Source organism: Alnus glutinosa, chromosome 13, assembly GCF_958979055.1.
Source record: "Alnus glutinosa chromosome 13, dhAlnGlut1.1, whole genome shotgun sequence".
NCBI lineage: Eukaryota > Viridiplantae > Streptophyta > Magnoliopsida > Fagales > Betulaceae > Alnus > Alnus glutinosa.
The window spans coordinates 20,188,856-20,298,042 of record NC_084898.1 but is presented as its reverse complement, the minus strand read 5'-3'; the positions used below and the strand labels follow the sequence as shown (position 1 = coordinate 20,298,042).

The following is a 109,187-nucleotide window of genomic DNA, read 5'->3' as shown; positions in this document are numbered from 1 at the left end:
TACGGAAAAGATATTAAATTGTTGGCAATTCTTGAATAATCCAAGCGCAGAAGCGCTCATTTTCTGGAGGAGAGCAGTAGTGTGTATTGGAAATAGCTTGGAAATTACAAACATGTATCAACTACTTTTGGTTTCCTTTTCTTTTTCTTCCTTTTTAGAAATTATGACCCAAGACCCCCAAACCAAGAAACACGGAAAAACTTTACCCAAAAGTACTGGTTCATATATATATATATATATATATATAATTAATATTGCAGGAATCAAAATCGTTACTTTCGGGTATTTAAAAAATTCCCAAAACTTTAAATTCTTTGATTTTTAAGATGTGTTTATGCCGTGAATTCGGGAGAAGTATTGATGTGTGACGAAGGAAATGGAGGAGACCCACAGATTAAGATCCTCTCAAATTTTATTTGTGCAACGACTCACTCCAACAAGACTTTTTAGGAGTTCACCAATCTTGATACTATTCTCACAAAAGCACGCTTAACTACGGAGTTCTGATGTGTTTATGGCTATCACGACTTTAAAACGCGTTGTGTCAAAAGGAATGAGAATATATATATATATATAAACATGAAATTATGCCTCAAGACCCAATTTGACAAATGGCAATTAAGTCTCCGTTTTGTCCAAACTGAAAAGCACGTAAAGCATTATTCAAAAGTAGTTCATATTTATATATATAGTTAAAGCATTATTCAAAAGTAGTTCATATACATATATATTAAGTCTCTGTTTTCTCCAAACCAAGAAGCACGTAAAGCATTATTCAAAAGTAATTTGAAAATAATATAGACTCCTAAAATTAACGGCAACCAAGCATGCAACCAAATATGTAAAGCAATAAAGAGATATATATTCTTTATTTTATGTTATTTTATTGTGTTGCATTTCATAAATAAATCAGCATTCATTATATTATTGGAAATAACAGACTTACTTATGTATTTTTGTATTATTGTTTCCTTCTGTATTATTTATTAATACAGGATTTGAGGATGAAGAGTATCAGGACTATCCAGATGCTTAGATGGATCCTAGTGGCAGTCTTTTGAGGCTAGGCTGCCTCCATTTTGTGAAGTACTATGTTGTAGTTCCTTAGGTTATTATCCAAAGAACAATATTTATATTTCAATTGGTTTGTAATAATCACATTATGATATTTTGGGTTGTAAATTATCTGTGCCAAATATGTGGCACCAGTACTATCTTTGTCTAATTGTTTCATTACGCACTTTTTAATCTATTTTGAAGTATTTTATTTAGAAGTTCTGACGTGTCATTGTTAAATAAAAATACATTCTGCTGCCAATTTATAACTCTGATGAAATCGTAATGTCACATAAAAATCAAAATTTTCACTTACGTACTCATTTCATTTTTGTAAAAGACGGGGCGTTACACAAAAGCATGAGATAGTCGTATGCCAGTGACCGAGCTGATGAGCTCAGGGTTAATCCTGATGTGTGTCCCGCGAACCTTGGTCTCTAAAACCAGAGACTACTACAGAATGTGAACTTATCTTCAGATTTTTGTAAAACTCACGTACGAGTCGAGGATAAATGTTGCTGGAACTGAACGGACTCAGCCACCCGTTCTCATGAAAAGTCATGTAGATGAAGTCGAATGGGGCCACCATGACCAAAAATATATATATATATATATATATATATCCCAAAAAGCACCGATTATCCAAAACACAAGTTAGATTCCAAAAAAAAAAAATGCTAGACCAAAAAATATAGATGCACTTTAATAGTTACGTGACATGTATGCCCAAAATTTATAAAAAAATAAAAAAATAACACATGCAAAAACTAATATGGGCCAAAAAGTAAAATCACATGCACAACTTAAATGCCAACACTAATTAACAATGCCACGAGCTTAAACATATTCCAACCCCAGCATAATGAATCATCAAGCATATATTCTCAAAATAACACATTATCCATAATCCCTACATTTTCAAAAACATAATCTAAAACAAACCACATAATGAAAGGGAGAAGAATGACATACCTGGATAAATTGTGAGATGAGATAATACAAGAGAACCAAAAAATAAAAACACCAGCGTCTCCAGAAGAAAAACAAGAGAAAACGGGAGGGAGAAGGAAAAACTCAAGGCAAAGAAATAGATGGTGGCGGTGAGTAAGAAGAAACTAGAGTTTTAAGCACCCTGGGTTGTGCGTCCAAACGCCATACTTGCACGTCTAGATGTGCTTCGCTAAAAAAAAATACACTGATTAGCGTGTCCGAATGAAAGCTACAGCCGTCCGAATGCTTCACACAAAAACTTAAAAAATTGGAGAAAATAGCAGGTTTTTTTTTTTTTTTTTTTTTTTTCCTAATGGTAACTCCAAATCATGCATATATTTAAAATTAATAAAACAATCAAATAACAAATAAAAAATATTCAAAAAATATAATTGAGAGTTTAGTAATTTATGAGCAAAAATTTCTCTGCAGAATAAGAATTTAGAAAATTTGCTCAACTCATGATATGCATGTCGTGTGTGAAAGCTTGCCCAATTAAGGCAACAAGTTCACTGATAAGGTTTAAAACAACTGAATTTTCTAATAAAAGAAAAATTATTGTTTGATGAGTCAAAAGTCAAACCTTATCTTATTAGGGCCTAGCCACCATCATCTGATACACTCCATCTGAGAAACAACACATTTGATTCTTTAACTTAATCTGTTAGTAACCGTGAATTTCCGCAATGATTTGGTTACAGACTCTTTCTATAGAGACAAGTGCAATAACTTTTTAATAGCACATTCAACAGTGGACTTTTTATCCATATTTTATGAGAATTTATTGTTATTTATTCTTGGTGCTGTAACCTATAAAGAATGCTAGAATTTATAGGTTTTAGGTTCAACTAGCGAGTTGGTCAATTTGACTATCTTTGTGAAAAAAAAAAAAAAAAAACTTGAGTGAGCTTTTGATAGTGTACAAAGAGTAATTTGCATGAGATGAATAAATTATTAAGCTTCAGATGTGTAACAGTCTGCCAACTGGAGCTCGTTACTGTTGACACGTGGAAGGGCTTAAGGGACGTGAGGAAGTGACTTGGCAGCTACACAAGGCCATACGTCATGCAGCATGTGCGCTTATAGTTGGCCATCCATTTCAGTAATTCTAGTATTACCGTTAAGACTCCTATTGATTCTGATAGTTCATTTCCGTTAACTCTGTTTGGATAGTGTTAGCTTCGGTTAGGGGGTATTGGGTTAGACTATAAAAGGGAAGCTAAGATGAGAAGGGAGGCATCGAAATTGATTGTAATCCTTTGGATCGTTTGGATGTTCCTTGGCCCCTCGAAGTGCCAAGATCTCCTATTCTGCTATTTCAATACAAATTTACATTTCCTTTGATCTCTCATTCATCTCTCTTTCTATTTTCTTCTTTAATTCTCATTAAACACCTAAATAGTCAATTTGACTGTTACAAGATGTAGCGGAAAAATTTAGATATCTTATCAATGCACAAAGACTGAGATACCAATTATAAAGACATGAGATATTTGAAAAACTAACAATATATATATATATATATATATATATATATATATATATATATATATATATATATATATATATATATATATATATATCTTCATCTCCCCCTTTTTTTATATTAAAAAAAATACACATTCAATTAAAAACATACAAAATAAAAGAAAAGAACAAGCCATCAGTTACGGCCATCACAGTGAACAGAATGAAAAAGAAAGAAAGGAGAACAAGACATCATGCTACGTCTAATCCAAGAAAAGAGTTAAAAAAAAAAAAAAACACAAAGAGATGTCCCTGAATGGTAGCTGTCTACCGTGGGAAGTAAAGGTGCACAAGCGGATAGTTATTAACAATAAAATAACCGATAACTGTTAATAACTGTTAATAATTATTAATCGAAAAAATCGAGAATAAATAACTGCAACATGATAATCGGATAACCAAGTATCCGGTTGCAGTTACCGGTTATTACATTTTAAAAAATCGGTTAATAACCGGGTAAGCGCAACCAATTTTTATTGTTATATAAAATTATAATTTTAGTGACGTGTCTAACGTCACAATTTGACACGTCACTACATTTAGTGGTGTGCCAAATGTAACGCGTCACTAATTAGTGACGCGTCAAATTAGACACGTTACTAAATGTTGTGACACGTTTTCAACTTCTCGAAATTGTAAGTCGCCAACGGAATTTTAGCTACGTGCTAATTTTGGTATGTCACTAAATTTAGCGAGCCACTAAATTCCCGTTTAAAAAAATTATTATTGTTTTAGTTACGTGTCAAATGTTTGGGACATCATTAATTGTTAAATTTCTCCTAAAAAAAAAAAAAAAGAAGAAGAAAGAACATAAACTATTTTCGCTTCTGCTCTTTTTTTTTTTTTTTTTTTTTTTTTTTTTAAGATCTTTTCCAGTTCAAATAAAAAATCTTGTCTTCATTGTCTGCAATCAAAAATCTCACTACAACAGGATGCTCTGATCTTGCATCTCCTCCGATCATGTGAGCAGCACCTAACCACATACACAAAAATCCAGAATTTGATTTCTATTTCCTAACCACAGCAACATGTGAGCAGACACTACATTCCAATGACTCCCATTCCTCAAACCCTCCGATGAACCACATTCTTGCTCAGCCTTACTCTGCACTGACAACAAATTGCAAACAATTCAAACTAAAATTCTATGTTTCACACACCCATTCATTTCTTCCACATAAAACTAATCGAAACGCAACCCCAAATCACTTCCAAACAAACAGTCAATCCAATTAACTAAAACAAAATGAACAAAAATCAGAAATACCCATTAAGAAAAGAAAAAAATTGAATTGAAAGCTGAATCAGAAATACCTCGGTTTCACTCTCCATTCTCTGCAAGTTTCCAAACTTTTTTCATCTCTCTGAACGACTGAACCCACAACATTCAGAATAACAGCAACGAAGCAGATCTACACCGGCACATGCAATAAACAAAGACTACAGAGAACAAAGGCAAACAGAGCAGATCTACAACAATATACACCAAAACCAAATATTATACAACCAAAACAAAATCTCTCAGAAAAGGGGAGCCAAAATAACCCAAGAATAAGCGGAATCAAAAACAATGGAATTTTTAAACTATATTACCTGTTATCCTATCTCATATAACAAATCCCATAAAAATGTACAGATGGAGAGAGAGAGAGAGAGAGAGAGAGAGAGAGAGAGAGAGAGAGAGAGAGAGAGAGAGAGAGAGAGAGAATACGAACAGAGAACGCCGGGTAGAGAGAAACTGCAGGAGAGAGAACGTGCCGGAAGAAGGACGGCCGACGACACTGTGTGTGAGAGAGAGAGAGGCGTTGGGGACGGGAATACAGAAGAAAGAAAAAGCAGGGGAGAAGATAAAGAAAAAGGAAATTTTATATATATATAAAAAGAGAAAACGAAAATTAGTGACGTGCAAAATTGACACGTCGCTAATTAGTGACGTGTTAAATTTTGCATTCGTGGTGACCTGTTTGCTGCAAAAGTTTTAGGTTGTATGGATATTGTGAATACTTGACTCTTTCGTGCTAGACAGTTTTCCAAGCTTATGTTGTTAATCGTGAATACTTGATGATTAATTCATCCAAAATAAAATAAAATTGATAAGTACAGCAATTTTATAAAAAAGCATTGGCGGATGCAGCAGCCCAACTACAAAAAATATACAAGAGTAATTCAAATTAGGGTTGATCCAATGATGAATTTAAAAATCATGTCACATTTGGAAGGATAAGAGGGAAATATGAGCCTTGCATATAGCATTATTTATATGTGTGTGTGTTTGAGTTTATCTAGGTTTGCATATAGCCATCTAGGTTATTTTGGATGGCTGAGATTTTTTATTATTTTCAAGGATTAGGATGTAGTTTTTATTAGATTTTCGAGGCTAGAAGAGTGTGCTTTAATTGTTGTGGCTAATTATTACTCGGCTTTGATAATTTTCAGTAGAGAAACTTATTTTCTTTCTTTTCCCATTGCTGTATAGCCTAGAAGACCAGCCTCTTGGCAGTGATTTTGATCTTGAAATATCTGTAGCACAAACAGATCTATTTCACGGGTTTCTCCTACATCACATCCACACACACTCCTTTTGAGTCTAGAACCCATAACCTCAGCGTTCAACTTATTCTTACATGAAAAAGAGATGTTGTTTGGGTTAAAGCTCATTGACACTAGAAAATATGCATGTTATTTGAAGTTGTACATCTACATGTCATTAGTATCTCATTGCGTTTGAAAAATATATGGCTGTTTTTCTATGTATGTATACTGCCCCCTGTTCTCTGTGTTGAAACATAAGTTGGCAGTTGGCCAAACCATAGTAATTTACTGATGGAGGCATTGAGCTGTTTGATTAGTAAGTCATTGGATACAGGGCTTCAAGAGGTTTTTGAGATTGGGATAACCATAATGGTGACATTGTTCCCTTATGGAAACTTTATGAAACAGTTGTTCTTGTTATTATGAGTTTTGAGCTGTGTCCAGCATGATGCAAATAATTAGGTTTTTAATTTTAATTTTTAATTTATTTATTTATTTATTTATTTTTCTGGCTAGCAGAACTCAGGTGTTTGTTGCTTCCTAGTTTACTGGTTTATGAATCTCTGTTACAAGAAGTTGTACTGGTTTGTGTCATTGACATACCATTCGGAACCCATGAATTGGACAAAATGTATTAAAATGGAATTTGTTTAGCCCAATTCATGTGCTTGGAGCAAGAAAAAAAAGGGTGAATTCAAATTCAATTCAAACCCATGAATTGAATAGAATTAGAATTTTTGTGAACCGGTCAACCAAAGATCATATCAAATCTAATTTGAGAAGAAGAATCAAACACTACTGCTTTCATATTGAGGATAGCAATTAGTCTTTAATGATATTTTTAACTTCATTATTTTTTCATGTGAGTGTAACCGGTAACGTCATCTTCTGTAATTTATATAGCATAGAACTTAGTTGTGTCAATTTTGTGCTTAACCTACAAAGTTTTTGTTGTTTCAAAAGTAATTTTTCACTGTAACTATTTAGGTAGCACCCAGAAGTACATTGTTGCTAACTACATTACTATCCTTTTTGTCATATTTCATCTTCTTTGCAGGTAAATTGCTTTGTAAGAGGAGTAGATAGCTTTTTTGTTTAAGGGGATGAAAGAGGAGGCATCTGAATGCCCCTTTTGATGTAAAGGACATTCAGAGATGTCCATTTTTGAGGAACATCAACAAACCCACTTGCTTTTCCTTCTCTTCAGCTAATTTCCTCATTCCTGTAAGTTCTATTTCTTTTCTCCTTTATTTCGCTTTACCATTTGTTTAGTTTCTTCTTAATCTTTATTAATAAATGATGATTTATCAATATGCTTTGATATTGGGATTGACTGTGTTTTATTTTCTTCAGGCCCAATTTTGACATGGCGTTTAGCCTCTTTCATGGGAAGGATGGAGTTGTTCCACTCTCAGGGAGATCTAATGTTCATAGTGACATTCCAGAACCCGAGCCTTCACCTTGTTAGAAATAAAGAGAAGGAGATGGATATCTGTAATGGAAGAGGGAGAGAACACGAAGGTAAACAAAGGACTACATCTTTACTGATTTCCTTACATGCTTGATTACAAAGTAGTCTAATATATAGACTTAATTAAAAGGTAAAGACCAGAGTACAAAGAGATAAATTAAAGGTTAATAACATGGTGGTATGGGTTGAGGAATGGCTTGACCAGAGGGATGGCTTGCTGCTGCAATGGTGACTTGTGATTGTGGAAGACTTGTTGATGCAGAGATGGTGAGGTTGCTGCAGACTTGTTGATGCTGATGAGTGGTTAACTTGTTGCTGAGGTTTATCCTCTAATAAAATCTGTTCTGGGATTTCGAATATCCAGTTTAGGAAATTAATTCATAATTTCATCTTATACAGATAATTGTTTGAGATATTGCATTAGTGTCATTCTATAAACCTCACTTGAAAATTGTGACGAGCATCAATGTAGAGGAAATAATTTGACAGGCAACGGTCCAATCCGGCAACTCACAGAAAAATATGTAAAAATGCTTGTTGAATCATGCCCTATGCTCTCAATTTCAAATAAATAATTAATCATGCCCTATGCAGGAAGGAAATGTATCAAAACACGGGCCGCTGGGAAATGCTTGGTTAAAAACAAGAAACTGCCCAATTCGCAAGACCTACAGAGCAGTGAGCCGTGTCCTCCCTCTTGTGGCAAGCTCTTCAGCCGCCACCTGGTATGAAGTTTAGATACCCTCCAGCAATAGTTGCTACCAGCAAGGCTATTAATTTTTGACATGACTTGTAAACTCTACACAAAAATTAAAAGATTAGAGTTAAGCTTAAAATGGTTCGGGTCATAAAATGGTTAGCCCGTTTAATAAAATTGTCATTATCAAGTCAACTCGTTTGACCCATGGGTCAACCTGTTTGACCCGTATATTTAAAAATTCTTTTTCTACATTAAAAATTAAATCTAAATAATCATGTTACCTCTCTTTTCTCTCACTATCTAAATAGTAAAGACTAAACTAAACAAACTCACAAAAGACAAAACAAGTCTATTTCTTTTATTAAATTAGAACTTGAACAAAAAAGACAAAGACTAAAAAATTCTTTTATTGAGTTAGAACTTCAACAAAAAAGGCAAAGACTAAAAAAAAATAACGGATTTTTTTTTTTTTTTTCAAACTTGAAGTTGAACCAAAACAAGTAAACAATAAAACAACTCAATGCTTCATATTTCAATTGTGAAATAATATGATTATTCAAACAATATGATTTTTTTTTTCCTTTTTTGTTTAAATTTGTGTTTTTATTTTTATAGACTTTATTATATAATAGGTTAAACGGGTCATGTTGTGTCAACTTGTTATTTAAGTAGGTTGTGTTAGGGTTGAAGTGTTTGACCCTTTTAGCTAAACGGGTCATGTCAAGGTTGACCCTTAACGGTTCACGGGTCAAACAGGATGACCAGAACCCGACACGCAAACCTGTCTTGACTGCCCTGGCTACAAGGGCTGCCTTGCCCAAGACTGTCCTTGTTAAAAACTTGCGCCATCAGCCTCTACCTGCTAAAACTCATCAATCTTGTGAATAATCTTTCAAAATGGACTCAGTTACTTGAATGATTTTACAAATATGTAATGAGATGATTTGTTAGGTTTTGAGGAAACCTAAACTCTTTAAATTTGTTAAAGAGAACCTAAACCTTTTCAAATACAAAGTTTGAAATTAATTGTTTGCATACCTTATCATTATTTCATCGTGCTTAAATAGAAAATATTACAACTGTAAAGGTGGAAAAAAAAAATGGTAATCAAATTATTTGAATTGATTACCGTCAATTACAATCAATCCTCTAAAAAATAATTATTCTGTAAGGTAAGTATCAAATCATAACATGTATTCTAACATAAAGAAAATATCCTACCATATTATATATTCTCATATTAATATCTGCTCCACGTAAAATTTCATATTCATAACAATATTTTTGTTATCAATATTTATTTATTTACTTTTTCCTTCTTGTGTGGGTAGCATATAATGCAGGATCATTTCCCTTCTATGATTAACTTGGGGCCCTAGCTATTCCTTAGAAAACTACTTTTGTTTTTATAATGTGACCTATAAGAATAATTATTTTTTCTCTTAACTATTAAGAATATAATAATTGTTTGGGGAGTTGTGAAAATTAGAACCACTGCCGGAAGAAAGGAAGAGCAAATGGCAAAGAGAAATGGACTGGTTACTCTCCCCGACCAACTATATGGTTGAGTTAGTTCTTACTAAGCAAAATGGTGCAAATGGCTAGTGTCACGCCCCCGTTTTGGGATATAAGGGGAAACGCGAACTTGAGCCTAAAAAAAATATATTTACATAAAGCACGCCTCTAATAGATATAGATCTTAACCATCTATTTTATTTATATGTACATAAGAGTTGCTCTTTACAGAGCTATAAATTCTAAAAGGGAAACATACTATACAATATAAAGATTACATCAGTCTCCCAACGTTCTATTACCCTTAGCGAGGTCTATGCCATTACCAAAAAGTGAATCCGGCTTATTGTATCCTGAAAAGGTTGTAGGGGTAAGGGGTGAGTTTGAAAACTCAGTAAATAACACAACAGAACATCTGGGTGTATAAAAATCACAGTTTGGTATTTTAGAATTTTCAAGAGTCCACATATAGAAATATCAGCATCAATAATAAATGTGCATATGTAATCATCATTCATAATGTGTAAGTTTTGTCTACCACATTAGGTGCATACTGGTAATGTAGTAGTCATCCGGGCATGTAACCATTTTTGGCACAAAGAAGCAAGCTAATGATATTAAAAATGGGTTCAGCCCAATGATGTTCATTTAATAGCATAGGGAGATAAATTCTACATCTACGTCTAATAATTCTCAAATTTTCTATTTGTATTTGAGATTCCTGCTCAATGATCTTTAGTTTATTAGACTAGAATAACTACACGGCTTTAGTGACAAATTTCCAATGGGGGTTAAAATCTGTACATCTTTTTGTCATCATTAAGAGGCTCAATTAACATACTCTGTAGAAGATTAAATTAACACCTCAAGGTACAAATTTTGAAGTAGGCACAATAAATTAGTAGGGACCAAGAAATGCAGCATATATTGGCTAATTAAAAGCAAATCAGTAGCTATACATATCAACCTTGACATGGCCCATAATCTCTTTTTTTTAATAAGGTCTGGAACTTATTGACAACCAGAATAAAATACCCCCTCATACTAAGTCATGTTTTAGTTTTTGCTTTTTCTTAAATTTGTCTATACATTCCGTTATTACAAAAAAAAAATATAAAACACCATTCATTTTGTCATCAAAACAACCCATAAATTTCCTCGTGAGATCAACCAACATAGAATCCACAGAAATCAATACCCACACAGTGTCAATTTGGAAAAACCACAGAAATCAACCCAAAAGAGATTCTACCAATCTTAGATACCTATGACAGATTTAAAATGGAGCTTTAATATTTCAACAAAATCCAGGACAAACCATATATCAATTTTCATCACTAAAACATAGAATAGTTGACATAATTCTCCCACACATCATCCAAAAATATCCAATGGGTTTACCTATAGAAACACTCCAGAATAATTTTCACAACCTAGATTCAAGACCAAAAAACCCACTTTTCTCACCATTAGTACATATCTATTTCTCCAAAACCATTAAACTATCAAAGATAAACAAACCCAGAAATTAAATTCTCAAGAAGGTTCATACCCGGAAGCCTACCCATAGATTTTCTTCAAAACAATTCCAAAAATTATAAACCTCTGATTGTCTTCCTTTTTTTCTACCAAAAATTCTTCATAAAGCAAAAAGTTTTCTCAATTAATCAACAACACCCAACCGATTTCATCTCCAAACCAACCCAGATTTTTGTTTCCCATTACCCGAAACCCATTCTGCCTCTAAGGAAAAAAAAATTCTCCATAAACAATACCCAAAACTAAAAATTTACAAAAAAAAAAAAAAATCCAACAAAACCCATCTGAAAACCTGCAGAAAAATCAAAACCAATCAATTTAAAATCAATGTTTGAGAATTCGACTAACCTAAAACGGTTTCCTCTTGGTTTGGGTACTGAGAAAGTACCAAAAATCAGACTCCCCGTGGCCTTGCCGAAGCCAAGCCGTGGCCTACCGGCCCAACATTCCCGTCCGCCCCAACAGGTGGCTCACCCACCGGCTCTCTCTTTCTTCTCCCTCTTTCGGTCTCTCCCACATCTCTTCCTCTCGGTTGTGTTCTAAAAGAAAGGAAAAGAAGGAACTAGAAAGGAGAAGCCGAGGCAGGGGAAGAAAAAGAAAATAAGAAATAGAAGTGGTCGTGCGTTGGCAAATTTCTGCAAAAACTTGTGCATGTCCGAAACGTGTGGGAAGGAGATTGAAAAGTGGCAGATAGAAGATGAGCTGCTGCTACGTGTATAATGAGGTATTAAAATTTGGCTTATGTTTGAAGGCAAGGTCGGGAAAAAAAATATAATTGTTTTCTAGAGTTTTCTTTTATTTTCCATGAGGATGGAAATAAAATGATGTTTTAAATCATGGGCTTTATATGTGGCTGTCCATGGCCTTAACATAAATGGGTCAGCAGAATAATTAAAGGCCAAGAAACTAGTCTGAATGAAAGGGCCTTTACAACCCATGGGCTATACTATATCTTACAAAACAATTTTAATCTCATTTATTTATTTATTTTGGGTTCTATTTAAAAAGCTAAATTTTTCTGGGGTGTTATAGCCATACCCTGTTTTGCTAAATCAATCCAGAAAGAAATTGTTTCACCAAGGAAGAGTGGTACATCAAGTGTTCAAGGCTGCCAAATCAATCAATGAAAATGTTTTGCTTGAAATGCTTGTGCTGGCCATTATCCAAGATACTCATCCCAAGGTAATTACACTCTCCCATTTAAAAGATTCTTAATTAATCTGCCTTTCTCAATTCTTATAGGATGTTGGGCATTAAATTCTAGAAGCATATTCTCGTGTTCTTGGAAACTTGGCCTATAACATTCTGTCTAGGATAAGAGATAATTTGGAAGAAGATGGTTTGAGCACTCCAAATTCACCGGTGGCAATGCCTTCTTTGGAATAAATCATTATGAAACTTCAGCAGTTGGTATAAATGTAAGGCACTGTTGATTGATCAGAAGAACAAGGTGCATGGGCATTATTGTGACTCTAATTCAAGTAGTACTTGTGATTTGGGATCTTCATACAGTGAGGCCAAAGCAAGTTCTGTGGCTGCAATACCAAGTCAAAATAGACTTTGTGCATTGATAGAGAGGCCTGTGTAGTGTCTCATAAAAATTCTCCTTGATAAACAAAAACAAAAAATGTGTGGTCTTCAATAGCTTTTTTTTTTTGTAAAGATAATTTTGGTTTGCCTATTAAAAAATGTGTAGTTGAGGTCATGGCGAACTTTGGATGTATTGCTTGGAAATATGTAGCAAAGCATTAACCATAATTCTTCAATCGACAACAATTCCTACCAAAATCAAAACTAAGCTAAATTGATTTCAAATTCTTTAAGGTGCAACAATTCCCATGAAAATGAAATTTCAGGCTAGAATGAAATTCTAGAACCCTTGCAACTTGTACACAACTATTTGCAAGTGTAAGCTAGAAGCACTTTGCAATACAACATCTTTATTAAAGATAAGCATTACTTTGAAGTACATATATGGATGTGAATCACTGATACTTGGAGAGCATTTCAAAACATGACTCAATAATTCTGTCCACAGCTCTAAAATAGATATACCTCCAACTCTTGTTAATGATTAGGATCCCAAAGAAAACCCAAAATCCGAATGCATAAGAGACAGCAACAAATGCATAGAAGAATAAAGGGCTATCAATTATTCTACTCTCTTCCTTTTCTTCCTCATGTCCAGGTTCAAGTTGGTTTGTAGTTGAGCAGTTTCTCGGCAGAGGGTCTCCACATAGATCTGGATTTCCATCATAGAATTGCGACTCGAAAGTTGAGAATTGCCGCTCAAATGGGACTCTTCCAGAAAGATTGTTATAGGCAACACTAAATGCTGATAGAGAAGTCATTTCAACCAATTCAAAAGGGATTCTCCCACTCAACTTGTTGTGGGAAAGATCCAAGCTCTCCACGTTTTTCAAATTTTGAAAAGAATTTGGAATGGGGCCCATTAGAAAATTATTCGACAAGTTCAAGGACCGAAGCTGCGACAATTCTCCCATTTGAAAAGGAATGTTACCTGTCAATTGGTTAGATGACATGTCAATTGTAGTCATCAATGAGAGTGGGATACCTTTGTAAGCATATACCTCATGTTTTATTCGCAAGGCCATTTTAATTTCGAATAGAGGATGTTGTCTCATTGATCGCATCGCGAAAAACAATTGACCATTTTCTATGTAATAGCTTCGGCAATTAGACCTTGGAGAACTCTTCTTCCAAGATGTAATGTTATCAAGGCAGGAGGGAATACCTCCCGAAATATGATTATCAGAGATATCGAAAACTTGCAAAAATTCCATTTGACACATTCTTCGAAGTAGGTGACCTTCAAAGCGATTTCCACTTAAAAGAACTTCCACCAAGTGAGGATGATCATACAACCACTTTGGAATATTACCAGACAAGTTATTGTTTCGAATATCTAGGATTAGTAGATAGGGGCTGTTTGATATTGCGGGTGAGATCATTCCTTGAAATTGATTGCTGCCGAGTTGCAAGCACTCCAAGCTTGTCATGTTGGTGTCCCTTGGGAGCATTTCTCCTTCCAATCTATTGTTTGATAGATTTAGATATACCAGTAGAGTGCCATTTCTAGTCAAACTTTGCGGTATAGTCCCTGAGAGCTTGTTATTAGAAAGGTCTAATGCTTCTAGATTACCAAAAGACCAAGGAATGATGCCCTCTAATGCATTGAAGGACATGTCAACATGGGATAAGTTTGGAAGAAGATGTCCAATATTTTCGGGAAGAGAACCTTTGACATTATTATCTGACATGTCAAATAATTGAAGTGATGAAGTTCGATTAGCAAAGCAACCAAGAAAAAGTGAACCATCAATTTTGTTACTTCTCAAGGATAAACCTGTGATACTCGTGTTGAATAGCAACTGACAAGGTATGCTTCCCTCTATTAAGTTGTGAGACAAGTCTAGCGATTCCAAGGCAACTTGGGCGGTGATAAAGCTTGGGAAAACGTGACCATTCTTCTTGTTGAGGCTGCAATTCGCCAAGTTCAGATAATTTAGCTGAAAGGTTGGAACCCATGAGGGAGATTCTGTTTCAATTTCCAAATTGCAGTTGCTTGAAAGATCAAGGTATTGGAGACTTGAAGCATTGGCAAAAGTAGAAAATGATAAAACCTCATCTAATTGATTGTTCGAAGCTAGAAAATACACAATCTTGCTTTGGTTGGAGAATATTGATGGAGGTAGATTACCATAAAGACGATTATTTGATAGAAAAAGATATTGAAGGTTTCCAATCATCCCAAGACAAGAGGGAATAACGCCTTCCAGTATATTATCCATAAGATTCAAATACTCCAGATATTGTAATCCCTTCAGTTCGCAAAAAGCTGCATCAAAGTGATCGAGTGTGAAAAATGAGTTCCAATGTAGGATATTATGCATGTATATGCTTAGAAGGCATCAAAATAATGAACAACCTAATTAATATTGAGGTTAGAAAATATTATGACTGATTATGAATTATGTGAAACTCTATGAAGGTAGGATTCTCTAAAAGATCTCAAGGTATGAATTGAGAGTCATTTAGAATTTCAGGAATTAGCCAAAATGAATTGAGCAAATAAAATTAAATGAAGCTGAACAAATTATTATGGGATTAGAAAAGAAAAAAGAGGAAAGGAAGAGTTCTCACGTACCTTCAAGGCTTCCTCCAATTTGCATGTTAGGCAGTACTAGTATTTCGAGTTCATCAAATAAGGTGAACAAGGTTACATTTGGATACCATGTACTTCTTGATGAAGCGTCGTTGTACTCCCCTTCCCAATATATTGCCCCAACTCCTCCAGCAATACCATCACAATAGATTCCGTTCGCTTCACAACAATTCCTTCCGTCCCAGCCCGCAAGGGAAGAAGCATTTGTGGCGTTGTTGATCTCCAAGAGAGCTCTCGTCTGTTCTTTGGTGCATCCAGCTGCTTTAACACAAGCCAAAGGGGATGAAGCGATGAAAGCCAAAGCCCAAACAAAAATGACATTTTTAGCAAAACAAGAAGTCTCCATTTCTAAAGTGATTCTATTCTGATCGATGCAACTATGGAAACTGCCTTTATATATATATATATATATAAAATGCAATATTGTTGGCAAGTCTTGAAAATATTAGTCCACGCGCGCATTTTCTGCCTTTATATACATTTATGAACAACGCAGTACTTTTGGTTTCCTTTTATTTTTCTTAGTTTTTCGAAATTGCAGCTGCTTCGTTTCTAAACTTGAAATTATGACGTACCGATCGAATACTCCAAACCAAGAAGCACGTAAAAGCTTTAAATGTCGATGCAGGTGGGGGAACTGAGATAGTTAGATAGACCTATTCCGTCTTCATGTTGCATTGAATTTGAGCGTGGAAAATTCAAATAAACACGTTACTAGTAATAATTAGAGTCTCTTTGGGTTTGTAATTTTAAAAAGTGTAATTTAAAATAATAATTTTTAAATGTGTGATTTAAAAATATAATTTTTAAAAACGCAGTTAAACGTTTGGCAAAATCACAGTTTAGCCTTTAAAATTTCGCGTTTTTAAAAAAGCATCATCTTACCTGTGATTTGAAAAAGCAGATTTTTTTGTATTTTCAAATCGCAATTTTTTAAATCGTAGTTCCCAAACGCATCCTTAGTATTGCAGCAATCCAAATTGTTACTTTCGGCTATTTAAAAAAGGGAAAAATTATATCTAGTCCCTAGGTTTTCATTTGATTTGGATTTAGTCATTGAGTTTTTAATTTCAAGAATAAAGTCCTTAAGTTTTGCCAAAGCTTAAAATAGGTCATTCTGTCATTTTATCGTCAAAGTTAACGTGTCACACATATCTTATTTAACACGCTAGCATCCATGTTAATCCTCGAATGCAATGCCATGTTAGCAAGTGGCAAGTGCCAAATCATTCATGAAAAAAAAAAAAAAAAATGTTATTGAGGGGCTGCTCTTTAGATTATCAAATTTATTTTATATGAATGACGACTTGGTAAAAGTTAGATGCATTTTTTATCAATAAAATATTCAAATTTTGCGTTTAAAAAAGATGCATCTACTGAGGTGTTATAATATAGAGCATTTAATTACAATAAATAGTTATTTAAAATACATATGATTAAGATTAAAAAAAAAAAAAAAAAAAAAAAAAAATTCAAAACTAGTGAGTGGCCGCACCCACTCCCAGAGTGGTCTTCAGGGGTGGCCGCGAGCTAACCACTATAAGATGGGTTGCGGTTTTGGTGTTTACTTATCAAATATTAGTTGATCATACGGAAGAATATTTGATTGGTTAATGGCTCCTTTAATTGAGTGTATGATTTTCTTTATGGAAAAGATATTGTTGGCAAGTCTTGAATAATCCAAGCGCAGAAGCGCTCATTTTCTGTGGAGCAGTAGTTTGTATTGGAAATGGCTTCAAAATTACAACTACTTTTGGTTTCCTTTTCTTTTTCTTTCTTTTTAAACTTCAAATTATGACCCCAAACCAAGAAGCACGTAAAAGTTTTAGCCAAAACTAATATATTTAAATGTTTAGGTGGGGGAAGCACTATTGTACTAGTAATAATTATGGTCTGTTTGGATTTACGATTTTAAAAAGTGCGATTTAAAATAACGATTTTAAAATATACAATTTTAAAAAATGATATTTAAAAACGCAGCGTTTGGCAAAATCGCAATTTAGCCTTTAAAATCGCAAATTAACCTTTAAAATTTTACGTTTTTAAAAAAGCATCATCTTACTTGCGATTTGAAAAGGTAAATTTTTTGCGTTTTAAAATCTCAATTTTTAAAAACTTAGTTACCAACCGATTTAGTTTTGCGATTTAGTTTAAAATCGCACTTATTGTCTCCGAAATCGCAATCCTAAACGCACCCTTAGTATTGCAGTAATCCAAATTGTTACTTTTGGCTATTTAAAAAAGGGAAAAATTATATCTAGTCCCTAGGTTTTCACCTGATTTGGATTTAGTCATTGTGTTTTTAATTTCAATAATACAATCCTTAAGTTTTGTCAAAGTTTAAAATAGGTCATTCTGTCACTTTATTGTCAAAGTTAACGTGTCACATATATCTCATTTAACAAGCTAACATCCATGTTAACCCTCGAATGCAATGTCATATTAGCAAGTAGCAAGTGTCACATTCATGAAAAAAAAAAATGTTATTGAGGGGTTGCTCTTTAGGTTATTAGATTTTGTGTTTTTTTTTATATGAATGACGACTTGGTACTTTTTTTTTTTTGACATGTCCACACAAGAGGGAGGAGGAGGAATTCGAACTAGTGACTTCCGTTTCATGAGGCATGGTCTCCAGCCGATTAAGCTACCCCTTGGAGATGACGACTTGGTATTTGCTGATGTGGCATTGCATTGGGGGTGTTGATGTGCGGACAAACTATTAACTTTGAAACTAAAGTAATAGAGTGACCTATTTTAAACTTGGACAAAACCTAAGGATCATATTCTTAAAATTGAAAACTCAATGACTAAATCCAAATCAACTGAAAACTTAAGAACTAAATATGATTTTTCTCTTTAAAAAACTCCTAAAACTTTAAGGGATAATTGTACCGCTGATCCATGAGATATGCCATAATTACGAATCACTCCCTATGGTTTAAAAAGTTGATGGAAAGTCATTGTGGTAAACTATAATTACAAATCGATCCATGAAGTCAAATTCTGTTAAAAAGTTTGACAGATTCTGTTAAATACCACGTCAACGCCACATCAAACCAATAAGATGGCGACACAAGTCCATTTGAATAAAAAAAATATAAATTTATTATGAAAAAAAAAAAACAGAAAAGGGAAGGGGTGGCTGGTGGCTGGGCCACCCCTTCCTTTTTTTTTTCTTTTTTTTTTTTTTTAAATAAGTTTATTCATTTATTTATTTTTTAATAAATTTATTTATTTATTATTAAAATAGACACGTGTCGCCATCTTATTGGTTTGATGTGGTGCTGACTTGACATTTAACAGAATCTGTCAAAATTTTTAACGCAATTTGATTCCAGTGATCGATTTGTAATTATAGTTTAACATAAGGACCTCCCATGAACTTCTTAAACCATAGGGAGTGATTGGTAATTATGGCATACATCAGGGACCAGTAGTGCAATTATCTCAAACTTTAAATTCTTTGATTTTCAAGATGTGTTTAAATTTTAAAATTAAATTATAATGAAGAATCTTGCTCATAATTCGGGTTATGAGCTAGTATATATAAATATGAACTACTTTTGGGTAAATTAATTAAGCTTAGGCGTGCTTCATGGTTTGAAAAAAAAAAAAAAACAAAGAAAAAAAAGAAAAAAAAAAAAGAAAGAAAGAAGGGGGACTTACTTAATTGCAAGTATTCAAAAGAAAAAGGTGATACCATCAGCTTTCATTGGGTTTTACTGTCTATATTAACTTTAGTCAGCTACACATAATTTGAGCATTTTTCTTCTTTTCTTTTTCTCTCTTTCTTGAAAATTGTAACTACATTTTAAACTTGAAATTATGCCTCAAGAACCAATTTCACAATTGGCAATTAAGCCTTTTTTTTTTTTCTTTTTTTCTTTTTTTTTAACATGTCCACACCAGAGGGGAAAAAGAATTCGAACTAGTGACCTTCGCCACATAAGGCGTGGTCCCTAGCCGATTGATTTACTCATTGGGGACAAAAGTCTCCATTTTGTGCAAATCAAGAAGCATGTAAAACATTATTCAAAAGTAGTTTATATATATATGTCTAGGTTGGGGAAGCACTAACACTCACCAAAAATTCAATTAAAAAATTTGTCCAAACGTAGTTCATATCTAAATTGCATAGTCGTCTAATCCCTTTTCATGACCCCTGTGATTTATGCCATGAATCCGGGAGAAGTACTGATGTTGATGCGTGACGAAAGAAATGGAGGAGGCCCACGGATTAAGATCCTCTCAAATCTTATTTGTGTAACGACTCACCCCAACAACACAATATTATTCGTTTTTTATTTTTCTGGACCAGACTTTTTAGGAGGTCACCCGTCTTGATATATATCTTGCAAAAGCACGCTTAACTGCAGAGTTTTGATGAATTCATGGCTATCATGACTTTAAAATGTGTTGTGTCAAAAATGGTGCGAATATAAATATAAACTTAAAATTATTCCTCAAGACCCAATTTGATAACTGGCAATTAAGTCTCCGTTTTGTCCAAACCAATAACCTAGTAAAGCATTATTCAAAAGTAGTTTTATATATATATTAAGTCTCCGTTTTGTCCAAACCAAGAAGCACGTAAAGTAGACCAAAAGTATGAGTTATAATGCCTTCACAAATTCTTTTAAATAGGCTTTTGTACGGTAGTAGAAACAATTAATATTAGATTTTCTTTTCAAAGTACCTAGGGATGTAAATAAACCAGTCCGTTCGACAACCCGCCCTATACCTGCTCGGTTTAGTCCAATTCGAACTCGAGCTCAATACTGTAGAAACTCGCTCGTTACTGTAGAAGCCCGCTCGATTAGTAAGTGATACATATCCGACTCGCTCGACAAAACTCAATAAGGGCTCACGAGCTCAGCTCGTTTAAAGCTCAATTAGATCGCTCGCCTGACTCGTTAGCTCGTTCATATCTCTTATATATTACTAAAAATGAGTTATATAAATTTAAGTATGTATATTAGTAATTAAATAATATATGTTATATATGTTACTTAATATATATATATATATATATATATATATATATATATATATATATATATATATATATATATATATATATATATATATATATATGTTTGTGTATATTAGTTAACATACTAAGTAATTAGTTCATAAACTAACATATTATCTAATTTATTAACATATACTAAGTAAATGTAATTAACTATATGTTACCCGATATATATATATATACACACACACACACATACTAAATAAGCATATAGTACACTATCTAAGTAAATATTGTATTAAATATTAAATATAATATTTTGATAATAGTATTTACTATGTTAAACTAACATATTAAGTTATTAATAGTTATTTGGAGGTTGTTCACAAACTCGGGCTTGAACTCCGCTTTGATCATACATTGAAAAATTTAATAGCCTACCTTGAGTTCTAGTTGAGCTGAGCTTGTCGAGTAACTCGGCTCGGCTCAGCTCGAATATCATTCTCAACGAGCTCGAGCTCGCCTGAGTTTTAAACGAGCCGAGCTTGAATACACATTTTATAGCTCGGCTCGAATTCGACCTCGACTATTTAAGCTCGACTCATAAACGAGTCAGTCTTGAAATCTTCAAACTCGACTCGGCTCAACTCGATTACATCCTTAAAAGCACGCACACCATGCGTTCTCGATTTCAAAGGAAGTTGGGTACAGTTCACTTTTATATTTTGTAATGGTTATATTTTTTGGAAACTTCTCTCCTCCTTCTCTCTAAACCTTCACTTTATCTGGAAAAAACCTACCATCCATACACCCACTAAAAATAAAAAATAAAAAATTTTAAAAAATAAAACAAAATTAGTGACAGAGTTTTAGTGACTTGTTTGGTGGTCTGACACGTCACTAAATTTTTAGTGACTTGTTACTAATCACCTCATCACCAATGGGGATTTAGTGACATGCCATTTTTGACTCATCAAAAACTTAATATTTTATATTTTGTTTTATTTTATTTTTTTAAAAAAGACTTACAAATTTAGCCAAAAAGAACTTAAAACCTGAAAATTGCACGAGATTAAGCATTTTAAATCCCCAATATCGCGAATTAGCACGTCACTAAAATAGTGATGTGCCATTCAAGAATTAGTGACATTCCAATTTGGCATGGCACTAACTCTTGACATGCCACTTTGACAATTAGTGACGTGTTATTTTGACACGTCAATAATTAGTAGCATGTCAAATGACACGTCACTAATTAGTGACGTATTAAATTTTGTTACATCACTAAAAATTTAAATTTAAATTTAACTATATATATATATATATATATACACACACACACACACACACACACTTAAAATTTCGCAACGTGTCAATCTTTGACACGTCACTATTTAGTAATAGGGCAAAAATTTAGGTTACTGTAGACACGTTACTAAATGCTTTTTTTTTTTTTTGGGGGGGGGGAGGAAGGGGTAGTGCACATCATTAATTAGTGACGTGTCAAAAAGTTGATTATTGTAGACACATCACTAAATGCAAATTTTTTTGTAGTGACCATGGGAGGGAGAAGCTCTATGCTTCTCTCCCCATCCTCTCCCTTTTCTCCTTCTCTCCTCCCCTTGCTTCCTTCTGTTAACGCCTCGGCTGAGACCTTTATCTTTTTGGAGTTTGCTCTAGCCCTATCCACCTCCTTCGAGGTATTTAATATTCTTTCCTTCCCATCAACACAGCTATCACCGAACATGCCCTTCCTCCACTGTGTCTAGTACGATTTTTGGCTCGATTCTTGGATTGAAATTTTTGGATTTAGATTTATGTTCCTCTGTCAATTTTTGCACGACACGTGCCTCTCGACTGGGTTTGCCGGTGTCTTCCGCTTCCACTGACATTCGCCGCATTTTCTCCCGACTTCCACTTATTACAACATGACATGCACGCGCTAGGAAGTTTGTCTCCCTTTCCGGGGCATGGTGGTCACGCTTCTCCCTCCAACTTTCCCTCGGCCCTGTAGTTGGCGGTTCACGGTAGCCCCTTGCGATCACAGCTGGAGAGAGGTCTTCCAGTGATAGCGTGTGGTCTTCACACGCTGCCACTGGCGACCCCAGCCCCTCCCTTCAACTGGATTTGTGTTGTTGTTTTGGCTCTTTTTTGTTTTTTTTTTTTTTGTTACTTGGGTTATTGCTTTCCTTTAGGGGAAACTACTGTATTTGAAATTGTGTTAGTATCTCTCTTTCCTGCCATCTTATTTTAAAATTCTAACAGCATTTTTACTGTTCCAGCCATCTTTTGGTGGTTGTTGTAGGTCTCAAGTGGGGATACAGATAAGCTTGTCCTAATCTGTTTTATTTTCACTTTTAAAACCACCTTGTGCGGCCCTCTGAAAGGACCGGATCATTTGTTTGACCAATTTCCTACCATTTTTAAATATTTTAGCGATGTTTTAGTTTGGTTTGAGTCTACTGTTGGGAACTCACTCCTGTTTCATTAATAGGATCGCCCACTTCTTCTTCCTTTGGGATCAAATGTGGAAATGATCCACCATTATAATCCTTTCCTCATTCAATTAGAAAAAATAAAAAAATGCAATGGTTATAAGTAGATGATCGGATTATGATGACATATGTGGTTAGATTATTATTTTTTTTTCAAAAAAAAATAAAAATACATAACCCAAATTTTTGCTCCTTAAACTCGTGTTTAAGATATATATAGTAGTAACATTCATCTCAAAAAAATAAAAATTGGCAGTAACACTTTAAATTAATTGTTAATTAATTAACTTTAGGCATTAGGTCAGTCCTCTCAACTCATCCGTGGCAGCATTACCTTGTAGCCTTTGATTCTTCATAAAAAAAAAAAAAAAAAAAAAAAAAAAAAAAAAAAAAAAAGTCGATAATATTTCAGCCGTGGTTAGAGATCATAATGGGAAAGTGGTGCCTAGCAAAGCTTGAAAATCATGCTAATTAACTTGGTCTAAGGGGCAGAAGCATTAACGATTTGTTTTCTACTAAACTCTTTGCGGTGCTAGTCAAGCAATCCTTAAAGAAGGCCATGAAACTAAATGCATTTAAAGCTTCCATTTGTTTCAGCATAAAAAATATGTTATCGGTTGGCTTGTACGAAAATTTAGTGACTGCAAAAAGTGGTTGGCAATTTTTAGCAAACACCATGCGAATTTCAGCAATCTCCAGTGGTGGCGATTGGCAACCGACGATGGATTCCGGTGGATGTCGGTCGCAAATTATGGCAAAATCCGGTGGTTGTAGAGAATGAACTGCAAAATATAGTACATGCAAGAATGAAAATTTCAAGAGAAAAGTACACATAACTCCCTCAAACTACCACATTATTGTAAATGTACCCCCCAAACTACCAATTGTGTCAATCTCCCCTCTTAAACTATCAGAAAATGTCAATGTCCCCCTAATGACAAAAATGCCCTTCATAAAATTATTAAAATAAAATAAAAACTAAAAAAAATTATTAAAAAATTATAAAATAACAAAAAATTATTCCAAAAAAAATTAAAAATTAAACTGCTTTTTATTATTATTTTTAAATAATAATTTTCAGTTTTTTTTTTTTAAAAAAAAAATTGTTCTTTTTCGTTTTTTTAATTAAATAAAAACTAGTTTTTTTTTCATTTGTTTTTTTTTTTAAATAAATAAATAAATTTCAGTTATTTTTGTTTTTTCGTTTTTTTTTTCTTTTAAAAAAATGTTCTTTTTCGTTTTTTAATTTAATAAAAACTGGTTTTTTTTTCATTTGTTTTATTTTTTAAAAAAATAAATAAATTTCAGTTATCTTTTGTTTTTTCGTTTTTTTTCTTTAAAAAAATTTGTTATTTTTCGTTTTTTAATTTAATAAAAACTGGTTTTTCTTTTTTCTTTTTTTCATTTATTTTTTTCAAAAAAAAAATTTTGTTTACTTTTTTTAAAAAAAAAAATTAAAAAATTAGTTCTTTTTTTAAAATATTTTTTTTTTCGTTTTTTATTTAATTTAATTTAATTTTTTATTTTTTATTTTTTTAAGTTTTTTAGTTTTAGTTTTAATTTTTTTGAATTTATGAGGACATTTTTGCCTTATTCAAAAAAAATTAGGGTCATTTTTGTCTTTTTGTTGGTCTTAGGGGGGATATTGACATTTTCTAGTAGTTTAAGGGGGGAGATTAACACAATTGATAGTTTATGGGGTACATTGACAATTGAATGATAGTTTGAGGGGTTTATGTTTACTTTTTCCAAATTTCAAATTCGAGAAATTGTTTACTATCTTAAAGAAGAAAAACTATTTTAAGAAAAAAAAAAAATCCTATTCAACCAAAGAGGCGAAAATTAATCCATATCTTAAATTAAAGAAATGAGTATAGAAATAAAAAATAAAAATAAAAAATAAAAAAAAAAACCAAAAATCATTTAAATTCATCATATCTTAGATCAACTTCTTAAAAATGAAGGAGGCGAATACTAATTGGGTGGCATTTCAATACGAAAAATTGCCCAAGTTTTGTTTCCTTCGGCAGAATCTGGAAGTCATGCATTTATATATCCCGAAACACTCGGCGGTTGGGGGTAAGGCTGTTTCCTCAAAGAGTGGAGGAGCTAATGTATCTGATATATTCAAATGAAGTCCTTTCGGGGCTTGGTTTCTCAAAAGGCCCGGGGACAATGGGCCGGGTTTCAGCTGAGCCCATTATGCGGGACAGCCCAATTGGTGAAATCAAAGTGGTGCAGGTTAGCCCAGTGGCATAAGTCTAGCTCGGAGGGCCTGGTTGACATTTCGATCATGCAGGATGTCAAATGCGCACGCGTCTGTGGCCTCCACACGACTTTCCAGAATCTACCTTTCTCGTTGGGATTCTCTTTGGTCGACTTTCAGGTAATTTTCTTTCGCACCAAACACCCCCAGTCTTCGTTTTCTATTCATTTTTCTCCCTTAAATTCCCTCATTTCCATCTTTAATTCCCTTTTCAAGAAATGGGTTTTCGAGTTTGCTGTCGATTTGATTCTTTACACTCCCAAAATTGCTGACTTTTGGGAACTGTTTCATAGTTTTTTTCTTTTTGTCGTGGCATTATGTTGACGATGATTTTTTCATGTGAATTCTCCAAGATGCTTGATTTTTGCTTGAATTTGTATGAATTGGTTTATTATGTATCTGCATGAGCTTTTGATTTCCAATTTTGTCGTTCATTTTCTTTAGTTTTTTATCCTATTGATATTCGGTATCTCACAGTCACAGTCTAAATTGGTGTTGAGTTAATAATTCTTTCGATTTTTTTTTACATAATTCAGATTATTATATGCATGAAAATTTTCTCTTGGTCCTGAAAATCGCTTATTTCAAGCTTGTAATGATCGAGTTCTTACTATTGGTACTTCAGGGCCTTTCTGTTTCAGTCAATACTAGAGGATTTTGCATTCGTGGTGGTCTGTTTGCTGCAAAAGTTTTCTTGTGTGACTTATTTTCTGTTATTTGTATGTATTTTTGTACTATTTTAATTTGTTTTGGGTACGTTGTTAGTCAGTCCACCTCTTTTTAAGTTTTAGGATCCTTTACCCTCTTCCTTCTGAATCAATGAGTGGGAATGATCATTTCTTATAATTATTTTCACGTATTCAGCTAGAAAAAAAAAAAAAAAAAAAAAAAAACACACTAATATGCTTCATAATTAAATCTGGACATATCAATTAATTAAGGTTTCGTCTGGCGTTAAATGACTTTTAAAAAAATGTATTTTTCATTTTTTTTAGTGTTTGGTTCGACTGAGAGTAATAGTCAAACTAAAAATATTTTTAATTTGACCATAAAAACTTTTTTAATGTTCGTAAAATAGTTTATCCATTTTTAAAGCTGTAAATTATTTTTTTGAGTTTAACCATTCCCTTGTCAAATTATTTTTTAAAACTGATCGCCTTTCGTTTTTTCTGGCTTGATTTTATTCGAAGTATAACTGTCATAATTTTAAGTATAACTATTCATATATTCATCAAGATGACTTCGTTTTGAGTTTAATATTAAAATAACATCGTTTTGAGTTATGTTTATATTATTATTATTATTATTTTTTTATGTTGCTTTTTTGTGTAACACTTGGTAAATATGCAAAAGTAATTAATGTGAAATCAATATATATTAATCAAAAGATTAGGGCTTAAAAGAAAATAAAACAAACCCAAAACATTAAAAATAGACTTAAATTATTTTCAAAATCGTTTAAAATAGGCTTTAATAAATACTTAAAAGAATGCCAAAAAAGCTAAAACAGGTCCAAAATGCGTATTATGTAATATGTGGATAGCAAATAATAACCGCATTTAATTAATAAATTCAATAAGCCAATAACTTTGCGCGGATACAGTTAATAAAAATATGATGTGGATATTTAAAATTTGATGTCTGTACTTTTTAAATACAACTAAAAATATTATAAATAATAACATCTACTTGTACACCCTAATTAAAGCGTCCCTTTGGGCATCATAGTACATTGTTTGACTGTATGACACACTAAACTAAACAGACATTTTTAATCAAACCATGGCTTCTCTCTTACCCACTTCACCATGGGTCCAACCATGTTTTCCAATATTCTTTCTTATACACGTGTCTTTCCTTCTTTCAAAGATCGAATACTATATAGTACATAATGCATAAAATAATATTTTGTCTCTTTTAAAATGAAAATAAAAATCATGAAAAGCACAAAAATGTGGTATCAGAATTTCTGTAAGTGAAATTATCAAAATCCTTTGGTTATTAATATCCAATTTTAAAGACACGGGACGTAAATGAAAAATCTATATATATATAATTTTTTTTTCTTTTTTTAATAAGTACATCATTCATTCAATAACATGAGAGGGTTACAAGAATAATAGATTAAGATATTATGTTTTCCAACAACAGACTTAAACCGAAAAAACAACGCTAAATTTAAAAACAACAAACAGGAGATGGGTGCGTTAACGACCCTAAATTAGTCAAAAATGTTTCGATCCCTTAAACTTTGAACAAAAATCAAAGAATAGGCTGCATAAGACGGTATATATACATGGGTGGAACCAGCCCAAGAATTGGGGGCCGGGTTCCAACCCCTCCAAATTTTCAAAAAAATCATCAGATTTTTGGTATTTTTATAAAATGAACCCCTCAAAAATTTAATTATTTTAGCTTTAGAACCCCTAAAATTATTTTTCTAGTTCTGCCGTGGCGGCAATAAAGGTAAAAAAAACAAAAAGTCTATAAGCATAGGAGAGTTAGAAGGTGAGAGCGATGGTGAACATGTTTGGAAACCTTTTCAAATTCCAATTGCTTATTAATTTCTCACACAATTCACATGCATGGAGCCCCACTGCATCGACGTATGTTCGATAGATGTGGTTGCTAACAAACTGGCTTGCTTGCGTTGAATTTTACATATAAGATGACATTCTTTGAATGCCGCCTCTTTAAATTATGTCTATCAATTTTTGACACAAATTTAACATTAGATCAGTTAGTTAAGATTTAGAGATTTGACCCTTTTAATTAAATTGGTAGATTGGGTTAGAGTTGATCTATATACAGGGACGGAGCTATAAGCTCTTTTTGGCTAGGGCTAGTGGCTAAAAAATAAGCGGAACAATAGGAATACGAAGATGTACAACCTAATATTTTCCATAAAAAATAACATGATACGAACTACAATGTACCCCTAATTCTGTCATACAAAAAGACAGAAATATTAAAAAAAAAAAAAAAAAAAAAAAAAAAAAAACTTTCAAAAAGATAAATATCCTTATAAATTCGGAAAAAAAAAATGGTGAATGCGGGTCTTACGAAGACCCGTGGTGGCCGTGGGTGGGTCACCAGTTTTCTTAAAAAAAAATTAAGTTTTTGTGATTTTTTTTTTTTTTATGTATTTTTTCTAAATTTTTTGTAAGGGTATTTATTTTTTTTTCATTTTTAATACAAATGGGTTATATTGCAACTTTATGTTAATTTAAGAACATTACCCCAATTAAAAGTTTAAAAAAATATTATAAATTGCCTGACTATTGAAAGGCAGGTGTACTTTTTTTCCAAAATTATAATTATGTGTGCAACTTATTTTTGCTTTGTTTATTCAGCACACCCAGTAGCATTATCCACGATTTTGGTATATGAAATTATCAAATCTACTGATAGGTCGTGGGTGAGACTCTTATCTGAAAGTTGTATTTATGAGTTCCACGTCTTTTCTTTTAATATTTAATTATCTGAAAGTTGTAGTTTTGTGAATTTCTTTTATATATTAATTCTAGTTTCTCATGGAAACAACCAAAGTTAACTGGGATGTGACGATTGACAAGCAAAAAAGTTGTATCGGATGGATATTGGAAGCAAGATGTTCATCCAAACCGGATATGTGTTGAGCCAGTAATGGCCGAATCTTGGATAGGTCTTCATGTTGTCCTGTTTTGTAAGGAAATTCGTTTGTTTGGCATAGTCCTAGAACGAGATGCCCTTCAAGTCGTAAAAGAAATCAATTTGGTATATCTATCTTTGAGCAGATATGGTCACTTCATCGACGGCATTAATGCTCCATTTGTTTCGACGTAAACTGTTTTCCGTCGTAAAATATTTTCAACGAAATTATTTTTTAGAAAAATGATTTTCTTGAAAATATTATTCGGTGGCTCGTACGAGAAAATCACCAACAATGAAAATCACCGGTGACGAGATTCCGTCACTGACTGGCAGGTAGGGATGTAAACGAAGCAAAGCTACCTGTGAACTCGTTCAAACTCGGCTCTATAAGGCTCGACTCGTGCGTGACTCGGTTATTAAATGAGTAACATGAAACTATACTCAATTATTAAACGATACATACTCGCAAACATATTCGTAAAAAGGCTCAACTCGCTCATTAGCGCGTCTCGTGTGTGTCTGTGTATATATATATATATTATAGTCATATAATGTCACATAATTCATAAATTTAACTCATAAGCATACAATTCATAGTAATATAAACTATAAAGATTAGGAACTAGTGGTAACTGGATCACTTCACCACAAAATATCGGTATTTCTTTTTTCGAGCCGAGTTGAGCTTAATTTTTAAAACTCATCATGTGCTTGAGCTTTTGATAAAACAGCTCGAGCGTGATAAAAAAGTTCAACTTGAGCTCGAACTCATGATAAATTTAAATGAACTAAGCTTAAACATAGACCTCTCCGAGCTCGACTCGTTTACATCTCTGCTGGTATGATTCTCGCCACTTTCACCATATTCCAGCTATATATTGTTGTTGAATTCTAGCGATGAAGGCCGAAATCCGGTGACAATGGCCAAATTCACTGAAATATAATTTGGTCGAATTCTGACGAAGGTGAAAATCTAGCAAACTGGCTGGATTGTATGAATACTAGCCAAGTTATAGATTCAATATGATCAGAAGAAATCTCACATCTTATTTATAACTTTGTTTATAGTGAACTAGTTGTCCTTTCTTGATTCTTTTCATAGGATATTATTAATAAGATGAGTATTTTTGTTAAAAAAAATTAATAAAAAATTGTAGTTTCTCATCTTTATTACTCGTAGTTCTTTACTTTTACTGTTGAATATATTTTTTATTTCTACCTTTTTTTTTTGTTTCCATTAGTTGATAGCGAAGAGACGGTAAAGAATAACTTTTTATTTTTGGGGGGCCGGAATAATTTGTTAAATATAAGAATCTCCTTAGCCTATATATATATATGTCTGTTTTTGACTTTATCCTTTGCTTTGTGTTGTCATGCACTACATATATGCTTTGCCTATCCTTCTCCGGCAAGAATTATATATATAAAAGTGAATGTTAGATTCTGTTCCTAAGGATATGGATTCTGAGTTGTTTTTTCTAAATTAAAAACCACTAATATAGGTTTCAGATATGTTCGTTTTAATCTGTGTATCTTTTATTTTTTTAACTATTTTGTGCTGTCATTTGAGAGAACTGAGTCATTTATTTAACCCATTTTTTTTGTTATTTATATGTATTTTTACACTATTTTGTTTTGTTTTGGGTACGTTGTTACTGAGTCCATATCTTTTTAAGAGTAAGAATAAACATTTTATGTAACTATTTTCATGTATCATATGGAAATTAAGGGTGCCGCGGGTTACTCATCTTTTTCTTTGGAGAGCTTGCAACAACATTCTCCCTACGAAAGAAAATCTACATAGAAGGAAAATTGTTACTGACCCGCTCTGCCCTATTTGTGGCCGAGAAGTGGAATCTGCTGCACACTCTTTGTGGAATTGCGATGCGGCTCGGGCGGTATGGTCCGAAGCCTCCCGAGCTATCCAAAAGTGTGCCATCAATGATTCTGATTTTCTCCGTATTTTTTGCGAACTGTATGAGAGGCTGGAGATTGAGGATCTTGAGCTAGCAGCCATGATTGCCCAGAGATTATGGCACCGAAGGAATCAATGGGTCTTTGAGAATAAATTTATGCCCCCCAAATGTTTGCTGGATGGAGCAGAGGACTCGATGAAGAACTTTAAAGAGATCCAGGCTTTCCCTTCTATCTCCGGGAGCCGAGCTCCTGCTCCCAGTGTCTCCTGGAACCCTCCCAATGTGGATACAATCAAGATCAACTGGGATGCGGCCATCGACAAACGGAAGAACTTGATGGGGGTGGGGATCATTGTCCGCAACAACTTTGGGGCTGTTTTAGCGACTCAATGTGCGGTTCAGAAATTCATCTTGGATCCGTCGGTTGCTGAGGCGATTGGAGCTAAATTGGGTGCGGATCTTGGCCGCTTTCTGGGTCTCGACTCCATCGTCTTGGAGGGTGACGCGAGTGAGGTGGTTTCAGCTCTCAATCGGGAGGAGGAAGGGTGTAGTAGAATGGGCAGTATCATTGCAGAGGCCAGGAAGGTCCTTAGGGAGTTTTCTGTGTGGAAAGTGGCGTCGGTAAGGAGAGATTGCAATAATGCTGCCCACCAACTTGCTAAGTTAGCTGTCAGACAGAATTTAAGTCAAATTTGGATGTATTCGTATCCTTCATGTATTTCTGAGATTGTGTTGAAGGAGAGACTTTTGTCTCCTGATTAATGAGAATACAAGCACCTTTCAAAAAAAAAAAAAAAAAACTAGAAAACAAAAAAAAACACTAATATGCTTCATAATTAAACCTTGACATATCTATTAATTAAGGCTCCGTCTGTTTCGACGTTAAATGATTTTAAAAAAAATATTTTTCTTATTTTTTGGTGCAACCGAAAGTAATAATCAAACTAAAAACATTTTTCGGTTTGGTTATAAAAACTTTTTTAATGTCCGTAAAATAGTTTACCCATTTATAAAACCGTAAATTATTTTTTGAATTTGACTATCTCATTCTCAAATTGTTGGAGTTCGTTAAAAGTTGTCAACTATTTTTTGTCGTTGCTATTTTTTGTACGAGGCCAAGGGTCGAAACACATTTTCAAATAAATCATTTTTTTAAAATTAATAAATAAATAAACTGATCGCCTTTCGTTTTTTCTGGCTTGACTTTGTTCGAAGTATATCTGTCATAATTTTAAGTATACAATGATATGCCTCCACATGGAGCTCGCTCATACGTTGACCGTTGTACCCAACCGCACTTTCGCCCAATGGAGAATAACTCACCACTCCATTGTACTATGGCCTTCTCTAGTATTTGTCTACACATGTTTCTTTTTCTTCTTTTTTTTTAGAAAAATAAAAATAAAAATTAAATAAAATCAGGATTTTTCCAATTTTAAGAAATTTGGACAGAAGATGGTTTTTGAACTTTTCTTAGTTTTTTGAAATCAGGACGGTGATATGATATTCCTTCCTTTTTTCAAAAATTTCTTGTTAAATATTCTAGCCTTTTTGCATTAGCCTAAAGATGATGCCGTTTTGAAGTTTAATATTTAAAATGACATCGTTTTGAGTTAGATATAAGTTATTTTTACATTATATTTTTTTACCGTATTATTTTTTCGTGTAACACTTGACAAATATGCAAAAGTAATTAATGTGAAATCAATATATATTAATCAAAATATTAAGGCTTAAAAAAATTAAAACAAATCCAAAACACTAAAAATGGACTTAAATTATTTTCAAAATCGTTTAAAATAGGTCTTAATAAATACTTAAAGAATGCCAAAAAAGCTAAAATAGGTTCAAAATGCGCATTATGTAATATGCGGATAACAGATAATAACTGCATTTAATTAATAAATTCAATAAGTCAATTACTGCGCGGATGCAGTTAGTTAAAACATGATACGGATATCTAAAATTTGATATCTGCATTTTTCAGATGCAACTAAAAATATTATAAATAACCACACCCACATGTATACCCTTAATTAAAGCGTTCCGTTAGGCATCATAGTACTTTCTATGACTGTGTGACACACTAAACTAAACTGAAGAGACCAGGGGCGGAGCCAGGTTTTAAACTTTGGGGGGCCAAATTGATAAAAAAAAAATTTGAAGGAGCCAAAACTAAGAAAATAAAAAAAAACTTATGAGTAAAATTTTAATTTTTTTTTTCTTTTTAATTTTTTTGTTTTGAAAAACCTTTGGCTTGAGGGCTTGCCAAAGATTAGCCCCTCGCCTGGAAGAGACACATTTTTAATCAAACCATTAACCATGGCTTCTCTCTTGCCCACTTCACCAAGGGTCCAACCATGCCTTTCCAATGTTCTTTCTTATACACGTGCCTTTCCTTCTTTCAAAGAATACTATATAGTACATAATTCATAAAATAATATTTTATCTCTTTTAAAATGAAAATAAAAATCGTGAAAAGCACAAAAATGTGGTATCAGAATTTCTGTAAGTGAAATTATCAAAATCGTTTGGTTATTAATATCCAATTTTAAAGACATGGGACGTAAATGAAAAAAGAAAAAAGAAAAAAGAAAATAAAAGAAAAAATTGACCCAAATTTGTCGAAAATGTCTCGATCCTTTAAACTTTGAACAAAAATCAAAGGAATAGGCCACATAAGGCTGTATATTATATATGCATGGCAGAACCACCCCAAGGCTTGTGGGGTTTCGGCCCTCCAAATTTTCAAAAAAGTAAAAAAAAGTTTGATTTTTATTTTATTTTTTTTCTAAATTTTTGATATTTTTATAAAATAAACCCCTCAAAATTGTTATAGTTTAGTTTTGAACCACCAAAATTATTTTTCAGCTCTACCCCCGGCGGTAAAGGTGAAAAAAACAAAAAGTCTTTAAGCATAGGAGAGAGTTGGAAGGTGACCGAAGACGTTTGGAAACCTTTTCAAATTCCAATTGCTTATTAATTTCTCAATAATAGCACACAATTCACATGCATGGAGCCCCACTGCATCGACTTATGCTCGATAGAGATAGAGATCGATGAGGCTGCTAACAAACTGGCTTGCTTGCGTTGAATTTTACACATAATAAGACAACATTCTTTGAATGCCGCCTTTTTAAATTAAGTCGAGCAATTTTTGACACGGATTCAACACTAGATCAGTTAGTTAAGATTTAGAGATTTGATCCGTTTAATTAAATTGGTTGGTCGAGTTAAAATTGACCTATATATATGGACAGAGCCAAAAGTTATTTTGGACAGGGGCTAGTGGTCAATTTTTTTTATTTTTTATTTTTTATTTTTTTGTAGGAGCCGGTAGACTAAATTTTTTTTTTTTTTTTTTTACCTAATACTTATTTTTTTTATTTTTTAAAATTTTTATTTTCCAACCTTATATATATATTTTTTTTTTGAAGAAATTGTGGGGAGGGAGGGGGGGCCATGGCCCTTACCAGCTCCCCCTCCCTCCGTCCCTGCCTATATAGTCTTACATACATGCATTGACAAGACTCGAACTCGACGTGCGACATTTAAGGTTGACAAGTTTTTATACGACCTATAAATCCAATACGAAATTAACTGGTTAGAGTTGAGGGGTTTAATGAGTTTTTAACCTTATAATCTTATATTCATGCTTCGATACGACCTGAACCAGACACATAAACATGAATCATCACCCATACTTTAGAACAAACAAATTAATTAACTTTATCATGTTATTTTAGTAACTAACTAATGTAATAATTTTTATTTTTATTTTTAAAAAAATTGATATATTGATAATCAGCTCGTTAATTTTCATCCTCATTTGTAACATTTTTCTTAATTTATTTCTTCTGCTAATTTCTTACCTCTGGTAATTAAATAGCTTAAATATTTTTATGCGCATCTATCGAAAGCGGAATCATGGTTAGTTGATTCCCGAAACAGTAATTAATCCAATTTTGTCTTTTGTTTTTAAAAAAAATGCTATGTATTACATTTTTATTTCATAATTATTTTATAATGCTAAAAGTGACAATTTCAATAAACTCTTAAATAAAAATAAAGTGTTTAGTACGACCGAAAATCGAAAATCATGATTAAACTAAAAACATTTTCAGTTAACTAGAAAAACCTTATTTAATTTTCATAAAATAGTTTTATTTTTTTAAAAACCGTAAACAATTTTTTGAGTTTGAGCTTCTTCTTCTCAAATCATTGATGTTCGTCAGACCACAGTCGAAAGTTACTGGATCACCACCAAAAGTTGTCATACCTCTGTTGGACCATAGCTGGAAGTTGTCAGACCTCTACTAGACCACCGCCGGAGGATGTCAGAAGTCGCTAGTCGTTTTCTACCGTCTCTTATTTTCCGTACGAGCCAAATAACGAAAAATATTTTTACAAAAATTATTTTTTTTTTAACGAATATTTTTTACGTCGAAACAAACTGAGCCTTAGTCCTAAAAAATTCAAGAAATAAGAAATAAGGAAAAAAAAAATGAAAAGAATTAGAATTTAATAATATATTCGACCCACATTAAAAAAAAAAAAAAAAATCCCACGAAATTGGAAATTAATATCAAAGTTGCGAACTTGCGATTGAGATGGAGAGAGAGAGAATAGGAATTGAATGATTTCACATGGGCTTGGAGTGGTGGGGCTGATTGCTGAGATCAACGCGCAATGAGAAATAACCGTCAGATGGGATCTGTTATTGAGAGAGAGAGAGAGTAGGTGGATAGCACTTCGGCAGCAACATGATGCCACGTGTCAATCAATTATAACACTCCACATGGCAATTGACATGCATGCCCCCCCCATGTGATATATAATATAATAATATTGGGCAGGCCTCCAACTCCGTGTTGACTGGAGCCTTTTTTTGTTTTGTTGTCTACTTGTCGTGCAACCCATGCACTAATTAAGTTACGTACAAAAGGAATGTGATGGGATTCTTGCCTAACATTAAACATACTACCATAAACCATTGGCCTCCTTCCATATATATATATATATATATATATATATATATATATGAAAATATATATAACTTTTTAGTTGTGACATTATATAAATATGAAAATAGTTGCGAGTCTTGTTTGGGTGCAACGGTATTGCTCTATTCACGTGAATGGCTTTTATAACATGCTTTATGGGCAATGACGGATTTAAGGGGTCTGGTATAGTTGTATAGGCCCCGCCCCCTCTCTCCTCAATTTCCAAAAAAAAAAAATAAAATTTAGGTAAAAAATTAAAATTTAGTCTACTGGCCCTTACTAACATTTTTTTTTTTTTGGTCCCTGCCCATAGGAGTTTTTGGCTCCATCCCTGTTTATGGGTGCTGTTTTAAATGTCATAAAATGCTTTGACTTTTCTCGCTTGACACCAAATATTGCTTTTCAGATTAGATGGTCAAAGGTCCGATTCAATAAGTGTCTTATAAGTATTTGGAGGAACTTCACTTAACCATTTTGAATTGTCGTCGCTTTTGTCATTACTCTCCTAAACTTAAAAAACTCTAAATTTAGTGTATCTGTCTTTCAATTCTACCCATTCGTTATGATTTTCCATTAAATCTTATCAAAATTTTAAAAATACCCATTTATTTTTTTCAAATATTCAGACATTTGTATTTTTGCAAATTCTTTTAAATCATGACCAACACCTAAATCTTTGCAATTTTTTTTTCTCTAAAAATAAGGAAGGGTAGTTTGTGAATTTTGACATCCATCTGTTAAGATTTGACTGAAAATCGTAACGGATTGGTGAAATCGAAAAAAAAAATTAAAAAAAAAATTCATTAAATTGAGAGTTTTTAAAATTTAGAAAGATAATTACAAATGTAATGAAAGTTCAAATAGGTTAAGTGAAGTTTCTCTGTGTATTTTGTGTGCCAAATTATTTGTTAGTAAGTTTATTTTTTTATTCAGCCAAAAAGTTTAAAAAATCATAAAAAAAATATAAACAAACAAGGCCTCATATATCTTAATGCTGGTTTGTCGGTTGGAGAAAAAAAATCAATATGCAAAGAGACATGGTTTTAATTATTTATTATTACAAATCTAGAGATTGTTTGAGGGGCATGACTCTGAAGTTGACAAATAAAAAAGTTGATTGTAAAGTTGGATCAAGAGCCGGCCAACTTTATTCATCCTACAAAAGAATGCTTATATATATATAGAGAGAGAGAGATAAGAATGCTTATGTAAGAAATAAATATCAGTTTCTTATTTAGGAGTAGTGTTTCGATCGGAATAGGATCCTCTCAATTTAAAATGAAATGGATGATATCTATTTTTTGATCATGATTAAAGTTAATACATCTAATGGTGTACATAATTTTACATTATTTAAAATTTTAAAAAATATGTTAATATTAATTTCATATATACCGTTAGATGTACTAACTTTAAATCTTAATTTTTTATTTAAAATTGATAGTATTTATTTCATTTAACGAAATGAAAAGAATCCTATTCTGTTTAGATCTGCATATATAATTATATAATTATTCGAATATATGCATAATGAGAGAATGGTAAATATGGACCTAAAAAACTGCATCAAACCCAAAACACATAACTGAGCCCAATTATTGGGTCTTCATCAATAAGAAGGCCCAAATACATGAGTTTTATAAAATATAAAATAAAATAAACAGCTGAAATGATGGCAATTTGTTTATCAAACTAAGATGACACCTGCTTGCTTTAATTTTACAATTTCCAGCTGCCCTCCATTTCCCAAGACAGCTCGACCAATCATTTCCTTTCCAGGAACGGAATCTATTTAATGAATTGAAGTCAATTATAAAGGATATAAAATGTTGGGAATAATGATTATGAGCATCTGAATTTACATTTACTCACTAGCGATTGTGGGCCGTAATCCATTAGGTACAAGTTTGTTAGTATGAATTTGGATGCTCTGGAGTCATGAGAAAGCACAGTCTCCAGTAGTGACGGAGTCAGGATTTTGATTTAAGAAAGTCAAGATTAAAAATTAAATTAAAAAAAAATTAAAAATATAAGTAATAAAATAAATAATAATTCAACAAAATTTAATTATTGTTAAAGTATATATATGGAACTTACAATTTATTTTGTCACACATAACATTAATATATTCATTTGTCCTTGACGAGTCTTCATATTTTAAAATCGCTGTATACCTGCTTGATTTTATCATATTTTGAAATGATGTTTTTCCAAATTATCCTTTTGGAAAATTACGCTGTTGACATATTCTTTTTTATAGACATGTTTTTAGGATTTAGTCTTTATCATTAGGATTGTAAGGTAATCAGACACTTTTGTTTTTAAACAAGGATCTACTCATAAATTTGTTAAATCTATCTCGATACGACATTGTTTAGAATTTAACTAGAACTGAATGAATTCATTATTGTTCTCCGTAATCTGAACTAACTACAATTATGTATTTTATACAATTAAAATATGTAATAAAAATTATATATATTTATAAACAATTAATTTAATTGAGCAATCTAAATATAAGAGATTATAAACATTTTTGATATTTAAAAATAAATCAGTGTAAAATTTAATTACATACTTGAAATTTTTCGAAAATCTAGAATTTATCTTTCTTTTTTTAAAGTTATAAAAAATATTATTTATGTCTAAATGATTAATAATTTTCATGTTTTTTTTTCTAATAATTCTCACAGTAATAATTTTTTTTTTTTTCTTATTAGATAATGTCTCGAAAGCAGCAAGCAAAGTACTTTTCCTGTTTCCCCCAACGTTTATAACCATTAAAGGCAGCGTTTGTTTTGTTTTTATTTTATATATATATATATATATTTTGTCTCTTATTGAACCATGTTTTAAAAGTTGAAACGCAACGTTCTACTTAAGTTAGAAACCTAGACGCACCGTTTTGGTAGGAGACTTGGGTTGTCTTCTTCGTTCGTCCTCTAGCCCTAAACCGAAACCTTTGAAAATCTGAAACACAAACAATTAAACAAATAATGATAAAACAAGAAAATACAGAACAGAGACATCACGTATTGAATCCTAGTGCTGTGAAAGATTTTTGCCCCCCTAAATAGTGATTGAGGGTGAGCAACAAGGGGTGGAGGGTTAACTTCTACTAGGGAAAAAAAATTTGGGGGCTGAGGACGGGGGGGGGGGGGGAGCATATGACCCCCCTACTTCCGCCCCTGGTCTCCAGAATCGACATAGCTAACTAGGGTGACAATATACGATCCTAAAAAATTCGGAATCGCACTTGGTTCCTGGAAATTTGGGACTCAAATTAATCTCAAATTTGCCGCCTAGAATTTTGCTTTGAGAGAAGTTAGAGAGTCATCTTTATATCCTCGAAAATGTCACGTGGCTTTTAAATTACCATCCGATTACAATTTAACAATGATAATCTCAAATTCAATGATGATTTTAAAATTCACATGATATTTGAAAATGACACAAATTTTTTTATATTATTTTTATATCATTATTTGCAGAAGAGTGAACTCTGAACAATATCTTGTGAGTCAAGTAATGCAAATCCACCGCCTCTAATATTGAGGGCAAAGATCTTCTCTAGTTCATACGAATTGGAGATGAGCTGATTAGTATAAAAATAAGGATAAAATTGTTCTTTTTCTTATTTTTTGGGCAATTTTGTATTTCCATTTAAACTAATCGGCTCCTGTCCAATTCATCTGAACTAGAGATGATCTAAATGCTAATCTTGATTGAGAAGCTCCAAACAAATTGCAATGTACGGTACAAAATCTAACGGCTATTGTTCGTTTGCCAAACATTATGAAACAAACAAATAATTACATACTTGCAAGAAAAATTAAAAAAAAAAAAAGTTAATAATAATAATAAGGGTAAATGTCTAATAAATTCATAAGTTAATGTGTGATTTGAAATCAATTTCTCATTATTTAAAAATCAAATTTTGCTACTTAAGTTCGTCGTGGATTTGAAATTAACCATTCCATGATTTTTCCATCCATTTTTCAAACGTCCGTTAGGGTGAGTCATTGTTTATCTACGTAGGCATTGACACATCAGGTAAAACAACGTTGTTTTAAATATTTCAAAATTTTCATTTTTTTTTTTTAAAAAAAAAATTTGAAAAATAAAGGGTTGCTGTCGATGACAACCACTCCCCTTGAGGAGAGGGTGGCCTGTGAGCCACCCTAAGAGGTGGCTAGCGCCACCTTTAGAGTGGCTCACTGCCTCCCCATGTTCCAGGGGTGGCCCGCTTGCCAACCCAAAGGTTAAGGATGGTGTGATATCCCAAATATTATTTGTTGTTTTAGGAATAAAGTTTAATGAAATAAATAACTAAAATTAATTAGACGACTGGAAAATACAATGGGACACGCAAATAATATTTTTTGGGCCAAAGAAATAAGTTGTGTAAAAGGAAATAAGAGAAAATGCATTGGACATCCAATAAATGAGAAAATGAAGAATTAAATTCGGCGTGTCCGAACGTGAATTGGTGCGCCCGGACGGCCTTTGATGGTCGCGTGTCCGGACGCCTGCTTTAAAGCGTCCGGACGGTTTGCATCAAGTGGCGCACGTCTACTTAAACGACGCTTGTCCAGACGGTAGTCGATGTCTGTCTGGACGGCCTGCTATGTGGCGCATGCCTTTTTAAACGGCGCGCGTCCGGACGGTGGTTAGTGCCTGTTCGGACGGTTAGCCTAAATGGCGCGCGTCCGGACGGTTTGTGATGTCTGTCCGGACGGGGTCAGAATTAAAAAGGGCAAAACACGTTATGTCAGTTCGCCTGTATCAGTATATCAGTATCAGCTAGGGATGTAAACGAAGCAAAGCTACCCGTGAGCTCGCTCGGGCTCGGCTCGTGCGCGACTCGGTTATTAAATGAGCTACTCGTGGACAATAAACTATACTTGATTATTAAACGATACATACCCGTATAAAACCCGGCTCGCTCGTTTAAAGTTCGCGAACATACTCATAAAAAGGCTCGGCTCGCTTATTAACTCGACTTGTATATATATATATATATATATATATATATATATATATATATATATATATAAAACTTATTTAGTATATCACTTATTAATTAACAATAATTAATTATTGTTATATAATATATAATTACTAGTTATATCTATAAGTATCTATATAATATATAATTTAATTATAAAAGATAATTAATATGATTATATCTTATATGATCTAAGAGATTAAGACTCTAAGCTTAATAATTAAATATCTAATGATTGTTGAATTAACAATAAATTGTTAATCATATGATTTAATGAAAATCTTGATACTTAATCGTATTATTCAAATAATCATATTATATACAATGACAATGCAATTGGTATAATCCCAAATCAATTGATTAGCATTAAAATTAACAATGTGTTTCTTATAATCACAAATTATGTATAATTATTAGAATTCATATCATTATATATATATATATATATATATATATTTTTTTTTTTTGAGAAGTCATAGATATTTTATAAAATCATCCTGAAAAGGTTTGCTCCGCAAGTATATATGATCGTATATATTATCACTAGAATTTATATGAAATGCTTATGATCTAACAATTATATGATATTAAACATTATGTGATATATTACATAATATCTTCATAATATAATGTAATAATGATATCAACAATACTTATTTTGTATCATTGTATAATTAAGTGTGATCAAAGTTCTAACAATGTACTATGATCTAACAACAAAAGCTAGGTGATATAATCTAACAAATCACTTGATTAAATTTAAGTATAATCTAACAATTTATATGATATTAAATCTCATATCATATAGCATAACTGCACAATGTATAATGTAATAATGATATCAACAATACTTATTTTGTATCGGGGAGTGATCCTTGCACTCTTTGTGCACAACAATGGTACAACATCAAGGCACATTGAGGTGAAACCTAATGTGTGGGTCACACCTTAATGTGCCTTGGTGTTGTGTCATTGTGAGTGTTTTGATCATTTCCCTTTTGTATCATTGTATAATTAAGTGTGATCCAAGTTCTAACAATGTACTATGATCTAACAACAATAGCTTGGTGATATGATCTAACAATTCATTTTTATTAAATTTAAGTATGATATAACAATTTATATGATATTAAATCTCATGTCATATGACACAATGTATAATGTAATAATCATATGATCACGACATTCTTACAAATATTATTTCATATTTAACACATGAATCACAAAGTCAAAATTATTTACTATATAACAACACTACCAATAATAAAAATATCAAATTAAGAACACTTTCTTTTCAAGCATTCAAAACTTTAATTATTATTTATGCACCTTCTTTTATCATTTTTTTAATATATTCCACGATATTGATAGTATATTAGTTAGCATTATATTCTGTTTGAGAGATCCATTAGAAAGATGTTTCAGAAATTAGGAATTTTAATTATAGGTGTATGGAACTAATTTGAGTACCAATTAATTATATATAAAAGAAATGATGATGTGCATAGATGATAAATGTTAGATTTAAATCCGAATTTTTAAATCTGTGATTATGCGAATTATTCGAATTATATATATATATATAGAAGATATCAACATTTCAGAAAATATGTGTCTGGAACCATTTCAGTATTCGATTGGTTTTACTTTTAAATAACTTGTACTGTGTTGTGCATTTCTTTAGGGTTTGTTTGTGTGTTCGATTTTTTTGTATTATATTCTACTATATTCTATTATGTGAATATCGAGAAAAAACTAATTTGTAAAAAGATGTTTGAAATATATATTTGAAATATGTGTTTGTGAGTTAATTCTTTTTAAAATATATATTTGAAATATATGTTTGTGAGTTAGTTCTTTTTAAATTATGTTTGAAATATATAGATCTTTTTAAAAATTAGTTATTTTTTCGTTTTTTAAATTTTCATTTTTATTTTTTATTTTTAGTTTTTTATTTATTTCTTCTTTAAATTTTTTAGTTTTTTTAATTTTTTTTTAGTTTTTATTTTTAATCTTTGAGTTTTAGTTTTAGTTTGGTTTTTGCCACTTCTCACACATGGCAGATAACTAGATGAGTGCAATTACCTTTTATTTTTAATCTTTGAATTAATTAACTTTATCATGTTATTTTAGTAACTAACTAATGTAATAATTTTTATTTTTAAAAAATGTTGATATCTTGATAATCGTCTCGTTAATTTTCATATTCATTTGTAGCATTTTTCTTAATTTATTTCTTCTGCTAATTTCTTACCTCTGGTAATTAAATAGCTTACATATTTTTATGCACATCTATTGAAAGCTGAATCATGGTTAGTTTGATTCCCGAAATTAGGGGTGTACAAACGGAATGATTATAACCGCTTTATAACTACTAACCGATTATAATGGCATAACCGTATAACCGCGTTTATAAGCGGTTATAAATAACCGCTAATTGCCTATGTGGAGGCGGTTAGCAGTTATAGGGTTTGGGAAAAGCGGTTAATAATCGTTAACCGCTTTTAGTTTATATATATATATATATATTAAAATATAATCTTGGATTTGTACTGTTTTGGATTTATGTTTGAGTTTTAGATTTGTTTGTATTTGGTTATTTGGATTTGGATTTGTTATTATTTAGGATTTAAAACCTGCACTAAAACCGGCCCAAAAGTGGCAAAAACTTGTCCAAAATCGGCCCAAAACCCAAATTAAAAAGCGGTTATACAACCGCCGGTTATCTACTCAATAACCGCTAACCGGCGGTTATAAAAATAATCGCCTCCGTCTATGCGGTTAATGGTTGCGATTGGTAAAATACAATAACTGCCTAGGCGGTTAGCGGTTTTAGCCAATAACTACCGGTTATAACCGTTTGTACACCCCTACCTGAAATAGTAATTAATCCAATATATATATTTTTTAAACCATAAACAATTTTCTGAGTTTGAGCTTCTCATTTTCAAATCATTGGATCGGAGTTTGTCAGACCACACTCGAAAGCTACTGGATCATCGCCAAAAGTTGTCGTACCTTTGCTGGACCATAATTGGAATCTATCGAACCTCCATTAGACCATCGTCGGAGGATGTCGGAAGTCGCTGGCCGTTTTCTATCATCTCTTATTTTCTGTACAAGCCAAACAACAATAAAAAAATTTAAGAAAATCATTTTTTTCTTGCCGAAATTTTTTTTACGTCGAAACAAACTAAGCCTTAGTCCTAAAAAAATTCAAGAAATAAGAAATAAGGAAAAAAAAAATTAAAAGAATTAGTTAGAAACTAGAATTTAATAATATATTCCACCCACGTTAAAAAAAAAAAAAAATTAATGTCAAAGTTGCGATTGAGATGGAGAGAGAGAGAGAGAGATTAGGAATTGAATTATTTCACATGGGTTTAGGGGCCCTCCTAATGTATTGTGCGATTATAAACGATCGACAAGGGTTTGGAGTGGTGGGGCTGACTGCTGAGATCAACGCGCAATGAGAGATAACCGTCAGATGGGATCTGTTATTGAGAGAGAGAGAGAGAGCAGGTGGATAGCACTTTAGCAGGAACATGATGCCACGTGTCAATCAATTATAACACTTCACATGGCAATTGACATGCATGCCCCCCCTTGTGATATAATATAATATAATAATATTGGGCAGGCCTCCAACACCATGTTGACTGAGCCTCCTTTGTTTTGTTGTCGACTTGTCGTGCAACCCATGCACTAATTAAGTTACGTACAAAGGGAATGTGATGGGATTCTTGCCTAACATTAAACATACTACCATAGACCATTGGACTCCTTCGATATATATATATATATATATATGAAAAAATATATATAACTTTTTAGTTGCGACATTCTATAAAAATGAAAATAGTTGCGAGTATTGTTCGGGTACAACGGTATTGCTCTGTTCACGTGAATGACTTTTATAACATACTTTATGGGCAAGGACGGATTTAAGGGGTTGATATAGCTGTATAGGCCCTGCCTCCTCCCCCTTTAATTTTAAAATAGAACAAAAAAAAAAAAAAAAAATTAGGTAAAAAATTAAAATTTAGTTTACTGGCCTTACAAACAATTTTTTTTTGACCTACCCATAAGAGTTTTTGGCTTCGTCTCTATTTATGGGTGCTGTTTTAAATGTCATAAAATGTTTTGACTTTTATCGCTTGACACCAAATATTGTTTTTCAGATTAGATGGTCAAATGCTTAATTCAATAAGTGTTTTATAAGTATTTTGAGAAATTTCACTTAACCATTTTGAATTGCCGTCGCTTTTGTCATTACTCCACTAAACTTCAAAAACTCTAAATTTAGTGTCTCTGTCTTTCTATTTTTTTTTTATTTTTTTTTTTCAATTTTACCCATCCGTTAAGATTTTCCATTAAATCCTATCAAAATTTCAAAAATTCCCATTTTTTTTTTCAAATATTCAGACATTGGTATTTTTGAAAATTCTTTTAAATTCTGATCAACGCCTAAATCTTTGTATTTTTTTTTCTTTTTTTCTTTTTCCCTAAAAATAAGGAATTGTAGTTTGAGAATTTTGATATCCCTCCATTAAGATTTTAACTGAAAATCGTAATGGATGGGTGAAATTGAAAAAGAAGAAGAAGAAGAAGATAAATACACTAAATTGAGAGTTTTTAAAGTTTAGAAGGATAATTGTAAATGCAATGGAAGTTTAGATGGGTTAAGTAAAGTTTCTTTATGTATTTTGTGTGTGGAATTATTTGTTAGTAAGTTTTTTTTTTCAGCGAAAAAGTTAAAAACAATCATAAAAAAATATAAACAAACAAGCCCTCATATATCTTAATGCTAGTTTGCCCGGTTGGAGAAAAAAAAAATTAATATGCAAAGAGATGAACAGTTTTTTTTTCTTAATCTTCGGTCGTGGACATGGTTTTATTTATTTATTATTGCAAATCTAGAGATTGCTTGAAGGGCATGACTCTGAAGTTGACAAATAAAAAAGTTGATTGTAAAGTTGGATGAAGAGCCAACTTTATTCATCCTACAAAAGAAATAAATATCAGTTTCTTATTTGGGAGCGGTGTTTAGATCGAAATAGGATCTCTCCATTTCAAATGAAATGGATGTTATCAATTTTATGATTATGATTAAAGTTAATACATCTAATGGTGTAAATAATTTTATATTATTTAAAATTTTTAAAAATATGTCAATATTAATTTTATATATACCGTTAGATGTACTAACTTTAAATCTTAATTTTTTATTTAAAATTAATAGTATTCATTTTATTTAACGAAATGAAAAGAATCTTATTCCGTTTAGATCAGCATATATAATTATATAACTATTCGAATATATGCATAATGAGAGAATGGTAAATATGGGCCTAAAAAACTACATCAAACCCAAAACACATAACTGAGCCCAATTATTCGGTCTTCATCAATAAGTTTTACAATTTCCAGCTGCCCTCCATTTCCCAAGACAGCTCGACCAATCATTTCCTTTCCAGGAACGGAATATATTTAATGAATTGAAGTCAATTATAAAGGATATAAAATGTTGGCAATAATGATTATGAGCATCTGAATTTACATTTACTCACTAGCGATTGTGGGCCGTAATCCATTAGGTACAAGTTTGTTAGTATGAATTTGGATGCTCTGGAGTCACGCGAAAGTATTGTCTCCAGAACCGACATAGCTAACTAGGGGCAACGATATACGATCCTGAAAAATTTGGAATCGCACCTGGTTCTTGAAAATTTGGGACTAAAATTAATTCCAAATTTGCTACCTAAAATTTTGCTTTGAGACAAGTAAGAGAGTCATCCTTATATCTTCGAAAATGTCACGTGACTTTTAAATTATCATCCGATTACAATTCAATAATGATAATCTCAAATTCAATGATGATTTTAAAAGTCACATGATATTTGGAACGATACAAAGAAAACTTTAATCCTATTTAAGCAGCAAAATTTGTTTTCTAAATAGTAAAAAATTGATTTCAAATCGCGCGTTGACTTAAAAATTTATTAGACATTTAGCATAGTAATAATTACAAGCCTCCAACCCCGTAAAATGTGCATGTGTCTGTGGCCTCCACACGACTTTCCAAAATCCACCTTTCTGGTTATGATTCTCTCTGGTCGACTTTCGTCTAATTTTCTCTCGCGCCAAACACCCCAAGTCTTCCTTTTCTATTCAATTTTCTCCATTAAATTTCCTTATTTCCATCTTTAATTCCCTTTTCAAGAAATGGGTTTTCGAGTTTGCTGTTGATTTGATTCTTTACACCCCAAAATTGCCAACTTTGGGGAATTGTTTCATAGTCTTTTTTTTTTTTATTTTTATTTTTTCGTCGTGCCATTATATTGACGATGATTTTTTCATGTGAATTCTCTAAGATGCTTGATTTTTGCTTGAATTTGTATGAATTGGTTTATTATGTACCTGCATGAGCTTTTGATTTCCAACTTGGTCGTTCATTTTCTTTAGTTTTTTATCCTATTGACATTCTGTATCTCACAGTCTAAATTGGTGTTGAGTTAATAATTCTTTCGATGTTTTTTCTACATAATTCAGATTATTGTATGCATGAAAATTTTCTCTTGGTCCTGAAAATCGCTTATTTCAAGCTTGTAATGATCGGGTTCTTAGTATCATTACTTCAGAGCCTTTCTGTTTCAGTCAATACTTGAGGATTTTGCATTCGTGGGGTCTGTTTGCTGCAAAAGTTTTAGGTTGTATGGATATTGTGAATACTTAAGTGATTGGCACTCTTTCATGCTAGACAGTTTTGCAAGCTTATGTTGTTTAACGTGAATACTTGATGACTAATTCATCCAAAATAAAATAAAATTGAAAGGACAGTAATTTTATAAAAAAGCGCTGACGGATGCAGCCCAACTATAAAAAGTATACAAGAGCAATTCAAATTAGGATTGGTCCAATAGTGACTTTAAAAGTCATGTCACATGTGTGTTTGAGTTTATCTAGGTTATTTTAGCTAGCTTAGACTTTTTATTATTTTCAAGGATTAGGATGTAGTTTTATTAGATTTTCAAGGCTAGAAGAGTGTGCTTTTTATTATTACTCAGCTTTGATAATTTTCAAGAAACTTATTTTCTTTCTTTTTCCCATGCTTTATAGCCTAGAAGACCAGCCTCTTGGCAGTGATTTTGATCTGTATTACTCCCTCTTTGATCTTGAAATATCTGTAGCACAAATAGATCTATTTTCATGGGTTTCTCCTATCAGAGGTGATATGCAGGGGACGAAACCGTACCCTTGCAGACCCTTTTTTATAAAAAAAAAAAAAAGCAAATATAATCAAAAGTGCCATTTGATATCACATCAAATATCAATGGACAATTTTTAATTATATTTGCTTTTTTTTATTAAAAAGAGCCCGTTGGGGGACGGTTTTTCGTCCCCCAAAAATCATTTCCCTTCTCCTACATCACATCCACACACGCCCCTATTGAGTCTAGAATCCATGACCTCAGCGTTCACCTTATTCTTACATGAAAAAGAGACGTTATTGGGTTAAAGCTCATTGACACCAGAAAATATGTATGTTATTTTAAGTTGTACATCTACATGTCATTAGTATCTCATTGTGTTTGACAAATATATGGCTGTTTTTCTATATATGTATAGTGTATCCTGTTCTCTGTGTTGAAACATAAGTTGGCAGTTGGCCAAATCATAGTAATTTATTGATGGAGGAATTGAGCTGTTTGATTAGTAAGTCATTGGATACAGAGCTTCAAGAATTTTCTGAGATTGTGATAACCATAATGGTGATATTGTTCCCTTTTGGAAACTTTATGAAACAGTTATTCTTATTATTATGAGTTTTGAGCTGTGTCCAGCATGAAGGTAGACTGGGAAAAATAATCAGGTTATTATGTGAGCTGTGTCCAGCATGATGCAAATAATCAGGTTTTTAAATAACTCTCTCTTTTTTTCTTTTTCTTCTTCTTCTTCTTCTTCTTCTTCTTATTTATTTATTTTTTTTTATCTGGCTAGCAGAACTCAGGTGTTTGTTGCTTCCTAGTTTGCTGGTTTATGAATCTCTGTTACAAGAAGTTGTACTGGTTTGTGTCATTGACATACCATTCCGAAACCTATGAATTGGACAAAATGTATTAAAATGGATGTTTAGCCAAATTCATGTGCTTGGAGCAAGAAAAAAAAGGGTGAATTCAAATTCAATTCAAACCCATGAATTGAATTGAATAGAATTAGAATTTTTGTGAACTGGTCAAATTCAATTCAAATCTAATTTGAGAAGAAGAATCAAACATTCCTGCTTTCATATTGAGGATAGCAATTAGTCTTTAATGATATTTTTAACTACATCATTTGTTCATGTTAGTGTAACCGGTAACGTCTTCTTCTGTAATTTATATAGCATTGAACTTAGTTGTGTCAATTTTGTGCTTGACCTGCAAAGTTTTTGTTGTTTCGAAAGTAATTTTTCACTGTAACTTTTTAGGTAGCACCCAGAAGTCCATTTTTGCTAACTACATTGCTATCCTTTTTGTCATATTTCATCTTCTTTGCAGGTAAATTGCTTCGTAAGAGGAGTAGATGGCTTTTTTGTTTAAGGGGATGAAAGAGGAGGCATCTGAATGCCCCTTTGATGCGAAGGACATTCAGAGATGTCCATTTTTGAGGAACATCAACAAACCCACTTGCTTTTCCTTCTCTTCAGCGAATTTCCTCATTCCCGTAAGTTCTATTTCTTTTCTCCTTTATTTCGCTTTACCATTTGTTTAGTTTCTTCTTAATCTTTATTAATAGATGATGATTTATCAATATGCTTTGATATTGAGATTGACTGTGTTTTATTTTCTTCAGGCCCAATTTTGACATGGCGTTTAGCCTCTTTCATGGGAAGGATGGAGATCTAATGTTCATAGTGACATTCCAGAACCTGAGCCTTCACCTCGTTAGAAATAAAGAGACGGAGACGGATATCTGTAATGGAAGAGGGAGAGAACATGAAGGTAAACAAAGGACTTACATCTTTACTGATTTCCTTACATGCTTGATTACAAAGTAGTCTAATATATAGACTTAATAAAAAGGTAAAGACCAGAGTACAAAGAGATAAATTAAAGGTTAATAACATGGTGGTATGGGTTGAGGAATGGCTTGACCAGAGGGATGGCTTGCTGCTGCAATGGTGACTTGTGATTGTGGAAGACTTGTTGATGCAGAGATGGTGAGGTTGCTGCAGACTTGTTGATGCTGATGAGTGGTTAACTTGTTGCTGAGGTTTATCCTCTAATACACCTCAGTTCAACCCTTTAGCAGCAAAAGCAGCCACCATAAGTTTGTCCGCATTTGGACTGGGTGGGCCATTTGGCTTTGTCAACTTCTCTGAGAAGTGGAAGAAGCAGAAGAAGTCTGAGCCGTCCAGCAAGAGGGAACCCTCTTCTGAGGTTGATTTACATCCTTTTGCCTAGGCCAACATTTTATTCTGAAAAAGGAAGTGATTTTGGGAAAAATTGCACAAGGGTTTGTTAACCAATGCATTGGTGTTGTGGGATAATAAAATCTGTTATGGGATTTCGAATATCCAGTTTAGGAAATTAATTCATAATTTCATCTTATACAGATAATTGTTTGAGATGTTGCATTAGTGTCATTCTATAAACCTCACTTGAAAATTGTGACGAGCATCAATGTAGAGGAAATAATTTGACAGGCAACGGTCCAATCCGGCAACTCACAGAAGAATATGTAAAAATGCTTAATGAATCATGCCCTATGCTCTCAATTTCAAATAAATAATTAATTACTTGTTGCAAACCTGACTGAGACTTCTTTTTGTTTCTGATCAACTATGCAGAAAGGAAATGTATCAAAACACGAGGCACTGGGAAATGCTTGGTTAAAAACAGGAAACGGCCTAATTCGCAAGACCTACAGAGCAGTCAGCCGTGTCCTCCCTCTTGTGGCAACAGCTCTTCAGCCACCACCTGGTATGAAGTTTAGATGCCCTCCAGCAGTAGTTGCTGCAAGTAGGGCCATAAATTTTTGACATGACCCGCAAACTTGACACAAAATTAAAATATTATAGTTAAACTTAAAAGGTTTCGGGTCATAAAAGGGTTTACCCATTAGACCTGTTTAATAAAATGGTCATTATCAGGTCAACTCGTTTGACCTGTATATTTAAACATTCTTTTTCAACATTAAAAATTAAATTTAAATAATCATGTTACCTCTCTCTTTCTCTCACTATCTAAATAGTAAAGACTAAACTAAAAAAACTCACAAAAGACAAAATAAGTCTATTTCTTTTATTGAGTTAGAACTTGAAATAATATGATCATTCAAACAATATGATTTTTTTTTTTAGTTTAAATTTGTGTTTTTATTTTTATTTTTATCGACTTTATTATATAATGGGTCAAACGGGTCGTGTCCTGTCAACTTGTTATTTAAGTAGGTCGTGTTAGGGTTAAAGAGTCTGACCTTTTTAGTTAAACGGATCGTGTCAGGGTTGACCCTTAACAGGTTCACGGGTCAAAGGGGTTGACCCGAACCCGACACGCGAACCCGTTTTGACAGCCCTGGCTGCAAGGGCTGCCCTGCCCAAGATTGCCCTTGTTAAAAACTTATGCCCTCAGCCTCTACTTGGTAAAACTCATCAATCTTGTGAATAATCTTCGAGTGGGAGTTTGTTATGTGAATGATTTTACAAATACGTAATGAGATAATTTGTTTGGTTTTGAGGAAACCTATACTCTTTAGATTTGTTAAAGGGAACCTAAACCTTTTCAAACACAAAGTTTGAGATTAATTTTTTGCATACCTTCTCATTATTTCATCATGCTTAAATAGAAAATATTACAACTGTAAAGGTGGAAATAAAAATAAGTATGGTAATCAAATTATTTGATTTGATTTGATTACCGTCAATTATAATCAATCCTCTAAAAAATAATTATTCTATAAGGTAAGTATCAAATCATAACATATATTCTAACATAAAGAAAATATTCTAGCATATTATATATTCTAATATTAATATTTGCTCCGCGTAGAATTCCATTTTCATAACAATATTTATGTTATCAATCTTTATTTATTTACTTTTTCCTTCTTGTGGGTAGCATATAATGCAGGATCAATTCCCTTCTATGATTAACTTGGGCCTTAGCTATTCCTTAGAAAACCACTTTTGTTTTTATAATGTGACCTATGAGAATAATTACTTTTTCTCTTAACTATTTAGAATATAATAATTGTTTGGGGAGTTGTGAAAATTAGAACCACTGCCTGAAGAAAGGAAGAGCAAATGGTAAGAAGAAATGGACTGGTTACTCTCCCTGACCAACTATAAGGTTGAGTTAGTCCCTGCTAAGCAAAATGGTGCAAAAGGCTAGACCTTGTTTTGCTAAATCAATCTAGAAAGAAATTGTTACACCAAGGAAGAGTGGTACATCAAGTGTTCAAGGCTGCCAAATCAATCAATGAAAATGTTTTGCTTGAAATGGCCGTGCTGGCCATTATCCAAGATGCTCATCCCAAGGTAATTAAATTCTCCCATTTAAAAGATTCTTAATTAATTTGCCTTTCTCAATTCTTGTAGGATGTTGGGCATTCAATTCTGGAAGCATATTCCCGTGTTCTTGAAAACTTGGCCTATAGCATTCTTCTAGGATAAGAGATAATTTGGAAGAAGATGGTTTGAGCACTCCAAATTCACCAGTGGTAATGCCTTACTTCTTTGGTATAAATTATTGCGAAACTTCTGCAGTTGGTATAGATTTAAGGCACTCGTTGATTGATTAGATGAACAAGGTGCATGGGAATTATTGTGACTCTAATTCGAGAGTACTTGTGATTTAGGATCTTCATACAGTGAGGCCAAAGCAAGTTCTGTGGCTGCAATACCAGGTAATAATAGACTTTGTGCATCGACAGAGAGGCCTATGTAAGTGTGTTTCGTAAAAATTCACCTTGATAAACAAAAACAAAAAATGTGTGGTCTTCAATAGCTTTTTTTTGTAAAGATAATTTTGGTTTACCTCTTAAAAAAGGTGTAGTTGAGGTCATGGTGAACTTTGGATGTATTGCTTGGAAATATGTAGCAAAAGCATTAACCATAATTCTTCCATCGATAACAATTCCTACCAAAATCAAAACTAAGCTAAATTGATTTTAAATTCTTTAAGGTGCAACAATTCTCATGAAAATGAAATTTAAGGCTAGAATGAAATTTTAGAACCCTTGCAACTTGTACACAACTACTTCCAAGGGTAAGCTAGAAGCACTTCGCAATACAACATCTGTAATGAAGATAATCATTAATTTGAAGTATATATAAATATATATATGGTTGTGAATCACCGATAGAGCATTTCAAAACATGACTCAATAATTCTGTCAACAGCTCTAAAATAGATACGTCTCCAATTCTTGTTAATGATTAGGATCCCAAAGAAAACCCAAAATCCGAATGCATAAGAGACAGCAACAAATGCATAGAAGAATAAAGGGCTATCGATTATTCTTGTCTCTTCCTTTTCATCTTCATGTCCAGGTTTAAGCTGGTTTGCAGTTGAGCAGTTTCTCTTCAGAGGGTTTCCACATAGATCCGGATTTCCATCATAGCATTGCGTCTCGAAAGTTGAGAACTGTCGCTCAAATGGGACTCTTCCAGAAAGATTGTTATAGGCAACACTAAATACTGATAGAGAAGTCATTTCAACAAATTCAAAAGGGATTCCCCCACTCAACTTGTTGTGGGAAAGATCCAAGCTCTCCACATCTTTCAAATTTTGAAAAGAATTTGGAATGGGGCCTGTTAGAAAATTATTCGACAAGTTCAAGGACCGAAGCTGCGACAATTCTCCCATTTGAAAAGGAATGCTACCTGTCAATTGGTTAGATGACATGTCAATTACAGTCATCAATGAGAGTGGGATACCTTTGTAAGCATATACCTCATCTTTTACTCGCAAAGCCATTTTAATTTCGAATTTAGGCTCTTGTTCCCATTGATTTAAGTGGGAAAACACTCGACCAATTTCTATGAAATAGTTTGAGCCATTAGAGCTTGGAGAACTCTTCTTCCAGAATGTAATGTTATCAAGGCAAGAGGGAATACTTCCTGAAATATGATTATCAGAGATATCGAAAACTTTCAAACGTTTCATTTGACACATTCTTCGTAGTAGGTGACCTTCAAAGTGATTTCCACTTAAAAGAACTGCCGCCAAGGAAGGATGATCATACAACCACTTTGGAATATTACCAAACAAGTTATTGTTTTGAATATCTAGGATTACCAGAGAGTGGCTGTTTGATATTGCTGGTGAGATCATTCCTTGAAATTGATTGCCGTTGAGTTGTAAACACTTCAAACTTGTCATGTTGGAGTCCCTTGGGAGCATTTCTCCTTCCAATGTATTGTTTGATAGATTTAGATATACAAGTGGGGTGTCATTTCTAGTCAAACTTAGCGGTATTGTCCCTGAGAACATGTTATTAGAAAGGTCTAATGCTTCAAAAGACAGATTACCAAAAGACCAAGGAATGATGCCCTCTAATGCATTTGAGGACATGTCAAGTTGGTATAAGAGTGGAAGAAGATGTCCGATATTTTCAGGAAGAGAACCTTTGACATTATTATTTGACATGTCGAAGATTTGAAGTGATGAAGTTCGATTAGCAAAGCAACCAAGAAAAAGAGAACCATCAATTTTGTTACTTCCCAAGGATAAACCTCCGATACTCGAGTTGAATAGCAACTCACAAGGTATGCTTCCCTCTATTAAGTTGTGAGACAAGTCTAGCCGTTCCAAGAAAACTTGGGTGGTGATGAAGCTTGGGAGAACGTGACCATTCTTCTTGTTGAGGCTGCAATTCGCCAAGTTCAGATAAATTAGCTGAAAGGTTGGAACCCATGAGGGAGATTCAGTTTCAATTTCCAAATTGCAGTTGCTTGAAAGATCAAGGTTTTGGAGACTTGAAGCATTGGCAAAAGTAGAAAATGATAAAACCCCATCTAATTGATTGGCCGAAACATCGAAATACCCAATCTTGCTTTGGTTGGAGAATATTGATGGAGGTAGATTACCATAAAGACGATTATTTGATAGAAGAAGTACGTCAAGGTTTCCAATCATCCCAAGACAAGAGGGAATAACGCCTTCCAGTCTATTATCCGTAAGATCCAAAGAGTTTAGATATTTTAATTGCTTCAGTTCGCAAAAAGCTGCATCAAAGTGATCGGGTGTGAAGAATGACTTCCAATGTAGGATAATATGTATATGCTTAGAAGGCATCAAAATAATGAACAACCTAATATTGAGGTTAGAAAAAATTACGACTAATTATGAATTATGTGAAACTCTGAAGGTAGGATTCTCTACAAGATCTCAAGGTATGAATTGAGAGTCATTTAGAATTTCAGGAATTATCCAAAATGAATTGAGCAAATAAAATTAAATGAAGCTGAACATATTATTATGGGATTAGAAAAGAAAAGAGGAGAGTAAGAGTTCTCACGTACGTTCAAGCCCTCCTCCACTTTGCATGTCATACAGTGCTAATTCTTTGAGTTCATCAAATAAGGTGAACATGGTTACATTTGGATACCATGTACTTCTTGATGAAGCATAGTAGTCCCCTGCCAAAAATATTGAGAGAACTTGTCCAGTAATATCATCACAAATGATTGCGCTCGCTTCACAACAATCCCTTCCGTCCCAGTCCACAAGGGAAGAAGCATTTGTGGCGTTTTTGATCTCCAAGAGAGCTCTCGTCTGTTCTTTGGTGCATCCAGCTGCTTTAACACAAGCCAAAGGGGATGAAGCGATGAAAGCCAAAGCCCAAACAAAAATGACATTTTTAGCAAAACAAGAAGTCTCCATTTCTCAAGAGATTCTGATTGATGCAACTACGGAAACTGCCTTTATATATATATATATATAATGCAATATTGTTGACAAGTCTTAAAATATTAATCCCGAGCGCATTATCTGGAGAGCAGTAATGTGTATTGGAAGTTGCTTGGAAATTACTACATGTATGACCGAAATTGCAGCTGCTTTTTGAACTTGAAATTATGATCGGACCCAAGACTCCAAACCAAGAAGCACGTATGTACGTGTCTATGAAATTTATATATCTATCACATCCAATTGATCAAAGGTACAGAGGTATGTGTGTATGAACGTAAATTTCTTCTCAATTCCCATTATCCATCTTCCTCTACGTTGACGTAAAAGCTCACATCATTTCAAGACCCCAAACCAAGAAGCACGTAAAAGCTTTAGCCAAAACTAGTATATTTAAATGTATTGGTGGGGAAAGCATTATTGTACTAGTAATAATTAAGGTTCGTTTAAGTTTGCGATTTCAAAAAATGTGATTTAAAATAACGATTTTAAAATGTGCAATTTGAAAAAACGCAGTTAAGCGTTTGACAAAATTGCAGTTTAGCCTTTAAAATTCTGCGTTTTTAAAAAAGCATCATCTTACCTGCGATTTGGAAATACAGATTTTCTGCGTTTTGGGTAAATTAATTAAGCTTGGGCATGCTTCATGGTTTGAAAAAAAATAAAAAAACGGAGACTTACTTAATTGTGAGTGCTCAAATGAAAAAGGTGATACCATCAGCTTCCATTGGATTCTACTATCTGCATTAACTTTAGTCAGCGCTACACATAATTTGAGCATTTTTCTTCCTTTTCTTTTGCTTTCTTTTTCGGAAATTGTAATTGCTTTTTAAACTTGAAATTATGCCTCAAGACCCAATTTCACAACTGGCAATTAAGTATTTTTTATTTTTTATTTTTTTTTAAACATGTTCACATAAGAGGGGGAAGAGAAATTCGAACTAGTAACTTACACTACATGAGGCGTAGTTCTTAGTCAATTGACCTACTCCTTGGGGACAAAAGTCTCTGTTTTGTGCAAATCAAGAAGCACGTAAAGCATCATTCAAAATTAGTTCATATATATATATATATGTCTAGGTGGGGGAAGCACTAACACTCACCAAAAATTCAATTAGAAAATTTGTCCAAAAGTAGTTCATATTGAAATTGCATAGTCGTCTAATCCCTTTTCATGACTCCCGTGATTTATCCCGTGAATCCGGGAGAAGTACTGAAGTTGATGTGTGACGAAGGAAATGGAGGAGATCCACGGATTAAGATCCTCTCAAATTTTATTGGTGTAACGACTCACCCTAACAACACAATATTGTCCGTTTTTTACTCTTCTGAACTAGACTTTTTAGGAGGTCACCCATCTTGATACAAGTCTCGCAAAAACACGCTTAATTGCGGAGTTCGGATGAGTTTATGGCCATCATAACTGTTGGTACAGTTTCCGGTATGGTGACGTGTTGCTTGGTGGTTTGCTAAGTCAGGAAATTGATCTTATTCTCTGAGATCCGTTAGGAGTAGAAAAATTGAGAAGATAAGGTAGAAGATGACACAAAGATTTAAGTGGTTCCCTCAAACCGAGGTACGTCCACTGTAGGTGACTCAGAGAAAATTCACTATTAAAAATAGTTACAAGGAGGAAATCACTCTAAGCCCGAAGCCCCGATACACCCTGATTTCCTTCACTCGTTTTCTTATCTATCTCACTTGTCTGCTCGTATATCTTCCCTTCTCTTCTTTTGTATTTCTTTCTTCTCTTTTCTTTTGCCTATTTTCTGCCCACTTTTGCATATATTGTGTCCGGTGCCATGATCTCTATTTATAGGCCTGTAGTCTTCCTTCTTTCAATTCTTCATGTCCTGTTTTTCCGGGAGTCTGATTCCTCGCCCATCCTCTCATGTCTGTTACTTTCCAGCACTTTAATACCTATTTTTGTAGTGTCATCGAGTGGAGAGAGTGCTTGGAGATTACTTTATGCTGAGTGGAGATGATAATGAGTGGAAAGAGGTTGGTAGAAAGGTGCATGATCTTGGGAGGAGTGAGTGGACGGTTACTATATAGCTGAGTGGGATTATTTTATTGAGTGCATGTGCTGTCCAAGAGGCTTGGGGAAAGTGCCGCCTGGAATGGAGAAAGGTGTCGTCCATGCTGTCTTGATGTCGCTTTTCAGCAGAGTTTCGTCCTTTTGCAGGTGCTGGCAGCTACTTTGGAGGAGTGCAGTATATAGGCGGAGAAGCTCAAGCCTACATGTCTTTGGAACTGATTATTTCTTCAACACTTTATCCTTATCGTACTCTGATACATCCGCTGTAAACTTTCAACCAAATGCCGAGACGATGATGTCCGAGACATGTCTGTTCTGGGTTGAAGACCTCGGGATATCGCCGCACCATAAAGGAGTTAAAAAAGGCCGAGACGTTACTGTACCGAATTGATATTACCTCCGAGATGATGTTACTCCGAGATATAAATACCCGAGATGCACTCGCTGGTTAGAAGATCTCGGGCCGTACCGCATTCCGTGACTTGGAGTGTCAAGACCGAGACGTTGTTATGCCTCCGAGATGTATCTGTACTTGGGCAGTCTTTTCTTTGCTGGTTGGAATAAATGTCCGAGTCACAGCCCCGAGACGTTTCTGAAGCCACGTGTCTCTAGGGTTAATTTTATCCCCAACAATAACTTTAAAACGTGTTGTGTTAAAAATGGTGCGAATCTAAATATAAACTTAAATTATGCCTCAAGACCCAATTTGACAACCGGTAATTAAGTCTCCGTTTTGTCCTAACCAAGAAGCACGTAAATCATTATTCAAAAGTAGTTTATATATATATATCAGTTGATCGAACGGAACATTTGATTGGTTAATGGCTCCTTTGAGTGTATGATTTTCTTTAGGGAAAAGATATTGGCAAGTCTAGAATAATCCAAGCGCAGAAGCGCTCATTTTCTGGAGGAGAGCAGTGTGTATTGGAAATAGCTTCAAAATTACAACTACTTTCGGTTTCCTTTTCTTTTTCTTTCTTTTTAAACTTCAAATTATGACCCAAGACCCCAAAACAAGAAGCACGTAAAAGCTTTAGCCAAAACTAGTATATTTAAATGTCTAGTAATAATTAGGGTTTGTTAGGATTTGTGATTTTAAAAAAGTGTAATTTAAAATGTGCAATTTGAAAAAGTGATTTTTAAAAAGTCAGTTAAGCGTTTGATAAAATCGCAATTTAACCTTTAAAATCGCAAATTAACTTTTAAAATTTCGCATTTTTAAAAAAGTATCATCTTAATTGTGAATGCTCAAATGAAAAAGGTGATACCATCCACTTCCGTTGGATTCTACCATCTGCATTAACTTTAGTCTAACTACACATAATTTGAGCATTTTTCTTCCTTTTCTTTTTCTTTCTTTTTTGGAAATTGTAACTGTTTTAGCAAGAAGCACGGAAAAACTTTACCCAAAATATATATATATAAATAAAATTAGTAATAATTAATATTGCAGGAATCAAAATTGTTACTTTCGGGTATTTAAAAAATTCCCAAAACTTTAAATTCTTTGATTTTTAAGATGTGTTTAAATTTTGAAATTAAATTATAATGAAGAATTTTGCTCCTAATGCGGGTTATGAGCTAGTATATATAAATATGAACTACTTTTGAGTAAATTAATTAAGCTTGGGCGTGCTTCATGGTTTGAAAAAAAAAAAAAAAAAAAAAAAAAACCAGAGACTTACTTAACTGTGAATGCTCAAATGAAAAAGGTGTATACCATCAGCTTCCATTGGATTCTACTTTGCATTAACTTTCGTCAGCTACACATAATTTCAGCATTTTTCTTCCTTTTCTTTTTCTTTCTTTTTCAAAAATTGTAACTGTTTTTTTTTTTAAACTTGAAATTATGCCTCAAGACCCAATTCCACAACCGGCAGTTAAGTCTCCATTTTGTCCAAACCAAGAAGCACATAAAACATTATTCAAAAGTACTTCATATATATATATGTCCAAGTTGGGGATGCACTAACACTCACCAAAAATTCAATTAGAAAATTTGTTCAAAAGTACTTCATATATATATATATATAAATGTCTAGGTGGGGGAAGCACTAACACTCACCAAAAATTCAATTAGAAAATTTGTCCAAAAGTACTTCATATTATATATATATATATATATATATATATATATATAAATGTCTAGGTGGGGGAAGCACTAACACTCACCAAAAATTCAATTAGAAAATTTGTCCAAAAGTAGTTCATAATGCAATTGCATAGTTGTTTAATCCCTTTTCATGACTTCCGTGATTTATGCCGTGAATTCGGGAGAAGTATTGATGTGTGACGAAGGAAATGGAGGAGACCCACAGATTACGATCCTCTCAAATTTTATTTATGTAATGACTTACTCTAACAAGACTTTTCAGAAGGTCACCCATCTTGATACTATTCTTACAAAAGTACGCTTAACTACGGAGTTTTGATGGGTTCATGACTATCACGACTTTAAAACGCGTTGTGTCAAAATGAATGCGAATATATATATAAACATGAAATTATGCTTCAAGACCCAATTTGACAAATGGCAATTAAGTCTCTGTTTTGTCCAAACCGAAAAGCACGTAAAGCATTATTCAAAAGTAGTTCATAAACATATATATTAAGTCTCTGTTTTCTCTAAACCAAGAAGCACGTAAAGCATTATTCAAAAGTACTTCATATATATATATATATATATATATATATATATATATATATATATATATATATATATATAAATGTCTAGGTGGGGGAAGCACTAACACTCACCAAAAATTCAATTAGAAAATTTGTCCAAAAGTAGTTCATAATGCAATTGCATAGTCGTTTAATCCCTTTTCATGTCTTCCGTGATTTTTGCCGTGAATTCGGGAGAGGTATTGATGTGTGACGAAGGAAATGGAGGAGACCCACAAATTAAGATCCTCTCAAATTTTATTTGTGTAACGACTCACTCCAACAAGACTTTTCAGGAAGTCACCCATCTTGATACTATTATCACAAAAGCACATTTAACTACGGAGTTTTGATGGGTTCATGGCTATCACGACTTTAAAACGCGTGGTGTCAAAAGGAATGCGAATATATATATATATATATAAAACATGAAATTATGCCTCAAGACCCAATTTGACAAATGGCAATTAAGTCTCCGTTTTGTCCAAACCGAAAAGCACGTAAAACATTATTCAAAAGTAGTTCATATTTATATATATAGTTAAAGCATTATTCAAAAGTAGTTCATATACATATATATTAAGTCTCTGTTTTCTCCAAACCAAGAAGCACGTAAAACATTATTCAAAAGTAATTTGAAAATAATATAGACTCCTAAAATTAACGGCAACTAAGCATGCAACCAAATATGTAAAGCAATAAAGAGATATATATTCTTTATTTTATGTTATTTTATTGTGTTGCATTTCATAAATAAATCAGCATTCATTATATTATTGGAAACAGCAGACTTACTTAGGTATTTTTGTATTATTGTTTCCCTCTATATTATTTATTAATACAAGATTTGAGGATGAAGAGTATCAGGACTATCCAGATGCTTAGATGGATCCTAGTGGCAGTCTTTTGAGGCTAGGCTGCCTCCATTTTGTGAACTACTATGTTGTAGTTCCTTAGGTTATTATCCAAAGAACAATATTTATATTTCAGTTAATTGGTTTGTAATAATCACATTATGATATTTTGGGTTGTAAATTATCTGTGCCAAATATGTGGCACCAATACTATCTTTGTCTAATTGTTTAATTATGCACTTTTTAATCTATTTTGAAGTATTTTATTTAGAAGTTCTGACGTGTCATTGTTAAATAAAAATACATTCTGCTGCCAATTTATAACTCTGATGAAATCGTAATGTCACATAAATATCAAAATTTTCACTTACGTACTCATTTTTGTAAAAGACGGGACGTTACACAAAAGCATGAGATAGTGGTATGCCAGTGACCGAGCTGATGAGCTCAGGGTCAATCCGGATGTGTGTCCCGCGAACCTTGGTCTCTAAAACCGGAGACTGCTGCTGAATGTGAGCTATCTTCAGATTTTTGTAAAAATCATGCACGAGTCGAGGATAAATGTTGTTGGAACTGAACAGACTCAGCCACCCGTTCTCTTGAAAAGTCCTGTAGATGAAGTCGAATGGGGCCACCATGACAATATATATATATATATATATATATATATATATATATATATATATATATATATATATATATCCCAAAAAGCACCGATTATCCAAAACACAAGTTTTAGATTCCGAAAAAAATGCCAGACCAAAAAATATAGATGCACTTTAATAGTTACGTGACATGTATGCCCAAAAATTTATAAAAAAAAAAAATAAATAACACATGCAAAAACTAATATGGGCCAAAAAGTAAGATCACATGCACAACTTAAATGCCAAGACTAACAATGCCACGAGCTTAAACATATTCCAACCCCAGCATAATGAATCATCAAGCATATATTCTCAAAATAACACATTATCCATAATCCCTACATTTTCAAAAACATAATCTAAAACAAATTAAACCACATAATGAAAGGGAGAAGAATGACATACCTGGATAAATTGTGAGATGAGATAATACAAGAGAACCAAAAAATAAAAACACCAGTGTCCCAAGAGGGAAAACAAGAGAAAATGAGAGGGAGAAGAAAAAACTCAAGGCAAAGAAATAGGTGACGGCGGTGGGGAAGAAGAAACTAGCGTTTTAAGCACCCTGGGTAGTGCGTCCGAACGCCATACTTGCACGTCTAGACGTGCTTCGCTAAAAAAAAAATACACTGATTAACGTGTCCGAATGAAAGCTATAGCCGTCCGAATGCTTCACACAAAAACTTGAAAAATTGGAGAAAATAGTAGGTTTTTTTTTTTTTTTTTTTTTTTTCCTAATGGTAACTCCAAATCATGCATATATTTAAAATTAATAAAACAGTCAAATAACAAATAAAAAATATTCAAAAAATATAATTGAGAGTTTAGTAATTTATGAGCAAAAATTTCTCTGCAGAATAAGAATTTTAGAAAATTTGCTCAACTCATGATATGCATGTCGTGTGTGAAAGCTTGCCCAATTAAGGCAACAAGTTCACTGATAAGGTTTAAAACAACTGAATTTTCTAATAAGAGAAAAATTATTGTTTGGTGAGTCAAAAGTCAAACCTTATCTTATTAGGGCCTAGCCACCATCATCTGATACACTCCCTCTGAGAAACATCACATTTGATTCTTTAACTTAATCTGTTAGTAACCGTCAATTTCCGCAATGATTTGGTTACAGACTCTTTCTATAGAGACAAGTGCAATAACTTTTTAATAGCACATTCAACAGTGGACTTTTTATCTATATTTTATGAGAATTTATTGTTATTTATTCTTGGTGCTGTAACCTATAAAGAATGCTAGAATTTATAGATTTTAGGTTCAACTAGCGAGTTGGTCAATTTGACTATCTTTGTGAAAAAAAACTTGAGGGAGCTTTTGATAGTGTACAAAGAGTAATTTGCATGAGATGAATAAATTATCAAGCTTCAGATGTGTAACAGTCTGCCAACTGGAGCTCGTTACTGTTGACATGTGGAAGGGTAAGGGACGTGAGGAAGTGACTTGGCAGCTACACAAGGCCATACGGCATGCAGCATGTGCGCTTATAGTTGGTCATCCATTTCAGTAATTCTAGTATTACCGTTAAGACTCCTATTGATTCTGATAGTTCATTTCCGTTAACTCTGTTTGGATAGTGTTAGCTTCGGTTAGGGGGTATTGGGTTAGACTATAAAAGGGAAGTTAAGATGAGAAGGGAGGCATCGAAATTGATTGTAATCCTTTGAATTGTTTGGATGTTCCTTGGCCCCTCGAAGTGCCAAGATCTCCCATTCTGCTATTTCAATACAAATTTACATTTCCTTTGATCTCTCATTCATCTCTCTTTCTATTTTCTTCTTTAATTCTCATTAAACACCTAAATAGTCAATTTGACTGTTACAAGATGCAGCGAAAAAATTAAGATATCTTATCAATGTACAAAGACTGAGATACCAATTATAAAGACATGAGATATTTGAAAAACTAACAATTTATATTAAAAAAAATACACATTCAATTAAAAACATACAAAATAAAAGAAAAGAACAAGCCATCAGTTACGGCCATCACAGTGAACTAGGCATGTATACGAGCCGAGCTCAAGCGAGTAGTGGTTGCTCAAGCTCGGTTCGTTGAGAATTTTCATGAGCTCGAACTCGACTCGAGCTTGTGACGGGTATTGAATATTGAGCTTGACTCGGCTCGCCAAGAGTAAATTCTTGTCCGAGCTCGAGCTCGGTTTTTTGACGAGCCGAGTGCGTTATCGGGCACTCGGCTCGCCCAGCTCGTGAGAAAACATTTCAGTTTAAAACCTAAACCAAGCTAAGCCAACACCCGCAAGAACAAAAGCCTCAAAATCTCAACATAAATCAAGCCTGAGAAAATCCTACGGAATTAACATTCTTGAGAAATGGGTTTGTTTATTTTCCCAAATGAAAATTTACAGAACCAAAACAAAAAAATAAAAAAATAAAAAAATAAAAATAAAAATCCAAAACCAGCAACGTCTTGGCCATCATAAATGCCACGGTGAACGGTACAGAAAGAGCCACGAGATATGACGCCCTTGATGATGTGCTTGGAGGGGTCAATCTCCCACTCGTGTATGGTGACAGTGGGCGTTGCTTCTTCTTCTTGTTATCTGTTCTTGTTCTTCTCCATAATCCATGCCCTGCTCAGATGCCTCTGAAGCTGCTCATCCAAGCTCTTCAGATCTATCTGATCCGGGTAGCGGGCGCAAGAGGAATGAAAATGAGAAAGAAGAAAAGAAATGGGAGAGAAGAGAGAGTGATTGAAATAAGAGCACAAGATTTCAATAACAAAAAAAAAAAAAAGAGTAAAGGAAAGAAAGAAATAAGAGCAAAGGGACGTTGAAGTTTCAACTTTGAAAAAAAGCAAAAAGTGAAAGGTTGAAAACTGAAAGGCCATGATGCTGCCGTGCTGCGACTCTGCCAGAGTGCCAGTGATGCACGTCACGCACGCAATTCCCCAAACAGGAAATAATCTAGTACACGCAACTTCTGTTTGATCAATTACAGCAGTGCAAATCAGACAAATTTTGGGCGTTTATATAAAATAGCTATTGGATGATTGAATAACAGTCGTTGAATCTAATTAATAGCGTGCGTGTGAAACACTGAATAATTTTATTATCAATTGTGCTCTACAGCTGGAATGCACATCAGCTTGAGTAACAAATAAATCTAACAGTAATTTTTAATTAGTTGATATATACTGATTCAAAGTTTCAAAAAACAATTAAAAGAATATTCTACACTTCTACTGACTCCCTCACGCACGTTTTCTCATTTATGCAATAATGCAATAACTTATAACTTTATAAATTATAAGCCTATATTTATAAGCTAATTAAAAAATTAAAAAATTATTATTTAGATTGTAAATAATTAATTCTAACTCATAAGTTATATATTAATATAATTATACATTTATACTTAATTAGTAAATCTCTTAAATGTTAATCATAAATACATAATTAGTAATTACACATTTATACAAATTACACTTAATCATAATTCATTAAATCATATGGTTCGTTTGGGTTTACGATTTCAAAAAGTACGATTTTAAAATAGCGATTTTAAAATATGCGATTTAAAAAAATGATTTTTAAAAACGCAATTAAGCGTTTAGCAAAATCGCAGCTTGACCTTTAAAATCGCAGGTTAGCCTTTTAAAATACTGCGTTTTCAAAAAAGTACCACATTGCCTGCGATTTGAATAAGCACTTTTCTGCGTTTTTAAATCGCAATTTTTTAAAAACGCAGTTTTCAAACTATTCATTTTCTGCGATTTGGTTTAAAATCGCACTTTTTCGCTACGATATTGCAACCTCAAACGCACCATTAAGAGTAAAAGTCTATAAATTATTAATTATATTTAAACTAGTACATTAATAATAATAATACTTAATTATTATTTTATACTTAAGCTAAAAGTATGAAGTATGTATAAAAATTATCTAAGTAATTACCTAAATAACTAAATACTTAATCAGTTAATCATTAATCAATAAGAAGGCCCAAATACATGAGTTTTATAAAATATAAAATAAAATAAACAACTGAAATGATGGCAATTTGTTTATCAAACTAAGATGACACCTGCTTGCTTTAATTTACAATTTCCAGCTGCCCTCCATTTCCCAAGACAGCTCGACCAATCATTTCCTTTCCAGGAACGGAATATATTTAATGAATTGAAGTCAATTATAAAGGAAATAAAATGCTGGCAATAATGATTATGAGTATCTGAATTTAGATTTACTCACTAGCGATTGTGGCCCGTAATCCATCAGGTACAAGTTTGTTAGTATGAATTTGGATGCTCTGGAGTCAAGCAAAAGTATTGTCTCGAGAATCGACATAGCTAACTAGGAGTGACGATATACGATCTTGAAAAATTCGGAATCGCACCTGGTTCTTGAAAATTTGGGACTAAAATTAATTTTAAATTTGCCGTCTAGAATTTTACTTTGAGACAGGCAAGAGAGTCATCCTTATATCCTCGAAAATGTCACATGACTTTTAAATTATCATCCGATTACAATTTAATAATGATAATCTCAAATTCAATGATGATTTTAAAAGTCACATGATATTTGGAACAATACAAAGAAAACTTTAATCCTATTTAAGCAGCAAAATTTGTTTTTTAAACAGTAAAAAATTGATTTCAAATCGCGCGTTGACTCAAAAATTTATTAGACATTTAGCCTAGTAATAATTACAAGCCTCCAACCCCGTAAAATGTGCATGTGTCTGTGGCCTCCACACGACTTTCCAAAATCCACCTTTCTGGTTATGATTCTCTCTGGTCGACTTTCGTCTAATTTTCTCTCGCGCCAAACACCCCAAGTCTTCGTTTTCTATTCAATTTTCTCCATTAAATTTCCTTATTTCCATCTTTAATTCCCTTTTCAAGAAATGGGTTTTCGAGTTTGCTGTTGATTTGATTCTTTACACCCCAAAATTGCCAACTTTGGGGAATTGTTTCATAGTCTTTTTTTATTTATTTTTATTTTTTCGTCATGCCATTATATTGACGATGATTTTTTCATGTGAATTCTCTAAGATGCTTGTTTTTTGCTTGAATTTGTATGAATTGGTTTATTATGTACCTGCATGAGCTTTTGATTTCCAACTTGGTCGTTCATTTTCTTTAGTTTTTTATCCTATTGACATTCTGTATATCACAGTCTAAATTGGTGTTGAGTTAATAATCCTTTCGATGTTTTTTCTACATAATTCAGATTATTATATGCATGAAAATTTTCTCTTGGTCCTGAAAATCGCTTATTTCAAGCTTGTAATGATCGGGTTCTTAGTATCATTACTTCAGAGCCTTTCTGTTTCAGTCAATACTTGAGGATTTTGCATTCGTGGGGGTCTGTTTGCTGCAAAAGTTTTAGGTTGTATGGATATTGTGAATACTTAAGTGATTGGCACTCTTTCGTGCTAGACAGTTTTGCAAGCTTATGTTGTTTAACGTGAATACTTGATGACTAATTCATCCAAAATAAAATAAAATTGAAAGGACAGTAATTTTATAAAAAAGCGGTGACGGATGCAGCCCAACTATAAAAAGTATACAAGAGCAATTCAAATTAGGATTGGTCCAATAGTGACTTTAAAAGTCATGTCACATGTGTGTTTGAGTTTATCTAGGTTATTTTAGCTAGCTTAGACTTTTTATTATTTTCAAGGATTAGGATGTAGTTTTATTAGATTTTCAAGGCTAGAAGAGTGTGCTTTTTATTATTACTCAGCTTTGATAATTTTCAAGAAACTTATTTTCTTTCTTTTCCCCATGCTTTATAGCCTAGAAGACCAGCCTCTTAGCAGTGATTTTGATCTGTATTACTCCCTCTTTGATCTTGAAATATCTGTAGCACAAACAGATCTAGTTTCATGGGTTTCTCCAATCAGAGGTGATATGCAGGGGACGGAAACCGTACCCTTGCAGACCCTTTTTTATAAAAAAAAAAAAAGCAAATATAATAAAAAAGTGTCCTTTGATATCACATCAAATATCAATGGACAATTTTTAATTATATTTGCTTTTTTTATTAAAAAGAGCCAAAACCGTCCCCCAAAAATCATTTCCCTTCTCCTACATCACATCCACACACACCCCTATTGAGTCTAAAATCCATGACCTCAGCGTTCACCTTATTCTTACATGAAAAAGAGACGTTATTGGGTTAAAGCTCATTGACACCAGAAAATATGTATGTTATTTTAAGTTGTACATCTACATGTCATTAGTATCTCATTGTGTTTGACAAATATATGACTGTTTTTCTATATATGTATAGTGTACTGATAAGAGTCTTTCTCCAATCCTAATACTTAGATTAATTCAAGCTGGTCTCTATCTCATTAGTGATGAGATATTATCTTTATCTTTATATTATCTTTATCTTTCAATTAGGTTAGCTTATTATCTTTATCTTTCTAGGCTATGTTATATTTCAATAATGAATATAGGGGTTGAGAGACCTGTTAGGAGTAGTAGACGTAGTTAGTTTAGAGGTGGAGTTGGAATGGAATTCCAACTCATTAGGATTAGAGTTTATTTGAATTTGAATATTATAATTTAGGTATTATCACTTTCGGCTTTATCTTATTGTATTTCTATTTAAAGACCATTGGGTCATTAATGAAGGGGGAAGAAAAGAATTGATATAGACTTTTGTCTTGTGGTTTGATTCCAGCCTTAATTGGATTCACTTGGGGTATGTCTCCAGCCATTAATTGGAGTTCACTATCATCTTTCCATTCCATTTCTACATTCATCCCTATTTTTCATACATCCAATCAGAAATCTCGCATCAATTGGTATCAGAGCATGTCGACCAACAAGGACCGAATTGGTAAGCTTGAACTTGCATTTCAAAAGCTTGCTGAGGAGACTAAAAAAGGGTTTGATAATCTGAAAAAGTCTTTGGAGAATATTGCAAGTTCTCTCAAGGAGGGTTTTTCCAACACTGGAGAATCTTTACTGCAAAACACGGTGCATATTTCATCGCCTAAGTCAACCCCGCTCATCCAACCCGTGACCCAGTGCACCGATAACCCACAACCAGTCCAACCGCTGAAAACCCACAACCAGTCCGCAGTCAACACAACTATTCATCCCCGCAACAACGACACAGAACCCAACTCCCAAAACCCACACAAAATCGTCCTCCCGCAAACTACACAGATTCCTATCAGAGTTTTTCTTTTCAAGAAGCTAGAGATGGACGGGAAACCACCATGTGAAAGACCACCGAGGAAGCGGATGAGGAGTTTACAGATCCAGCTGCACAACCACTGAACAGCCAAACACCGCTCATGAAGAAATCCATAAGAGAAAAGCAAAGCTGCAAAATTATTTCGACCTTGAGGACAAGTGTCGTGTCAAGGGGACGGAATTGATAAGAGTCTTTCTCCAATCCTAATACTTAGATTAATTCAAGCTGGTCTCTATCTCATTAGTGATGAGATATTATCTTTATCTTTATATTATCTTTATCTTTCAATTAGGTTAGCTTATTATCTTTATCTTTCTAGGCTATGTTATATTTCAATAATGAATATAGGGGTTGAGAGACCTGTTAGGAGTAGTAGACGTAGTTAGTTTAGAGGTGGAGTTGGAATGGAATTCCAACTCATTAGGATTAGAGTTTATTTGAATTTGAATATTATAATTTAGGTATTATCACTTTCGGCTTTATCTTATTGTATTTCTATTTAAAGACCATTGGGTCATTAATGAAGGGGGAAGAAAAGAATTGATATAGACTTTTGTCTTGTGGTTTGATTCCAGCCTTAATTGGATTCACTTGGGGTCTGTCTCCAGCCATTAATTGGAGTTCACTATCATCTTTCCATTCCATTTCTACATTCATCCCTATTTTTCATACATCCAATCAGAAATCTCGCATCAATTGGTATCAGAGCATGTCGACCAACAAGGACCGAATTGGTAAGCTTGAACTTGCATTTCAAAAGCTTGCTGAGGAGACTAAAAAAGGGTTTGATAATCTGAAAAAGTCTTTGGAGAATATTGCAAGTTCTCTCAAGGAGGGTTTTTCCAACACTGGAGAATCTTTACTGCAAAACACGGTGCATATTTCATCGCCTAAGTCAACCCCGCTCATCCAACCCGTGACCCAGTGCACCGATAACCCACAACCAGTCCAACCGCTGAAAACCCACAACCAGTCCGCAGTCAACACAACTATTCATCCCCGCAACAACGACACAGAACCCAACTCCCAAAACCCACACAAAATCGTCCTCCCGCAAACTACACAGATTCCTATCAGAGTTTTTCTTTTCAAGAAGCTAGAGATGGACGGGAAACCACCATGTGAAAGACCACCGAGGAAGCGGATGAGGAGTTTACAGATCCAGCTGCACAACCACTGAACAGCCAAACACCGCTCATGAAGAAATCCATAAGAGAAAAGCAAAGCTGCAAAATTATTTCGACCTTGAGGACAAGTGTCGTGTCAAGGGGACGGAATTGATAAGAGTCTTTCTCCAATCCTAATACTTAGATTAATTCAAGCTGGTCTCTATCTCATTAGTGATGAGATATTATCTTTATCTTTATATTATCTTTATCTTTCAATTAGGTTAGCTTATTATCTTTATCTTTCTAGGCTATGTTATATTTCAATAATGAATATAGGGGTTGAGAGACCTGTTAGGAGTAGTAGACGTAGTTAGTTTAGAGGTGGAGTTGGAATGGAATTCCAACTCATTAGGATTAGAGTTTATTTGAATTTGAATATTATAATTTAGGTATTATCACTTTCGGCTTTATCTTATTGTATTTCTATTTAAAGACCATTGGGTCATTAATGAAGGGGGAAGAAAAGAATTGATATAGACTTTTGTCTTGTGGTTTGATTCCAGCCTTAATTGGATTCACTTGGGGTCTGTCTCCAGCCATTAATTGGAGTTCACTATCATCTTTCCATTCCATTTCTACATTCATCCCTATTTTTCATACATCCAATCAGAAATCTCGCATCATGTACCCTGTTCTCTGTGTTGAAACATAAGTTGGCAGTTGGCCAAATCATAGTAATTTATTGATGGAGGAATTGAGCTGTTTGATTAGTAAGTCATTGGATACAGAGCTTCAAGAATTTTCTGAGATTGTGATAACCATAATGGTGATATTGTTCCCTTTTGGAAACTTTATGAAACAGTTATTCTTATTATTATGAGTTTTGAGCTGTGTCCAGCATGAAGGTAGACTGGGAAAAATAATCAGGTTATTATGTGAGCTGTGTCCAGCATGATGCAAATAATCAGGTTTTTAAATAACTCTCTCTTTTTTTCTTTTTCTTCTTCTCCTTCTTCTTATTTATTTATTTTTTTTATCTGGCTAGCAGAACTCAGGTGTTTGTTGCTTCCTAGTTTGCTGGTTTATGAATCTCTGTTACAAGAAGTTGTACTGGTTGGTGTCATTGACATACCATTCCGAAACCTATGAATTGGACAAAATGTATTAAAATGGAATTTGTTTAGCCCAATTCATGTGCTTGGAGCAAGAAAAAAAAAGGTGAATTCAAATTCAATTCAAACCCATGAATTGAATTGAATAGAATTAGAATTTTTGTGAACTGGTCAAATTCAATTCAAATCTAATTTGAGAAGAAGAATCAAACATCACTGCTTTCATATTGAGGATAGCAATTAGTCTTTAATGATATTTTTAACTTCATTATTTTTTCATGTTAGTGTAACCGGTAACGTCTTCTTCTGTAATTTATATAGCATAGATCTTAGTTGTGTCAATTTTGTGCTTGACCTGCAAAGTTTTTGTTGTTTCAAAAGTAATTTTTCACTGTAACTAATTAGGTAGCACCCAGAAGTCCATTTTTGCTAACTACATTACCATCCTTTTTGTCATATTTCATCTTCTTTGCAGGTAAATTGCTTCGTAAGAGGAGTAGATGGCTTTTTTGTTTAAGGGGATGAAAGAGGAGGCATCTGAATGCCCCTTTGATGCGAAGGACATTCAGAGATGTCCATTTTTGAGGAACATCAACAAACCCACTTGCTTTTCCTTCAATTCAGCGAATTTCCTCATTCCTGTAAGTTCTATTTCTTTTCTCCTTTATTTCGCTTTACCATTTGTTTAGTTTCTTCTTAATCTTTATTAATAGATGATGATTTATCAATATGCTTTGATATTGAGATTGACTGTGTTTTATTTTCTTCAGGCCCAATTTTGACATGGCGTTTAGTGTGACGTCCCACATCGCCTGGGAATGGAGATGTGTTTATATGTATAAATGCACCCTTTATGACACAACGCGTTTTAAAACCGTGATGGTCATGAACCTATCAGAACTCTGCAGTTAAGCGTGCTTCTACAAGAGTAATCCCAGGATGGGTGACCTCCTGGGAAGTCTGGTTTAGGGGAGCCAAAAAGTGGACAATATTGTGTCATTGGAGGTGGGTCGTTACAAATGGTATCAAAGCCATTGCCCAGCCTGAGATGGTGGGAGCGTGCACAAGCCCATGAGAGTCGCCAGCGGGGACGCTGGGTCCCAAGAAGGGGTGATTGTGACGTCCCACATCGCCTGGGAATGAAGATGTGTTTATATGTATAAATGCACCCTTTATGACACAACGCGTTTTAAAACCGTGATGGTTATGAACCTATCAGAATTCTGCAGTTAAGCGTGCTTCTACAAGAGTAATCCCAGGATGGGTGACCTCCTGGGAAGTCTGGTTTAGGGGAGCCAAAAAGCGGACAATATTGTGTCATTGGGGGTGGGTAGTTACATTTAGCCTCTTTCATGGGAAGGATGGGGTTGTTCCACTCTCAGGGAGATCTAATGTTCATAGTGACATTCCAGAACCCAAGCCTTCACCTTGTTAGAAATAAAGAGAAGGAGACGGATATCTGTAATGGAAGAGGGAGAGAACACGAAGGTAAACAAAGGACTACATCTTTACTGATTTCCTTACATGCTTGATTACAAAGTAGTCTAATATATAGACTTAATAAGAAGGTAAAGACCAGAGTACAAAGAGATAAATTAAAGGTTAATAACATGGTGGTATGGGTTGAGGAATGGCTTGACCAGAGGGATGGCTTGCTGCTGCAATGGTGACTTGTGATTGTGGAAGACTTGTTGATGCAGAGATGGTGAGGTTGCTGCAGACTTGTTGATGCCGATGAGTGGTTAACTTGTTGCTGAGGTTTATCCTCTAATACGCCTCAGTTCAACCCTTTAGCAGCAAAAGCAGCCACCATAAGTTTGTCAGCATTTGGACTGGGAGGGCCATTTGGCTTTGGTAACTTCTCTAAGAAGTGAAAGAAGCAGAAGAAGTCTGAGCCGTCCAGCAAGAGGGAACCCTCTTCTGAGGTTGATTTACATCCTTTTGCCTAGGTAACATTTTATTCTGAAAAAGGAAGTGATTTTGGGAAAAATTGCACAAGGGTTTGTTAACCAATGCATTGGTGCTGTGGGATAATAAAATCTGTTATGGGATTTCGAATATCCAGTTTAGGAAATTAATTCATAATTTCATCTTATACAGATAATTGTTTGAGATATTGCATTAGTGTCATTCTATAAACCTCACTTGAAAATTGTGACGAGCATCAATGTAGAGGAAATAATTTGATAGGCAACGGTCCAATCCGGCAACTCACAGAAGAATATGTAAAAATGCTTAATGAATCATGCCCTATGCTCTCAATTTCAAATAAATAATTAATTACTTGTTGTAAACCTGACTGAGACTTCTTTTTGTTTCTGATCAACCATGCAGAAAGGAAATGTATCAAAACACGAGGCACTGGGAAATTCTGGGTTAGAAACAAGAAACTGCCCAATTGGCAAGACCTACATAGCAGTGAGCCGTGTCCTCCCTCTTGTGGCAACAGCTCTTCAGCCACCACCTGGTATGAAGCTTAGATGCCCTCCAGCAGTAGTTGTGCAAGTAGGCTATAAATTTTTGACACAACCCGCAAACTCGATACAAAATTAAAAGATTATGGTTAAGCTTAAAAAGGTTCGGGCCATAAAAGGGTTGACCCGTTAGACCTGTTTAATAAAATGGTCATTATCAGGTCAACTCGTTTGACCCGTATATTTAAACATTCTTTTTCAATATTAAAAATTAAATCTAAATAATCATGTTACATCTCTCTTTCTCTCACTATTTAAATAGTAAAGATTAAACTAAAAAAACTCACAAAATACAAAATAAGTCTATTTCTTTTATTGAGTTAGAACTTGAAATAATATGATTATTCAAACAATACGATTTTTTTTTAGTTTAAATTTGTGTTTTTATTTTTATTTTTATAGACTTTATTATATAATGGGTCAAACGGGTCGTGTCGTGTCAACTTGTTATTTAAGTGGGTTGTGTTAGGGTTGAAGAGCATGACCTTTTTTGTAACGTCCCAACCCCAATGACATAATATTGTCCGCTTTTGGCTCCCCCGAACTAGACTTCCCAGCCATCACGGCTTTAAAACGCGTTGTGTCATAAATGTTGCATTTATACATAAAAGCACATCCTCATTCCCAGGCGATGTGTGACGTTACAATCACCCCATCTTGGGACCCAGCGTCCCCGCTGGCGACCCTCTTAGGCTTGTGCACGCTCCCACCTTCTCAGGCTGGGCAATGACTCTGATACCATTTGTAACGACCCACCCCCAATGACACAATATTGTCCGCTTTTTGCTCCCCCGAACCAGACTTCTCAGGAGGTCACACATTCTGGTACTGCTCTCGCAGAAGCACGCTTAATTGTGGAGTTCTGATAGGTTCATTGCCATCACGGCTTTAAAATGCGTTGTGTCATAAATGGTGCATTTATATATATAAGCACATCCTCATTCCCAGACGATGTGGGACGTCACATTTTTAGTTAAAAGGATCTTGTTAGGGTTGACCCTTAACTGGTTCACGGGTCAAACGAGTTGACTCGAACCCGACACGCGAACCCGTTTTGACAGCCCTGGCTGTAAGGGCTGCCCTGCCCAGGATTGCCCTTGTTAAAAACTTATGCCCTCAGCCTCTACCTACTAAAACTCATCAATCTTGTGAATAATCTTTCCAGTGGGAGTCTGTTACGTGAATGATTTTACAAATACTTAATAAGATAATTTGTTAGGTTTTGAGGAAACCTATACTCTTTAGATTTGTTAAAGGGAACCTAAACCTTTTCAAACACAAAGTTTGAGATTAATTTTTTGCATACATTCTCATTATTTCATCATGCTTAAATAGAAAATATTACAACCGTAAAGGTGAAAATAAAAATAAATATGGTAATCAAATTATTTGATTTGATTACTGTCAATTACAATCAATCCTCTAAAAAATAATTATTCTATAAGGTAAGTTTCAAATCATAACATATATTCTAACATAAAGAAAATATTCTACCATATTATATATTCTAATATTAATATTTGCTCCACGTAGAATTCTATTTTCATAACAATATTTATGTTATCAATATTTATTTATTTACTTTTTCCTTCTTGTGGGTAAGCATGTAATGTAGGATCATTTCTCTTCTATGATTAACTTGGGGCCCTAGCCAGGGACGGAGCCAGAAGTTCTTATAGGCAGGGGCCAATGGCCGGATTTTTTTTTTTATATTTTTTGTAGGGGTCAAGTAAACTAAATTTTTATTTTTACCTTATATTTTTTTATTTTTTAAATTTTTTTTCCCACCTTTAATATTTTTTTTTTTAGAAAATTGGGGGGGGGGGGCATGGCCCCTGCCAGTCCCCCCTTCCCTCCGTCCCTGGCCCTAGCTATTCCTTAGAAAACTACTTTTGTTTTTATATTGTGACCTATGAGAATAATTACTTTCTCTTAACTATTTAGAATATAATAATTGTTTGGGGAGTTGTGAAAATTAGAACCACTGCCTGAAGAAAGGAAGAGCAAATGGCAAAGAGAAATGGACTGGTTACTCTCCCCGACCAACTATATGGTTGAGTTAGTTCCTGCTAAGCAAAATGGTGCAAATGGCTCGACCTTGTTTTGCTAAATCAATCTAGAAAGAAATTGCTTCACCAAGGAAGAGTGGCACATCAAGTGTTCAAGGTTGCCAAATCAATTAATGAAAATGTCTTGCTTGAAATGCCTGTGCTGGCCATTATCCAAGATGCTCATCCTAAGGTAATTAAACTCTCCCATTTAAAAGATTCTTAATTAATCTGCCTTTCTCAATTCTTGTAGGATGTTGGGCATTCAATTCTGGAAGCATATTTTCGTGTTCTTGGAAACTTGGCCTATAGCATTTTGTCTAGGATAAGAGATAATTTGGAAGAAGATGGTTTGAGCACTTCAAATTCACCGGTGGTAATGCCTTACTTCTTTGGTATAAATCATTGCAAAACTTCAGCAGTTAGTATAGATTTAAGGCACTCGTTGATTAATCAGATGAACAAGGTGCATGGGCATTATTGTGACTCTAATTCAAGTAGTACTTTTGATTTGGGATCTTCATACAGTGAGGCCAAAGCAACTTTTGTGGCTGCAATACCAAGTCATAATAAACTTTGTGCATCGACAGAGAGGCCTGTGTTTGCATGTCTCCTAAAAATTCACCTTGATAAACAAAAACAAAAAATGTGTGGTCTTCAATAGCTTTTTTTTGTAAAGATAATTTTGGTTTGCCTCTTAAAAAATGTGTAGTTGCGGTCATGGCGAACTTTGGATGTCATGCTTGGAAATATGTAGCAAAGCATTTACCATAATTCTTCCATCGACAACAATTCCTACCAAAATCAAAACTAAGCTAAATTGATTTCAAATTCTTTAAGGTGCAACAATTCCCATGAAAATGAAATTTCAGTCTATAATGAAATTCTAGAACCCTTGCAACTTGTACACAACTACTTCCAAGTGTAAGTTAGAAGCACTTCGCAATACAACATCTTTATTGAAGATAAGCATTAATTTGAAGTATATATATATGGTTGTGAATCACCGATTGAGCATTTCAAAACATGACTCAATAATTCTGTCAATAGCTCTAAAATAGATATGCCTCCAATTCTTTTTAATGATTAGGATCCCAAAGAAAACCCAAAATCCAAATGCATAAGAGACAACAACAAATGCATAGAAGAATAAAGGGCTATCGATTATTCTACTCTCTTCCTTTTCTTCCTCATGTCCAGGTTCAATTTGGTTTGGAGTTGAGCAGTTTCTCGGCAGAGGGTCTCCACATAGATCTGGATTTCCATCATAGCATTGCGACTTGAAAGTTGAGAACTGCCGCTCAAATGGGACTCTTCCAGAAAGATTGTTATAGGCAACACTAAATACTGATAGAAAAGTCATTTCAACAAATTCAAAAGGGATTCCCCCACTCAACTTGTTGTGGGAAAGATCCAAGCTCTCCATGTTTTTCAAGTTTTGAAAAGAATTTGGAATAGGGCCTGTTAGAAAATTATTCGACAAGTTCAAGGACCGAAGCTGCGACAATTCTCCCATTTCAAAAGGAATGTTACCTGTCAATTGGTTTGATGACATGTCAATTATAGTCATCATTGAGAGTGGGATACCTTTGTAAGTTTGTACCTCATGTTTTACTCGCAAGTCCGTTTTAATTTCGAATGTAGGCCCTATTCTGGCTTGATGTGTCAGGGTAAACAGTGGAACCTTTTTCATGAAAGAGTTTGAGTCATCAAAACTTGGAGAACTCTTCTTCCATAATGTAATGTTATCAAGGCAGGAGGGAATACCTCCCGAAATATGATTATCAGAGATATCGAAAACTTGCAAACTTTCCATTTGACACATTCTTCGGAGTAGGTGAGCTTCAAAGCGATTTCCACTTAAAAGAACTTGCACCAAGCGAGGATGATCATACAACCACTTTGGAATATTACCAGACAAGTTATTGTTTCGAATATCTAGGATTAGTAGAGAGGGGCTGTTTGATATTGCGGGTGAGATCATTCCTTGAAATTGATTGCCGCCGAGTTGCAAGCACTCCAAGCTTTTCATGTTGGCGTCCCTTGGGAGCATTTCTCCTTCCAATGTATTGTTTGATTGATTTAGATATACCAGTAGGTTGCCATTTCTAGTCAAACTTTGCGGTATTGTCCCTGAGAGCTTGTTATTAGAAAGGTCTAATGCTTCAAAATGTAGATTACCAAAAGACCAAGGAATGATGCCCTGTAATGCATTTGAGGACATGTCAACACTGTATAAGAGTGGAAGAAGATGTCCAATATTTTCGGGAAGAGAACCTTTGACATTATTATTTGACATATCGAAGAGTACAAGTGATGAAGTTCGATTAACATGGCAACCAAGAAAAAGAGAACCATCAATTTTGTTACTTCTCAAGGATAAAGCTCTGATACTCGTGTTGAATAGCAACTGACAAGGTATGCTTCCCTTTATTAAGTTGTGAGACAAGTCTAGCGAGTCCAAGGCAACTTGGGTGGTGATAAAGCTTGGGAGAACGTGACCATTCTTCTTGTTGAGGCTGCAATTCGCCAAGTTCAGATAATTTAGCGGAAAGGTTGGAACCCATGAGGGAGATTCGGTTTCAATTTCCAAATTGCAGTTGCTTGAAAGATCAAGGAACATGAGACTTGAAGCATTGGCAAAAGTAGAAAATGATAAAACCCCATCTAATTGATTGGCCGAAACATCAAACATCACAATCTTGCTTTGATTGGAGAAAATTGATGGAGGTAGATTACCATGAAAGCGATTACTAGAAAGATCAAGGTATCGGAGACATGAAGTATTGGCAAAAGTAGAAAATGATAAAACCCCATCTAATTGATTGGCCGAAACATCGAAATACTCAATCTTGCTTTGGTTGGAGAATATTGACGGAAGTGGATTACCATAAAGACGATTATTTGATAGACGAAGTACTTCAAGGTTTCCAATCATCCCAAGACAAGAGGGAATAACGCCTTCCAATCTATTATTCTGAAGATCCAAATAATCTAGATATTTTAATCGCTTCAGTTCGCAAAAGGCTGCATCAAAGTGATTGAGTGTGAAAAATGAGTTCCAATAATGTAGGATATTATGTATATGCTTAGAAGGCATCAAAATAATGAACAACCTAATATTGAGGTTAGAAAATATTATGACTGATATATTATGAATTATGTGAAACTCTTTGAAGGTAGGATTCTCTGCAAGATCTCAAGGTATGAATTAAGAGTCATTTAGAATTTCAGGAATTAGCCAAAATGAATTGAGCAAATAAAATTAAATGAAGCTGAACAAATTATTATGGGATTAGAAAAGAAAAAAGAGGAAAGTAAGAGTTCTCACGTACCTTCAAGCCTTCCTCCAATTTGCATGTTATACAGTAATAGTTCTTCGAGTTCATCAAATAAGGTGAACAAGGTTACATTTGGATACCATGTACTTATTGATGAAGTGTCGTTGTACTCCCCTGCCCAAGATATTCTGCTAACTCCTCCAGCAATACCGTCACATTCAATTCCGGACACTTCACAACAATTCCTTCCGTCCCAACCCTCAAAGGCTGCACCATTTGTGGAGTTGTTGATCTCCAAGAGAGCTCTCGTCTGTTCTTTGGTGCATCCAGCTGCTTTAACACAAGCCAAAGGGGATGAAGCGATGAAAGCCAAAGCCCAAACAAAAATGACATTTTTAGCAAAACAAGAAGTCTCCATTTCTAAAGTGATTCTCATCGATGCAGCTATGGAAACTGCCTTTATATATATATATAAAATGCAATATTGTTGGCAAGTCTTGAAAATATTAGTCCACGCGCGCATTTTGTGGGGAGCAGTAATGTGTATTGAAAATTGCTTGGAAATTAATTACAACATTTATGAACAACGTACGTAGTACTTTTGGTTTCCTTTTATTTTTCTTTGTTTTTCGAAATTGCAGCTGCTTCCTTTCTAAACTTGAAATTATGACGTACCGAATGCTCCTTTAATTGAGTGTATGATTTTCTTTACGGAAAAGATATTAAATTGTTGGCAATTCTTGAATAATTACAACTACTTTTGGTTTCCTTTTTTCTTTTCTTTTTTTTACTTTTTTTTCTTTCTTTTTAAACTTCAAATTATGACCGAAGACCCCAAACCAAGAAGCACTTAAAAGCTTTAGCCAAAACTAGTATTTTTAAATGTCTAGGTGGGGAAGCACTATTGTACTAGTAATAATTAGGGTTTGTTTGGATTTGTGGTTTTAAAAAGTGTAATTTAAAATGTGCGATTTGAAAAAATGATTTTTAAAAAGGCAGTTAAGCGTTTGACAAAATCGCAGTTTAGCCTTTAAAATCTTAAATTAGCTTTTAAAATTTCGCATTTTCAAAAAAGTATCATCTTAATTGTGAGTGCTCAAATGAAAAAGGTGATGCCATCAGCTTCCGTTGGATTCTACCATCTGCATTAACTTTAGTCAACTACATATAATTTGAGCATTTTTCTTCCTTTTCTTTTTTGAAAATTGTAACTGTTTTAGCAAAACAAGAATAACAAAAATAACAGTTTTAGCAAAGCACGTAAAGCATTATTCAAAAGTAGTTCATAAACATATATATTAAGTCTCTGTTTTCTCCAAACCAAGAAGCACGTAAAGCGTTATTCAAAAGTACTTCATATATATATATATATATATATAAATGTCTAGGTGGGGGAAGCACTAACACTCACCAAAAATTCAATTAGAAAATTTGTCCAAAAGTAGTTCATAATGCAATTGCATAGTCGTTTAATCCCTTTTCATGACTTCCGTGATTTATGCCGTGAATTCGGGAGAGGTATTGATGTGTGACGAAGGAAATGGAGGAGACCCACAGATTAAGATCCTCTCAAATTTTATTTGTGCAACGACTCACTCCAACAAGACTTTTTAGGAGGTCACCAATCTTGATACTATTCTCACAAAAGCACGTTTAACTACGGAGTTTTGATGTGTTTATGGCTATCACGACTTTAAAACGCGTTGTGTCAAAATGAATGGGAATATATATATATAAACATGAAATTATGCCTCAAGACCCAATTTGACAAATGGCAATTAAGTCTCCGTTTTGTCCAAACCGAAAAGCACGTAAAGCATTATTCAAAAGTAGTTCATATTTATATATATAGTTAAAGCATTATTCAAAAGTAGTTCATATACATATATATTAAGTCTCTGTTTTCTCCAAACCAAGAAGCACGTAAAGCATTATTCAAAAGTAATTTGAAAATAATATAGACTCCTAAAATTAACGGCAACCAAGCATGCAACCAAATATGTAAAGCAATAAAGAGATATATATTCTTTATTTTATGTTATTTTATTGTGTTGCATTTCATAAATAAATCAGCATTCATTATATTATTGGAAACAACAGACTTACTTAGGTATTTTTGTATTATTGTTTCCTTCTGTATTATTTATTAATACAAGATTTGAGGATGAAGAGTATCAGGACTATCCAGATGCTTAGATGGATCCTAGTGGCAGTCTTTTGAGGCTAGGCTGCCTCCATTTTGTGAAGTACTATGTTGTAGTTCCTTAGGTTATTATCCAAAGAACAATATTTATATTTCAATTGGTTTGTAATAATCACATTATGATATTTTGGGTTGTAAATTATCTGTGCCAAATATGTGGCACCGGTACTATCTTTGTCTAATTGTTTAATTACGCACTTTTTAATCTATTTTGAAGTATTTTATTTAGAAGTTCTGACGTGTCATTGTTAAATAAAAATACATTCTGCTGCCAATTTATAACTCTGATGAAATCGTAATGTCACATAAAAATCAAAATTTTCACTTACGTACTCATTTCATTTTTGTAAAAGACGGGGCGTTACACAAAAGCATGAGATAGTCGTATGCCAGTGACCGAGCTGATGAGCTCAGGGTTAATCCTGATGTGTGTCCCGCGAACCTTGGTCTCCAAAACCAGAGACTGCTACAGAATGTGAACTTATCTTCAGATTTTTGTAAAACTCACGCACGAGTCGAGGATAAACGTTGCTGGAACTGAACGGACTCAGCCACCCGTTCTCATGAAAAGTCATGTAGATGAAGTCGAATGGGGCCACCATGACCAAATATATATATATATCCCAAAAAGCACCGATTATCCAAAACACAAGTTAGATTCTAAAAAAAAAATGCTAGACCAAAAAATATAGATGCACTTTAATAGTTACGTGACATGTATGCCCAAAATTTATAAAAAAAATAAAAAAATAACACATGCAAAAACTAATATGGGCCAAAAAGTAAAATCACATGCACAACTTAAATGCCAACACTAATTAACAATGCCACGAGCTTAAACATATTCCAACCCCAGCATAATGAATCATCAAGCATATATTCTCAAAATAACACATTATCCATAATCCCTACATTTTCAAAAACATAATCTAAAACAAACCACATAATGAAAGGGAGAAGAATGACATACCTGGATAAATTGTGAGATGAGATAATACAAGAGAACCAAAAAATAAAAACACCAGCGTCTCAAGAGGAAAAACAAGAGAAAACGGGAGGGAGAAGGAAAAACTCAAGGCAAAGAAATAGATGATGGCGGTGAGTAAGAAGAAACTAGAGTTTTAAGCACCCTGGGTTGTGCGTCCGAACGCCATACTTGCACATCTAGATGTGCTTCGCTAAAAAAAAAATACACTGATTAGCGTGTCCGAATGAAAGCTATAGCCGTCCGAATGCTTCACACAAAAACTTAAAAAATTGGAGAAAATAGCAGGTTTTTTTTTTTTTTTTTTTTCCTAATGGTAACTCCAAATCATGCATATATTTAAAATTAATAAAACAATCAAATAACAAATAAAAAATATTCAAAAAATATAATTGAGAGTTTAGTAATTTATGAGCAAAAATTTCTCTGCAGAATAAGAATTTTAGAAAATTTGCTCAACTCATGATATGCATGTCGTGTGTGAAATCTTGCCCAATTAAGGCAACAAGTTCACTGATAAGGTTTAAAACAACTGGATTTTCTAATAAAAGAAAAATTATTGTTTGATGAGTCAAAAGTCAAACCTTATCTTATTAGGGCCTAGCCACCATCATCTGATACACTCCTTCTGAGAAACAACACATTTGATTCTTTAACTTAATCTGTTAGTAACCGTCAATTTCCGCAATGATTTGGTTACAGACTCTTTCTATAGAGACAAGTGCAATAACTTTTTAATAGCACATTCAATAGTGGACTTTTTATCCATATTTTATGAGAATTTATTGTTATTTATTCTTGGTGCTGTAACCTATAAAGAATGCTAGAATTTATAGGTTTTAGGTTCAACTAGCGAGTTGGTCAATTTGACTATCTTTGTGAAAAAAAAAAAAAAAAAACTTGAGGGAGCTTTTGATAGTGTACAAAGAGTAATTTGCATGAGATGAATAAATTATTAAGCTTCAGATGTGTAACAGTCTGCCAACTGGAGCTCGTTACTGTTGACACGTGGAAGGGCAAGGGACGTGAGGAAGTGACTTGGCAGCTACACAAGGCCATACGTCATGCAGCATGTGCGCTTATAGTTGGCCATCCATTTCAGTAATTCTAGTATTACCGTTAAGACTCCTATTGATTCTGATAGTTCATTTCCGTTAACTCTGTTTGGATAGTGTTAGCTTCGGTTAGGGGGTATTGGGTTAGACCATAAAAGGGAAGCTAAGATGAGAAGGGAGGCATCGAAATTGATTGTAATCCTTTGGATCGTTTGGATGTTCCTTGGCCCCTCGAAGTGCCAAGATCTCCCATTCTGCTATTTCAATACAAATTTACATTTCCTTTGATCTCTCATTCATCTCTCTTTCTATTTTCTTCTTTAATTCTCATTAAACATCTAAATAGTCAATTTGACTGTTACAAGATGCAGCGGAAAAATTAAGATATCTTATCAATGCACAAAGACTGAGATACCAATTATAAAGACATGAGATATTTGAAAAACTAACAATATATAAATATATATATATATATATATATATATATATCTTCATCTCCCCCTTTTTTTATATTAAAAAAAATACACATTCAATTAAAAACATACAAAATAAAAGAAAAGAACAAGCCATCAGTTACGGCCATCAGAGTGAACAGAATGAAAAAGAAAGAAAGGATAACAAGACATCATGCTACGTCTAATCCAAGAAAAGAGTAAAAAAAAAAAAAAAACACAAAGAGTTGTCCCTGAATGGTAGCTGTCTACCGTGGGAAGTAAAGGTGCATAAGCGGATGGTTATTAACAAAAAATAACCGATAACTGTTAATAACTGCTAATAACTATTAATAATTACTAATCGAAAAAATCGAGAAACAAAAAATAACTGCAACATGATAACCGGATAACCAAGTATCCGGTTGCAGTTACCAGTTATTACATTTTAAAAAACCGGTTAATAACCGAGTAAGTGTAACCAGTTTTTATTATTATATGAAATTATAATTTTAATGACGTGCCTAACGTCACAAATTGACACGTCACTACATTTAGTGGTGTGCCAAATGTGACGCGTTACTAATTAGTGACGCATCAAATTAAATACGTTACTAAATGTTGTGACGCGTTTTCAACGTCTTGAAATTGTAAGTCGCCAACGGAATTTTAGCTACGTGCTAATTTTGGTATGTCACAAAATTTAGCGAGCCACTAAATTCCCGTTTAGAAAAATTATTATTGTTTTAGTTACGTGTCAAATGTTTGGGACATCACTAATTGTTAAATTTCTCCTAAAAAAAAAAAAAGAAAGAAGAAAGAACATAAACTATTTTCGCTTCTGTTCTTTTTTTTGGTTTTTTTTAAGATCTTTCCCAGTTCAAATAAAAAATCTTGTCTTCATTGTCTGCAATCAAAAATCTCACTACAACAGGATGCTCTGATCTTGCATCTCCTCCGATCATGTGAGCAGCACCTAACCACATACACAAAAATCCAGAATTTGATTTCTATTTCCTAACCACAGCAACATGTGAGCAGACACTACATTCCAATGACTCCCATTCCTCAAACCCTCTGATGAACCACATTCTTGCTCAGCCTTACTCTGCACTGACAACAAATTGCAAACAATTCAAACTAAAATTCTATGTTTCACACACCCATTCATTTCTTCCACATAAAACTAATCGAAACGCAACCCCAAATCACTTCCAAACAAACAGTCAATCCAATTAACTAAAACAAAATGAACAAAAATCAGAAATACCCATTAAGAAAAGAAAAAAATTGAATTGAAAGCTGAATCAGAAATACCTTGGTTTCACTCTCCATTCTCTGCAAGTTTCCAAACTTTTTTCATCTCTCTGAACGACTGAACCCACAACATTCAGAATAACAGCAACGAAGCAGATCTACACCGGCACATGCAATAAACAAAGACTACTGAGAACAACGGCAAACAGAGCAGATCTGCAACAATATACACCAAAACCAAATATTATACAACCAAAACAAAATCTCTCAGAAAGGGGGAGCCAAAATAACCCAAGAACAAGCGGAATCAAAAACAATGGAACTTTTAAACTATATTACCTCTTATCCTATCTCATATAACAAATCCCATAAAAATGTACAGATGGAGAGAGAGAGAGAGAGAGAGAGAGAGAGAGAGAGAGAGAGAGAGAGAGAGAGAGAGAGAGAGAGAGAGAGAGAGAGAGAGAGAATACGAACAGAGAACGCCGAAGAGAGAGAAACTGCAGGAGAGAGAACGTGCCCGAAGAAGGACGGCCGACGACACTGTGTGAGAGAGAGAGAGAGGCGTTGGGGACGGGAATACAGAAGAAAGAAAAAGCAGGGGAGAAGATAAAGAAGAGGAAATTTTATATATATATAAAAAGGGAAAACGAAAATTAGTGACGTGCAAAATTGACAGGTCGCTAATTAGTGATGTGTTAAATTTCGCATTCGTGGTGGCCTGTTTGCTAGACAGTTTTAGGTTGTATGGATCTTTCGTGCTAGACAGTTTTCCAAGCTTATGTTGTTAATCGTGAATACTTGATGATTAATTCATCCAAAATAAAATAAAATTGATAAGTACAGCAATTTTATAAAAAAGCACTGGCGGATGCAGCCCAACTACAAAAAATATACAAGAGTAATTCAAATTAGGGTTGATCCAATAATGACTTTAAAAGTCATGTTACATTTGGGAGGATAAGAGAGAAATAAGAGTATTGCATATAGCATTATTCATATGTGTGTGTTTGAGTTTATCTAGGTTTGCATTTAACCATCTAGGTTATTTTGGATGGCTGAGACTTTTTATTATTTTCAAGGATTAGGATGTAGTCTTTATTAGATTTTCGAGGCTAGAAGAGTTTGCTTTAATTGTTGTAGCTAATTATTACTCAGCTTTGATAATTTTCAGTAGAGAAACTTATTTTCTTTCTTTTCCCATTGCTGTATAGCCTAGAAGACCAGCCTCTTGGCAGTGATTTTGATCTGAATTACTCTCTTTGATCTTGAAATATCTCTAGCACAAACAGATCTATTTTCATGGGTATCTCCTACATCACATCCACACACACCCCCTATTGAGTCTAGAACCCATGACCTCAACGTTCACCTTATTTTTACATGAAAAAGAGATGTTATTTGGGTTAAAGCTCATTGACACCAGAAAATATGTATGTTATTTGAAGTTGTACATCTACATGTCATTAGTATCTCATTGCGTTTGACAAATATATGGCTGTTTTTCTATGTATGTATACTGCACCCTGTTCACTGTGTTGAAACATAAGTTGGCAGTTGGCCAAATCATAGTAATTTATTGATGGAGGCATTGAGCTATTTGATTAGTAAGTCATTGGATGCAGGGCTTCAAGAAGTTTCTGAGATTGTGATAACCATAATGGTGACATTGTTCCCTTTTGGAAACTTTATGAAACAATCATTCTTGTTATTATGAGTTTTGAGCTGTGTCCAGCTTGAAGGTAGACTGGGAAAAATAATCAGGTTATTATGAGTTTTGAGCTGTATACAGCGTGATGCAAATAATCAGGTTTTTAATTTTAATTTTGTATTTTTCTGGCTAGCAGAACTCAGGTGTTTGTTGCTTCATAGTTTGCTGGTTTATGAATCTCTGTTACAAGAAGTTGTACTGGTTTGTGTCATTGACATACCATTCCGAAACCTATGAATTGGACAAAATGTATTAAAATGGAATTTGTTTAGCCCAAGTCATGTGCTTGGAGCAAGAAAAAAAGGGTGAATTCAAATTCAATTCAAACCCATGAATTGAATAGAATTAGAATTTTTGTGAACCGGTCAACCAAAGATCATACCAAATCTAATTTGAGAAGAAGAATAAAACACTACTGCTTTCATATTGAGGATAGCAATTAGTCTTTAATGATATTTTTAACTTCATTATTTTTTCATGTGAGTGTAACCGGTAACGTCTTCTTCTGTAATTTATATAGCATAGAACTTAGTTGTCAATTTTGTGCTTGACCTGCAAAGTTTTTGTTGTTTCAAAAGTAATTTTTCACTGTAACTATTTAGGTAGCACCCAGAAGTACATTGTTGCTAACTACATTACTATCCTTTTTGTCATATTTCGTCTTCTTTGCAGGTAAATTGCTTTGTAAGAGGAGTAGATGGCTTTTTTGTTTAAGGGGATGAAAGAGGAGGCATCTGAATGCCCCTTTGATGCAAAGAACATTCAGAGATGTCCATTTTTGAGGAACATCAACAAACCCACTTGCTTTTCCTTCTCTTCAGCGAATTTCCTCATTCCTGTAAGTTCTATTTCTTTTCTCCTTTATTTCGCTTTACCATTTGTTTAGTTTCTTCTTAATCTTTATTAATAGATGATGATTTATCAATATGCTTTGATATTGAGATTGACTGTGTTTTATTTTCTTCAGGCCCAATTTTGACATGGCGTTTAGCCTCTTTCATGGGAAGGATGGGGTTGTTCCACTCTCAGGGAGATCTAATGTTCATAGTGACATTCCAGAACCTGAGCCTTCACCTTGTTAGAAATAAGGAGAAGGAGATGGATGTCTGTAATGGAAGAGGGAGAGAACACAAAGGTAAACAAAGGACTACATCTTTACTGATTTCCTTACATGCTTGATTACAAACTAGTCTAATATATTGACTTAACAAAAAGGTAAAGACTAGAGTACAAAGAGATAAATTAAAGGTTAATAACATGGTGGTATGGGTTGAGGAATGGCTTGACCAGAGGGATGGCTTGCTGCTGCAATGGTGACTTGTGTTTGTGGAAGACTTGTTGATGCAGAGATGGTGAGGTTGCTGCAGACTTGTTGATGCTGATGAGTGGTTAACTTGGTCCTGAGGTTTATCCTCTAATACACCTTAGTTCAACCCTTTAGCAGCAAAAGCAGCCACCATAAGTTTGTCAGCATTTGGTTTGGGAGGGCCATTTGGCTTTGTTAACTTCTCTGAGAAGTACTGGAAGAAGCAGAAGAAGTCTGAGCCGTCCAGCAAGAGGGAACCCTCTTCTGATGTAGATTTACATCCTTTTGCCTAGGCTAACATTTTATTCTGAAAAAGGAAGTGATTTTGGGAAAAATTGCACTAGGGTTTGTTAACCAATGCATGGGTGCTGTGGGATAATAAAATCTGTTATGGGATTCGAATATCCAGTTTAGGAAATTAATTCATAATTTCATCAGTGTTTGAGATGTTGCATCAGTGTCATTCGATAAACCTCACTAGAAAGTTGTGACGAGCATCAATGTAGAGGAAATAATTTGACAGGCAACGGTCCAATCCGGCAACTCACAGAAGAATATGTAAAAATGCTTGTTGAATCATGCCCTATGCTCTCAATTTCAAATAAATAATTAATTTCTTGTTGCAAACCTGACTGAGACTGCTTTTTGTTTCTGATCAACCATGCAGAAAGGAAATGTATCAAAACACGGGGCACTGGGAAATGCTTGGTTAAAAACAGGAAACTGCCCAATTGGCAAGACCTACAGAGCAGTCAGCCGTGTCCTCCCTCTTGTGGCAACAGCTCTTGAAACATGATTCATCAACTCTTGTGGCCACCACATGGTATGAAGTTTAGATGCCCTCCAGCAGTTGCTACAAGTAAGACTATCAATTTTTGACACGACCTGCAAACTTGACACGAAATTAAAAAATTAAGGTTAAGCTTAAAAGTGTTTGGGTCATAAAAGGGTTGACCTGTTAAACCCGTTTAATAAAATGGTCATTATCAGGTCAACTTGTTTGACCCGTATATTTAAAAATTATTTTTCTACATTAAAAATTAAATCTACCCGGCCACTCGGGGTGGCTGCGCGCCACCCCAGAGTTGTCTAGGGGTGGCGCGCGGCCACCCCCAGTGGCCTGGGGTGGCCATCGGGCCACCCCTGGATCTTCCACGGGTGGCCCGAAGGCCACCCCCAAAGGGGTGGCCGGCCCCTTCAGTTTTTTTTTTTTTTTTAAAAAAAAAAAAAATAAATAAGTATTTTTATTTTTTAAAAAAAAATTATATTTTTTTATTACGGTGGACACATGTCGCCATCTTATTGGCGACACGTGTCGCTGACGTGGCATTTGACGGAATCTGTTAAAAAATTTAACATAATTTGACGCCAGGGATCGATTTGTAATTATTGCATATCACGAGGACCTCCCATGAACTTTTTAAACCATAGGGAGTGAAAAATAATTATGGTATACCACAGGGACCAACGGTGCAATTATCCCTTTAAATAAAGACTAAAATGCCCTTATCTATTTTTTTTTTATATATACAGCTTAGAAAAAAAAAAAAAAAACTTGTAGTGTATTTTTTGTAAAGTTTTTTTTATTATATATGGACCATTCTATTCAATTTTTAGTAAAGATTCAATTTTTACATATAAATTATTTGGTTGTTGAACAATTAATTTTAAATGATCATTTGTTAAACAAAATCAAAGGGTCTTGTCATTTCTCCCCTATCCGTGGAAGATTATTCTCATTTTTTCTCACAAAGTCTAGGTACAGCCACTACAAGAATCTGCTTCATTAGCGTCCAACTTTTAGCGGCAACACCAAAATAACCGCTAATAATAAGTCATTAGCGGCGACTTTTAAAAGTCGCCGCTAATAATTGACTATTAGCAGCGACATTTGTGTCGCCACTAATAGTGGATGCTAATACAAAAAATCATTGATATTAGCATCGACCTAAAAGTCGACGCTAATATGTTGCCACTAATAACAGAATCTGTCAAAAAATTTAACTGAATTTGACACTAGGGATCGATTTGTAATTATTGCTTACCACAAGGACCTCCCATGAACTTTTTGAACCATAGGGAGTGAAAAATAATTATGGCATATCACAGGGACCAATGGTGCAATTATCCCAAAAATTAATAATAAAAGTATTCTTAGCTTTTGTTGGAAGATATTAGCGGCAACATTTAAATGTTGCCGTTGATAATAGATCAGTAACGGCGACAATATAGGTCGCCGCTATTGACCCTACATAATTAAAAAAAAAAATCATAAAAATGAGAAATATTAAAAATACTAAAAAAAAAAACAAACACGAATGTGAGTTAAGAATCTTGAATGTACAATATTCGGCGCTTATCAGATTCGATTGATCCTAATGCATTAGTCTGATCAATCATGATAGAGTTCGATCGATCAAACTTGACATAGTTAAGGTTCGATTGAATGTCCAATCGATCATAATGTGCTAGTCCGATCGATCATGATAGGATAATAGAATCGATAGAAGATCGAATCAATCCTAGTGCAATACTTCGATTGATCGAACATCAAATCGATCCCAGTGCATTAGTCTGATTAATCATGATAGGGTTTGATCGATCAAACTTGACACAGTAAAGGTTCGATTGATCATAATGTTCTAATCTGATCGATCATGATAGGATTGATAGAAGATCTAATCAATCTTAGTGCAATACTTCGATCGATCGAACATCAAATCGATCCTAGTGTATTAGTCTGATCGATCGTGACTCTATGGATTTTGTATTATTAGTGTGCATTAGTCCGATAAATCGTGATAAGAACATCCGATTAATCATTGCAGATTAGTCCAATGGATCATTACTCTATGGATTTTGTATTATCCTAGTTTATTAGTCCGATCAATCATGATAGGAATTTAGGATCGATCGGACTAATGCACAATGATCAATCGAATGTTCAGAGACCTTAACATGTCATATGGATCAAGACATCCGATGGACCCTAGTGCATTTGTAAAGACCAAGAAAATAAATAAAGAATTTAGTAATTAGTAAATTACGTTTATTAAATAGATGGGACAAATAATTATATTATAAGTAATAATATTTATGTTATTGAAAATAAAATAAGTCTTAGATAAAATAGTAGAATTAGAATAATAATAATAATAATATGTCCTAGTAGAATAAATAATTAATTGTATAGGTAAATTGTAGTTAAAATAAATGTGGGGTTATAAATTAATTGTTAAAAGATAGAGTTTTAATATGGTGGGGTCCTAAAGTAATTTATGGAAGTCTAGGCATTTAAATAAAATGTAATCTCCCCTGCCACGTGTCAACACCTGCTTGGCTAGGAGAAAATAACCTTATCTTCTCCCAACCCCTCACAATGGGACAAGTGTCCCACTCCTTCTCTTTCTTCCCTTTCTCTTTCCTTTTGTCTTTCTTTCTTTTTCTCTTTTCTTCTCTCCCTCACCCGGACAGCCCACTCCCTCTTATGAGTGGGCGTCGGTTCGGTAGGCGGTTAATTCGGTCGGTTAACCAACTTTTGTCGGAATGTAGTCGGTAAATTTATTTCGGTTAAGTCGGTTAAGCGGTTAATAGGCGGTCGGTTAAGTCGGTTAAGCGGTTAATAGGTGGTCGGTTTAGTCGGTAGAGCGGTTAATAGGTGGTCGGTTAAGTCGGTAAGGCGGTTAATAGGCGGTTGGTTAAATCGGTTAACATTCGGTTAAAATGGGTAATGAAACGACGTCGTTTTGATTTTTTTAAAGGAAAAAAAATGATCATACGTTTCGTTCTTACTAAAACGACGTCGTTTTGTTTTATGTTGGTTCGGTTAATCGGTCGAAATAGAATTCGGTTCGGTTACCGCTTAAAAGGCGGTTCGGTTCGGTTCGGCTGCCGATCTGGCTTTCGGAATAAAACTTTATACCGACTACCGAACCGAAGTTAGTCGGTTAAAGTCGGTAGACGGTCGATGGCGGTTTGGTTTGGTTCGGTAAGCGGTCGGTAGGCGGTAGGCGGATAATTTGCCCGCCCCTACTCCCTCTTTTCTTTTCCTCTTCCTTTCTTTTCTCTCCCCCTCTTCTCTATAGCAGCACGATCTCCTTCTCCCCTCTCTTCCATTTTCTTCCTCCTTTCTCTTCGTATCACACACACGCACTCCCGAATGAAGAGACACAAGGAGACCGTGTGGAGAGCAGTTTGTGAGAGTGAGATTTTGAGATGGAGGGTGTGATGGGTTTCGGCCATGGGAATTTTTGTAAGGTAAAATTTTCTAGCTTCTTGTATTTCCATTTTACCCATTGAATATATGTTTTGAAATCTGGTTTCTTGGGGTTTTTGTTGCGTTTTCCGTACGGGTCTTCTCTTTGGGTTGTTTGTAGCTACCAGTATGTGTTGCTAATTGTGTGGATTTGTCGTATTTGGGTTGAAGGAACCGATTATGGAAGTTGATTTTAGGTTTTCATTTAAGTGGTGATTTTTGGTAAGCTTCTAGAATGGTTGAATCGAATGGTGTGGTTTCAGCGGTGGTAGATGCTTGTGGTTAGGTGTTGGCCGAGTGGTGTTTGCTCTTGGGGGTTTCGGTTTTTTATGGGTTTTGGCCGAATCAGTGGGTTGTTGAAGCTTGAATTTATTTTCATGTTTTGGTTGCTAATTTCCATAATTGGATTCAGTTGTGGGAATAAAATTTGGTGGGTGATTTTTGGATAAAATTCTGGATTTTTGTTGGTGGCCAATTTGATGAGGTTTTCTTGAGTCTTGTAAGTGGAATTTGGTTGTGAATGGGGGCTGATTTGGAGTGATTATGATGGTGTTGAAGTGTTGAATGTTGTTTATGTGTTGGTTGGTTGGTTAGAGTAGGGTTTGAAGTTGATGTATTTAGACCCTTTTTGTATAAATGACAAATACGGTTAGAAGTTAAAGTTGGACCTTTATTATGCTTATTTGAACCGAATGAGATCAAATGACTTTAGTTTTGGTACTAAATGAGGAAGTGAAACAAACAATGAAGAAAAAAAATGAATAATTAAATGAGTAAAGTGTAATAAACGAATATATGTATTACAATATATGATTGTAAGTTAGTTTAATAAGAGTTATTAAATTATAATGTTAAATAAAATTAAAAGTCCTAAATCTAAACTACTTACATTGTTAGTAATTAATAAGGATAAAGCATTAATTATATTAGTAACTGTATTTAAGGATAAGAAAAGAAATAGGCTACAAACCTAAAGTCTAATATTTATATCATAGGGGACAATGATTAAGATAAGAATGCCAAAGAGTTGTAAATGGTCCAAATAACCCTAAGCCGATAAATATAAATTAGTAAGGTTATAGAGATACCTAAATAGGCTCCAGGTCCATTTGGTAATGTAACTAAGTAATTAATGCACCTACCTAAGTATTACAAATACCTTAGAACGTTATGAGGTTATGCTTAGCTTAGTAAGCTTTCTATACATATATGTGTATATATATATATATATATGGACTAAATATTCTTAGTTAGCCTAAGCGGATAAACAAATTGTAAGACTTAATAGTTAATAATGATAATATGGTAATTAGGTATCTAATTCACTTATTGGGTACACAAAGTGTTTTAGTGTATCATCGGTTAGATTTAAGAGTTGTATATGTATATGTATATATATACATACGCATATACGCATGTATCTGCGTTAAAAATATATTGTTAACTTAGTAAATAAGCAATACACTATAAAAAGGGTTAACATAAATGATGAGGTGCAACGATAATAAATAAGCTAGTAAAAAAAAGAGTAAATACATTTTATGTTAATAAACAAGATACAATGGGAACCAAGAACCAACGGTAAACCTAATGATAGCTAATGATACGTAGCTAGTTTTAGAAGCGAGTAATGCGACGTGTGAGCACGCGGGTAGTTTATGTGTCATAGAGTATAGGTTCAATAGCATAGTCTAATGCCATAAATGTTTGCAGGCACGTGTCGTGATTGGAAACTTCAACGTATTTTCCAATCTAGAGTTCAAGTAACTAGAACACGGAAGAATGTTGGAGTCATGAGTCCAATGCAGCCAAAGTGAGTATTCTACTCACTGAGAAGTATTATTTTCATATATGATGAATTGCAAAATATATATATTGTTTTACAAACTTGAACCAACAGTATGTTGATTATGATCTGTTTTGGATGATTTGAGTACTTTAGAGTATATTGAAATTATGATATGATGTTTTGAAGTATGAATATGATATGTGATTTTAGAGTGAGTATAAGTTGGAGATTTAAGTTATGTAAATTGTTTAAGAAATGACATGTAGAATTGTTTATGTTTTATAAAGAAAATATGTGTTAAAGGCATGATTCATGAAATGAAATGTATATTGTTTTAAGGCATGAGACATACGCATATGAACGCTAAACGTGCATCGAAGTGAGGTTTATAGCCCACGAGAAACTATGCTTGGGGTAACACCCATGATGCTTGGGGTAACTCCCATGATGCTTTGATTAATTTCTATGATGCTTGGATTAATTACCATGATGTTCTTGGGGTAATTCCCATGATGTGCATTGCATGATCATTTATAGCATGGTTTTGATGAGTTATGTTTTTATACTATGGGTAGTTTTGCTAGACGTATTAGTATGCATAAGAGTCTTATATGGGGAAGAACTTACGTATATTTCTATTGGATGATTGCATGATTTAAATGCCATTGTTTTCTATAATGAATCTTCTACGTATAATCTTAGATGTCTAGTATGTTTAAATGTTTTCTAATAGTCAGTGTTTACTATATCAGCTATAGGAGTTTTCAAACAAAAGTTTATAAAAATTGGTAGCTGTTATAGTGTATGCATGACTAAAAATGAAAAGTTAGTTCTTTGCGAAAACTCAGTGAATAGTATACCTCTAAGGTCTTAGTGTAATTATTTATACTAAGACGGTGGGCTCGTAATTTCACTTATACGGATGTGGCAAACCCCCACAACCGTATAGATGCTATTTCTTTGGCTGCAGGTACTCCGGTCGTAGTTGATGACATAGTAGAAGTGTACTTGAGATATTATGACCAAAGCTCGCCGCGACAATCATAATTGCGGGACCATAGGCGTCCTCTGTTTTATGGGTTTTTTATAGCTCATGACGCCCGTGTCACTTGTTATTGTATAAAGTCATTTATGTTATGTATTTAATTTGAAGAAAGACTTAAATAGATAGATGTAATGTTGGCTCTTGTTTATGTTTAATTTATGATAGATATTTAAGTTGTGATTTCCGCCATTAGGTTTATGTTTTTCGCTGCATAGTTAATAGATGTTATACTCTGATTTACCAGGTACATATTATGGGGTATATACCATATGTTGACTTTGCGACATATCGTCGTGCCACTGTGAAGATCCGTTTTATTTTAAGAGATTAATGTATATGAAAATATTTTGTATAAAAAAAGAAAAGAAAATAAAGGGGTCGTCACATCATTAGTTCGATCGACCGTTATACGATCAAATAATCGATCAAACTTGCCATAGTGAAGGAGGTATTATTTTTTTCAAAAAAAAATTAACTATTTTTTTTAAAAAAAAAAATTGTTGGACTAATTTTTTTTCTATTAGTTTTAATTTTTTTTTAAAAAAATTTTACTGGACGAATTTAATATTTATTTTTTTACGACCAATCGTGATACAATTAGATTTTTTTTTTTTTTTTTTTTATTTATTCATGATCTATTGCGGCGACATATAAAAGTCGCCACCATTCGCTGATAAAAACTTGTTTTTTGTAAAAGAAAAGAAAAGAAAAGAAAAAAGCGGCAAGCTGAAATTAAAGCGGGAGACTCAAATTTCTCTGAAAAATGAAAATTTCGCACCGTTTTGATTGAAAATTTTGCCTTGAAGCCCCTCTCTCTCGTCCTCTCGTCTCTCTCTCTCTCTCTCTCTCTCTCTCTCTCTCTCTCTCTTGTGTTTTGTATTTCTCTGCACCCTACTCCCCACGATTCACACTCCCTTAGGCTCACACGAACCCTCTCTTCAGTCTGGACTGGTACGTGCTGGAGGGGCAGATCGTCAAGCACACCATGCGGGATCTGATCCGGTCGGTCCGGGTCGTCGGGCACAAGGTTTGGGGGTTTAGTCAATGTTTTTGCTAATTGTGTATTTGTTTTGGTTTCAATATATGGAATTGGAAGCTGATTATTGGGGGATTGGATAATTTTGAGTGGAAGGAAACATGGAATCTGTTTAGTTTCTTCTGTTGATGGATTAAAGTCGATAGCTTGAGGACGGTTGATTAAGTTAATTGGGATTTGTAGTACTACAATTTGAATGCTAACTGTTGGGGAATCTGGGGTGTTTCGATGTGCAATACATTTGAAAGCTTTGTGCAACACTTTTTTGGGAGTTTTTCTTTAAACTAAAGATGGCATCTAAAGAAGCTTTTAGAATATTGCATCTGATAGTAGTCTGAATCTCATTACATATTTTTTGAAATTCTTTCTTGAACTCTATCTTATAAAAAAGAATTTTTTTTTTGTTCAAACTCTTCATGCCCAAGCATTCGCATCTGTAAGAATTCAGTTTTTTCGGTTTTTTTTTTTCCTGGGTGTATAGGTGTTGATTGTGAAAATTTGATGGTGGGTGAAGTTTTTCTTTTGTTTGCTGGCTTTTGGAATTTGAGTTTCTATTCGTGGATTAAAGTTGATTAGCGAGGGCTTTTGATTTCAGTTTTGGATTTGGTCGCTAATTTGGGAATTAATCATTGGCTGGGTGGGTTTGGGGATAAAGTTTCCATCTTTGAGTGTTGGTGCTGGTTTGGTTAGTTTTGATTTGTTAGTTTTTTTTTTGGGTATATGGAAGCTGTGTGACTATCATGATAATGTACGTTTATAGGGAAGGTCTGTAGTGATTGAATCTTCAAGCATATTTTCTATATTCACGCAGGAATTATATGTAGGAATAAAAATATCAGAATGGGAAAAGATATTCAGGTCTTCTGATTGAATATTTGCTAATTAGTTATTGTCGCTTGGGAATCTTGTCTTGGTTCCTTGAAATACTTGTATATTTCCTAGGTGTTCGTTAATTAGTTGTGATGAATTATCCTTTATCCCTATTGTGATTCAAATGAAGGTTTTCTCAATGAATTTATTTATTAAATAATTGGAGTTGCTCTATGCAGGATTTAATGTGGAGACGGTGGAATATAAAAACATCAGCTTCACTGTTTGGGATGTTAGGGGTCAGGACAAGGTACATGTCTTTGTTTGTGTCTGTAAAAAGGTTGTTTACAGTTATCTGTGGAAAATTTGGAAATATATCTGTCTGTATGCTGCATGGAGTCAAAATTCCTAGAAATGATGTCCCAAATATATTGAAAATGCTTGAAACAGCAAGGTGAACTTATCCATGACTAGAGTGAACTTATGTGTTCAAATTTCAGTTTCTTGTATTTTTATCCTTCTTTGGTTGTGTGAATTTATGTCTTCTAAAGTTTGGCAAGGAGGTACTCGGTCATGCTTCTAAGGTGGTGCTTACCAAGGATACTACTATGAGTGTTGGTGGTGGAAGTACACAGGAAGCAGTAAACAATAGAGTTGCACAGATTAATTAGAAATCTAATTGAGGTATACATCTCTCATCCTCTCTTTGACCCACTCGTGCATACACTAGTGAGTACTTGGTTCATTTTGATCATTTTTAGGCTAATGAAAGTGGTATGCTCATGCAGGCTGCAGAGCAAGACTATGAGAAGGAAAAATTAAATGAAAGGATTGCGATATTGTCAGGTGGTGTTACTGTGATACACGTAAATTACCAATTGCTGGTTGTAAAAGTGATTTGTATTTGTAAATAATAATCTTGTGCTGAAGAAATGTATCATATTGTATATTCTAGTCCATACTCAAGGAAATATATATTCTAGTCCATATGGTTATTTCATAACATATGTGTTTTGATCTTGTAATTTTAGTTGATGATTGTTTAGATTTTGGGGTTGCTAGGTGGTCTTGTGATGTTTTGAAATTTAATAGTTAGCTTTTACCGTGTTTGGTGTTGGTTATATTTCTTTCCATAGGGTTTATCGTTGGGATTGTTGTGCAAATTTTCCATAAGTAGCTATCTGTCCAATGATTTTTAAACTTTAGGAAGAATGCATGCAAATCACTTGGGAGAGTTTCAGGGATTTGAGTATTGGAAGAGTAAGGGGTGAGTCCAAGGATAATGATTGTCAAGCATTATTGCAGAATCATATTGTATTGACAAAGTTTTAATGTATTGTTAATAGCTTTTTATTGTATTGTTGGTAGATTTTTTGGATATGTTGGTTGATCTTATATAATCTCTATCTGTGGATCTTTTTTCTTGACCGGCTACTTCTATTGCATTTGCATTTTTCAAGTGTCGTCTTGCTGGTAATAAGTATAGTTGTTCATAGTATAACATCAATTATCTTAATATCATACCCTTATTGCCATTATTGTGATTTAATGTGGGAGGATTTGGTTATTACTACACATATTATAAATGGTGGTTTTGCTAGGCAAAAATCACAGCACTCTCCTTCAAAAGTTTAGCCCCTTTAAACTACTGCCATGTTGATGATGGGCTGGAGGGTGGGACATTTCCTTCTAAGCCCTAATATTTGGGCTAGATTGAAGAACATGGATTTTATTTTATTTTTTTTCTTTTCTTGTGTTTTTCTTTATTACTTTTATTCTTTTCTTTTACAATTTACTTAATCAATGATTTTATTGCTGGAATGCCTGATAGGTTTTTTGTTAGTGTTCAAGAATCTGATTCAGATGATGACTTTAGTAGTGATTTGAAGAATTTAATCTTGCTTTGTGCCCATTTATTCCGGATCCAGTTTATTTAAACCTACAAATGTTTTGTCTTTGGTGCGTTTTTTAGCATAATAATTTTGTGAAGAGTGATGGAAGAAGCCCCACTCTTCTTTTTTGGGTTTCGAAATGAAAAAAAGAAGAGCTGAGATTTTTTTAGATTTTTTCTTAATTTTCCTTTTTCCTTTTTGTTCTGGCTTTTATTTTTCTTTCTTTTTTGTACTATACTATTATGATCTTAAAGCTTATCAAATTCATGTACAGGCCAACATGAAGTTCTTGTTTCAGGCCCTATTGAGGACTTGATAGCTCACCGTGAGCACAGGTAATTTAGCATCCCACATCCAGAGTTTTGTAGAATTAAATTTGTGTTTTAATAATATGCATTATTTGTCAAGAAATTAAATGTTAATGTTTTTCTTTAGTCTTCTTTGTAAGGATTTTGTTTTTTTGGAGAATTTCTAACTTATTGAAATTTACAAATGCAGAATCAATTGAAGCACCGACAAATCTAGATTTAAGACTTGGAGCCTATACAAATCATGGTTGGTTAAATTTTTGCATGTAGAGATTTAATTAATGCAGTGAGGTGGGTGGATTTAAATTTATTAATTTTTTCTTTTTTCATTTTTTAATACTATTAGCGGCCACACATATGTGGCCTCTAATACTAGACTATTATAACTATTAGCGGCCACATTTGTGGCCACTAATAGTAGTTAAAATTACTAGATTATTTTAACTATTAGCGGCCACATGTAGTCTTGTATTAGCGGCCACCAAGTTTGCTGCTATAAAACAATTATTAGTGGCGAGTCAAAAGTGTGGCTGCTAATAGTCTTTAGCATCAGACTATTAGCGGCCAAAATAATATTATTAGGGGCCAAATTTGCTGGCCGCTAATAAGCAAATTTTTTGAAGTGAAGTCTAGTTCTTTTTTTTTTTTTTTTTTTTTTTTTTTTTTTTTTTTCCAGTTTTCGAACTTGAAGTTGAACCAAAACAAGTAAACAATAAAATAACTCAATGCTTCATATTTCAACTGTGAAATAATATGATTATTCAAACAATATGATTTTTCTTTTTTTTTTTTGTTTAAATTTGTGTTTTTATTTTTATTTTTATAGACTTTATTATATAATTAGGTCAAACGGGTCATGTCGTGTCAACTTGTTATTTACGTGGGTTGTGTTGGAGTTAAAGAGTCTGACCCTTTTAGCTAAACGGATCGTGTCAGGATTGACCATTAACGAGTTCACGGGTCAAACAGGATGACCAGAACCCGACACGCGAACTTGTTTTGACAGCCCTAGCTACAAAGGCTGCCCGGCCCAAGACTGTCCTTGTTAAAAACTTATGCCTTTAGCCTCTACCTGCTAAAACTCATCAATCTTGTGAATAATCTTTCAAGATGGAGTCAGTTACTTGAATGATTTCACAAATACGTAATGAGATGATTTGTTAGGTTTTGAGGAAACCTAAACTCTTTAGATTTGTTAAAGAGAACCTAAACATTTTCAAATACAAAGTTTGAAATTAATTTTTTGCATATCTTATCAGTTATCATTATTTCATCATGCTTAAATAGAAAATATTATAACTGTAAATGTGGAAATAAAAATAAGTATGGATTACCGTCAATTACAATCAATCCTTTAAAAAATAATTATTCTGTAACGTAAGTATAATATCATAACATGTATTCTAAAATAAAGAAAATATCCTACCATATTATATATTCTAATATTAATATCTGCTCCGCGTAAAATTTAATTTTCATAAAAATATTTTTGTTTATCAATATTTATTTATTTACTTTTTCCTTCTTGTGGGTAGCATATAATGCAGGATCATTTCCCTTCTATTATTAACTTGGGGCCCTAGCTATTCCTTAGAAAACTACTTTTGCTTTTATAATGTGACCTATGAGAATAATTACTTTTTCTCTTAACTATTAAGAATATAATAATTGGTTGGGGAGTTGTGAAAATTAGAACCACTGCCTGAAGAAAGGAAGTGCAAATGGCAAAGAGAAATGGACTGGTTACTCTCCCCGACCAACTATATGGTTGAGTTAGTTTCTGCTAAGCAAAATGGTGCAAATGGCCAGACCCTGTTTTGCTAAATCAATCCAGAAAGAAATTGCTTCACCAAGGAAGAGTGGTACATCAAGTGTTCAAGGCTGCCAAATCAATCAATGAAAATGTTTTGCTTGAAATGCTTGTGCTGGCCATTATCCAAGATGCTCATCCCATTGTAATTAAACTCTCCCATTTAAAAGATTCTTAATTAATCTTCCTTTCTCAATTCTTATAGGATGTTGGGCATTAAATTCTGAAAGCATATTCCCGTGTTCTTGGAAACTTGGCCTATAGCATTCTGTCTAGGATAAGTGATAATTTGGAAGAAGATGGTTTGAGCACTCCAAATTCACCGGTGGCAATGCCTTCTTTGGTATAAATCATTGTGAAACTTTAGCAGTTGGTATAGATGTAAGGCACTGTTGATTGATCAGATGAACAAGGTGCTTGTGATTTGGGACTCTAATTCAAGTAGTACTTGTGATTTGAGATTTATTTAGTTTTAAGGGAACTAGATTTAGTAATAGCATGATTTTTAACATGATACAGTAGTGAAACATATACTGGTCAAGCACAGAGCATGTAGTATAGAGCATACATCAACAGCAGTAAAGCAGCAGTATACACAGTTAAACAGCAGTTATCAGCATCATGGGGGACCGAAGCCCCAGTAGACCCAGTCATGCATATCATGTATAGCATTGTTTTATGAGTGATGTTTTTATGTTATGAGTAGCTTTTACTAGACGTGTTGGTATGCATAAGTGTCTTAAATGAAACATCATGGGGGACCGAAGCCCCAGTAGACCCAGTCATGCATATCATGTATAGGATTGTTTTATAAGTGATGTTTTTATGTTATGAGTAGCTTTTACTAGACGTGTTGGTATGCATAAGTGTTTTAAATGAAAAGCGCTTATGTATATTTCTATCAGATAGTCATGTGTTAAGATGTTATACATTGAACTTGAAAGTACATGGATACATGACTACCCAGGTGCGAGTAATGGCACGTCTATAAGTAGGAAGGTTGACTGTTCTTGTTCTTCAGGAAAGACGTGTTAGCATGATTGAGTTTAACTCTAGTGCTCTCATGATCTACTGACGTTCAAGGCACGAAGCTGGAATACGATTAGAGATGGTGTTGCAAGTGTTTTGTTGAAGGATGTTATCCTAGTATGGAAGAGTAAGATGACATGTTCCTTGCTTAAGACCTATGTGTATACGTGATATCTGTGATGGAGTGATCGTGTGCACATCTGTCTGAGCGACCGATGAAAAGTATTATTATAGAGAAGTCTATATGTAGAAACTTCCAAATGGGAGATTGGAACTTCTACATATGTTCACAGCTATATAGTATATTTTAAGTGTTTTCTAAATAGTCGGTGTTTTCTGCATTAGCTATTGGTAAATTGTGGCTTATATAATACTCGCACGACCAAAAATAAAATAAAGGTTGGTTCTTTGTGAAAACTCAGTTAGTCTTATACCACTGAGGTCTTAGTATGTTTTATACTAAGGCGGTGAACTTATTCTTTCACCTATGTGGATATGGATACCACCACAACCGTGTAGATGATGTTTCTTTGGCTGTAGGTACTTTGATATAGTACATGGGTTGGTAACAATGTACTTGGGATATTATGACTAAAGCTCGCCGCAACAGTTGTAATTGTCGGACCACGAGTTGTTCACTATTTTATAGGTTTGGTATGGCTTGTGACGTTTGTCACTTATTCTTTGTAAAACCATTATTGTTATGTAAATATTGTGTTAATAAGACTCAAACAGATAGAAGTTAAATGGTTCTTTGTTGTAAACAATTTGTGATAGATGCATAAGTTGTAATTTTCGCTATTCAAATTTATGTTTTCCGCTGCATAGATAGATATATGTTATACTCTGATTATCAGGTACATGTTATGGGACATGTGCCATATGTTGGCTTTGCGACATATCGCCGGGTCACTATTAGGACACGTTTTACATTTAGTATTAAAAAAAAAAAAAAAAAAAAAAAACCGGGATTGTCACAGCAAGGGTTGCCCTGCCCAGGATTGCCCTTGTTAAAAACTTATGCCCTCAGCCTCTACCTACTAAAACTCATCAATCTTGTGAATAATCTTTTTAGTGAGAGTCTGTTACGTGAATGATTTTACAAATACTTAATGAGATAATTTGTTAGGTTTTGAGGAAACCTATACTCTTTAGCTTCGTTAAAGGGAACCTAAACCTTTTCAAACACAAAGTTTGAGATTAATTTTTTGCATACCTTCTCATTATTTCATCATGCTTAAATAGAAAATATTACAACCGTAAAGGTGGAAATAAAAATAAATATGGTATTCAAATTATTTGATTTGATTACCGTCAATTACAATCAATCCTGTAAAAAATAATTATTCTATAAGGTAAGTATCAAATCATAACATATATTTTAACATAAAGAAAATATTCTACCATATTATATATTCTAATATTAATATTTGCTCCACGTAGAATTCCATTTTCATAACAATATTTATGTTATCAATATTTATTTATTTACTTTTTCCTTCTTGTGGGTAGCATATAATGCATGATCATTTCTCTTCTATGATTAACTTGGGGCCCTAGCTATTCCTTAGAAAACTACTTTTGTTTTTATAATGTGACCTATGAGAATATTACTTTTTCTCTTAACTATTTAGAATATAATAATTGTTTGGGGAGTTGTGAAAATTAGAACCATTGCCTAAAGAAAGGAAGAGTTAATGGCAAAGAGAAATGGACTGGTTACTCTCCCCGACCAACTATATGGTTGAGTTAGTTCCTGCTAAACAAAAGGGTGCAAATGGCTCGACCCTGTTTTGCTAAATCAATCTAGAAAGAAATTGCTTCACAAAGGAAGAGTGGTACATCAAGTGTTCAAGGCTGCCAAATCAATCAATGAAAATGTCTTGCTTGAAATGCCCGTGTTGGCCATTATCCAAGATAGTCATCCCAAGGTAATTAAACTCTCCCATTTAAAAGATTCTTAATTAATCTGCCTTTCTCAATTCTTGTAGGATGTTGAGCATTCAATTCTGGAAGCATATTCCCATGTTCTTGGAAACTTGGCCTATAGCATTTTGTCTAGAATAAGAGATAATTTGGAAGAAGATGGTTTGAGCACTCCAAATTCACCGGTGGTAATGCCTTACTTCTTTGGTATAAATCATTGCAAAACTTCAGCAGTTGGTATAGATTTAAGGCACTCGTTGATTGATCAGATGAACAAGGTGCATGGGCATTATTGTGACTCTAATTCAAGTAGTACTTGTGATTTGGGATCTTCATACAGTGAGGTCAAAGCAAGTTCTGTGGCTGCAATACCAAGTCATAATAGACTTTGTGCATCGACAGAGAGGCCTGTGTTAGCGTGTTTCCTAAAATTTCACCTTGTAAACAAAAACAAAAAATGGGTGGTCTTCAATAGCTTTTTTTTGTAAAGATAATTTTGGTTTGCCTCTTAAAAAAGGTGTAGTTGAGGTCATGGCGAACTTTGGATGTCATGCTTGGAAATATGTAGGAAAGCATTTACCATAATTCTTCCATTGACAATAATTCCTACCAAAATCAAAACTAAGCTAAATTGATTTCAAATTCTTTAAGGTGCAACAATTCCCATGAAAATGAAATTTCAGGCTAGAATAAAATTCTAGAACCCTTGAAACTTGTACACAACTACTTCCAAGTGTATGCTAGAAGCACTTTGCAATACAACATCGTTATTGAAGATAAGTATTAATTTGAAGTATATATTTATATATGGTTGTGAATCATCAATAGAGCATTTCAAAACATGACTCAATAATTCTGTCAACAGCTCTAAAATAGATATGCCTCCAATTCTTTTTAACGATTAGGATCCCAAAGAAAACCCAAAATCCGAATGCATAAGAGACAGCAACAAATGCATAGAAGAATAAAGGGCTATCGATTATTCTACTCTCTTCCTTTTCTTCCTCATGTCCAGGTTCAAGTTGGTTTGTAGTTGAGCAGTTTCTCGGCAGAGGGTCTCCACATAGATCTGGATTTCCATCATAGCATTGCGACTCGAAAGTTAAGAACTGCCACTCAAATGGGACTCTTCCAGAAAGATTGTTATAGGCAACACTAAATATTGATAGAGAAGTCATTTTAACAAATTCAAAAGGGATTCTCCCACTCAATTTGTTGTGGGAGAGATCCAAGCTCTCCATGTTTTTCAAGTTTTGAAAAGAATTTGGAATGGGGCCTGTTAGAAAATTATTCGACAAGTTCAAGGACCGAAGCTGCGATAATTCTCCCATTTCAAAAGGAATGTTACCTGTCAATTGGTTTGATGACATGTCAATTATAGTCATCATTGAGAGTGGGATACCTTTGTAAGCAAGTACCTCATGTTTGACTCGCAAATCCGTTTTAATTTCGAATTGAGGCTCTACATTCGCTTGAGGTGGCAGGGAAAACAGTGGACCCTTTTCCATGAAAGAGTTTGAGTCATTAGAGCTTGGAGAACTCTTCTTCCATAATATAATGTTATCAAGGCAGGAGGGAATACCTCCCGAAATATGATTATCAGAGATATCGAAAACTTGCAAACTTTCCATTTGACACATTCTCCGGAGTAGGTGACCTTCAAAGCGATTTCCACTTAAAAGAACTTGCACCAAGCGAGGATGATCATACAACCACTTTGGAATATTACCAGACAAGTTATTGTTTCGAATATCTAGGATTACCAGAGAGGGGCTGTTTGATATTGCGGGTGAGATCATTCCTTCAAATTGATTGCTGCTGAGTTGCAAGCACTCCAAGACCATCATGTTGGCGTCCCTTGGGAGCATTTCTCCTTCCAATGTATTGTTTGATAGATTTAGATATACTAGTAGGGTGCCATCTCTAGTCAAACTTTGCGGTATAGTCCCTGAGAGCTTGTTATTAGAAAGGTCTAATGCTTCAAAAGATAGATTACCAAAAGACCAAGGAATGATGCCCTCTAATGCATTTAAGGACATGTCAACATGGGATAAGTCTGGAAGAAGATGTCCAATATTTTCGGGAAGAGAACCTTTGACATTATTATCTGACATGTCGAAGAATTGAAGTGATGAAGTTCGATTAGCAAAGCAACCAAGAAAAAGTGAACCATCAATTTTGTTACTTCTCAAGGATAAACCTATGATACTCGTGTTGAATAGCAACTGACAAGGCATGCTTCCCTCTATTAAGTTGTGAGACAAGTCTAGAGAATCCAAGGCAACTTGGGTGGTGATAAAGCTTGGGAGAACGTGACCATTCTTTTTGTTGAGGCTGCAATTCGCCAAGTTTAGATAATTTAGCTGAAAGGTTGGAACCCATGAGGGAGATTCAGTTTCAATTTCCAAATTGCAGTTGCTTGAAAGATCAAGGTATTGGAGACTTGAAGCATTGGCAAAAGTAGAAAATGATAAAACCCCATCTAATTGATTGGCTGAAACGAAAAACGACCGAATCTTGCTTTGTTTGGAGAATAGTGATGGAGGTAGATTACCATGAAAGCGATTACCCGAAAGATCAAGGTCTTGGAGACTTGAAGCATTGGAAAAAGTAGAAAATGATAAAACCCCATCTAATTGATTGGCCGAAACATAAAACGACTGAATCTTGCTTTGATTGGAGAATAGTGATGGAGGTAGATTACCACGAAAGCGATTACCCGAAAGATCAAGGTATTGGAGACTTGAAACATTGGCAAAAGTAGAAAATGATAAAACCCCATCTAATTGATTGGCCGAAACATCGAAATGCTTAATCTTGCTCTGATTGGAGAATATTGATGGAGGTAGATTACCATAAAGACGATTATTTGATAGAGTAAGATGTTGAAGGTTTCCAATCATCCCAAGACAAGAGGGAATAACGCCGTCCAGTCCATTATGCATAAGATCCAAAGTGGATAGATATTTTAATCGCTTCAGTTCGCAAAAAGCTGTATCAAAGTGATCGAGTGTGAAAAATGAGTTCCAATGTAGGATATTATGTATATGATTAGAAGGCATGAACAACCTAATATTGAGGTTAGAAAATATTATGACTGATATATTATGAATTATGTGAAACTCTATGAAGTTAGGATTCTCTGCAAGATCTCAAGGTATGAATTGAGAGTCATTAAGAATTTCAGGAATTAGCCAAAATTTATTGAGCAAATAAAATTAAATGAAGCTGAACAAATTATTATGGGATTAGAAAATAAAAAAGAGTTGTTACGTACCTTGGAGCCCTCCTTCAATTTGCATGTCTTCCAGCACTAGTTCTTCGAGTTCATCAAATAAGGTGAACAAGGTTACATTTGGATACCATGTACTTCTTGATGAAGCGTAGTTGATCCCTACCAAATATATTGCGACAACTGGTCCAGGAATACCGTCAGGTCCGTCACAAATGATTCCGCTCGTTTCACAACAATCCCTTCCGTCCCAGCCCACAAGGTAAGAAGCATTTGTGGTGTTTTTGATCTCCAAGAGAGCTCTCGTCTGTTCTTTGGTGCATCCAGCTTTAACACAAGCCAAAGGGGATAAAGCGATGATAGCCAAAACCCAAATAAAAATGACATTTTTAGCAAAACAACAAGTCTCCATTTCTCAAGAGATTCTGATCGATGCAACTATACGGAAACTGCCTTTATATATATATATATATATATATATAATGCAATACTGTTGGCAAGTCTCGAATTATTAACCCACGCGCGCATTATCTGGGGAGCAGTAATGTGTATTGGAAAATGCTTGGAAATTACAACATGTATGACCGAAATTGCAGCTGCCTGTTGAACTTTGAAATTATGACCCAAGACTCCAAATTTCTATGAAGGCAAATTTCTTCTCAATTCCCATTATCCATCGTCGTCGGGACTCGGGAGTGGGGACACTCCTTTCATGACTCCCGTGATTTATGCCGTGAATCCAGTAGAAATAATTATGGCCCATCACACTTGGCATGAAATAGGATTAGTATGGCCAAAGCTTTTTGATTTGGCTTTGAGCCGGTTTTAATTTCGGGAGTGGGCCAATTCCGGTCTTTAATTGAGTGTATGATTTTCTTTAGGGAAAAGATATTGTTGGCAAAGTCTTGAATAATCCAAGCGCAGAAGCGCTCATTTTCTGGAGATCGAGCAGTGTGTATTGGAAATAGCTTCAAAATTACAACTACTTTTGGTTTCCTTTTCTTTTTCTTTCTTTTTAAACTTCAAAGTTTCAAATTATCACCCAAGACCTCAAACCAAGAAGCACGTAAAAGCTTTAGCAAAAACTTGTATATTTAAATGCCTAGGTGGGGGAAGCACTACTGTACTAGTAATAATTATAGTCTGTATGGGTTTGCGATTTTAAAAAGTACAATTTAAAATAATAATTTTTAAATGTGCGATTTGAAAAAATGATTTTTAAAAATGCAATTAAGCGTTTAGCAAAATCACAGTTTAGCTTTTAAAATTTCGCGTTTTCAAAAAAGCATCATCTTACCTGTGATTTGAAAAAGCAGATTTTCTGTATTTTCAAATCGCAATTTTTAAAAACGTAGTTCCCAAACGATTCAATTTTGCGATTTGGTTTAAAATCGCACTTATTGTCTACAAATCGCAATCTCAAACGCACCCTTAGTATTGCATCAATCCAAATTGTTACTTTCGGCTATTTAAAAAAGGAAAAAATTATATCTAGTCTTTAGGTTTTCATCTGATTTGGATTTAGTCATTGAATTTTTAATTTCAATAATAAAGTCCTTAAGTTTTGCCAAAGTTTAAAATATGTCATTCTATCACTTTGTCATCAAAGTTAACATGTCACACATATCTCATTTAACACACTAGCATCCATGTTAACCATCGAATGCAATGCCATGTTAGCAAGTGGCAAGTGCCAAATCATTCATGAAATATAAAAAATGTTATTCAGGGATTGCTATTTAGGTTATTAGATTTTGTGCTGTTTTAAATTTCATGGTTAGATTGATTAGTTTTTGTGGGGTTTTTTATTATTATTATTATTATTATTATTATATGAATGACGACTTGGTACTTGCTGATATGGCATTGCATTGGGGTATTGACGTGTGGACAAACTATTAACTTTAACACAAAAGTGATAGAGGGACCTATTTTAAACTTGGCCAAAACCTAAGGATTATATTCTTGAAATTGAAAACTCAATA

The 109,187-nt window shown here is 33.9% G+C and overlaps 4 protein-coding genes and 4 long non-coding RNA genes across 9 annotated transcripts; 2 read left to right on the top strand and 6 right to left on the bottom strand.

Annotated features, from left to right (window-relative positions):
* Positions 1-4,449: 4,449 nt before the first annotated feature.
* On the bottom strand, positions 4,450-85,721 carry LOC133854800 (uncharacterized). Of its 2 annotated transcripts, XR_009896860.1 has the most exons (4): positions 85,531-85,721; positions 85,114-85,269; positions 4,888-4,985; positions 4,450-4,678 (listed from the first exon to the last, which is right to left on the bottom strand). It is a non-coding gene; the product is annotated as an uncharacterized LOC133854800 (long non-coding RNA). The 2 variants fall into 2 exon arrangements; XR_009896859.1 differs by lacking the exons at positions 4,450-4,678; positions 4,888-4,985 and adding an exon at positions 84,676-84,904.
* LOC133854823 (uncharacterized) lies at positions 9,966-12,094 on the bottom strand. The gene is made up of 2 exons (XR_009896866.1): positions 11,679-12,094; positions 9,966-10,144 (listed from the first exon to the last, which is right to left on the bottom strand). It is a non-coding gene; the product is annotated as an uncharacterized LOC133854823 (long non-coding RNA).
* On the bottom strand, positions 13,316-15,863 carry LOC133854049 (receptor-like protein 56). The gene is made up of 2 exons (XM_062290078.1): positions 15,499-15,863; positions 13,316-15,189 (listed from the first exon to the last, which is right to left on the bottom strand). The coding sequence occupies exons 1-2, from the start codon at positions 15,860-15,862 to the stop codon at positions 13,316-13,318; spliced, it is 2,238 nt and encodes a 745-aa protein (XP_062146062.1). The 5' UTR covers position 15,863.
* LOC133854048 (receptor-like protein 56) lies at positions 53,097-55,683 on the bottom strand. The gene is made up of 2 exons (XM_062290077.1): positions 55,319-55,683; positions 53,097-55,021 (listed from the first exon to the last, which is right to left on the bottom strand). The coding sequence occupies exons 1-2, from the start codon at positions 55,677-55,679 to the stop codon at positions 53,148-53,150; spliced, it is 2,235 nt and encodes a 744-aa protein (XP_062146061.1). The 5' UTR covers positions 55,680-55,683; the 3' UTR covers positions 53,097-53,147.
* LOC133854491 (receptor-like protein 56) lies at positions 76,771-79,540 on the bottom strand. Its single transcript, XM_062290722.1, has 2 exons — positions 79,177-79,540; positions 76,771-78,868 (listed from the first exon to the last, which is right to left on the bottom strand). Exons 1-2 carry the CDS (start codon positions 79,538-79,540, stop codon positions 76,845-76,847), a joined length of 2,388 nt encoding a protein of 795 aa, XP_062146706.1. The 3' UTR covers positions 76,771-76,844.
* A 6,386-nt stretch (positions 85,722-92,107) lies between the features above and the next one.
* Positions 92,108-95,341, top strand: LOC133853795 (uncharacterized). The gene is made up of 3 exons (XR_009896743.1): positions 92,108-92,327; positions 94,039-94,138; positions 95,064-95,341. It is a non-coding gene; the product is annotated as an uncharacterized LOC133853795 (long non-coding RNA).
* Positions 95,342-95,930: 589 nt separating this feature from the next.
* On the top strand, positions 95,931-98,072 carry LOC133853670 (uncharacterized). The gene is made up of 4 exons (XR_009896699.1): positions 95,931-96,186; positions 97,245-97,315; positions 97,557-97,689; positions 97,794-98,072. It is a non-coding gene; the product is annotated as an uncharacterized LOC133853670 (long non-coding RNA).
* A 6,520-nt stretch (positions 98,073-104,592) lies between these two features.
* Positions 104,593-107,685, bottom strand: LOC133854935 (receptor-like protein 14). Its single transcript, XM_062291217.1, has 3 exons — positions 107,248-107,685; positions 106,834-106,962; positions 104,593-106,554 (listed from the first exon to the last, which is right to left on the bottom strand). Exons 1-3 carry the CDS (start codon positions 107,612-107,614, stop codon positions 104,792-104,794), a joined length of 2,259 nt encoding a protein of 752 aa, XP_062147201.1. The 5' UTR covers positions 107,615-107,685; the 3' UTR covers positions 104,593-104,791.
* Between the last annotated feature and the right edge of the window lie 1,502 nt (positions 107,686-109,187).

Coding starts and splice junctions, on each gene's coding strand:
- LOC133854049 (XM_062290078.1), bottom strand. CDS start 15,862: ATGGAGACTTCTTGTTTTGCTAAAAATGTCATTTTTGTTTGGGCTTTG. Junction 15,190..15,498: donor AATTGGAGGAAGCCTTGAAG/GTACGTGAGAAC, acceptor ACTTTGATGCAG/CTTTTTGCGAACTGAAGGGA.
- LOC133854048 (XM_062290077.1), bottom strand. CDS start 55,679: ATGGAGACTTCTTGTTTTGCTAAAAATGTCATTTTTGTTTGGGCTTTG. Junction 55,022..55,318: donor AAGTGGAGGAGGGCTTGAAC/GTACGTGAGAAC, acceptor ACTTTGATGCAG/CTTTTTGCGAACTGAAGCAA.
- LOC133854491 (XM_062290722.1), bottom strand. CDS start 79,540: ATGGAGACTTCTTGTTTTGCTAAAAATGTCATTTTTGTTTGGGCTTTG. Junction 78,869..79,176: donor AATTGGAGGAAGGCTTGAAG/GTACGTGAGAAC, acceptor ACTTTGATGCAG/CCTTTTGCGAACTGAAGCGA.
- LOC133854935 (XM_062291217.1), bottom strand. CDS start 107,614: ATGGAGACTTGTTGTTTTGCTAAAAATGTCATTTTTATTTGGGTTTTG. Junction 106,963..107,247: donor AATTGAAGGAGGGCTCCAAG/GTACGTAACAAC, acceptor ACTTTGATACAG/CTTTTTGCGAACTGAAGCGA. Junction 106,555..106,833: donor TCTTACTCTATCAAATAATC/GTCTTTATGGTA, acceptor CAAGTCTCCAAG/ACCTTGATCTTTCGGGTAAT.